The sequence below is a fragment of the Archocentrus centrarchus genome, chromosome 23, assembly GCF_007364275.1.
Source record: "Archocentrus centrarchus isolate MPI-CPG fArcCen1 chromosome 23, fArcCen1, whole genome shotgun sequence".
Taxonomy (NCBI): Eukaryota; Metazoa; Chordata; class Actinopteri; order Cichliformes; family Cichlidae; genus Archocentrus; species Archocentrus centrarchus.
In genome coordinates, this window is record NC_044368.1 from 19446714 (window position 1) to 19590892 (window position 144179).

Genomic DNA, 144179 nt, shown 5'->3' on the forward strand with positions numbered 1-144179 from the left:
TATGTAGTTTGGCGTACCTCTGCCTTTTCTCCCTGCTTGATTTCCTTAAGAATGGCTTCTTGACAGCTGCCCTTACACTGACACCATTTCTATCGAGGCTGCATCAGCTGAAGGGCCAGATGCATCTCTCAGGTCCTCCTTCAGGTATTTGCTGTATGTTTTCACAATTTTTTTAAGGACGTGACTTTCACGTACTGTTCATCTGCTGTAGATAGTTTTTTTGTCCTGCCACTTCTTATTTTGCCCTCCACTTGTTCAGTTTCCTCAGATTTTTAAGGACACACTGCACACCATGTCAAGATATGCAAGGTTTTTGTCTCATAGCTCTCTGGGAATAACCTTGTTGGTGCAAAAATAGTTTTTTGGACACACATGGCTTCTTTCCTGTAGTTTATTTGGGAAGTGTTTTGTAACTTTCTGTTCTGTTGCCTGGGATCTTTTGTCTGTATTTAACAAGAACAAATGTAATAAGGTTGCATATATTTCCAGTAAGGTTGCAGGTCATCAACAACATACAACTCTGCTTTGAACATCCTGAGTGGAGGGGAAAGTGCAACCAGCCATCTGTGATGCATCACACCCTCTCTTTTGTGAATTGGAGTTAATACCATATGCACAGAGGTACTGAGTAACACCTTTGTGAACTTTTGTGGCCATAGATTTTTAATACTTTCTGGTATAACTTGTTGTTGCTGATGTTATGGAGGACTTTGTTGTTTATGCATGTAATGTCATTAATTGTGATTCCTCCTTTGCTGCAGTTGTATTTGTCTGATGGTTCAAAACAAACACAAAGAGAATTTCTTAAAGGATAATAATGAATATAGCATATATTCAATCACCGGATTATTAGAATTCATTGACAGAGGTGGAGCTCATTTTTATCATCCAATGATCATTAGTGCCAGTTATATCCAACTAGCACTAATGACAATTTTCATGTGGTTTGTAAATAATAAGAAAAAATAGTGAGAAATGCTGCCACAAGCTTTAAATGATTATCAAAACAGTTGGCATTATGGTCAATTGATCACTTAATTAATATTTTAGCTGTAGTTGTATAATCTGTTTTGTCCCTAATTTATACCCGTAATTTGTAAAGTAGCTAGTAACTAAACTTTTCAGATCCAGCTTCAGACAGTGAAGTAAAAAAGTATATTACTTTGTGAAATGTTGTGGAGTATCAAAAGACCTAAAGGTACTAAAGTGCAAGTAGATCAAATTAGAGCTTAATTACAGTACCAGAGTATATTTACTTTACTTGGGTACCTTCCACCACTGCATACAAAGTAGTTCAAACTGGTCACTTTAAGAACCACAGTACCAGTGTGCACGGGCACAGAGGCGTGTGTGTTCAGTCCTTCTTTCAAACCAACAACAGGATCTGATAGAACATGAAATGCCGCACATGGACATGCTCAGGCCAAAGATGAGGTGGATAGCCACTTGAGTGGTGCTTTTACATATTTCAGTCTTTCCATTTTTTTTCCCCTGATCCATCCATTCATTTTCTTAACTGCTTACACTGTACAATTCAGGGTCACAGGGGGGGCAGAGCCTATCCCAGCTTTCATTGGGTGAGATACAGGTTGCCAGTCCATTAGAAGGCTAACGCAGGGAGACAGACAACATGCATGTCTATGGACTGTGGGGGGAAGCCAGAGTACCTGGAGAGAACTCACGCAGGCACAGGGAGAACATGCAGCTGGCAAGCATTTAGAATCAGAGATTCTTTATTGTCACTGCACATTTCCATGCAACAAAATTCTGTTTGACAGCTCTCCCTTTTCTCACGGCAGCATATGAATGGGAACAAGATATAAATTGCACAAGTAATAAATAAGAAAAAGAAACAGAAACAAGAAAATAGCAACAAATATAGATATAAATAAATAGCAACAAAAAATGTAGACTATCAAGCTCAAAATTTGATAATAAAGGAACCATTAAGTGATCTTCAAGCCAAATTTAAAATAAATGTATTTGTTGATGCTAAATAATTATTGGAAATAGAAGCTGAGCTCAAGAAGGTGTTGAAATTAAAAAGAGCAACTTAATGGCAACTGTGCTGCTTGTGTTGCTGTAAGTATACAGTGGAAATGGTTTCATGTTTCATTTACATGTTCATTGTCCATCTGAAGATTAATCCTGATTTTTTTTTCTAGCACAAAATGGAAGCTTGAACCAACTCTGTGAGACAGAAGCATCATCATGAGCATCATGTGTGACTGAGCCAGAACTCCAGGACAGCAGCCAAATGAACCCGTAAAGAAAACACTGCTTTCTGACACCGACGGGCTTCAAGGTGGAATCTTGTTATAGTTTTAAGGGAAAATAAGAAAATACACGGGCATTTCATCACATGAACTATATCTGTGACTAAAGCAGGTTTTAAATGGAACACAATCTTTCAGAGTCTGTTTTTGATATCTAGAAAAGTGTCTGATGTGGTGGGCTCATGACTTAAGGAAATACAAACCGTGGGTGGACACGGCCCGTGTGGTCCAACTGTAAACGACCGGTAATAAAAACGCCGTGATTCCTAAGATTGTCTCGCCGACAATGAGCTCAGTGGAGCCGCATGGATCTACTTTCGGTCCTCCCTCCCTCCTTCCTCTGCTCCTCGTCATTGTACCGCTCACCGGTAAAATACAGTGGGCAGGACTGAGAGGACGGGAGAGAGAGAGAGATTGGGGGGGGGGGGGGGGGGGGTAGAGAGATAATGCGAGAGAGAGAGGAAACTGCTCTCTCCACGACGCTGTGCCGGTGCACCACGGGGGTGCGCTTTCAAACTGACCAGCGCGTCTCTGTGGCAGCGCAGACACTCTCCTCTCTCCACATCATCCAGCACTGAGCAGCCTCGCTGCAGCTGACCACCGAAGCTGGTAGGTTGACTCTTCTTTTTTTTACAGCTACGTTTTTTAATGCATGATAGAGCGGAGCAGAGATTTGCCCCGAACCCGCATAGCGCGGCGTATTGTCTGCTTAATCTCAGCCCCGATCTCAACCTTTCCTCTTGCATGACTTCGCGGTCGCAGTGTGAGTTTTTAATAAAGGCGTTCATTTACGTCCCCAGATGTTTCCAGCGGAGCTCACTGGAGCGCTTTTATGTTAGTTCATGTTTCACTACAGTACCATATCCAAAGGGCAAAATCTCCGAGTGCAGTCCAGACTGGAAAGGCTTCCTAACAGCCCGCATGTGTGAGAGGGAGACACTTGCTGCAGCCTGTGAGACCAAACGGCTGAAAAGTTTGATTACAAGTCAGTTTCACAGGAAACCTCTGTGGGTCATAATTCACGGACGCACTTTGAACTTTTCAGCTCAAAGAGCCTCGTTTCTAATTTGAATTAAAGTTTGCACATTTTTGCTTGCAAACCGCTTTACTGAGACAAAGTGAGTAAAGGTGAAATACGCCCGATTTAAAGAAACACAGCGAGAAATCTTTGTTGATGTTATTCTCCTGTATTTTTCCACCTTGGAAGGTATTTTCTTTCAGCCTTCACCAAATTTCACAGAACCGTAACTCCAAGTCAGACCAACACTATCTCCGGGCTACGCATAAAACAGATAACTGTAAATCAGCGACACACTCAGATGCACTTTAATTTTCTGTGTGTGTCCATACGTAGCAGGAAACGGGCGAATAAGCAGAGAAGATCTGCACTCGGTATAATGTGACCGTCGCTGTTAAATATGACAACGTCCCCAAGAGGAGCGCGCATCAATCAGATGTTTTTGCATTTATCAGTCGCACCACAGAACACTGATGGATCTGTGTGACTGTTGCAGGGGCTTCTCTTCTCTTCTCTTCTCTGGCTGGACTTGCAGTGAAGGATTCAGTTATGTCTAGTTTTTCAGAAACATTTCTAGGTTTGTGCTTCTCACTGACAGTAAAAACACTGTAATTCAAATTCTAAATTCGAACAAAACTTACAAAAGTTCATCATCAATTCATTGTGTCTGATAACTTAACTGTGATCTTGTCAGCAGAAGTCCTAATTCTCATTTTAAATTACAGTCCTGTCATAACTCCAGTGTTTTAAGGCGCTTTCACAGAGAACACAAAACCAAGGAGCTAATAATTTTTTGGCCGGAGGATATGTTTTGTATGTCTGGAGAGAGTCTGTGAGTGAAAACCTGTGAACGCGTTAAGCAGATTGTGTGGGCTCGAGTGTACAGAAGTCCTTCTTCTTTTCTGACCCCCTCTTACAAAATACATAAGTTCTATTGTTAGGCTATGTGACCCATTTCTACTCTGAGAAACAATGTTACACTCACATGTAGTTTAGTGCACTTTAAACCACAAACACATTTTAGGGTATCTCTCATGAGGGTAAAGAAAATCCATTTCCAGAGCACTGAAATTTACAAATATTGGTATGAAATCATGACATTCATTGCATATAAATATATAAAATATTTCTGAAAACCAATTCAGGCAGGATTTAACATTACAGGGACAGATATGGTGGCAGATATGATCTCTTTGTGAAATTTACAGGATCTCGTCTTTTAAAATTCAGCATGATGAACCAAAACAGAAAGTAAATATACACAATTATAATCAGAGGTTCACTTTAAAATAAAGGATGTGGCTGTGAGATAAACACTTCATAGACAGGACAGACAGGCTGCCCACAGAGGAGATGTCTCCAACATGTTTTCAGTCTCACGGATGTCTGACGGGACAGATGTACATTAATTTTAATCAATACGGCTGTCTACGCTGGCATGTAAATGTTTAAGCCTGCGCTCAGATTGAATTTGGCACTGTGTGAACAAATGCAGCCATTTTATTAATTTTAATGAAACCGACCACCCCATTAAAAAAAATTTGGGGTCATCCAGCAAAAACCTTGAGGTTTTACGTAGCAGAATATGTCATCTGGGAAGGCGTACCAAAGGCATGCGAGCTCACCTTCCTGGTAAAGGACTTTGTAAGTGGAAAACTGTCTTGGCAAAATATAAAATATTTCCCCCTGTGATAGCTTTCCAGAGCTGTACTCCTGTCTCAATCATAGCATTGCTGAATTGCTTGCCATACTGATACCTGTAGGCGCCGACCATTACACCGCCTTACAGTTTTAATTTCAGTGTGAATGCCCCTAACTGTTGTGACTGTGCATTGGTCTGACCGAGCACGTATGAACCCACTGTGGCTGAACATTTCCAGTCTAGGGACCGATGGAGAGCTACACACTACGCAGGCAAGGTGTGAACACGTTTTTATGTTTAAATGAAAAAAAATTGTTAAACATTTACCCAAACTGTCAGAAATAGTACTGTTTCAGCACTCAGACAGCACCTTCAATTTCAGAGGTTACTGACCCACAGATGGCACCCAGATCAAAGAGCTCTATCATTGGGTCCAAGCAGCAGGACTTTTTGAGCTCCACGGCTGATTAATCTTCTGTTGTTTTGTTTTCTCTTCACTCTTCTTTCAGCCAATGGTATCACTTGTTATTGCATTAGGATTAAATGACACTGGTGGGAGGTTATTCTAATAATATATCTTATAATAATACATGAAAAATGGACTTCAGAAGAACCAAACAGCTAAGAAAGGATGAAATACATACACAAGTCAATAAGTTGACTGCCAGTAACTTTCAAATAATATATATAACCATTTTGACATGTGACCTATCAGGTGAATTAGGTCAGGACATTGCTCAGAGTTATTCTTTCTGACATGTAGCGCACAACAGGATATAGTCCGCTTCAGATAGGTCCTCATTTCTGGAAGTACTCCTTGGCTTAGGTGAAGGTGGAGCCCGGGTAGAGCTTGCAGAGAAAGCAAACATGACACACACCTACTTGCAGTATGCTCACATGGAGTCAGTTGGAAATCACACAGATTTTGTATCAAAGAGCTGGAAGGTTAAAGACCCTTTAATGTAGATCTGACTAAGCTGGAGAATTGTTTTTTTGTTCAGTTCAGGGCCCAAGTGTGTGTGTGTATGTGTGTGTGTGTGTGTGAGAAGGCAGCTTCTGAGTGTGTGTGGAAACAACATATATGGGTGCAGATGAGCTGGTCTAGCGTCTCCATCAGAGAGGTGGTAAAAGATCTTTAAGAAAAGAAGTCAGGTGACTTCAGGTGGTACAAAGAGCAACAGCGTCTGCCTTATGCAGAGAAATCACACACCTTTCATCTGGGAGGCTGGGGTTTGTGTCCTGTAATTTCCCATTATTATAAATTTCAGCCTGTTTGGTTAGATTTAGACACCAAAATTATTTGGTTTGGTTTATGAAATGATCACAGTTAGTGTAAACATTCCTCGCCACGTACTGGATACCAGTGTAACAAATCCTAAACTGTTTTATTACTCGCTGCCTGAAAAGCTGTGACAATTCAGTTTGATTCAATTCAATTCAATTCAATTCATATAACACCAAATTACAAGAAACAGTCGTCTCAAGGCACTTTATATTGTAAAGAGACACTGAAGTCTTTCTGGAAAGAGTTAACAGATGCTTATTTTCATGACTGCAAAAGGTCATCTAGATGAATATGGGTCTCTTAAATCCCTTAAACAATCAATTATTTTGCTTATTTATTTTTTATTTATTAACCGTTTTGGATTTAACCTTTTCTTTAGACAAAATAAGTAGAATAAGTAGGAGAGCGAACAGAGGGTGTTGTTAACTGCAGATTCAGTCGTCTTGTGTAGCCTACATGATTTAGACAGCTGCATCTGAGCCCACTGTGTTACACTCTCAGCATCTGCTAATACATTCCTGTCTGACACTAGCAGTGTGAGGGATTGTCACTGTCACATTTATAACAACAGAAGCACATTAAAATATGCATGCACAGGCCTTCATACACATCAACCTGTAAATGCACACATGTACTGTACACACTCCTGAAACACATCCACCGACCACCATGCTGGGATTTGCCCGTGACAAAAAACCGGGGTGTGAAGTGTGTATCTGTCACATCAGTGAATGAGGAATGGAGATGGCACGCCGACATCGTGCGGCAGTCCAGACGGACTCTGCCAAAGCAGCCTGTCCCCAAATTATCACCTCCATCTTCCAGCATCTCCGTCATCTCAGCACCTCCCAGCAGCGCTGCACTCTCCCAGCAGCCGCCGGAGCCTCTGAAAAATGAGCTGCAGAGTTGAATTTGAGCTTTAATGGGCGACACACACACAGGGAGGCCACACACATCAGGGATGGGCAATGAAATGAATGGTTGAGCAAAAACTCAAATGAAAAGACCACAAAATAGTATATAGCATAAGAAAAACCTAAAGAACATTTGTAAATAATAATTTGGACTACACAGCTACAGCTATTTCTCATTTAGCTTCTCATTGAAGCTGGTGTTTATGACGCTATAGGTTTAAATATCAGATGTAACCTAAGCTAACAGGTTACATTTGATGGAGGGGATGCAGTGCTCCAATAGACAAAAAAACACAGCAGCCCTGTATTTATGACAAACCTTTGCATGCAGACATTCTTGCCTCTCATCACCAGTTTTCTTGTGTGTATTATTGTGCACGGCTGATGAGCAGGAACCTTTGTGGTTGTTAGCAGTCTTTAAGAAGGATGTTATTGTTATGTCATATTTGTAATACAGTGTCTTGACTAGTAAATTCTATAAATCATTTTATAAGATTTAGTCGTCTTTAAGATAACTGAAATGTTATTTTAATAGTTATGAATTTTAGGCAACATTTTAAAAAATGAAACAAACTCATAAAATCATATTCATAAGGCCAGCTAACACACAGAAAAATGATCCCAATCTCATTCAAGCAGTAAGGTACGCAGGTTTTAAATAGTTGGGTTGCATTAAGCTGCAGTATTAGAATCTGTAGCAGTCCTGCCAGGAGGTGCAGCTGGCATCCTCCGCTTGATGTTTGTTGCAACCTGAGGTGTATATTGTGTATAACACAGCAGTGTACGCCTGCAGTCCAGCCACATGAGCTCAAGCACCGTGCCCTTTAGATGGTCCTGTGTGGTTTAATGTGGACAAAGGTAGTCTCGATCAGTAGATCCAACTCCTGCTTTTGTCATGGAGGGTTGGTGAACATTTTGTTCAAATATTTAGCAATTGAAATGATTCTATGCTTTTCAAGCTTTTCTTTTCAGTTATTAAAATAAGGTTTTAGAGTGTAAAAGGATTTCCATCTATTCTGGACTCCTATAAATATCTCATACACTAAATTGCAGCTCTGCTCTTTTGTATTCCTAGCAGGTGCAGTAGAGCCGTGAAGAAGAAGAGGAAGAAGAAGAAGAAGAAGAAGAACAACAACAACAACAACAATAACAACAAGGTGATGTTGTCTTCTCAGGTCACTGGGACTGTGCATTCAGCAAGGGTTTGAATCTGTCAGGACACTTCCCAGCAGCCTCTCCTCAGGCAGGGACAGTTTACCCACTGTCCTAAAGCAAAAGCAACAAGCAGCTACAACTTTGCACTCTTCCACCTGCTTTGCTTTGGTCCCTAGCGCTATGGCCTTCACCCTGTCAGAGATCATGGCAGCGAGGCGACAGCAGTCGCAGGCTCAGTCACATGCACAGCGAGGCAACAGGACTGCTGTGGAGGTGGATGAGTACAGCACCAACCCCACTCAGGCCTTCACCTTCTACAATATCAACCAGGGACGCTTCCAGCCGCCTCATGTCCACATGTGAGTAGATGAAAATGTAGCTGCTGGTTAGTTCAAGGAGCATTCTGCTGTCACTTAGACATGTAGCACATATATGTTTGTCAGTATTCTGGTTTACATTCTCTTAAATCACACTACCACAGTGTATTTTTCCGTATCTGCATGCAAACAGAAATGTAGAAATAACAGTATAAGTCTGCACATAACTCAGTTTATGAGGCTCTGGTCTCTGTACAGACATCATAGTAGCAGCCTCACTGTCACGTGTTTTTTATGATCAAAACTAGAGAAACTCTTTAACCAGGTCTCAATCAAGCATATTTTACTGGAATTTTACATTATGTAATAAATTATTTTGCAAAAAATAAAATCCTTTCAAGTGTTCATATGATATGTTAATCTGGCAGACACTGATGTAACCTGTAACATCCAGCTTCAAGGGATACATTTAGTTTATATGTTAAACTAGAACTGATCAACCAGTAACCTCTGGGGCTGAGAACTGAAACACTGCAGAAGTGCCAAAAACAGTGCAGGAGGTGCAGTTTCTAATGGTCACTTGAGCCTTACTCCAAAAAAAAAAAAAAAAAATTTAAAAATCACCAAATGCTCTGTTGTTAAAATGCCCAACTTGCCAGCATTAAAAATCATAGAGTGGTACAAAAAAACTGCTTTGGCCTCTGCGGAGGGTTTACCCCTGCATGACAGAGCTGTATGATTGGTGATTGTTTTTCTTGATTCACAGGCGCACTGACACAGGAAGCTGTAGCTGATTGCTGTGTGCCAAGTTTCACCTCATTAGACATCTGAATTAGACCTGAATTAGACCTGAAATAGACCTGAATTAGACCTGAATTAGACCTGAAATAGACCTGAATTAGACCTGAAATAGACCTGAATTAGACCTGAATTAGACCTGAAATAGACCTGAATTAGACCTCATATTTTAGACCTCATATTTCTCATATTTTCCTCTTCAGACACAGGTGATCCAGTCAAACACAGAAATACAGTTTAACATGCCAGAATTAAATCTCCCTTCCGCTTCACTATTTGGCCAGCTGTGCCATTTAATTTCAGTGTTTAAATATGAAATAATTTCCAAATAAAAAAAATAAAAACTAAATATTCCTCTCCAAAAAATTGCACGTCAGACTTTTTTTTGCTTTTCCTGTGGAACTTCATCTGTGATGTGTTGCCCTGTTTTAACCACATCTGCAAATCTGGGTGCAGGAAGGAGGCAATTCTGCTACAGCAGACTTTTGAGTTTGAGAGTCAAAAAATATGTGAAAATGACTCAACACTGTAACATGTTTTACAGCATTTTTACAGCAAATTGATTTTATCATTTCATCTGAAAGAGGGCTCGTTATTAGATTGTTATTAGATTGCTGATAAATTTGCACTTTCTGCAAAGAGCTTGTTAATAAACAAGTACTATCAAAGAAAAGGCATCATCTATTTGGAAGTATGGTGAAATTTCAATTAATGTCATTTAGATTAAAAAAGGAATTTTAATGAAATTTGGTCAAATATTTTAATTATCCCATTTTGTCAATTTATCTAACTTTTACAACTATGTTCAATTTAAACAGACTTTTTCACACAGTATTAACCTGTACTAACTTTTGGGTTTGGTACCAAAGACCATATATGGAACTTTTAAATTAATTAAAGATGTTCATGATAAGTACGATGGAAAGTATATCTGTCCACTTGAGTTTCACTATTTATATCCATATTTAAGAGTGAGCTGAAAAACCTTTCAAATAGCCATAAAGATCTCACTGAGTCATCTGGATGATGAAATATCATTTTCTCTATTACCTTTTTACTTCATAATAAAAGCCTCATGTCAACATCACTTTCTTGAGAAAATGCTTATTTTACAGGTTTTAAACTCAAGTTTAAAACAGGTTTAACACTACTGGTATTCATACATGTAGATTTAAATATAAATTATACATTATATATAAAGCACAATATAAATAAATACATAATAAATACATAATAAACAAATAAAATCACGCCAGTGTATTTTATTTTGAATTTATCATAATTATCTTTTAAACACCCCACATGTCATGCATGCTTTGAATAAATTAAAAAATACTCACAAAAATATCACACAATGACCAACCTGCCTACTACTGTGTGTCGACCCTGTCACTGTGGAAAACATATGACTATATATATATTTGGCCATATGACTACAGGAACAGTGAGGGGACCTGTTCAGAAGGATTTCCATAAGAGGAACAGGGGGGGGGGGGTGTGCAATTCAGGGACACAACCTATTTCAAAAATGTATAAGTAGAAAAATAATGGTGTAGATTAACAAATAAAACTATGCAGCAGTAATGAAAAATGACACATTATTTTGATTTTTTTTTTTACGTATATATGTAACTGAACTCGAACAAAGATAATTCGGGACATGACATTTTGGGATATTTGTGCTAAAAAAACAGTGATATTTTCAAAATAAATACTTTTGGATACATAGTGTAATTGTATTCTGTGCTAAACCGGTTTTAATAGTGTAAGAGAAGCTTTAAGAAAAAAGTACTGTCCCATTTTTACAATGTCATGTAGATATAGTTTCTTTCTTTCATATAGGGGCATCAAAAACACAATGGCAGGTACTTGTTTGAGCAAAGAGACCAAATATTCCATAGTAATCCTGAAGCTGACATTACACTAATAGCGTAATGTCAGCTTCAGGCTGACTAGGCTAAAAATGATCTGAACCAAGTTCCATGGCAATGGCATATAGGTCAGCTTAAATCATTGTTACCACTTTAAGCTAACTAACATGCAACAGCAAATAAACCTAACTAAATATTCAGCTAGCTAGCATGCTAAGCTCACCAGCACTTTAACTGCATGCTGACTGGCATAATGTCAGACTAGCACATTAACACCTCCATAATCCTCTTCAGCTACCTCAGATGATACATGAAAACATACAACTATGTTAAATTAACCAGGTAATCTACTGTTGTAAATACAATGTATCTATTTCCATGACTATAATTTTACTTGCCCAGTTTTGAGGTAGGCTACGCCAGTTTGTGTTTTATCAAAATTATTCAATCTATTTTTAGCTTTAGTTAAACTGTAGTATACTTTACATAATCACGGAAACCACCCTTTAAACATAGTTATATTCATGTGAAGAAGGAAACTTGTGGACTTCCATCACTTTACACATCCACTTACATTTGAATACAATCAATTGAGGAGGAACCTTCCTTTGTATTTTATTACTTTGTGACTCATTTCTTGCTGGTTGTCTTACATGCATGTATATCTGCTTCCCTTTTCCCCTCATCTTCTTCCATCTCTAGTGGTAGGGTGGAGGAGGAGGAGGTAGGGCTGGGTATTAAGGTACCTGGAGGAAAGCGCACTAAAGTGGGCCACGGTTATTCACCAGCTCCCCTCCTCCCTCTAGAGACCCCATGGATCTGCACACTCACTGGAAATCCCACAAGACTCTGCTCTTTTCTATATCTGTGCTTTATTCTTTTCTATCTCTGCAGATTTCTCTTTCTGTCTCTATCGGTACTGTGCTTTTATTGTGGCCTCTCGCTCCTCCTATGTACTGTGTCTCTTGTTTCCGCCTCTGCCTCAGTCTGTGGGGATGTTTTTCTGTTGGATACTAATTCAGACTTTTTTTCATTGTCAGCCTCTTGCCATAGAGACTTTACATATGTGCACTGTTACTACTTCTCCTGTATTAAGTGCATATTTTTTAACGTGCACTTAAACAATAAACCAAAAGCTGCAGTGACCCCCTTTCCCATCCTCACTCCTTCAACTTTCTTGTCTTTTGTTCCTTTTCTTGTCTCAGGGTTGACCCAATGCCTCATGACACCCCCAAACCACCAGGCTACACACGCTTTGTGTGCATCTCAGACACACACTCACGCACTGATGCCATCCAGATGCCATATGGGGATGTGTTCATCCATGCTGGAGACTTCACCGAACTGGGGTTGCCCTCTGAGGTCAAGAAGTTCAATGATTGGCTAGGTCAGTATTTCTGAAAGCTGTTTTCTGGAACTGGACCCCCTTGTGATAATATCACAGTAAAGCAGTCAGTAAGGATCAGTGCCAGGCTAAATGTACTCGCGGAGTTGTGAACGTTTTTACACAAATTTAGCAAATTTTTGCTGTTACATAAAGCTCTCTTTTTAAAAACAATTTCCAGTTTTATTTTGGAGACTTAACTCAAACTCAGTCTACCGCTGACTACCGCTCCCAGCATGCTATGCATTATTAAATCAGTGTGCACACTTTCTGAATAGATTTGTGATTCTTCTTGTTAAATCAAAGCACGCTCTGAGAACGTCAGAGATTTGAGTTAGCTTCTGAACAGCAACAACTTTTTAAAATGCAGTAAGCAACAAGATTTAACAGTCTGATTATTTTATATCTCCTGTCTTCAGTTTTCTGACAGCACAGCTCATGAATGCAGGGTTTTGTGGCTGCTGATTCTCAGATTTCAGGAGTTTCATGGTCACATCACAAAAATCAGGACAGACAAAAACTTTGACAAAAGTATAGAGTGAGTGTTCATTGTGATGGACGTGAGTCTCTGAGTTGATTTTAGAGTGTACTGGAAAAAAGAAAAACATCAAACTAAAAACTTAAGCTGGCCTTTGAGAAACTGATCGCTGTAATATAAAAGAAGCCCACATGTGATTTGTGGCAAACATGCAAAACCCACAATATAATACAATGCTATGTAGTGCAGTGTGAGTCTGGTTTGTGTTATACTCCTCTCATTTCTGACAAAAGTTGCACAGACACTCCACTTAATGTCTGTGTAGCTTGAATGTTGAAAGTACCCTTCGATCTGGAAACAAGCTAAAACCACTGAAGCAAACCAGACTGGAAACTTCTTTCCATAGTTTTTCAAAAGCCTACAGCTCAGAGAACCTGGATTTAGAACATTCACGTGAATTTGTAATACTTGACATTTTATTCAAAATTCAAAACACCAAAGCAGCTGAAACTGCTTAACAACCCCATCTGCCACTTAACTAACCAGATCAGTATCCCAGAGGTTTAACTGAATTGATGCTATACTCTGATTAAAAAGTGTTCCTTTAATTAATTTATTTTTTTAACAGTGTATTTGACTTAACGGATCTCAATTGGTGACCCTAAATAATTGTATAGAAACCTGAGAAGATATATCATATATGAAGATATATCAGGTGTCCCCTCACTCTCCAAGATTATACTAAACAACCTGGTCAAAAAGTCCACTGCCCTTTCTCCAGGACATCCATACTGCCACAGGTACGCATTATGACAAACCCCCTTTGCATTCTTTATCCTCTTCCTCTGTACTAATCCTCTCTACTTTCTGATTCACTACCTGTCCTCTATTCATTCTCCTTTCTCTCTCATGTTCTTCATTCATCAGCTCCTCAGAGTACTCCTTCCATCTTCTCAACAGACTCTCTTGACTTGTTTAGTACAACTCCAGTTTGATCCTTAATCACACCAATTTGCTGCATATTCTTTCCAGCGTGACCTCTCTGCCTAGTCCTTCCTTAGTGTCCAGCCTCACATACAACTCACCATAAGGCTTTTCTGTTGCCAACTCTCAACTGTTGTACACCGAGCCTCTCAGTACTTCTATTTTCTTAATCTCCCTGCCAATCCTATTTTTTTCTGCTAACCTCTTCCTTTGAATACTTTCCTGTACTTGTCAATCCACCTCCATGTCTCCATGTCTCCTTGGCCTCTTTCACTTTCTGCATAAGATGTATGCACATTCTTCTACTCTTATATGTCACCATACCTACCCAACATCTCCTCATTACCTCTGTTCCCTTTACCTACATGTCCACTGAAATCTGCTCCAATCACCATCTCCCCCCTGGCGACACACTTTACCACTTAAACCAACTTATTCAAGAATTCCTATCTGACATCCAGCTTGTGGGGCCTACACACTGACAGTATGAATGCTGTCAGTGTGTAGGCCATGTCATCACCCCCTTCAATTTCCAGGTTCAAACTCATGATCCTGTCTGACACTATCTATACCGTCACAACACTAACATGCTGTCTCTTCAAGATTATGCCTACTCTATTTCTCTTCCTATCTACACCATGGTAGAACAGTTTGAATTCACCTCCAATGCTCCTGGCCTTGCTTCCTTTTCCACCAGTTGTTCCAACACACACGATATATCTACCTTCATTCTCTCTATAATGTCAGCTAGCTCTCTCCCTTTACCCAGTCATAGTCCATACATTTAAAATTCCGACTCTCACCTCCACACTTCTTCCTTTCCTTCCCTCTTATTGCCTGTGAACACGTCTTCCCCAGTCTCTTCTTCCTTTGTCTTCAGCCAACAGTAGCACAGTTTCTACTGGCACCTTGTTGAACAACAACACCAGAGGCAGTCATTGTTAACCTGGCCCCCAACTGATCCAGTATGGAAATCTCATTCCTGGTGATCTGCATGCTTGATTTGGCAAACATTTTATGCCAGACTCTCTTCCTGACTCAGCCCTTCCCATTTTTCCAGGCTTGTGACTGGCATTAGGAATACAGTGGCTTGTGGCCCCACCATGGCTGGGTTTTCATTTGTCTTGATTGCCAAATTCAAGTGACCAAATTCAGTAATCACATGATAATTACCAATCAAAGCAGTTAGTGTTATCACCAGAATTATTCTGGTTATATATCTTTGAATTTAATTTTTCTTGAGCTGATTTCTACAGTGGATCATTTCAGTTTAGTTGCATTTTATCTTAAAAATGTTGCGTTCTCATTCTTGTTTAGTATCACATGCATAGTATTTGTCAGGGGCAGGATTTAAGTAGTTCTGAATGAGTATTACAACAGAAACATTTGCATATAATTGTCTGATGCTTCCTGATGGTGGTTGTGTGACAAAATTGAGCAAACTGTCTTTAGTTTATTGTTAGTTTGATTTCAGTGTTTTTTCATAATTTTCTGAAGTAAAGGTTTTGTTTCCAGTGAACTAAAATATTTCATATTTTGATTGAGCTTTTAGTTTGGTTTTGGTTAACTATAATTACCTAATCTGTTAATTTCACAGCACCAGACATCCGTGAAGTTCACCTTCTGGGCCAAATCTGGTTGGCCCATCATGACCTTCAAACTAATGGGCAGATAGACAAATCAGCACTGGCCCTGAATCAGTCATTGTATTAGAGATAGGACGAAGCAATATAGCAAACAGTGTAACAAATTACTCCTAAATGAAGCAGGGTTCTAGCCAGTGGTTGATCACCTGGCGCAGCGCCGAGCTGAGGTATTGTCGCGCCGGACTGAGAATTTTACCGGTTTGCTGGCAGAGCTGTCGGCTGTTACCACAATTAGCAAGCAGTCGTCTGATAGCTGAGGGGATCCGATACCGCCTGGCTGTAATTTTTTATTTATTTATTTTTTTCTGGCTAGAACCCTGCATTTGATAACAAATACAAATAATTTAACAAATGTTGTTCTATTACATTCCTTACAAAGGAGCATATCTTATGCAGAATTCAACAAATCAACCAGTGGAGAAGTTTTAAGAATTATAAATTAATTAATTTTATAGAGGGTGTTTCTTTACCTGACAGTTTTTTCTTGACTCTAAACAAACATTAGGTGCACAGCAGCAAATATAAAATTTAGCATAAAAAAAAAAAGTAGCATAATGGACACATCTTCATATTGTTTTTTAGGGGTTTTAAATGATTTAGTGATGCTTTGCAGATCAGGATTAAACCATTAATTATATCAAATTTAGGACTCCAAATTGTTGTGAAAAAATCCCACTGAAAGATATTTTATTCGGAGGTTTAGCTCAGGTGGGACAGTGAGTTGTTTCCTAATTGCTCTGATTCCCGTCCCCCCCTTGGGTCAAAGTGAATCTGAGCAAGAAGCTGAACTTCAAGTTGGTGGCAGCGCCTTCAAAGACAGCTCTGCCATCATTAGCGTTAATCTGATAAATGTCCTAAAAGTTGTTATTATTACCTTAGAACTTATTTATCAAGGATTTGTAAAATATTTATTAACCACAGATAATGCTGCTAACTTTTCATGCTGTTGCTCCTATGCAAACAGAATACTCTTAAATGCAGTTTAGCTGCAAAAAAGAAATTTCTGCTGCACATCATTTGTTAAAAAGAAAACATAAAAACCTTTAGAGAATTCAGTTTTGTTTTCTTTGACTTTTTGCTCCACTGGAAGCTTCTTATCTCTGTACTGAGTTAGGAGTGAGTGCAAGTTTTATCACCGCCACGTGAAATCTGTTGGAAACAGGAAAGAAGCAACCTAATAGGAAGCTGAGGAGCAGAAAAAAAACTGTTGAATCTTTGAATCTACAGACCAGGCAGAGCAGCTCCTACTATCATTGCCTTCATCATCATTGTCGTTGGCGTCGTCAACACCTTTTTCTGGTGAAAATCTTGCCGGGGAAAGATGCACGGCTGTTGGCAGGTGCACAGGGCCTGTGTGTTTCTCTGAAGGAGGGAAGCAGAGAATGGAGGGAGATAAGGGGAGAACTTGTTGTCCTTCGTCTCCTTCCTTGCTCACACACACAGGAGCTGCAGGGAGCGCAAGATGTAAATCCGCTAGCCTGCACTCCAGCGGTGAGAGAGGCGACGGAAGAGACGGGAAAGAAAAGATAAACTGAGCCAAATGCGCCTGCTGCTGCCTCTGAAGTCAGTCTCTCCTCTCTCCATCCCTTCCTGCTCTGCTCTCCCATTATTTCCTTCTTCCCTGCAACCCTGCCACCTTCCTCTCCACTGCTCATATAAATATTTATAATGTGACTATTCCTGTTCCTTCTCTCCTTTTCATTCCCTCCTGCTCCCTGTCTCTGTCACACATACAGTCTGTAGATGAATGTAACTCCTGCTGTTTAATGTGTGCTGAACAGATTTGCTGGGAGATCAGGTTTAGCGTATTGATTTCGAAAGAATCTTTGTACAAACTCATCCTCGGTCAGGTATCACCATCTGTTCCCAAACTTCTTTTCCTATCAATTTTTTTTATTTTTTCACCTTCCACTTTTATCTTTTTTTTTTTTCCCTGCCACTCTTTTAGCCTCATTTCTTTCCCTCTGTCTTTCTTTCCCTCTTCCCCCTTATCCACACTCCTAACCTCCCTCTCCTGTTCCACTCCTTTCTCTCCTGCTCCCTCACACTCAGTGGCTGCTCTCTGCGATTCTTCTCTCAGCTCTTATTTTTAGCAGGAAGTCGGTTGGCTCTTGGGGGCCGCTGGCAGCCGTTCAAGGCTTTGTCAGGGATTGCAAATGTTGCACGAGAGTAGAGGAGAGGAGAGGAGAGGAGAGGAGAGGAGAGGAGAGAAGGGGAAAAAGGGGAGTGAGTGAGGAGTCAGGAGATGAAATTCATTCAGGGAAAAGTGGTAGAAAGGTCTGGGCAGGGAAGGAGAAGGCAAAGGTTTAAAAATCATAGAGAGTAGAGAAAAGTGACCATTTTTCTTCCCAGAGGAAGACTGCCTTACCTGGATAAACTCACATCTCATAGCCCTGGAGACTGATGCAGCACTTGTATGTTGATCCATCCTGTCAATCAGTGTATAAAGGATGTAATGCTACATTCATTTATCTCAGAAGTTTTACAGTTTTAATAGTATTTACTTTCACTGCTGCCATCTTGGATTGTGAACATGGGGTTAGTGAGGCTGCTCCAACTTTCCGAGTCAGTCTTTCAGTTAAAAACTCTGGGAACTCAGAAATTCCAACTTCAGCTGGAATGCATTGTATGCATGTGTGTTCCTTTTACTGCATATTCATCTATTTTTTTTCCACAATATCTGTGTTTTATTTCTGGAGAATCTTCTATACACACATCAGGAAAGAGGAAGAGAGGAGAGAGGAAACATCACACTATCAAACAATCAAATATAACCTTGTCATAATACTTGTGTACAACAAAAGAGTAGAGCAGCATTGTGGTAGCAACAGACAACTGATAATAGATGCTTGAAAGAAATAAACTTCAAAAACATACACTTTGGTGTTTACACGTTGAATTAAAACACTTTCAGGGCAGTCGCTGAGTCAGGATTTTGTTAGTTGATTCAGATATTTTTTTTCCCTTCTTTTGCATGACTTCTTCTGTATAACTATCATAATGTATTTGTGAGATAATGAGCCATGAATACACACAAACACACACACACACACACACACACACACACACACACACGCACGCACACACACACACACACACACACACACACACACACACACACACACACACACACACACAGCTAGAAGGTCGAATCCACCTTGGCCCGGGCCTTTCTGTGTGGAGTTTGCACATGAGTTTTCTCCGGATACTCCGGTTTCCTCTGATGGTCTGAACACATGCAGTCAGTATTGTTAGGTTAATTGGTGATTCTAAATTGCCCATAGGTGTGAATGTGAGTGCAAATGGTTGTCTGTTTCTCTGTGTTAGCCCTGCGACAGGCTGGCGACCTGTACAGGGTGTACCCTGCCTCTCGCCCTATGACAGCTGGGATAGACTCCAGCCCCCCCCGCGACCTTGAACAGGATAAGAGAATGGATGGATGGATACACATATATATATATATATATATATATATATATATATATATATATATATATATATATATATATATATATATATATATATATATATGTGTGCTCAGAACATATTATATGCACTTATATGCTCAGAACATATAAGTGATCTCTCCCTTGTTGCTAAGAGCATCCTGTGAATCTGGAAAGGACCCACGATCCAGCACGCTGATTCATATGTGATTTAGCAGGTAGCAAGATGGAAAAAGTCTGAGAACCACTGTTTTAATGGATTAATTCATAAGTCCATTCATATGAATGGATGAGTGTATCCAGAGGAGAGAGTGAATAAATGGGGGGAAAGTAAAATAATTAAAGAAAAGGTTAGAAAGGGCGAGAGGCAGACCTCGGGCTTGTGAGCAGCGCACTTCAGTCCAATTGTCTCCAATAATGGTCTCTTTGATCAGGCTTTCAACACTGAGCCGTGCCTGTGAACACACACTGTAGCAACGATCCATGTGGATTTCGTAAGCTGTGGCAACCCTTCCCTAAGTGTTTGCATGTTTGTTTGCGTGCGCTGCCCTTGCTGTAGACTTGAGTGGCATTTTTATTCATGCCATGTGATAACGTGAGCTGGCAGAGCAGAGTGGGAATGTACTGCAGTGAGTGTTGAGTGTTTAAATATGGAGCTCCTTTTGCTTTGGTGTCAACTCTGGGTCAAGAGAGGAGCAGCTTTAATTCTTAAAGGTTTTGTTCTCTCTCTCTCTCTCCTTCTTTCTGCCTTTTTTCTGATTGACAGCAGAGACTCTTTTACTAACATCATACACAGACTTTAGATTCACTGTAGGAAAATACAGATCAGTTGGCTCACTGCTTGTAGTGTCTGTATTTTCCTTTAATATGTAAAAACTGTTTCTACACACAGGTTGTATAAAACATTAAACAATTCAATTCAGTTTTATTAATATAGCATCAAATCACAATGGTCACCTTGAAACACTTTATGCTGTATGGTAAAGACCATACAATAATAGAGAGAAAACCCTGTCAGAGGCCCCCTATGAGTAAGCGCTTGACAGTAGGAAGGAAAAACTCCCTTTTAACAGGAAGAAACCTCCAGCAGAACCAGGCTCAGGGAGGGGGGGGTCATCTGCTGTGACCGGTTGAGGGGTGAGGGGAGGGAGCATAAAGACGCACTGTGAAAGAGAGCCAACAATTAATAAAAACTACTGATTCAATGCAAAGTTGTTTATAAACACATCAGAGGTGAAAAGAGGTGCGTGAAGAGACAGATATTCATGGAATGATTTTAATTTTTTAAATTCTTATTCTGAGAAAAAAATCAGAACATCAACCAGTCCCTACTCATTTCCCCTTTTCTGGATACCTCAGATATGCGGAAAAATTAAATTTAAATTTAGTTAAATTTATTATTTTCATTAAAATGTGCACACAGGTTCTGGTGTTCCTCCAATTACTATGCTATTAATTTAAAACAATTTTTTAATGAAATTGTTTTTCTAAAAAACTGTGTTTAAAAAAGTGTTAGCATGACTTTTTTATGTTGTTTTGTCTGTGTTAATAAATATGAAGTCAGGGATGAAGAAGCCTGTTTTATTAGCTTTTCGTTAATTCTTGAGCTGCTCACAATAATACACCAGGCAGAGGTCTTTCATTTCACATCGGCAGTACAGCTTCAAAAAAAAAATACCAGGAGCATTTCAGAAGTCTTGAATATAAATGTGATGTTTAAGCGTGATATATTTTTTATGTACATGTATATTTTAGTGCGATACAGAACTTTTATAATCACAGAACTTCTTTAGTGCAACAGCCTGTTGCAGCAACGCACCACTATCTCAATGGAAGCACTGAAAACTGTATCCTATGCTGTCGGCTTTACTTGTCACCAGATTCTGCTTTGGAGCATTTAAAGCCTTAACCCTCGCACATTTAAACATCTGAAAGAGATGCTCAGATGACACTATGCAAAGAAGAAGTGTGATTTCTTAGTAAAACATTTACTGCTATATTAACATTCAAAATCTCATGTAAAGATCATTTAATTGTTATATTCACTGGCCACTACTTTGTCTCCTCTTGTTTTTGGACTGATAGTGTAAAGTAGGGAGTCAGTGGAAACAAATAAACAAAAACGCACAAATGAAAGGTCTTTATGACTAAAGGAACCTCCAGAGATGGACAATAATTCACTAAAAGACACACTTCTCATTTGACGTCATTTTTTTGTGTGTTTATAAAGAAAATTTTACATAGTGCTGCTTTAAAAATCATCATTGTGAAATGTAAGCACAGATTAGCCTGTACAAAGAAAAGTAACCCAAGTCTTTGTCTTGCTGCTGGCTCAGGAGCGCTGAATTTGTCTTTCCCCTAATAAAAAGCAACACCCCCCCCCGACTCCAGATTGCGAGGTCCACAGCCTTTGGCATCGGTGTTACAGCTCTTAATTTAGCGCCTGCTCTACTCTGTTCCTCTTTACTGCTGAATAATAGATAAGTGACGACCATGATGCGATTGCCGTGTCGGCACTTTAAATGCAAGTGTGTGTATTTTATTTGCTTGGCAGAGCAAGAAGGTGTCTACTGCTTTGCACCTGTCTCTACATCCATGGGTGTGTGTTTTATTTTTATGCCCCTTCATCTCCAACCTTTGTAAGGTGTTGAACTCCTCAACCCTTTCACCTCCCTGCTGGACTTCTTCTTTACCTCCTCCACTTCCCTCATTCTTCTCTTAGCTTCCTCCCTTTAGCTCTCTAACAGTGAGGTCATTAAACTTTCATAGTGCCTGCCTTTTTCTGCTCTGCTCTTCTCTCTTCCTTCACCTTTCCCTCAATCCTTATTTTGCTACCTTTTTCACTTTGTCACATTTCTCTCCTCCCCTTCCATCCCTGAGTCTCGTTTTGGATTAATTCCTATTCTCTCCCTATCGTTTCTTTTTTTTTTTACCCCCTTCTTTACTTGTGTTTACTCAGCAGTGAGTGCTACTGGAGGAGAGCATAATGAGGAGCTTTGACGCCCCTTTAGTGTTTTTAACATTGAGAAACTCGACAGAATTTCACGTGACTGTAAATTTAGGCAAACCTTTTCCCATCTGTCCCTCTCTGCTTTTGTATCTTTTATTTGCACACTTGGAAGACTGGATTACTTGTGTGCATGTACGAATGGGGGAAGGAGGGAAAAGATGCAGTGAGATGTAAAAATGATCTTAAAAACATCCTCACGTTTTCTTTCAAATAGGTTTTCTTTTCCCCCTTCAAGTTCAGAAAGCGTTTGGAAGACAGTACACCCTCTGTATATTACTAATGAAATGACGAAGTCTTTCTCATAATTTTCTCTTTCTCTTTTTGTCTTTTTTCATAGTTTTTTCTAGGTCAGCATCAGTGCTTGTAATACATGTATGCAAACTGTTGCTAAATCTATCATTAACCCTGTCTCTCAAGCAGGCAGCAAAGCAACTGAGGCAAAATGGTAAATGGACGGTTCTTACTCAAAGCATTTTATACAATGTGCCTCATTCAGCCATTCACACACACGCACTTCTTTCTATGTCTCAGTGCTTTCTATCTAACATTCACACAGATTCATACTCTGATGCAACGCCAAGTTGCATCAGAGAGCAACTTGGCGTTCAGTATCTTGCCCAAAGATACCAGGAATCAAACCACTAACTGTCTGATTTGTAGGTGACCTCCTCTATCTCCTGAGCCACAGCCACCCTGGCTTGTCCAACCTATACTAAACCAATGGGAAGACAATTTTGAATTTTGATTTGATTTCACAGCTAGGGCCAAGAAAAAAAATCATTTGCATTCAGATGAAATAAAATGGCCCTTCCTCAGCTATAACCACTCCAACAAAACTGTAGGAATGGAAGTGACAGACTTGTCTACAACCATTGCATAGGTACCCTCCGAGTTCTAGTGAAACTGTGAAAAGTGCCACACAAACTGGAAATAGAGACTGTTTGCCTTCAAAGTAAAAGTTGCACCTTTTGAAACATGTTGGCTGTAGCGCTGAAGCACAATTTTTATTTTGAAGGCAAACCTCCTCCACTTCCAGTTTGCATTGCACTTTTTCAAGTTTTACTACTGGTTTGCTGGCACTTAGGGAGTATTTGCAGACAAGCATGAAAAACTTGACAGTCATGGCAATCTGCTAGCAACCAAAGCAATCACAGGGAGATTTTTGGTGTAGCACCTGGAACTGATTTCACCCAGCAACAGGCAGAAACCTCAAGGAACCACTTCCAACCAGTCAGGGAATGCACATTTTCCCCTGACAATCAATGGTTGTGTCATGTCCAATATGGCAGACAACTCTTGAGCAATGTGTACATGACATCACATGAGAAACCTCACTTACATCTCTGTGAGCCATCTAAATGATGCTAAACCTGGTATTTTGAGCAAAGTAGTTGCACTGTGTTGCTTTAATCAGCTTAAAGGGCATAGCTCTTGAGACTTGAATTTCGGTCTGTCATTGTAATAGTTCTCAAATAGGCCTATTTGTTGGTGTTAACATGTTGTTCATCAGATTAGCAGAATATTTTCAATGTCTTGGTACAGATCATGTTCTCATAGATGAATCGGATCATCCAAAGGTTTAAATATGAAATCACATAAACCTTGGTGCTGGCACTCTAAAACACATTGGCTTGGAACTACCTTCAGAACATTCCCTGCTACTAGCTGTGATTTGATGTTCTAGTGCCTTTGACAAGAACAATAAAGGTACATTCTGCAGAATTGTGCAGTGTACAAATGATGCTGTTTAACATCAGCTAAATTTGGAATCAGTAGAAATAAAAAGAAACCAATATGGAACATATGGCGAGTAGCCAATGTTTTTTTTTTTCTCATCAGCATTCATCAGAAAACCCACGTTGCTTATTCTGAAAGTTGCAGCTTAATCTTTAGCCACATTATCCTGGAGGCAATATTGTAACACTGAACATGGAAGCGGAGCAGACATGATGAAAGAGACAGAGATGGAGTGTTGGAGAGTGAAAGAGAAGAGACAGACCACCTACGAGGCTGCTTGATGATGCGCTGGATCTGTCTTTGTCACTGCTTTTATGTCTTTGCACACGTGTGTGTGTGTGTGTGTGTAATGCATTATGTTCAGCAAGGACATTGTGAAGTGTTAGGAGGTGCTGCTGTACTCAGATAAAATGTGTGTTTTGGATGCGTGGCTCAGTAGGTGGTGTTTGTGTATGCTGTCTCATAATTGCTGGCTGTCTTTGTTTTGCGTCTGCTTGTACGCCTTTGTGTGTACATTTGTGAGTGTGTGTTTGTGTGTGTGAGGATATGCAGCAGAGTGTGGGCGGTGATTTAAATGAAATAAGTATTAAGTTTAAGCTGAGGTGGGAAGGCAGAAGTCTTCCTGCCATCATCCAATTCTACCTTGTTGCACGTCTGTCCCTTACTCACCTCCTTCTCTTTTTCTCTCTTTCATGTCACTTACTACATTCTTTGCTCATATCCATTCTTTCTTCTCTGTGGCTGACTTGTATCTCACACACACACACACACACACACACACACACACACACACACACACACACACACACACACACACACACACACACACACACACACACACACACACACAAGTGCACACACACGGTAAAGGAATTATGACTGATCCGGGCTGAGTCTTTAGCTTGTCTGTCTTTGAACATCCTTGCTGTTGCCTCTGAAGCTTCCCTTTGAATTATTGCAGTTCTGTTTATGCACATGCAGATAAAGGCCAGCTGAAGTTGCACTGTCTGGCTATTATCTCGCTATGTTCCATACATAAAGATGATATACATAAACTGGGAGGTATACACACACAAGCTTCTGTACGGGCAATATATTGACAGAGATTGGTATGAAAGAATAATCCTGGCTGATTATAACTTGGATCTTTTCTTCCTTGTTCTGGAAGAAAAGATACTTCCATTGCCACAACAATGGCAGATATGCCAAGAAATAAGAGCAGTAAGACAATCAGACAGGTTGTATAAAGGCCAACAAAATCTATACAGAAACCACAAACACACCCAAAATGCTGGTAAAAAGACTTTACAGAACAATAAAACTGCAGTAAGTCAAAATTCCAAATTTTACTAAGCACATTTAACCTACTCATATTATATATAGGAGTGAGATTTAAATGCATCTTGTATTACTTTATTCTACTTTCAAAGGGATCTAACTTTTATCCCAATACATTCGCAGTAAATGATACCTACTGAACTGAGAATCTACATTTATGATATAAAAGAGATTTGAACAAGTATATAGGAAGGTCCAACACAATCTACTAAAATCTGCTCATCAGACTACTGCTTTGGTGCTAATAGATATCAGTCTAATAATACACTGACATAATCCACCTAGCATTATGATGCTTTTTTAAATTCTGACTGAGAAGTAAATGATATCAAAACCCTTAATTAAAAATAGTAGTAGATCATATCATGATCTATTGTTTTGAGTAGTAATTTTTGGCTTTTTCACAGAACTCAGTGACTTTATAGGGTAAATATTATTATTAAAACCCGTGACCTCAGTAAACATTTTCCTGATACATTTATCGGCTCAGTTGCTAGTTTCAGGCCATAATTAATACAATGTGGTGTCTGTTTTATAAATTATGGTTACCATAAATGTCAGAAATTAGGAAAAACTAGGATATGCCTATTGGATAACAACTTGTCAATCACAAATTGTTAGCCAGTGAGCTAACAATTTGTGATTGACATCCTACTCTATTTCTGTTATTGTGAGACTTCTAATGTTAGACCACACAAAATAAATCTTTCTCTTGATATCCTACATAAGTTTTTTTATCTTTATTTTATTTGAAAAATTACCAGATAAAAAAATGGACTGGTTCTTGTATAGCACTTTTCTACTCAATTTGAGCACTCAAAGTGCTATCTTACTACAAGCCTCATTCACCCATTCATACGTGTGCATTTTCTACAATATTAACATAAATGTTGCCAGTTGATGTATTGTACCAGAGTTAGCTTAAAGCTAATTTGCATCCGCTGTCCCTTTGGGGCATGATATGTCAAGATGATATAGTGTAACGTGAACCCAGCTTTACAGGATGCTTTCAGGTGCTGTCTTCTTGGTTAAATACATATAAAACCTTTAGTTAGGCTATTCTCAGCTATAAATGTTTATAAACGATGGCTGTATCTACGCTGATGTCACCCATTAGTTTTGGAATCAGCATTTTGAAACTTCAATGTTAACATTTTGGGTGCCTTAACAGTGATTTTTTTTTGACAGCAAAGTGGCCACATGCCTAATTTTAAGCCTTACCAGTACCCATATAGATGAGTTATTAAAAAAGCATTCAACCACCATGCAGTCCACACATGACAAAAATGTTTTGTGTACCAATCTCAGTTTGAAACCAGCCTCCAGTGATCATAAGAGGAACTGTGGTATCTGGAGCTTCCACACTGGCTTCGCTGCTCGCACTCAACACAGACACGGGAGACCAGAAACTACATATTGGTCTCATATGAGATTGTACATTAGATTTTCACAAGTGAAGCATGCATTTTTACATTTGGCGAGATAGAAAATTTGATAACACTTTCATATTTGTGTGTGTTATGTGTTAGCACTTTGTTTACATTCTGTATTAGTTAATTAGCTTAAAAGTGTACCTTTTAAGCTTCTAACACTGGAATCATTGTCTATGTTAATTGTCTTGTGGTCCTATTACCATGCTTAGGACTTCACTGATGAGCCAAAGTTTAAAATACTGACCTGTTTTGGCCACACAGGGCAGATTAGTCCGTTAGCTTTAATGTTCTGGCAGGTAGGTGTAGATAAGTTTCAGACTGATTTTTAACTCTCAGAGAAAGTGGTTAGGGTAAATATCCTAAAATCTCTAAAGGTGCATGGTTTAAAGCCTAGCATGATTAAAAGCCACAAATTAAGATCTAATTTTTAAAAAATTACATATAATGTAATTGTGTGTTTTTTTAGTTACACGTTGAGTTAAAAAAAGGTTCATTTGGTACAAAATTAAGACTAAAGATGTAATAATAATCTTTTCTGTCAAATCACATTTAATTTTAGAAAAAAGTTTTGGTTACTGCTGTTCACACAAATACATTCATATGGACACACACACACACACACACACACACACACACTGGTATTGATTTAATCATTTTGGCTTGGCAGGAAACATTTGGCCCCTATTTTCTGCAGTTGCACACACACTCACAGAATTTCTAGACACACATACTTTGGTATTAAGTTATTTGGCTGAACATTTTGGCTACTAGTTTTTGATATCTGGAGTGCGCACACACACACACACACACATACACACAGAGAGAGAGAGAGAGAGAGAGAGGATTTAACTTTGTCTTGGCAGGCAGGAAATTTCTTCCTTTTATTTTGTTTGTGCATGCCCACAAGCATACATATAAGAGCGCGCGCGCACGCACGCACGCACACACACACACACACACACACATGCACACACAATGGGCAGTAATCCCCCCCGTACATGCAAGAGCATTGGGCAGAGCAAGGATTTTCCTCTTCAAAGAGCAGACCACCCATTGCAGCATCAGAACAATGGTGGCCGAACTCCGGAAGATTTCCTGTGGTGGCAGTTGGAGTTACACACACACACAGCCTAGTTTGTGTATAGACACACATGCACACACAATCATATGCACTCTCATATCCACAGACATTATGGTTGTGCACCCAACTCCCAGAATTATGCACAAACATGCAGGCTGCACATATAAACTTTACATACATTTACCCTTACACTGGCCACAATTTGGAGCTTATGGGAGGATGGAGGTTTTTTTGTGGTGACACACACAGACAGCCAGACAGAACAGATCTGGGATGTGCATGACTGGAGGGGGCAGGCACTCAACAAAAGAGTGAAGACAATGAGTGAGAGAGGATTGAAAAAGAACCAGAGAGGAATAAAGGGATGAAGGGACAGAAGGATAGACTGAAGTCCAGCTGTTTCCACTCCTGAAAGCAGCCTTGCGTTCCGCTGCTGCTGTCCGCCGTGTTTTTCTGGTCTTTTTGTCTTTAATCCTAGTCGGCTGTCCCCTCTGCACCAGGAAAATTAAAAGTATTTGTTGTCTAAAAGCAGCCATTTGAATTCAAAGACAAAAGATACTGGGGTGACAAAGAACAGTCTGCATGTTGTGGGGGTCTGTTGTCACGTATGTTAAATTTCCCCCTCACAATGACTCACACACTTCCACCCACACCGTCTCCGTTTTTATTCCCTTTTGTCAGAGAAGTAACAAATTCATTCTCATTTTATGGAGAAATTGTTTGTTTCTCAGTGATTTGTTCCTTGCGGACAATTACAATAACTGACTGTATTGTTGAATGCATTTCTTTTTATTATTTTCATATTGAAGGCAGTTGGCTGGGATGGAAAACAGATGCAAACACTGGCTGCAGATTCTACTATGTAACATTCAGCTATTTGGTATTCACACCTTGTCATTTTGCAGCTTTTTTTTTCTGGGGGAAACTTTAAAAAAATTCATCCATGAAATTGAAGTTTAATTCTGCAAAGTGTGTGTGTGTGTGTGTGTGTGTGTGTGTGTGTGTGTGTGTGTGGACAGGGAAGAGGGTATCTGTGTCCAGCTGGTGGAGTTTTATATTTCTCTCTGTGATTTATTCCTCTCAGTTTACAGTTGGCCGTCAAACTTCATGGGTGAAAACTGCTCGCATTGCAGAATTTCTGAGGAAACACAGATAATGTTTATTTGTTCGAAAATTTATGAGCGCCCTGTTCCTTTGCTGTCTTTCTGCTGTTGTCTTGCTGTCTGTCTTCCTTGGGCTCACATGCACCCATGTGTCCCTTTCCTTTACATATCTTTTTTAATTTTTGCATTTTAAGCATTTAGTTGCAGTGGTGTAGTCTTGATAAGTGGGTACATATCCTCTCTCGACATCATCTTACCCAGCTATTTTATATAATGCTTATTTACAGCAGAAAAAAATGCTGCCTCCACATTAATTCATCAGTAGTGAAAACTGTTACTCTGTAACAGAGTACAACACCCACAATTCTCTCAATTAATACCTTTTTTAAGTACATTTTGCTGACATTTTCACTGTGCAACTTTTAATTGTAATGGCGCATTGCTTGTATGTTGTCATTGCATGTATTTTTTCTACCAATTAGTCACCCCCACACCCACACTCCCTCCCATGTCTGGTGGAGTGGTGTTGCTATTTAATGATATGTTCATTGCACATCCTGATTCTGCAAAACAGTTTTTGCCCTGAGACTAACATTTGTATTGTACCCCTGAGACAACATCTCTTTCAGTCAATCAACGTATTTCATATCATCCCACTAAATACACTAGTTAGCATTGGCTCTGTGGCTTGCTAGCTTGCTAATTTGTCCTTATTGTCTATGTTTTACCTTATTTTTAGCATTTGAGCAAGTGCTAGGTAAGCTGTAAACATCTAATTGGCTTGTGAAGGTTAGCTAACCAGAATGCTACCACACTAATAAGCATTTCTATTTTTCAAATTAACGCATTCTGAAAGCAATAATCTCACCTTACTTCCATAGTAGAAGAACATTTATCTAAAGTTGTGTGTACATTGGAAGTGATTCACTTGTTGCACATTGCTTTGAAACTGATTGTTAGTTTCCAGTTGCCTGTGTAATCTTCTAGTGTATTTACTACGAGGTCATATGTCAATCAGCAGTATTCACTTTGCATGGCCAGCAGTTATTGTGCCTGCAGTTGCATGACGTCACCAAATGTCATTCATTTTCTGTGGTGTCTGTTTGTCATGTTGCTGCCAGTGTGAACACAGCTTAAGAAGATAAAATGAATTTTAATGTCATCATAACATTAAATTTATACTTGCAAACTAGAGAGACGTAATAAATACATTTGAAAGATTCCACATTGGTCTTAACTTTTATTCTGCACCAAATTAAAATAGGCGTAGAATTGGTGTCTTTGTTAATCCAATCAAATAATCTGAGTAATGTTCATGTTTATAGTGCTGATTGACTGATGACGTGGTTGTCTTAGAGTTATCACATAATATTTTATATTCTTTTTTTACATTTTGAGTTCGGTGTAGTTTGTTCTTTTAAATTAGGTTTCTGTTATTTAAAAATATTTAGCAAAAACTTAAGTTATTTAGTTTTGTTTTTAATATAACTTTTCATTTTATTATCATAAGGTTTTGGATAAGGTCAAGTTTTAGGAAGTTGACAGCTATAGTCAGGTTCATAGATACAAACACAACAGAGCAACACATCAAAGTCTCCACACACTCTTGTGTTGAAAAATCTGACCAAACTCACAAGGCCTAAAACTAAAGATCTATCCATGTTTTTAAAGTTAATTTTATAAGCACAGAAACACCACATCAGTTTGGTTTCCTTTTTTCTAATGCGCTGGATTTATTGTTATTTCAGTTAACTATTTTTTTTCTTATTGATAAAGACAGCATCTGCTGTTGTCATCATATTTTGTGTGAACTATGAAGCATGTGGGGTCTGGAACACCAAGGAAAGGAAGACTTGTTACACGAGTTTGCCCTTAAGACGGGGCTTTTCCCCACTTTTTAAACCAACGTGACACAATAAGTTGATTGCCAGTGACTCCCAAAATATGAGCTTTTGCAGAAACAACATATCCGTATATGAGTGTTTGCACAGTTGGTGTTCCAGCACTTTTTCATAGGACAGATGCAAGACTTGTGTTTTGGCTGAATGTCAGAGGTTGGTTACTGTGCAGTGGGCGAGAAAGTCCATATTCAGAGAAGACACCAGAGGTGGCAAAAGTACTGACATTCTGTACTTAAGTAGAAGTACAAGTACTTGTGTTAAAAAATACTTTGGTAAAAGTCGAAGTACTGGTTCAAGTTCTTTACTTAAGTAAAAGTAAAAAAGTACAGGCTCTGAAATTTACTCAAAGTAAGAAAGTAAAAGTAGCTCTTTGGAGGACGTTTCTACCTGCTATTTTTGTGTAAAGCTAACTGAACTGAACTTATTATATATTATTGTAATAATATAAAATAATACATGAGAACACAAACGTTATTCCAATCTAAATTTTAATTCTAATGAATGCTCTCAGCTTGAATCACAAACTGTGAAAGGGAATTTAAACACAGCTCTGTTCTCTGTGTCCTCCATAGTAGAGGGTGACTGTGCCTCCACCTAAACACAAACATGAGGATACTCAGGGGTTACAGTGGGATTCAGAAGGTGGAGGAACACTAAGATCAGCTGTAGTGGCTCTGCATGGGGAGAAGAACCACAGCTTTCTATTGTAGCTGCAGTAAATGATGTTGGTGTGCAGGCTGTGATCAGCTGACCTGCTGCTGCTGCTCTGAGGTTTACTGCTCTGTGTGGATGAAGTGAACTCACAAAGATGTAACCCAGTATTTCACAGCTCTCTGAGCTGATCTCCATCCCCTACACTGACAGCATACAGGCTGTAGAAATGTTGGATTCAGTGAATGAATCTCAGCATCAGCAGCTTTGATTCAAACTCATCTCTGCTGCACTGATGTAACCTGTTACTCTGACCATGAACACAAAGTGCACCAACACAGAGCTTTACTGTAAATACAGTACAACAAGCTAACCCGTTTATTATGTACTAAACTGCAGTATTTTCATACAATCTTTGAATAACACAAAGTCAGCATACTTCAGTTTGTTTTCCAGTCCTTACCTTTAACTCTAACCTCTCTTCTTCCTCTCCTGTCCTCTTTCTCCATCTCTGAGTGAACTTCTCTCTCTTTGCTCTCCCTGAAATGCAGCAGCTCTTCTTTTAGCTAGTAGACACACTGTGTGACAAACTGCACACACTTTGTGTGTTTGCTGATATTTGTTGAGCATTTAAAAACGTTGCATTTACCTGCCACACGTTACTCCCTTCATGCTCGCTCCTCTTCAGTAGCGCTAGCTAAGCTGTTTATGTGCCGCGAGCATAACTTACGGATTCGGTCCGGCCCGCTGTGACCCCTGATTATAGCGCTATAAATGAGACATTAATTATATGGGTTTGTGTATTTAATCCCTTTGTACCCGATAAGCCCCGGTGATGGAGGATACGCCAGTACGATTGTCTCTTATATGTTAACATTCCTCCGTTTAGGCTCAGATCGCTTGATGACTGACGGCGCACTGACCGGAAACGCAAACTTCTCCCTGACGTGTTAAAAAGTAACGAGTCTGTTTTGAAAATGTAAGAAGTAGAAAGTACCGATACTTGTGTAAAAATGTAGGGAGTAAAAGTAAAAAGTACTCAGAAAAATAAATACTCAAGTAAAGTACAGATACCTAAAAAATCTACTTAAGTACAGTAACGAAGTATTTGTACTTCGTTACTTCCCACCTCTGGAAGACACAAATAAACAAATGACTCCCAGGAGATTTTGTCAGATGCTGTTTAGTTAGATTTAGACCTTATGGTACATTACTGTGCAAAAGTCTTGAGCCACCCCTCATTTCTTTATATTTTGCTTCCATTGAGCCAGACTTTCTTGTAATTTAAAGTGGTCTTGAGCAATAGTTCTTCAAGTGTTCTGACACTTGACAAAGGCACTTTGTGACAAAGGCAACCTTTGTCACAAAACAGAATGTGTTCCCATTTCTTTAACTGAATCTACAAAAATGCCATAGAGTACACAGTTTGATAGACACAAGATAATATGATTGTTGCACTAACAAATAATCCAAGTAATATTTAGATGTGTATATATTAGGTAAATGTTTTAATATTATAAGGTGATTCTCAAAGAGCTATTAGCCAAAAACCTATCTCAGCATGGTGTGCAGTGTCCATAAGCTAAATAAAATAGAGGACAAGTGGACAAGTGAAGGACAGAAGGTGAAGTGGGAGGCCTGAAAAGATATTAGAGCAGATCTGAAAGTCATGTCCTTATGAAACAGGGGAAAAAATCAAGCATATACTTAACACAGCCCCTGGCAGAGATGCATCTAGCCCTTCAGTTGATTCATCTGAGCTTTACTGAAGCCTCGTCAGAAATGGCTGTCAAGAAGCTATTCTTAAGGAAGGGAAAGTACACAAGAACTGGACTGAACATCAATGACAATAGGTCTTATGGAGTTATCCATCCAAATCTGAAATTTTTGGTTCAATATGTTGTCAGCATGTATGAAGGAGGTCAGGGGAGAAAATCTATAGTGTCTGTAAAACATGGTGGAGGCTCTTTCGTGGTTCAGGGCTACATTTCAACCAGCGGTCTTGAGATTCTTGTCAAAACTGATGGAATTATGAACATAGAAATATATAGTCAGATTTTGATCCATTATGCAACACCATCTGAAAAAGCATCTGATTGGCTCTGGTTTAATATCAGCATAACAATGATTCAAACACATTGCCAGTACAGTAAAAGTATATACCTGAATAGAAAAACAGACAATGAACTCCTCAGAGCCTGGACCTCAACACTACTGAAGCAGTGTGGGATCATCTTGATCCCACAAAGGCAGCCAACATCCAAAGAAGAGTTTTGGGATGTCCAAAGAGAAGCCTGTAGAACTATTCTTGAAGACTGCTTAAAGAAATTACAAGAAAGCTTGCCCAAAACAGTTTAGACTATGTTGAAGAATGAAGGTGGTCAAAAATCTGGAGCTAAAATGCTAAACTTTATCTGGCCAATCGACTGTGAATTCAGTTAAAAAAGATCACTGGAGAAGAGCAGAGGTTGTAGCTAGGCAGTTTATTGAACTTCTACAAAGGAACAGAATCAATAAACAAAAGAAAGCAAAAGTGCCCCGGGGTGTATGCCTTAAGCATGTGCACGTCAGACAAAGACTGACTAGGCAGATTTTTTAAGACAGATCATCCTATTTAATTGCATCTAACTTCCATGTACGCACCAATTACTTCCAGATTTGTGTCTAAATCTTTAAAAAAAAAAGTTAAATATGCTTGTGCACCTTTACCTTGCAGAATATGTAAGTATATAACATGGGTTACATCATACGTGGATATTAATGATCTCATGGTGAACCTACCTTGTCAGCCATTATTTTAACTACAAAGCAAATATGACTTCATAGTAGGGGTGGGGTAAAAATGAATATGGAGTAGCAAATTAAACTAAATATCAATATTTTACAAAATAAATTTAAATACTTTGGGAACACTATAAACAACAGGGCTCTTATTCAAGATCTCATGCACCACCATACTGAGATAACATTAGCTGAGCAAACTTACTTTTTAATTGTTAAAGGTTTGCAAACAATTGCTCTCTAACTTATGAATGGAGACAGATTCCCAACATGTTGCCATCATTCTAAATCAGGGGTAGGGAACTCCAGGCCTCGAGAGCCGGTGTCCTGCAGGTTTTAGATGTGTCCCTGATCCAGCACACCTGACTCAAATGACTGAATTACCTCCTTAGTCTGCAGTCAAGTTCTCCAGAGTCCTGCTAATGACTTCTATGTGTGATTCAGGTGTGCTGGATCAGGGACACATCTAAAACCTGCAGGACACCGGCTCTCGAGGCCTGGAGTTCCCTACCCCTGTTCTAAATGAATCTTTCTCAGTGAGCACAACTCAAAGGGACACAACTCAGCTGGCTGCCAGTTGATTCTATTCCTACAGAAAAGGCTTTTCTACACTACAGGAGCAATCAAAGTCGTTATTAAGATTAAGATTAAGATAGTGTTTATTTGTCACATGCACAGTTATACACAGTACAATGCACAGTGAAATGTATTTTGTACCTGCAACCATATATACACACACCTATAAATAAGAAGAATAAAAATAAAGAAAAAAAAGTAATTCACACTATACACTATACTCTATATACTATACACTATACACACTTTTATAAATTATAATATTTACATTGTGCAATAATGGTCCAGTTAGGGCTCAGAGTTGAGCAGACGGATGGCTTGTGGGTAAAAACTCTTCTTCAACCTTTCAGTCTTAGCCCTCAGGCAGCGGTAACGCCGGCCTGATGGGAGCAGGGAGAAGAGAGAGTGTCCGGGGTGGCTGGGCTGTTTTAGGATCTTCATGGCCCTCAGCCTGCACTGCTTGGTGTAAATGTCCTGCAGGTTGGGGAGGGTGGTTCTGATGGTCCGTTCAGCTGAACGAACCACCCTTTTTAGGGCCATGAAGTCCTGCTTGGTGCAGTTTCCCATCCAGGTGGTGATGCTCCCACGCATGATGCTCTCGATGGTGCAGGTGTAAAAGTTCCTGAGCACCTTGAGTGGGAGCTTGAAGTCTCTCAGCCACCTGAGGAGGTAGAGACGCTGTCTGGCCTTCTTCACAGTGATGTTTATGTGATGAGTCCAGGACAGGTCCTGTGAGATGGTCACTCCCAGGTATTTGAAAGTGTCCACTCCTTCCACCTCAGCACCACTGATGACAAGTGGATGGTAGTCCCTCTGCTGCTTCCTGCTGAAGTCCACGATCAGTTCCTTTGTTTTGCTGACGTTGAGCAGGAGGTGGTTCTCCTGGCACCAGTTCTCCAGGCGGGAGACCTCTCTCCTGTAGGCTGTCTCCTCATTGTGAGAGATTAGTCCCACAACAGCAGTGTCGTCAGCAAACTTGATGATGACGTTGGACTCTGACGTGGCCTCGCAGTCATGGGTGTACAGTGAGTACAGCAGAGGGCTGAGCACACAGCCTTGGGGGGATCCAGTGTTGAGGGTGAGGGAGGATGAGGTGAGGTGACCCACTCGTACCACCTGTGGTCTGCTGGTCAGGAAGCTGTGAACCCACCTGCACAGGGATGGGCCCAGGCCCAGGTCCAGCAGCTTAGAGACCAGCCTGGAGGGAACTATGGTGTTGAATGCTGAGCTGTAATCTACAAACAGCACTCTCACATAGTTCCCCTTACCAGTGTCTATGTGTGAAAGGGTCTTGTGGAGGAGGAAGGATATGGCGTCATCTGTGGAGCTGTCTGGCCGGTATGCAAACTGTAGTGGGTCGAGGGTGGTGGGCAGTGAGGAGGTGATGAATGTCTTGATGAGTCTCTCAAAACACTTCATCACCCCAGAGGTGAGTGCTATGGGCCTGAAGTCATTGGGGCTGCTGGGGTGTGGTTTCTTTGGGACAGGGACTATGATGGACTTTTTAAAGCAGGTGGGAATCACACACAGTTTCAGTGAGAGGTTGAATATCAGTCTAAACACAGGTGCCAGCTGGTCAGCGCAGGTCTTAAGGACACGTCCACTAATACCGTCTGGTCCAGCCGCTTTCCTGGTGTTTACACGTCTAAACGCCCTCCTCACGTCGCGCTCCGTCACAGTGAGTGTCTCCGCCCCTCCGGCCGGGAGCACAGCGGGCTGTCGGCTTCCCGACTCAAAGCGCGCAAAGAAGATGTTGAGTTCATCAGCCAGAGAAGCGTCGGCACTCACCGGGTGTGTGTGTGGTGCTTTGTAGTCCGTGATGGTGCGTAGTCCCTGCCACAGTCCCCTGGGGTCAGACTGTTGTAGTTGCTGTTCCAGTCTGCGGCCGTAGCGATGTTTAGCCTCTTTCACCGCTCTGCGGACGTTGTATGATGCAACCTTGTAGTCCTCCATGTTCCCAGAGGCGAGGCCGGAGTTGTAGGCAACGGTGCGGGACCTCAGGGCGTCGCGGACAGATTTATCCACCCACGGCTTCTGGTTGGGAAAAGTCCTGATGGTCCTCCTAAGTGAAGTGTCTTCAACAACTTTCCGTAAACTCCTCGATGTCTCCGCCCGCGCTGCTGCGAAACATGTCCCAGTCGGTTGAATCCAACGCACCCTGCAGAGCGGCCTCTGTTTGATCAGACCACCGTGTCACTTCTCTCACAGCAGGGGGTTCCTGCCTGAGCCGTTGTTTGTATTTCGGCATGAGAAAGACAGAGGTGTGGTCAGACTTCCCAAAAGGCGGAAGAGGCTTTGCTTTGTAGCCATCTTTGAATGGAGAATAGCAGTGGTCTAGGGTCCTCTCTCCTCTGGTGGGGCAGTCGATGTGTTGAATCAATTCCGGTATCAGCTTTTCCAAGTTTGCACTGTTAAAGTCCCCGGCTACGATGAGAGCCGCATCACGCTGGTTAGCCTGATAGGTGGAAATAGCCTCATGTAGCTCGGATAGTGCAGTGTTTGTGTCCGCCTGAGGTGGAATATAGACAGCGCTGAAGATGACCGAAGTGAACTCGCGGGGCAGGTAGTGGGGGCGGCATTTCAGGGTTAGGAGCTCCAGGTTAGGTGAACATGATTGTTTCAGAAGGACAACATTCCTACTGTCACACCAGTTGTTGTTAATCATTAGGCACACACCTCCTCCTCTTGATTTTCCAGACCCATGAATACCCATTCACCCATGAATACAAACATGTTCTACATTTCTACATTTAAGTGCTTTCGAGCTAACATTCACACACACAATCACACTCCAATGAATGCATCAGGAGCAATCCGTGGCTCAGTATCTTGCCCAAGGATACTTTGGCATAGAAACTGGACCAGCCAGGGATTGAACCACCAACCTTCTAATTACAGTGTATAATGTGAATGAAATCAGGGGTAGCTCAAGACTTCTGCACAGTTTTAGAAAAAGTTAGAAAAAGCTGTGTTGCCTCTATTTCCTGATCACGAGGGTGATGAGTCTTGCTGTCACATCTAATATACGGTGTAACTGGTTGCTTGAAGAGGAGCTACAGCAACAGCATCACTGGTTTTCTCAGATTTTACTTTGATTTATTTAAACTACTACAAGGCATTAGCTGCATATACACGATGATGATTTATGATGTTTTGGGAGGAATCACTGCTATAAAGTCTAAAGTCTGGGAACAAGGGCCTGTGTGCACAGTAAACAGATTAAATTAAAGACTGTATGATTAAATACTATGATTGACTGCAGCATTACTTTGCAAGATTTGCACTTACATATCTGTGGCGATTTTAGGTTGGTGTACAGTAAATCCCGTTGCACAGTGGGAGGGACAGGTTGCATAACTGCTTATCCACACCACTGAACCTCTGTTACACGATGGCCTCATCAAGGGCATTTATGCTGCTTGGCTGTCTCTGTCTCATTCTGGTGTCTCCTGAAGTTTAAATCATTACATTTGGTTTTTTTGGCATCTTACTAAAATCTCATCCTCTTCCTCCTCACCTCAAGCCTCATCTTTTGAACTGAAGTTAGGGCGCAAACACATGGCAACGTGCATAAACATGTTTATTTATTCCTGATATTGTCGCAAATACTTATTGTCAGCAGATTAGACGTGACCCTCCTGCAAAAGCGGCAGCTAACAGCAGGAAAAACAGCAAAAAAGTCAGTCAGTCTGACAAAAAAAAAAAACCCAAAAAACATTTCATATCCTCAGCAACTCACCTCAGTATCACCTTCTCGGACTCACTCACCTGTGTCGGACTCCTTTCACAATATTTTACAGCCTTTTCCAGAGTGAAAAATGTGAACGGCATTGATAGCTTTGGGTAAACAGTGGACTGACAGCCTTCCACAGACAGGGAAAACCTCCAAGGCGGATCTCGATCCGGTTCAAACAGTAGCAGAAACACGTTACGAGGCTCAGAATAAATTTAACGTGTTCTCTCTTGGCTGACTGTAACAGGCTTGTCCTACAGTGGCCACTGTAGCTAGGATTATGCACTTGTATTGGAAGGGGGGGGAACAAGCAGAACTCAGATGACTGCAATCTATTGACATCTACAGTGATGAAATTTTATAAACTGTACCTTTAAAGTGGAAAGATTCTTATACAGTATTTGTTTCAGGAATGCTTACACAAATTGTTGAAGAAGATTATAGTTAGGGTTAAGATTACTGTTGGATAGTGCCCAATGATGGCTGGTAACAATCAAATGTGAGCTGTAAATGGAGTTTTACTATGACAAGAGTTTTACTATGACAGTGGCAGTCTGTGGATCAGGGATGCTTCAGAGCCATTTTTTTCAAATCTCATCATCTTTTGCATGACTAGGAAGCACATGAGGTAGGAGTCACAGTGTTGATATGGCCAGCAGAGTGTTTAAGAGTACAGGGAAAATTATTCCAAGCAATTTTGCAGTGTAACAAATGAATATCAAAGAAAAATGTTTTTTTACTACTACTGTTTTCACTATGGGCCTAAAAGGTCCAGTGTTTAGCTGATTTTTTCTGTTTTTTATCACCTGTTACCTTTCTTGAAATTTGTGAGACTATTGTGTGGTATAGAAAGGTAAATATTAGCCTTCAGTATCCAGGGTGCAGACTTTGGCATTGTGCTTTAAAGCACATGCCAATTGGCAAATGGAACACATGGCAATTATTGCATCAGTCATGTGCAGGGATTTTATGCATTTTTGGAACACAAATAGAAATTCTGAAACTAAACCACATAATTCCCGGTGGTCCTGAGAGCTTTAGTCAGTATATGATCAAAAGTAAAGATCAAATTATTATTTTAGAATGTATTGTTCCTCTAACATTGATTTATTCGGGGATGACTAAGCCTCGGATGCCAAACCCTGAAAAAAAAGGAACAAAAAGGAACATCTTTTGATTATCTGTGTCCGTGTGCCTTTGTTGAGGTGCAGCCCCTCATTTATGGGCCTTTTTTGGTGTCTGCTTGACAACTAAACACAAGCCCTTCTGCCAAACAAATTGGAGCTGTGTTAGGGAGAGGGGGCGGCCCAGACCCAAACTGCAGAGATGGGCACTCTTTGACAGCTGCTTTCATCTTGTTATTATTCCTCCTTCACACTCAAGGATTTTTGGGCTTCCTAAAGTATTTCTGTCGCTCTCTCCTTCCTCTCCCACTCTTTCTCTTTTTCTGTCACTGGGCTGTGATTGGCTGTTATGACAGAGCCGTCACTGGGCTGTCAGCCTCTTCTAAAGCTCAGTTTAATTACTCCTTTTCACTAACATGACACGTTCATGCACAGATGCATGCAAACTCGCACACACATGAGAAAGTCGCTCACAAACACACATGCTGACACACAAACCAATGTGCTCAGCTGCGTGCCGCATCGTCCTGCCAGTGACAAAAAAAGAAAAAAGCTGCGGTGATTGAACTCTCCGTCAGCCATTTTACCTGACAAAGCAGACCCCCAGATGTTTGTCAGTGTTAGCGCTCTATTTCCTGAGCCAAGCTTTGAAAACACTGCATCGAATTGTGAAGGCCCAGCCACCACTGGGTTTGATGGGCTCAGATCGATCGCACGCCCTGCTGTGCCAAGCTTTGAATAGCCAATTAAAGCCACTGAAATGGAGGAGCGAATACGAGTTGACTTGAAGGAGCGAGGCTTTGATTAGAAGGGGATGATGGAAAAGAAGGGTCTAAAGATGCAGCAGTTATTACCATAGTCTGTAAATGTTTAATATTCTGCTTTGTAAACCTAACAATGATCCCTCCTCATCCATCCTTCAGATAAAGATTCCCTGACGGATGCATTCAGCTATGCTTCCATTAACAGAAGACAGCAGTGCACTGGGTTGAGACCTTGACTGATGGAGGGAATCTAAGACAGATGTACAGATTTACTAGAAATAAAGAGGAAAACAGCTAGAAAGCCTTGTTGCATGTGAATGCCAAGCCATCTGAGATGGGTTTAATGTTGTCCTCATTTTTCCCTTTCTTTTCTTTTTCCTTCCCAACTCTTTCTGCTACCATGTTTTTCTTTTTTTTTACTTATATGTTCTTCCCATTTCTGTTTCCTACTCTTGTGTCCTTGTCTCCTTTCCTTTTCTCTCTTTTCTCTACCTCTTCTATCATCTGTTACCTAATTTACACATCTCTCCATTTCATTTCTCCTTCTTCCTTCACCCTTGAAAATGATCATCCACCACCCCATTGTTTCACTTCATCTATCTTTCCTTATCATGGAATTTTGCATCCTGGTCACACTCCCCATTCATTCTCATCCTTTTTCTTTCATTTTCCATCCTTCTTACCACCTATGCATTCTCATTCTGTTTCTTCTCCCTTCCCCATTTCCCCCCTTTGCTATCCATAACTTTCACTACTCCACTCACCCCCCTCCTCCCTTCCCAGGTACACTCCCCTATGACATCAAGATAGTAATTGCTGGAAACCATGAGTTGACCTTTGACCAGGAGTTTATGGCAGACCTCATCAAACAGGACTTCTACTACTTCCCTTCAGCCTCAAAGCTCAAGCCAGAGAATTATGAGAACGTCCAGTCACTGCTCACCAACTGCATTTACCTGCAGGACTCCGAGGTCACTGTGCGGGGCTTCAGAATCTATGGCTCCCCCTGGTGAGTAACCTTTTCTTCATCATAGTGAACCTCTAGAACAGGGGTTACACTTAAAGTACTGAGAGTTTTTTCAGACTAACCAGACATGACTGGTCAATACAAATGGTTGACTTGTTTGTTTTTTCATATAGAGATATGTATACATATATAAATGTGTTCACATAAACCATCCAGTAGTAATCAGTCAAATGTAACATATTCTTGTGAGTTTATTTTTTTAAAGAATTTAAATATTAACAAAGTACAGCTTCACAGAATGGAAGATTTGTCTCTATATTGACCTCTTTAGCATGCTCAAGTGACTCCATGGTGTACTGGTTACCATATTTGTCCTACATGTGACAGAGACCTGTTTCAAGACCAGGTTTGCATTGGCTTTGCTCCATTACAGATGGAGTTCTCCCACCATCCATTAATTTAAAATCCTTCTTACACACATTAATACAGGCTTATCTCAAAGACCTCATAGTACCATATCACCCCAATAGAGCACTTCGCTCTCAGACTGCTGGCTTACTTGTGGTTCCTAGGATACTTAAGAGTAGAATGGGAGGCAGAGCCTTCAGCTTTCAGGCCCCTCTTCTGTGAACCCAAACTCTTAGTTTGGATTCGGGAGACAGACAGCCTCTCTATTTTTAAGATTAGGCTTAAAAAGTACCAAGCTCATATACACACAATATACACACCATAAAAAGTGCCTTGAGGTGACTGTTGTGATTTGGTGCTATATAAATAAAATTGAATTGAATTGAATTGAATTGAGCTGAATTATGAGTCTACTTTCTTCAAGGCAGGAAAGTTCTTATTATCAATCCCCACTTTCTTCTTTACTAGCATATCCTTCTAGGAAGTGGAGAACCAAGATACCAAATCTGATTCTCCAAACCAAACATTAATCTTACAATCACTTAATCATTTAGTAATCAAAAAAAAAAAAAGCAGCCTATTTATGTGTATCATTAGGGTTTCATTGCATCTAGATTGAGGCTGAAGTTTGGATTTAAAATGTTCCTACTTTTCTTTCTAAATAACCTTGTGGCAAACCTGAGGCTAGGTAGTATTCAAATAAAACCAATAAACAAGATACACAGTGATACACAGTGAATGGGAGAAATGGGACTGTTAGTGGTTGATCTGTCCATGATATGGGACCAAGCCTAAAATCTTGTTGCATTTTGATTTTTTGTTTTTCCTTTTTTTTTTTTTATACTTTAACATAATCACATAGTTCTGGATAGCTTCCTGATGATGCGTTCAATAGCTTTTTTTGCTGTTTGCAAATGAAACACCAGTTGGAGCGCTGAAGGGACATATTACCCAATGAGGTTGGTATCTTCCTCCACTTTCTTAATCGCTTATCCAATTCAGAGTAGCAGAGGGCTGGAGCTTATCCCAGCTGCCACGGGGTGAGAGGTGGGGCATACCCTGTTCAGGTTGCCAGTAAATTGCAGGGCTAACACAGAGAGACAGCCAATTTAGAATGACTAATTACCCTAACATGCATGTCTTCAGACTGTGGGAGGAAGCCACAGTATGCAGAGAAACCCATGCAAGCCAAGAGAGAAACCGCTGCTAATGCTGTTAAGCACCGCACCACTGGGCTGCCAAGGTTTGTAAAGACAAGTTAAAAACTCCTCTGTTGCAAACAGACTTGGCAGTTTGTTGTCATTCTTTCTTCTTGTTTTGATCCATTGTCAAGGCTGATTGACATTTACATGGCTAACATTTTATTAATCTTTACACAGAATATTTTGAAATGGTGGTTCAACCAATTAATGCACATTCTTGCACTCTTTTGACCCACCCTACAGTATGAGTTAAAATAAAGACACTTAAAACAGAGTTTTGAGGGCTGCAATCGTTCTCAGTTCCTACAGTGTACTTCTGCAAGAGTTTTTTTAATAATGAGAAAGTTCCTGTTGTCTCAGTGCAACTTTAGAATTGCTGAAATTGATCATTTATTTGCTTTTTTATTTAGCCTTTGCTTGCATTGCTTTCACTTTTCTCATGGACTGGCTGTTTTTTTCAGGGTGTGAGCTCATGCATGTGTCTGTGTGAGTGTTTTGATGATGGTCTGTGATATATTTTGTGTGTGTGTGTGTTTTACTGACAGGTTCCCAGGGGCACTGTTTGAGTGTGTGTGTGTGTGTGTGTGTGTGTGTGTGTGTGTGTGTGTGTGTGTGTGTGTGTGTGTGTGTGTGTGTGTGTGTGTGCGTGCGTGCGTGCGTGTGTGTGTGTGTGCCCCCAGTGCTGGGTAATTGGTTTGCTGTGATAGCAGGTTCCCCTGAGTTTATTGCCCAGGCCACTGCAGAGAGCTGCCTGAGGTGGACTGAGAGGAAGATGGAAAAGTCAAGGAAGAAAAAGGAAATAGGGAGTTGGAGAAGTAAAGAACCCATGGAGGGCAGGAATCACAGGAGAGATGTGAACAGAACAGGTAGTACAGAGAACAAGAGGGATGGAGATATAGAAGGAGATTTATTCAAATTCATCAGCTGGCCCTGGCTCATTTAATGGCCACATGATGTGATGAGTGTGTGTGTGTGTGTGTGTGTGAGGAATATCTCTGTGTGAATGTGTGAATGATCATGTCTGGTCATGGGCTTATGCACTCTCGTGTCCTCTCACTTGTCTTGGACTGCATACTTCTCAGTGTGTGTGTGAGTGTGTGTGTGTTTGCATGTAAGCCTCGGGGTGTGTTCCTGCAGCACAGAGGGGCTCCAGCTGGAGGCTCCGTGTGTTCTCTCCCTGTACTGTTTGCTCCCCTCTTACCACCTTCCTTCTTAATCTTTTCCATCTATCCTCATTACTATCCAGCATCCTTTCATTATTCTTTCTCTTTATCTTCTGCTCCTTCTTTTTCTGTTTAGCACCAATCCCCCGCTGCCCCTCTTCTCTCTTTCTTCACCTGTATCATCTGTACACCATTGCCCCTTACTTTCTCATCAGTTGATTGGCACTGCATGTAGCTGGATTACACACATACTCCTGCTTGCTCCAGCCACCCTCCTCACATGCTCAATTCTCCAGCACGAGCAAAACTGCCTGATTATCTGAGTGTTTTCAGTCATGTACCTGTGGGTGTCAAATTTGGCCTGACAGATAATGTAGCCACTACAATATAAAATATATTTGTGCCATAAAACTGTATAAATTCAGTGAAAGAAATTTTAGTCTATAGCAAAAAAAAAAAAAGCAGCTAGCGAGCTGACATGCTTCAAATCTCAGTCATTCTTGAATTAAAAAAATAGGACAGCAACCTTCTTGCAACCAGGAAAAACGGGTGGTTGCCAAGTGATTGAATTTAATATTTTTGCTGTTGCTGACTGATTATTAAAAAAGATGTTCACCTAGAGTTTACACAGGCAATTGCACAGGTTGCCTGGTAAGAAGCAACCTGTCTCTGAATGCCTGTAGTCTCTCTCAGACAGATTGGCAAAGGTTTACAAACAATCGCTCTCTAATTTCTAATTTTAGAAAAACCATCAATTAGTTGGAGTCAGTCAACTTATCTGCTCCATCATTTATTTCACCATGGTGGGATACAATATAATGAATTATACAAACATGAGTTACCAAGGTTTGTGGGAGGCAAATTGCGCTAAATTTAATGCCAAAAATCATGTCTTATTTTGCACCTGATATGTGTGCGTGATAGTTGCTGCTTGGAGTGCTCATTTATTTGGAATTAGAGGGGGAGATACTATCAGAACAAATGCATTATGGCTCAAAGCTGTGAGCACAGTGCCAAAACTTTGTCTCTGTCCTCTCATTCTTTACTCAGTCCTCATCATGAGTGTTTCAAGCCAAGTCCCACATATTTCTGTTCCTCAGTAACACTGGAACACAACATATCTCAACTTAACATAGAGCCTCAGAAGTAGGAGGAAAGTCTCAGTGCAAGCATAGATCCTCTTTTCCTGTTCACAGTGAGCAGAGCAGGTTCCAGTTTTTCAGACTTTTAGTCACTTTTCTACACTGAGATCAGGACATGATGAAATCATCTTTGCATATCTTTTCTTGGTGGTGAACATACACCAAGCAACTTCCATGTTTCTTTATTTCTTTTACTTCCCTTGATAGGCGATACTTTATAGCATATCGATACATGGTACCATATCAAAATGCAGCTATTAATGGAGCTAGATTAATATCTGAAAGTTAGAATATGTTATATGGACTTTAATAAGCTCATACAGTTTCACACAACCTGCAGAAAAACCCAGAGCAATGCGCATATTTATGCACCTGGCACAGTAACAGCAACTTCATTAACGGCTTGGGCTCTGACAGTAAATAATGTATTGTGTTCTTCTACACATTGTACATGCCAGCTGTTACACATTTCAGGTTTTTATGGAGGAATACTTTGTAATAATGCAGCTCTTCTCTTGATGAATCCTGGACTCCAGCTGAGTCTCAGTCCTCAGGACCACACACAGCAACTTCTGTCAGAAGAGTTCATCCTTATACAAGAACTAATTGATTCTTCTTTAGCCTCGTCTTGTTTATCTGAACAGCCACACAACCTGCACTTACACTGTATTGTTTTTGTTTGTACATTGTTCACTCCCTTATTTTGAGCATTCATTATTGAAATGAACTAGCTGCATCTTTCTTTGTTTATACATTTATAAACTGTAAATTTGCCCTTCTTAATAAATCTCACCCAGTCTGTGTCTGAGCGAGTGGGGAGGATTGGATTCTGTGAGGTCCAAAAACTGTTTGCTCGTCAAGTTGAATGTTCACGGCAGGTCAAAATGACTCTCGGGCCACCAGGAAATATCCCGGTGCTCCCAGGTGGGCAGTCTGTCCCTGAGTCCAGTATAGCACACAGTATATCACTGATGCAGACAGCAAAGGATTTGCAACAGACTGCAGCAGATTTGCAGTTTTCACCAATTCATCACAATTAATTACTGTTTAATCACAGATTGCGTGTAATTGCCAATTTGACTCAAACTGATAGCAGACTAAGTCCATCTTATTTTATCACTATTTTATCAGTGTCTTGATGCACTTTGAAGATGGCAACTAACTGAGTCGTTGCAGTCCTGATCTCCATCTATTTCAGTGGTTATGAGATTGTCGGTTGATTGCAGTTATGGGCACCACCAGCTGTAGGTGGTTAAATGAAATCAATTATTTAACCATCTAATAGCCCCTTGAAACCTATAACAGCACCAAAAGACTACTCTTTCAGAATCAATTAATATATTTAATTGTGAAGCCAGTATTAAACATAAGTGTTCTTTTACAATTAAACTGCTAAATTTGGAGCTTTTTTTGGTGAAGTTCCATATGATGCAAAATAGTAGGATTTATGATTAATTACAGCTACAGAGTGATAGAACAATAAGAAAAACTGTGAGATTTTCTTTTTATTCATGCAGCTCCCACTCCCACTCCCACTCCCACTCCCCTCCCCCATACCCCTCTCTTCTTGGTGACTGAAAATCCCTGCCATTTCCGTTCTGTGGATTAATACAACTTAGAACTAGGGTTAAAGGTTCCATTTACAGCCATTAAAAGCAAGCAAGGTCACATCATAATGTTGACAACACTGTGCAAACAGCCTAAATGTATACGCAGTTCAAAAAAGGACTGTGCCAGAAAAATGAGCCAAAACTTTAGTAACAAGATTCAAATATTTGTTATAAAACTTCAAAACAGTGCCGAGCAGCAACCTGAACTCTAGTCCCACAGAGGTTGATTATCTTGTTAATAGTGCTCAACCCCCTGTTATAACTCACGAATGCACACCTAACCTACAACCTATCATTATGTACAGCTCCCTTCAATACTACTGATACTTATTTAGAGTCCTTCTCTCTGATCTTTCTGTGTTAACTTCAATAGTTTCTTCCTCCAAACCTCAATGTGTGTGTTAGACCCCATTCCTACAAAACTGCTCAAAGAAGTCTTACCATTAATTAATGCTTCGATCTCAAATACAATCAATCTATCTTTATTAATGGGCTATGTGCCACAGGCCATTTAACCCCTCAACACTTACAGCTGGTTTCCCAGTCATGGAACAGGATGAGAATGAATGGATGAACTGAATTGGTTAGCACCTCAAAGCAAGAAGGTTTTGGACTCCAGCCGGGGCCTTTCTGTATGGTGGTCTCCCTATGAATGAATGCATGGCTACTCTGGCTTCATCCCATCGTCCAAACACAAAGAAGGTGGGTTGTGATGGACTGGTGACCTGTCCAGGTTATACCTTGCCTCTCCTGTGACAGCTGGAAGAGGCTTCAGTACTCTTGAAACTGTAAATTGGATTAGATCTCAAGAAAATGGAAAATTTTAATCTCTGTAACAGGTGACAAATAAGAGGAAAAATCATACATTAAATCTACTGAAGAGCATTCTTCTAAAAGATATCACTTCTTTCTGCGTTTTGAAGATGGTGGTGGAGAGCACTGCCTGGTTGAGCTCAGGTGAATGTAAAGGCCGTAACATAAAATTCACATCATTTTCTTCCTCATCAAACCGATCAGTGAGCCTTCATACCATATGGATGGGAGCATTATGATGATATTATGAGACCACTGTCATTAGTATACAAATCTTTCATCATATGATAAAAGAGATAACTCAGAACAACTTTGTATTAATTTGCATGAATTTATTTATTTTTATTTTATTTTTTTTATTTTGTTTTAATCTGTCTTTATCTCAGGCAGGTAAGAGAGCAATGGAGAAAAACGAAAAAGCAAAGAGAACAGTGACTCTGTTCTCTGTTCTCTCCTTTTCCATTTCCTGAACAGTGACAGGCTCGGTTTCTTCTTTTCTTGCTGTCACCTCCTTTCGTTATACATCCCATCGTCTGCCACCATCTTCATCACTTTGTGTCTCCTCTTCCTCCTCCATTCCTCCATCCATCTGGCTTCACGGGCCGTTAACTCCTTCACCGCTGCGGTCCTTCACTCCTACTTCATCCTCTCCTATCTCTTTCTTTCTTCCTCCCAGCAGGCTCCTGAAGCCCATCCCATACATGGATCACTCTGTCTTATACACACACAAATGTACATGCAACCCTTTACTATGCCAGCTGATATTAAATCATTCATGCACCTTTCTTCCAAAACTTTCACAATTTGTCACTTCAAGTATTGAAAAGTCAGACAGATCTGGGGGTGCTGCTCCAGTTCCTCACTCCTGAGGCTAATGTGATTTTACAAGCCATTTGTCACGACCATATTGCAGAGATCCTCTGTCTGAGAGCTGAAGGGACAGATATGGAGAACCCATGTGCATTTTTCAGCCTTTGTGCTCTCGGAGTGGATGATCCCAAAAGTCAAAAAAACTGTTTTGTAGTATGTTGCAAGAACTGAACCAGTGTATGGCTGCTGTCAGAGTAAATGGGACTTACTGGTTTCAGTGCGAGTTGATTTTCTGTGACTATTTCCTCATTGCTTTGTGAAAAGCCACTCAGTCTGACTTTGTCCTCACTCCACGCACACAATAATTCTGGGCAAAGTAGCATGTGAGGCCATTTGGCATATTTTTTCCTGTGCCAATCTTAATGTGAGGTAACACATTAAGAGAGTGTCCCATTTCTATTTCACATTCTGAAGCTGGAAGGGTTCATATGGTGTTGATCCCCACTGTGAAACACTCTATCACAGTACTGTTGGAATACTAAAATAATGTGTGATATACATGATGCAGCCTCATCATAATTGGATGATATTCTTCACATTAATATTATTTCTTATCAAAAGATGGGGAAGTTTGGGTTGTTTATTATCAGCTAAAAACTGGCCACCAGTCCCTCTCCCTCGAGCTCCCTCCCCAAGCCTGGCTCCAGGGTGGGGCCCCCGGTAACCCTAACCCAGGCAGGGTAAACAGTTCCCTTGGTGACTCTTCCATAGGGATTGTTGCAATCGCTCTTTGTCTGGCCCCTCTTCCTGGACCAATTTGCCATGGGAGACCCTACCAGGGGGACAAGCCCCCAGACAACACTGCTCCTGGGATCACTGGGACACACAAACCCCTCCACAATGATAAGGTGGCGATTCATGGAGGAGTTATATGCAGGAGATCACACACCTCAGTCTCCCCCCGGTAAGGTCTATGCCAGGGTGCTGGAAAGGAGGATCTGTACGTTAGTCGAACCTCTGCTTCAGGAGTTTAAGTATCTCGGGGTCTTGTTCACGAGTGACGGGAGAAGGGAACGTGAGATTGACAGACGGATCTGGGCTGCATCTGCAGTGATGCGGACGCTGTTGTCTGTCGTGGTAAAGAGGGAGCTGAGCGTGAAAGCGAAGCTGTCAATTCTACGTCAGTCTATGTCCCCACCCTCACCTATGGTCATGAGCTTTGGATAGTGACTAAAAGAACGAGATCGCAAATACAAGCGGCAGAAAAGAGCTTCCTCCAAAGGGTGGCTGGCCTCTCCCTTCGAGAGAGGGTGAGGAGTGCAGATTCGGGAGGGGCTGAAAGTAGAGCTGCTGCTCCTCCACACTGACAGGAGCCGGTTGAGGTGGTTCAGGCATCTGACTAGGATGCCTCCTGGGTGAGGTGTTCCGGGCATGTCCTACCGGGAGGAGGCCCCGGGGCAAATCCAGGACACGCTGGAGAGATTATATCTCTCAGCTGGCCTGGGAACGCCTTGGGATCCCCCCTGACGAGCTGGAGGAGGTGGTTGGGGAGAGGGAGGTCTGGACTTCTCTGCTTAGGCTCTGCTTAGGCTGCTGCCCCCGCGACCCGGAGAAGTGGGAGAAAATCGATGGATGAATGGACGGATATTATATGCAGGGACAGACTGGCAGTGCTGTGGCGTACAGAGCCTATGGAATGACAATGACTTTCAGCAACTTGAACAGTCAGAGTAATGATAAGCAACACAAAGTGGATGTCCACCCAGCAAAAATCTTAGGATGACTTTGGTAAACATCAGAACAACATTGAGGTTTGGTCAGTTTTCTCGGGTCTCTGAAAAGAAAAAAAGTAATTTTACTTCTAAAATTGTTTGAAAAGCGAAAAGACATCTCTTCCTCTTCAGCGCCTCTGTAAAACTCCTCAAAAGGCTAGAGTAATCAAACCTGGACCTTTAGTCTTATGAGGTGACATTTCTTACTGCTGCACCACATTGCCTCAATTATATACTGTATGGGACATACCAACTTATAGTTGGTAAAAAGCATGCATTTGAAAACTGACAGCCCTCCTTCTCTTACAGTTTTCTCATCTGTTTTAATTCTCTATCAACAAATGGTTAATGCATAGGCACTTACTTCATAAAATGAATCACACAGAATTCGAACCTCACTTTCCCAGCTGGACGTTCTCTGTTTAATCACCTGCACCTTACTTTCTGTGTGGAGTTCTTGGCTCACATCAGTCTAATTTCTGTGTGTGCTGTTAATGAACATGCAGTGAATCTAAAAGTTTCATGTGTTGCTTATAGTTGTTCAGAAGAGAAAAAATATGAATTCTTTAAAAATTATGATTGCTTTTTTGGTATCCTATACAGTCTATAAATCCAATACAGACTATCTTCTATAAACTGTATTACCAATATACAGTTATATAATTTACACGCATATGAAAAATTATTTTCTGTGTACTAGATAATAATTAGGAAAAATACATGCCTTGAGGCAACTACTTGCTGTGATTTGCTGCTATATAAATAAAATTCAATTGAAAGAAATTGTCCATATTAGGTTTGTTCAATCTACATGTCTGCATACTGCCACACCCCCCCGGGTGAAGTGGAGAAGAGAACCCTGTGTCTCTAAGGCAAGAAAGCAGGAGAAAGTCAGACTGAAGAAGTTGGTCAATTCTGCTCAAAGAGAAACTCAGAAAAGGCAGTTTTCCAAAGTGTTTCCACCAGAACAACTGTTAAAAAATTAATTATAAATAATACAGATTCTCCAGTTTCTGTGGGATAGTGCCACGACATGAGACTAAGCAATGACATCCAGCAAGATACAAGTCATTTAAAATGAAAGATAACTTAATATAAGATAAAAGTTATAATTTTCCCAGTCTCATCTAAGATAAGGAATACTAAAATATGTTTAAATTAAAAGTTGAAACTCTGCACCTTTTCATTTAGTGTTTTTTTCTTTACATGTAATTGTAATTTTGAGCATTTTCTGTCTCATGATGTTTTGGAAAACTGTAAATAATGACCAAAAGGGAATAATAATAATAATAATAATAATAATAATAATAATAATAATACTGTTTTGCGGCAGCAGTAGTATTAATATTCATTTTAAAGGCTTGCGTGTAAATTTCCAAAGATGTTCGTGCACACGGGCAGAAGGAATTTTACATTTGTCTGTGACAAATTCATCGACAAAAATATTGAAAAATCACTAATTTGTGAAATGCTTTATGTGCACAATTTGCACACAGATTTGTGCCTACGCATTGTTAGTAAATGAGAGCCAATTGTTAATAGTCCTTTTAAAATAAGAGGCAATCCCACAAAATCCCACAGTCAGTCATGGTTGACCTGCAGCCAAATAGGTTTCCGTTCCAGTGTGTCTCATATTGTAAGTAAGACATTTGGCAGTGGAGCTCTACAGGCCAACAGATGCTTTTTTAACATTTTCACCTAAGTTTAAATGTTTTTAACTCATTGGCATATTTGCCTCCTTCAGATTGCCTGGTGTGAATTTACATCACCTCTTTGTATTGACTGGACTTTAAATGGCGTTGCCTTCACTTTACATTTGGTGGGAACACACCATGAGAAACCATAACTTCCTGCATTTTCCTTTTACTTGAGGTGCTTGTCAAAGAAATGCTACTTTATTGAAAAAAATTAAATTCTAAAGCAATATTTGTGCTAGTGAGAATAAATAAAATATGCTGCCCTCTCACCTAAATTGTATATACTTAATTTGATACTAAAATTACATTACTTAAGTACATGCAATGGTGTGCAGCTGTGATTTATTTGCTAAACAGTTAACGCTTAGATAAGCGCTGCATAGAAAATATTATGCAGCCTTATTTAGGCTACTATTTTTATGGGATGTCAACGTTTTTCCACCAAATAAATTGTCTTACATTTGCTCTCTCTCAGTGAGGCTTCAAGATGTATCGCCATAAAGAATAAATAATGATCCTGCCAAGTGAGACTTTTACAATTATTCCTGTATATTATTTTTTCAGTAATTTTTCAAAAGACAAAAACATCTTTTGATGCGGAATTGTGTGCTTCATCATTATAAGCTTCCCTCAGAGATAATAATAAAAGTCAGTATTTGTGATAGAGTTTTTCTCATATACATAAAATGCTAGATGTGTGCATTCCTGCATTTAGGAATAATTAAGGATTTCTAAGCAAAAAAAATTCTGAGGACTTATCTTTCATTTATTAATTACAACTGAACTCCATCTTTATAATGCTGTGCTGAATCCTGCTTTAAAAACACCAGTGTTTGAAAATCAAATATTCACACAAAAAGTACATAATAGTTTCACCAGCTGGTATCACAGATCTTGGATGCTCGGTATCTCAGAACTACTCTCTACTCATAATTTAGCAACTAAGATTCTAGGCAGCAGAAACCAATCTGGCAACCTCGGCAGATGACATCTGAGTCATTATTAATAATGAGCTGCATGGCCGGGACACACAGCTTTGCACATTTATGGAACCGCTCCTCCACGAGCACAAATGCAGCCATGAGTGTGCGCTTCTCGCTCTGTGCAACTTTTTTTTCCATCAGTAGCCAATTAAGAACAAACTCATGTCTGACAGAGTGAAAACTTTTGTTTTCCATTACAATAATTCACTCTTTTTGGAATATTTTTCATGTATTGCCTTGAATTTATATTACATTTTCCTAATTAGGGGCCAACAATTTATGTTCATTTTTTTCCAGCAGAGGTAATCTTCACACTTTACACATTTGCTAAGTTAAAGATTCTCACAGGTAAAAGTTTATTCAGATTTATTAGCAGCTTAGCTTCTGTCTTGAGTCCAGAAAGCATCGAGGGGGTCAGATTTGCATGTAGTTGCGTCAGTGAGTAAATCTGAATGTATGGGTTTATGGCGAATTGCGCAAGGAATTTTAAGCAATAATATTAGTTTATTTGTCTGTTTTTAAAATGAATTTAAAGAAATAAACAAATTCAGTTTTCAGAATAAAACTGTTAATGCAGGATTTGCAATCTCTGGACATTTTCTCTACTTTCTTACTTTTTTATGCGTAAATTCAATAAATTTATGATCATAGAATAACTTGTGTTAAGATGAAAATAATCATTGCATTATAGCTCTACAGAACATATTGATATAATGTTTGTGTGTTGCTCACTTTACACATGACAAAACAAATGTGAAACTAAAATTACATCTATTAATCAGCATGGTGTTTTAATACAGGAGGGAGGTGGTATGTGTGTGTTGAATCAGGCGCTACAGGTCTGTCAGTAAAGGGTAGAAAAGCAGGCTCTGAAAAATCACGTTCCCACTAAACTAAGTAATGATGCATGATGAGGAGTTTCTCCTGGATTACATTTGTTTGTGACGTATCGCAGAGTTTCCATACTGTCACAGGCAGCCCGTCATATATGATAGGGTAGTATTTGTCACTCTTAAGACCAAGAAAATGGAGGCAAAGCTAAAATTAAATTGTGTATTTTACACTAACCAAACCAAATTTTCTTAAACCTAACCAAGTATTTCGGTGCCTGAACCTAACAAAAGAGACACAGAAAATTAAGTCTAAACAAAGTCTCAAAATAACATCCCCAGACTTTCTCCCTGGTGAGCATTGAACCTTCAGTGTGTGGACAGAGTTCTCTTACTCAGATAAATAAAGATCCTGTCATTTTTTTACATAGGGCTGAAAGAAGCTTCATAATGGACTCCCACTGCTTCTCTACTCTTTAACTGATAAAAATCACCAACTGTTCTCTTACCTGACTGTGACTCTCAGGATTGAGCTTATTGGTTTCTGCTGAAGTTCCTCCTATCTCACCCTGCCCATCATTATCAATGCAACAGTGCAGCCGAATTACATGTTTTTTTATTGGTGGTAGACAACAGTGGCATAAAAGAATATCAGGCTTTGATACTCACATGATCCTTGTTAGCTGGATACAGTCATTGTTGGGACCTATTTTCCAATTTTCTATGCAAGAAAAGACATGCAAAGCCCTGGCAGGTGTCTATTTAGCTTCAGGCTCCTCAACAGATGCTTAGAATAATTGAATTTAAGGGGCCAGCAATTATAGCTTAGGAACTAATGGGGTTAGAGGCTTGATTCTAAATTCTGAGAGAATGTTTTACAGACTGAAAATATAGTCTAGCTTAAGTGTTGCTTGTTGCATTACTATCCTTGTCAATTTATTCTTAAGTCTTTTTTTTTTTTTTAAACTCAGGTGGAAGGTTGAGGCAGTGAAAGCAGCATCTAGGAAAAGCGAGTGAGGACAGGCAGGGGGCCGGAGAGGAAAGTCTCCTATAAGTGTTGATCCAAACAAGTCAAATTTCTTTAAACGTATATAATGATTGTCTCTGAGGAGTGGATAATAGGCAGAGAGATGGCTCATTCACAGACATACAGAAATCACAAAGGCATGAGAGGGACAAAGTAGTCTGTTTGTTGACGGGGGATTTGCATGGAGTGACAGGGGAAAGAAAGCGAGAGACCCTGTTTTCTTCTTTAAATGAAAAAGGCAGAAATTTATCGCTCCCCACTGCTCCGTGTGGAATAATTAAGGACGGAGATGCAAAAGACTCCTTAATTAGATTTTTTAATTATTGAGGATTCACTTCTCCTTCTATAGTGGCCCAATTAAGAAAGCTCATCAAAAACTAAAGAGATGAAGAGAGGCCGTTTTCCTCTTTCTTCATCCTCCTCCTCCTCCCTGTCCCCCTCCATCTCATCATCCTCCTCCCTCTCTTCCTCCATCTCCTCTTTCTCAGCTCCCTCATTTGACAGAAATGGACTACCTGCGTTTTGTTTGATGGCTTGTCCTCACTGATGAGCGGGAAATGGAAGGGACTCTCACTGACTTTAATTAACTTGCTTGTTTTCACAGCCCTGGTGAAAGTAAGACAGAAAGGGGGAGGGGTGGAAAAAGAAGAGGTAAAATACAGTTGTAATATGCAGAGCTTTTCCTGTAGTGATAATGAGTCTAATGATGGTGGAGATGGCATCAAGGTAATGTGACCTTGTTTCTCTTCTTTAAGCTTTTAGAGTTTGCTTTGTTCTTGCTCTGATGAGGAGAGACTTCAGAGAAAGAGTTTTGAAAGATGGAGGGAAACGGCAAATAAGTGACAAATCCAACTTTTTAAAAGACACTATCAGTGGAGATGTGTGTGTTTTAGTCCGTTGACTACAAACTGGGTTTAGTTTAAATTATTGGCAACCATCCTGTAAATCTTTCAGTCAGTTTTAAACTAATTTCTTGCCTTCCAGGCAGCCATTGGTTTCATTTCATTTCAGGATGCTGTGAAAAGAACTTGCAGGAACTTTTAGGTAGAGAGCTATTCCATAACTAAATCCATTTTACAGTGTTGTGTTTTTGTAGCATGGTTCCACTTAGTGACCATTTTAAAGAGACATCCTGACATGTTTATGTACACTCACTTCAGGGTGTAAAAAGGTGGCTACTCTGTTCAGTTCAGAAAGTACACTGTATTACCAAAGGTTTTCACTCATGAACTTCAGTGCCGTCCCATTTTGAATCCTTAGGCTTTAAAATGATGTCCTTTGCAGCTGTAATAGCTTCAACTCTTCTGGGAAGGCTTTCCGCAGGTTTAGGAGTGTTTATGGGAATTTTTGACCATTCTTCCAGGAGCACATTTGTGAGGTCAGACACTGATGTTGGAGAGTCCTTCCTCGCAGTCTCAACTCTAACTCATCCTAAAGGTGGTCTGTTGGGTTGAGGTCAGGACTCCTTGCAGACCAGTCAAATTGTTCTGCACCAAACTTGCTCATCCATGTCTTTATGGACTTTGCTTTGTGGACTGTGCCCTTTTCTGTTAATCAGACAGGATTTGAATGTGTCAGCTTCCTGTATGAAGGAGCACCTAGTCAGTTTTCCATAAAAAGTCATGGCAGCTTTCTTACTAGGTCACACTTAGTCATTCCATACTACATTTCAACACTGCATAAGTCTGCAGACCACCATTCTCAGTTTCTTCAAATTGTGTCTGAGGTTCTGGGACAATGGTTCCCTGGAAAAGTAAGAATTAACTACACTTGGGAATTTAATATGAATACAGACGTTATTCCAGGAGATGATGTTTCCACAGCTTTCAGTTTTTACAGTGCACGTCAGCTCTGAAGATTTTTCTCAGATGTCAATTTGTGAATAAAGTTAAGACATCCACATACCAGCTGATTGGCTGCAACAGATAAATGCTTTCAGGTGGTAACAACTGGTCACTCCTAGCAACTCTTTTGTGAATGAATTTCAACAGGAATGCCAATCAGTACCTCCTGGTGTTTATATGGAGTTTGTAATTTATGCTAAAGGGTTGGAAAGAGTTGAGCTCAGTGAACTTTGTGAAAACAGAGTTTACTTCAGAGAAAGCTATTTATTTACCTGTCTGCATGTTTTTAACATTTGGATCTGAAGAACTCACATTAGATATCAAACACGTTATGGTTTTATCTTCTTCTTATCAACACCAGCTAACCAAGAATGGACCAGTGCACCTGATAGTCAGTCCTTATGTGATTTTAGCCTTAGCTTAAACCAGTACCAAACATCATTATTGAACCTACAAATAATGGTTTTGCTAAATAAATGACTCTGAAAATGATGATGTCACAATTTTCTTCACTGCAAATGAGCAAACAAAGCTAATAATTGCAAAGTGATATGGGTTTTTCATAGATTGTTATTAAATAAGCAATTCTTTGATGTTTTTTAAACTAAAGCTGTGCAGCTACCACACAGCCTTTCCACGTTGATTTTCATTATGTACTCACATGAACCGAAATCAATGGCTGCCTGGGAGGAAGGCAATCAATCTAAAAAATGTTATGTATGCACTGAAATGCTGTTTTCAGTACTGTAATGTATGCACAGTTTGTAGTCAGTGGGCTATAACATGCAGCAGTCTGCTCCTGTAAAGATAAAAAGATGGTGAAACATACAGTTGGGAGTTCATGCTTTTCTAGGCCTCCTCACCAGAGCCCAGACTAAATTAACATCCGAGTCACTCTGAGATTCTAAAGCCCCCCAGAGACTTGTTCTCTCCTCTATCGTCTCCCCTCCTCCATCCTTCTATCCCTTCTCCCACACCGCCATCCCCATAGCGCTTGCATTCCCAAAGGACCCAAATAAAGTAGCCTACGAACACTGAACATTAATAAACAGATACTTAAGGGGGTTGGTAAAGGATAGAAGGAAAAGAATTTGGCCTACTTTAACACTTGTCACTACCCCCCACTACCACCACCTTCTCCACATTCCTTTTTCTGTCTTCCTGTTCCTCTTCAATTTCATCTCTATCTCCTTTCTAAGTGCTGTCTGCTGCCCTGTAGCAGAATAAACAGTTATGGAAGGAGAAAGAGCAGACGGGAGGACTTTACTGTGTCGTTTCCCTTAAGGGATTTCTCTTTAAATTACCTGTTAAATGGCCTCTAGGGGTAGGACTTATGTGCATGGGTGTGTGTCAGCATTTGTATGTGTATTTGTGTTATGGCATGCTCTGGGGCATTTTCCTCCATTTCACACATGCCTTCCCTGCTCAAGGCAAGTAGAATTGTCGGGGAAAAAAAAGAAATTAAAGTGATTCCGTCCTTATGTTCCTCTTCGCTTCATTCTCTTTCTTTCCGCCTTAACACACACACACACACACACACACACACACACACACACACACACCCACACACACACACACACACACACACACACACACACACACACACACACAGCTCTCCCTACGTCTCTGTCTTTCTGTCTCCCCAGTTTATCAGTGAGTGGTGATGTTCAGGGTTTGACCACAGAGTCAGGGGAGGCAGGATGCAGTGGATGCTGAAAGAAATGTCCATGCAGGGAAGTCACACTGTCTCATTTTCCCCTTCCTCTAAATGCTGCTTCAGTTGTTGCAGCTGTTTTGCACAAACAAATGTGAAACAAGGCAGATTAACTCAGAGTGAACCACTTGCATTAAAATGAGTGTTTCAAGCAAGATAAACATGTTGATGCACTGAAGCACGTTTTCTCGCCAATTTTCGTTTTAGGGAATGCTGAGATTCCCATTGTTGCATACTCTCACACTGCTAGGACTATTTAATTGTAATTCACATAGTTATTTTCTTGAGAAAGGTTACCGTTTATTATTTTGTAGTGAATGTATCACTATTTTTTTTTATAAATGATAAACATAAGCTTATCAGAACTGAAACCAGAATAAACGAACTGCTGTTTTTCTATGTAGTTTTTAAAAGTAAAACATATCGTAATTCAAGCTAATAAACACAAACTTTTTTGCACCAAGGCAAAAAAGCAGCCTCAGCCTTGTAGAATGTGGAAAGGAAATGAAGCATTAATGCTACTCTTATAATTATTTCTCTTTTGTTTTCTTTAAAAATCACCGATGTACTAATTTGTCTGGTTTCATGGAATGAAACTTAGGAGTAATTAGGTATTTCATCCATATTCTTCTTCAGTGCTGTTGCACTGACCATAATATAAAATCACCTTTAAAGCAGAATATTGCAGTTCATGTCCTACCTGAAAAAACTTATTGCAGATGTTCCCTACATGGGAAATGTGATTTGCCTTGAGACAGGTCTAACATGTCTTGGGGCTGAAGTGCATGCTGTGTATTACTGAGACTGCTGTCTGTGGTATGGTTGTCTCGCTGCTTCTGTGACAAATTTCTCCCTGTTTGATTGTGGCATGGCAGTGCAAAATAGTGGCTCCAGTATTTCCCTCAGTGCTGGGCTGGAAATTTCTCAGGACGACGTGATGTTCTTTGCATTTTGCCAGTTAATCACTAGTCCCAGCCAGTTTCTTTTTTATTGAAGTAATTAAAGTGTTTTGGGTGATTTTTTTTCCTTAAATCTAATCAAATACTCAGTTAAAATGGGTATTCTTCCAAGAACTAATTTGCATCTGAAACAAGAGCAATTAATTCACCCAAATGGCAGGAATTTGAGAAATTATTATTGATTCTTGAATTCTGACTTAAATAACTTGTTAAGGTGCATGTTTATTAGCAACAAAACCAAGGAACACATATTGGTAGGATTTAAAGGCTCAACACTGGACTCAAATCAGGTTTCCTATGAACAGAATATTTTTTGCAGTGTGCAGGGACTACCTCCAGGGCAGCTCGGTGATCTGCGCTGCAGCGTGTCCCTTCTGCTGCACTGGCAGGGCTTACCACTTGCCCAAAACCCATCCTGGTTGAAGGAGAGGAAGCCACCCTGCCACCTCTCTTTCCAGGCCGCTACCCATCCGCATCACCTCCTCCACTTCCCCTGAAAAAGCCACTAGCACTGGATGATCTGGCTAATCTCCATGATTCACATGCTGAAGCGCAGGAGTCCGGAGGAGAGATGATGAGCTAAGAGAAGGGGAGGGGATGGAGGTGTCTGGTGGTAGTGGGGTACTCTCTTCCTTTTTTTCCTCTTTTCTTTCTGTTCCTTTCTTCTCTCCCCCGCCCCTCGTTTCCTTCTCTTCACCGGAGAACTTTGAAATAATTTGCGTCTCGTGGGTTTTTTTTACATATTCTAATTTCCAACTAAATGGGACATCTGTTTGAGAAAAGGAAGATTTGCCACGGTTGCCAAGGCAACTATCACTCTGAAAGAAGGGGAGGGGGGTAGGTTGCGGGAGGAAAGGGAAAAAAAGAAGTCCAACAGCTTTTATGGACAGAATTAGACTTTGGTGGAATATTATCCCTGCAAGACAAACAGCAGTGAGGCCTGTTGTCTTCTTCTCTCCTCCCATCATTCTCCCCCTCTTAGTGTTTTCATCATCTGTTATCCCAGTTCCCCCTCTCCCCTTCTGTCTGTTTGTCTCTCTTTATCAATTCTTTTCATTTTCACACCCTCATATTCACCTCCCTTTTTCCCGTTTCCCTTCCTAGCCCCTCTTTTTCTCTCTTTCTGTGTCCCTCATGCTGCAGCATCATCAGAAATATCAGCGTGAAATCTGCCTCCAATTAGAGGCATAAAGCCCCCACCCCCACCTGCGTCCAGCCCCCAGCCGCCCACCCATGACAGCTTTTCCACTGTCTGAGGCATCTCATCCACCAAGCTGAAGCCCACCTCACACTCTCTGGTAATTGGTTATTGTTTGGAACAGGAAGGGACAAATGTGCTTCCCCCAGCGCTTCTAAATGCAACTTAAACTGCCCTTCATTATGAATGCACAGTAAAGAATGGGGCGGGGGGGTGTCACATGCTGCAATCCAGGCATGACAAGAGAAGGTGGAGAAGGATTTCTTCTTCCTTCCCTCGACATTTCATGGAGGTTTCTTTGAAGGCAAAACTGTTTGGAAAACAGGTGAAGTGGCACTGGGTATGTTTGTATTGCAGTTGAATCCACCGTGTGCCCAGCCTGTAGGGAAAGGAATTAGACTTAGAGAAAAGGCAAGGGTAAAAAAATGAAATGGCTGCTTTCTGTTAACAGTGGTAAAAAACAAATTGTCTTTATCGCTGTTGATATTGTTAAACGTATCGATCGGTGGCTGCAGTGGTGCTCGGGATAACAATCTGCTGGTATCTCCCAAAACACATTTGACAGGTTTTAGCAGTAAAACTGAGCCGCTCTCCCAGCTCCTACGCAAACCTCCAACCAGTGCTTGATTGGAAGGTGCCAGAACTTAAAACTAGCAGCCTACATAGCAGCACCAGTAATAATGGAAAAAAAAAACAGTCTTGGAGGCCTTTTTCCCTTCTTAGAACACACACACCTAATGTAACCAAACTTGTCATCATGTTTCACTGATTTGTGGACTGAAATTTTTCATGCAAGCTTAGGAAAGACATAAGAATTACATATCACAGTGCCATGTGAACACTATACACCGAAGCCTGCTAGTTTTCATCTTTTACTGCAGCTAAACATGTTAACATTTTATATCCGGTGTCCTTCAGGTTAGTCACACCTAAGCTGTCCTCATTAATTCTGGAGTGTTTGGTTAGTCTGGTGTGAAAGCTGTCAATCAAAGAGAGTTAACATGGTTGCGTAAAGGCCCACTCACTCCACTCCCAGTCCCCAAAAACAGATTTGAATTTGATGTCCCTCATCTCCTGTGCAGCTTAAGGCATCTCTAAGTGACACAGCAACTCACCCACCTGCTTTTTAACACAAACACACTCAGAGACACACACACACACACACACACACTGCAGCTTTCACCTGCTGTACCGAGGGAGGCTTACACAGCACTGAAACCATGTGCTCTGATCCAGCTCGTCTCATCCGCTGTACATCCAGCACACTCTCCCAGCCTCCGCAGAGACTCCTGCGTTCATCCCCTCATCCTGGTTATGTTTGTCCGCCCATCTGTGTGTCTTCAAATCACTCTTCTCCTCCTCCCTTCACCCTCCCATTCTTATATTTTCACATCCTCCTAGCTAAGGAGATAACTTTTTTTGTTCCTCTTTTTTAAAATCCTTTACATACTCCACTTCGGCCGATTAGCGCATCGTTAAAGTTTTTCCACATCTTAGTTCCCCTCCCTGTGAGAGCCGTCTCCGGCGGGAGCTCATTATCGCCGGGCATGAAGTTGACTGTCAGGGTCTCAGCTGATTTGTCACATCCCAGTTCCCACCCGCTGCCGAGCCCAGCAGATTGAGGGTGTTGGTGAGTGGTGCATGTGTATCTGTGGGTGGGGAGTGGGATAGAGCCTGGGATGGAGGAATTGTCTAGAACCGCCGGCTCTGGGGAGCATCCCAAAACATTTTTCTGTGGCCTGTACTTGTTATTGTTGTTTTTCCTTGACAGTAACTGGCGTCGGCGACGGAGGACGGCCGCGAGTCATGTGGCACATGTTGAGAGCCACATTTGTCATGTTGCTGAGATTGTTTACAGTGATTCATGCAGTTTTGTTTATGGCTTTGTATTGTACTGTGAAATGAAAATGGCATTGTGGCAGTGCTTCATCAACTTACAAGATGCATGTAATGGGCTGGTGAGTGTGGAAGAAGGAAATCAGCAATGAAGGAAAAGATTTATGATTGAAACAGACATTTTTCAGCATGTTGGCTTCATCAGAGTACAGTGTATAGATCAGTTCACCCAGAGGCCCGATGAAAGATTCACTGAAATATTCTGTCAGCTGTGTAAGCATTATAATTCAAGCGTTCCCTGTGTTGTACACATACTTGAGTTTAACATTCCACTGAATATAACCACATATCATATATAACATAGTTCACCCGTATCTTATGCATTGCATGGCACCTCAAAGCTTTGGAAATCCTTGAAAGTTTCCAGATTAGACAAAATAAATGAGGGCAAATGAATGGATGAAGGAAAGGACAACCTTCAGAGTGCTTGATTAAAAGGCATTCAGGGGTAATTCATCATTACACCTTATATCCTGAACATCAAGGCCTCACTTTTTTTTCACACCCTCAGGTGGCGATTTGTTGCAATCCAGCTGCAGTTTTAAAATTAATAAATCGTGTGGTGACACATCACGGGTGATTTGTGAAACCTCTGAGGTGTTTTAGTTTGAGTGATGTCTTATCTAAACTAAAACAGTCCAATTTCATACTTTACGTTTCTCTCAACACTGAAAAGTGAGGATGCTTTTTTTCAGCAGTTGCATCAGGCGTGATAAAACCTATTCAGTTAACTGTAACCCTTAAAGTCACAATTAACTGAACAGGTTAACTAAAAGGGATCCAACCAAATATGGGCTAAATTAATTTTACGTACAATAAGTTTGTCCCACTTGACACAGTTTCACAGTGACCTGTGAAAAAGTCATGACACCCAGCTGCCCCAGTTCAGTCCCCAGTAGACTACAATGGGGTAATGTAGAAACATATAAAGCAACAGCACATAAACTGCTGGACTGGTGGCGCTGTCAGTCACACTAAGCAGATTCAAGTCGCTGCTGTTGCTCGTGATATATTGCTTTGCAAATGAAGTCACTGAGTCACTGCTGCCTGGCAGTAGTAGCAGCAAAGCAGGTTCAAAATGCCCAAAAGGCCAAAGGAAGAAAGTTTTATAAACATTAGTGCAGACTACACAGCAAATAGATAAAGATAATTTGATGAGGGGTTTAGGCCCTGGACCAGTTCCTTGGGAAAGTTCCTTCAGTGGAAGTGTGTCTGGAACATTGTGGTTTATTTCTTTTTGCCAGTTAAACATAACTATAAACTCATCCAATCCTTTCATCAAACCCACAGAACTGTAAATGAAATTCTAGTCAAGAACAAAACGTTCACAAAGACGATATAAAAAATGTCAGGTTCAATACCAGAGAAATATGTTTAAAATGATGCATGAAACAGCTGTTTGATTTTATGCTGCAGTCATAAAACATGCTGATTTGGAATATTTTATGGAGTATATGTGTGATGTGCCTTCAGTGAAAGATGGTTTTACCCCTGACTGTATCAGAGCGCAATACTAAATTAATAAACTGCTGGGTCTGACTCCCTCTTAGTCTGACGATGTATGACATAAATCTGTCTTTCTCAGGGTAGCTGGAATCAGTCTGGGCTCTCCTGGCATTCAGTTTGATTGGACCGGGGGGGCAAAAACAGAGTGAGCCTCATAAAGGCAAAGAAGAGCAGAAACAGGACTCGAATGTCATCTGGCACTAATTCTTGGTTTGAGTCCCTCCACCTGCTTGTCCATCATTTATCTGACTATACATTGTTCATGATCCCAAAAGTCTTGTTCTGTAATGTGCTCACTCATTCCCTCACTCACTCACTCATTCACTCACTCACTCACTCACTCACTCACTCACTCATTCACTCATTCACTCACTCGCTCGCTTGTTCACTCACTCACACACTCGTTCCCTCACTCACTTACTGACTCGCTCACTCACTCACTCATTCACTCACTCACTCACTCACTCACTCACTCACTCACTCACTCACTCACTCACTCACTCATTCACTCACTCACTCATTCACTCATTCACTCACTCACTCACTCATTCCCTCACTCACTCACTCATTCACTCACTCACTCACTCACTCACTCACTCACTCACTCACTCATTCACTCATTCACTCACTCACTCGCTCGCTTGTTCACTCACTCACACACTCATTCCTTCACTCACTTACTGACTCGCTCATTCACTCACTGACTCGCTTGTTCACTCACTCGTTCCCTCACTCACTCGCTCACTCACTCACTCACTCACTCACTCACTCACTCATTCACTCACTCACTCATTCACTCACTCACTCACTCACTCACTCACTCCCTCACTCACTCACTCATTCACTCACTCACTCACTCACTCACTCACTCACTCACTCACTCGCTCGCTTGTTCACTCACTCACACACTCATTCCTTCACTCACTTACTGACTCGCTCATTCACTCACTGACTCGCTTGTTCACTCACTCGTTCCCTCACTCACTCGCTCGTTCCCTCACTCACTGGCTCGTTCACTCACTCACTCGCTCGGTCCCTCACTCACTTACTCAGTCGCTCACTCTCTTACTCACTCGCTCGTTCCCTCACTCACTCGCTCGTTCACTCACTCACTCACTCACTGGCTCGTTCACTCACTCGCTCGGTCCCTCATTCACTCACTCACTCACTCACTCGCTCGCTTGTTCACTCACTCACACACTCATTCCATCACTCACTTACTGACTCGCTCATTCACTCACTGACTCGCTTGTTCACTCACTCACTCACTCGTTCCCTCACTCACTCGCTCGTTCCCTCACTCACTCACTCACTGGCTCGTTCACTCACTCAGTCGCTCACTCCCTCACTCACTCGCTCGTTCACTCACTCGCTCGTTCCCTCACTCAATCACTCACTCACTCACTGGCTCGTTCACTCACTCACTCACTCGGTCCCTCACTCACTTACTCAGTCGCTCACTCCCTCACTCACTCGCTCGTTCCCTCATTCACTCGCTCGTTCACTCACTCACTCACTCGCTCGTTCCCTCACTCACTCGCTCGCTCACTCACTCACTCACTCACTGGCTCGTTCACTCACTCGCTCGGTCCCTCACTCACTCACTCAGTCGCTCGTTCCCTCACTCACTCACTCACTCACTCACTGGCTCGTGCACTCACTCACTCGCTCGGTCCCTCACTTATTCACTCAGTCGCTCATTCCCTCACTCACTCGCTCGTTCCCTCACTCACTCACTCGCTTGTTCACTCACTCACTCGTTCCCTCACTCACTCACTCGCTCGTTCACTCACTCACTCTCTCGCTCGTTCCCTCACTCACTCACTCGTTCACTCACTCACGCACTCACTCGCTCGTTCCCTCACTCACTCACTCGTTCACTCACTCACTCACTTGCTCGTTCCCTCACTCACTCGCTCGTTCCCTCACTCACTCACTCACTCACTCACTCACGCACTCACTCGCTCGTTCCCTCACTCACTGACTCACTCACTCACTCACTCACTCACCCACTCACTCACTCACTCACTCACTCGCTCGTTCACTCACTCACTCGCTCGTTCCCTCACTCACTCACTCACTCACTCACTCACTCACTCACTCACCCACTCACTCACCCACTCACTCACCTTCCAGACTCTCTTTTATTAAAAAAGGTAAAACATCAGGGAGATGGAGATCTGCCAGGTGTGTGTGTTTTTGTCTGTGTAATTGACGCAGGCCTTGAGGTGTGAATATTCAGCAAACAAGCAGATTTTACAGCCTTGGGGATGAACGGATGGATATATGTAAAGTTTAGATGCACTCACAAATGTTGTGAGAGAATGTGTGATATCAATGCACATTTTGGAAGAAGGCAGTGACAGCACTCACTTGGGGAATGGATGGGGAGTAAAATCTGTGCTGTTTTTTGAGTTGTTTTACATGACCCACCTGCTCTGGTTGGACAACTTTACATGTTTTTTTTTAATGAGGTTCCTCCAGAGTGATTCAAATTTACATCCAAGATTTGATTATGACTCCCTTTTTTGTCAGAGTGATGGTCTGTTGCACTAAATACACTGTTTTGTGTTTCAGAATACCACTTTGTATCTTGTTAAAGCCATATTCACCCAATTTATTGATAACTCTAGTATAGTTATTTTTTTTTTTTATAATTTCTGATGGAGTATGCAGTAAAACATTCTCACTATGGAGCTGACAAAGAGATGTTCATGGCACTTCCTGCTAAGCATGATGCATGTATAACTTATCCTTATGCCACAATGGAAAGTCATACACATACAGTGGGGACAATAACTATTTGGTACTCTGCCGATTTTGTAAGTTTTCCCACCTACAAAGAATGGAGAGGTCTGTCATTTTTATTGTAGGTACACTTCAACTGTGAGAGACAGAGTTTAAAAAAATCCAGAAAATCGCATTGTATGATTTTTAAATAATGAATTTGCATTTTATTGCATGAAATACATATTTCATACAATAGAAAAACAGAACTTAATATTTGGTACAGAAACCTTTGTTTGTATTTACAGAGATCAGATGTTTCTTGTAGTTCTTGACCAAGTTTGCACACACTGCAGCAGGATTTTGGCCCACAGATCCGCTCCAGATCTTTCAGGTTTCGGGGCTGTCCCTGAGTTTTAGCTCCCTCCAAAGATTCTCTATTGGGTTCAGGTCTGGAACCTGGCTAGGCCACTCCAGGACCTTGAAATCCTTCTTACAGAGCCACTCCTTAGTTGCCCTGGCTGTGTTTCAGGTCATTGTCATGCTGGAAGACCCCACCACAGAGTGCTGAGATGCAAAGAGTGCTGAGTTGTGTCTGCACCAGAAAGCAACACAAGTGGCTTATTCAACTGCCTGAAAACACCACAAACTGCAGTAAAAAAAAAAAGCATGAAGGCCAAGAAAAATCATCCAACATCAACTCAAATGTCCACGTCCTCATAAAGATGATTTGAACTCACCATTGCAATTGCCAAGTATCAGTGTCAGTGTTGTATGCAAAACACTGCAGGTTAAATGTAGATGACCTCACAGAGTTTTATTTACATCCATCATTCAGGTGCAATGAATGGAGTGAAGGACTTTCTATACCTTCTTTAATTAAAGAAGTTTTAATTAACAGGAATGTAGCGCAATGTAAAACGTGGACGCAGTTGATTTAATTTTGTGTTAAGTTTAGGTACAGTTTTGTTTATATTTTTGGTTCCAAGAACTGCATTCAATTAAAGACCAACTTTATTTTGATGTAAAAACATGGATGTGAAAGCAGTGTCATAAAAGTGTACATAAAAGTGCAATAAAACCTCTTTTCTTTTACTAAATCAATAAATAATCATGACAAATTATATATCAATTTTATAATAATTATGATTATCATTTGACCTATTACACTGTTTCTAAGTGTTTCCTGTATGTCCTCCTCTGTGTCTGGCCCTGACACCCTCTCACTGCATAGTTTCAGTCTGTTGGCACGTTTGTGTTTGAGAATCCACCAAAGCAACTAGCCTTAAGTGGAAGTGACATCTGAAACTATGAAGTTATAGTGATCTTAACACGATACAGCCCAAATAAGTTTATTTATATAGCACTTATCAAAACCAATGGTACAAAGTGCTTCCCAAAAATACACAATAAACAAATAGAGCTTCTTAAAAAGTGCAGTAATATATTATAAAAGCAATTTGCATATCAATTAAAATAGATGAAAAGATCAACAGTTTGCACCCTGCTGCACTCCAATTTTACCTGTTTATTCCATCTTGGTTGTAACGTTTGGCGCATACCTGCTCTTCATCAAACTGTCATCAGACAGAACTGTTTTTTTCATGTTTTGATATGGTTTTTGGCACAGCATCTGCCCTACTTTTGGTGTGGATATGCAAGTATTTTCTTAGAACTGTTTAAAATAGGCCACGCAGGACTCAAGTGCGATGCCAAAAATTAAAAGTGCAATGTGGCTCCACAGTAAAGAATATGAAATTATCATGAAAAATAAAAGTTAAAAGAATAAAATAGAGGTAAGCTAAGAATATCAAAGATATAAAGGCTATAATAAAATGCATAATAAAATTTCCAAGAAAACCCTATGTTGTAAATAATGCTTCACCTCAGGCTTCAGGCAGGTCATTCCACAGCTGAAGAGCCCTAACAGTAACGGCTCAGTTACTCGGCTGTAAGACTGGAGAGGTTTGTTGAGTCTGGAGTTTACTGGGAGACAGAAGTTTGTATCATTGGCTTAGCAGTGGAAAGAAATTTGATTTCGGTGTATAATGTGGCCAAGCAGCATATCCAACAAAAAAGGAGAGTCCTATTATAGACCCCTGAGGCACCCCAATAATTTAGAACAGGGTAAGGAAGGCTGTGGTCAACAACGGAAACAAAAACTAAAGATATGAATAAGGATATGACCGAGTGCTGCAGGCCCATGATAACATTTTATGGTCTACTGTTCAGGTCATACTTAACTGCACTTAAGCTAAGCCATACAAGAATGGAACATTCACTACTATCAGCCACCCTTAAAATATCATTTGTGACTCTGATAAGCGCAGCCACAGCACTGTGACGCTGTCTGAAACCTGACTCCAAACATTTGGCTATGAAAGGTAACGCTGAATAGGTCTGTAGCTGTTGTAGTGGTTGTAGTGCAGATTAGTGGCTACAAACACAGTTTTTAAGTAAGAGACACAGAGGACACATAATCGTGTCTTTTCTTCTTTTTGTCTGTTTTTGCTCCTCATGGTCTGCTTTTCAGATTCTTGCTTTGTTTGACCCAGCCTTCTGGACTGTTATAGATTTTTATTATTTAAAGCTCACCTTTTTTGATTATGTTCCTGGGCTGAGGGAGAGAAAAAAAGACTGTGGAAGAGAGCCAGAGATTAATAATAATTAATAATTAAATGCAAAGTGGAGTATAAACAAAGTAAATAAGGTGAATGAAAAGAAACAGTGCATTATGGGAACCCCCCCCAGCAGCCTAGGCCTATAGCAGCATAACTAAGGGAGGGTTCAGGGTCACCTGAACCAGCCCTAACTATAAGCTTGATCAAAAAGGAAACTTCAGCCAGCTGTAACCCTACTTTCCACTTTCTTCCTTTTCTATGTTAACTATTGACGTGTCTGTGTGTGTGTGTGTGCATGTGTGTGTGTGTGTGTGTGCACGTGTGTGTGTGTGCACGTGTGTGTGTGTGTGTGTGTGATTGAAAAATAATGTATACAGTATACACTACAGATAACAACTGTACTACTACATCTCACACTCACATATGTGAAGTTGAGGTTCATCACATAAACAGTGAGAAATAGTTGGCATGTAACACTCACTGGAAATGTCTGCATCATCATAGTATATGTGTGTAATGGTGCTGAGTGTGAAAGCTGTGAGTGAACACAGCTGTGAGAAAACAGACAATTGCAGAGCACACACAACAGGCATCACATACGTGTGTGCACACAAACACACACACACGCACACACAAACACACGCACACACACACACACACACACACACACACACACACACACACACACACACACACACACACACACACACCATTTGTGTGTCAAATGGACAGATGTCCCCACTCTCTGTCCCACAGATGGGCTCTGTGATGCCACAGTGTCCTTGTCCAGGATTCACAGGATGCTTGGACACACACAAGCAAACCAAACCCAACTGGGCCCACTGCTGACAGTGAGTGTGTGTGTGTGTTGCTAGTGTATCAATGGAAAGAAGACTGTGTCTAGTATAACACTGTGCAGATCAGAGCTCTGGCAGACTTCTGATCCTTATGCTGCTTTCTGTTGAGACCCCTGCTGCACTCACTGCTCACCTGCAATTACACCATCATAAAGATCTCTGTCTTACCCCCACCCCCCACACACACACAGACACACGCACACACACACACACACACACACACACACACACACACAAAGTCACTTTTGGAGTGATACGTATCAGCCCTTTGTGTATGTGTTCTGTGACCTACTGTGAGTTACATAAGTCATGCTGAGGGCCAACATGTCTCCAATCTGCCTCTCTGCGGAGAAGTTTGGAGTCAAGACACAGTCACCGCCACACAGGTGAAACTAAGGCTACAGAAAGGGCAGATTAAAGGAGCAGTGCAGCTCAATATGCTTTAGCCAGGGAAAATGAATGACAAAATTGTCACTTGCACTGTCAAACATAGTTTTATACCAGCATCTAGTCACAACAGTTGGTATATGTGCCCATGGTGTACGCACACAATTTCACTTAAATTTGAATTTTATTTTATTTTTTAAACAATATATAAATAACAGGATCCAAATTGGTGTGAAGACCAAGAAAACAAATTTTCCATTTTCTAATCAAATTTCAAAATATAGATATAAGGCATTTTGAACTGATGTGCTGAGATGGATTATGCCTAGATTTTTTTTCACATTCACATAACAAATAAATTTAAATTTTAAAGAAAAGGTTAAGTAACAAATAATATCTGACAAATTTATGAAAATAACGACAAATGTCAACTAGCTGCAGTCAGAATTTGGTATCATAATATAGTACATTAATAAATGTGTGATGCTTAGTTTATGGTCCATTTCTGTCATGGTCCTGGGCCGTCTGCCCAGCGTTTTGTGTTTTTAGTTTATTTTCCCTGAGTGTTTAATTCCCAGTGTGTTTTGATGATCTTGTTCCCTTTGTCTCTGTCTCCCCTGCTCCATGGTCTTGTCTGTTTTGTCATGATGTCTTGTCCCTGACCTCCTGTGTTTTCATGTTGAGTTATTCCTAGTGTTGTGACTAGTCTGCGTCTCTGCCCCGTGTCTGTGTGCCAGTTCCCCGTATGTAGTCTGCGTGCACCTTGGTTAGTCACTTCCTGTATTATTTTGACAGTCTTGTGTTCCCTGTGCTTTGTGTCTAGTTTTGCTTCCCCTGTTATTAGTTTCATTTGCTTTACCTGTTGCTCCCTGCTGTTTCCTCTTGCCCTGATTACCTGCTGTGTATTTAAGCCCTCGGTGTTCATCTGTTCCTTGTTGCGTCGTCTTCAGTATTCCCTCGCTGTGTGTCTCCCTGCTCCTCCTCGGGTTTTGGTTTAGCTTCTTCCCAGTATAGGTTTGTTTTGTATTCTGTTATTTCCCAATAAATCACTTTAAGTTCACCCTCTCCTGAGTCCTGCATTTTGGGGTCTACCCGCTTCAGCCACACAGCCAACCATGACAATTTCAATTCAATTCAGTGTTATTTATATATTGCCAAATAATGTTTGTGTGGGCGTACTCTGGCTTCCTCCCACAGCTCAAAGACAAGTAGTTAGTGGGATTAGGTTAACTGGTGATTCTAAATTGCCCGTAGGTCTAAACGGTTGTTTTTTTGTTGGACAGCTGGGATAGGCTCCAGCCTTAAGGAACAAATGATGTGCTCTTGCAGCGGGCTGCTATAGTAAAAAGTGCCTAGAGATACAATTTACAACTGGTTCAACACCCCCCAAGGATGGATGGATGGATGGATATTACATAACATAAATTTGATGTTATGTAAAACAGTCAGTATATGAGTGCGTGTGTGTGTGTAAAGGAAAGTAAAACAAGTGGTGAGTCAGGGATGGATGGAGTAAGGTGGTGTTAGTACACCACAACAGACACTGTGACAGTGAGAAGGGTGCTGCAGGCTGGTCTCTGTCATATCTCTAATCCTCCTCATTGTCAGAGTCAGATATCCTCTGCCTTTCAGCACTGTCTTCCTCCCTCGCTTCTTCTCTTCCTCTATTTAGTTCCCTCTTTCCTTATCTCCTTCATCATGCCCACATCTATTAACTAACTATTCCTGCATTTAAAAATTTTTTTTTTCCATTTTCCCTTGGGTTGCAAATTGTACCATCCTGTTTTTTGTCTCTCTTTCCCCATCCTCTCATTCAGTGGCTCTTGTCCTGTTTCTGCCTCTCTGGGTTCCTGCTGTGAGGATCAAGCTACTATGGTGGTCATACTCGCGTGTGTGCTTTCCCGTGATTAAACATCAAAGTCTGTCCATGGATGGGGGGGATCAAATAGTGTATGTCTGCAGTGGTTTTGAGTCATGATAAATAATTAAAGTGAAGAACTGTCTCTTTGCAACATATAAAACAACTTGTTCCCTCTCTGTGTCTCTCTAACTCGGCGTCCCGCTGGGTTGAGTGGGCCGAGTAAGTCAAACTCTTGCATGCTTGGCATGTATCACCACAGGCTATGTGAACACTGAAGCACATGTGCAGATTTTGCCTCTGCGCACATGCCTGTTTATGTCCACGAGTGCTGCCATGTCTATTGAGTTAAAACTGTCAAATTAGCTTAAACAAGCAGTGCTAATCCCTTTGTGTGGGAGGAGAGAGGGGATGACGAGTGGAAGGCAAAGCTGTGGGGGCCTCTGCTTTTCAAAACACAGTATGCTGAATCTATAGTCCAGAAAACTGAGTTTTTTTTATTTTCTGTTATGTTTTGGTGCCTTCTTTGATTTCTTGACTTTGCTTTGAATTGTCTTGTCACTGTTGTTGCTATTTCAGGCATTTAAACCATATTATATTTCAATCCATTGCCTACTATAATATGCAGTATTTGGCCACACCGCTAGCGTTTTAGCCTGGGCCTCTTAGTTCTTGCTCCTGTTTACCAAGACATTTTGCACCTTCTGAGGACAGTTTGGGGAAGGCCTTTTTTATGTTCCAGCACGACTGTGTCCCAGTGCAAAAATCAACATCCATGAAGGCATGGCTGGATGAGAGTGTGTAAGATCTTGACTAGCCTGCACAGCCCTGACTGCAGCCCCATCAAACACCGTTTGGATGAACTGGAATAGATTCCTAATATCCAGCTTCAGTGTCTGACCTTACAAATGCTCTTTGGTTAAAAATGGGTACAAATTTTTACAGACACACTGCAAAGTCTTGTAGAAAGCCTGTTCAGGAGAGTGGGAGCCATTATAGCTGCAAAGGGGGGATCAATTTAGAGTGAGATGTCATTAAAGTTTCTTTAGGTTGAATGTACAGAACCAGTCAAAAGTTTGGACACTGAGTTTGTCCAAACTTTTGACTGGTTCTGTGTGTTCCAATACATTTGCCTATAGAGTGTAACTGGTTAAAACTGCAGCTAAATGTGTACAATGTCATCTGTGAACACCTTTGCAAAGAGTTTAGAGCCATTTTGGAATTAGCTTATTTAATTCCTTGTGAAATGCTAGTGGTCAGACTGTCTAATTATTTTGTGTGTGGATCAATATAGCAGTCTTGTAGATGTAATAACTTACTCAGAGCTGTTGAGTTGGCTGTTCAATGTGGCAGACTCGTCAAAAAATAATGAAATCCATAACAGACGTTTCTAATAGGTTTAACTTTTTCATGGCAGTACTCACTCTGGCACACAGCCCTCTCTCTCCTACAAAATGCATTCCCACACAGCTTAACTGAAGCACCAATTTTGAAGGGAACATTAAAGCCACCGGATTATGTTTTCTATCAACCTAATAAATACAGTTAGTTAATATATTTGGCACACTGCAGTTTTGCATATTATTGACCGTATCTGTAACATGTTCACTGACATTTTTTTTAATTTTTTTTATTAATTTGGCAAAATGTTGCAGATGCTGCAGTGCAGTATCTGTTACTACTTGTGAAGCTGTCCATTGTGCTGAAGTGCCTGGGGCACACCAAACACTAGCACTGCTGGGGAGGATTGCCTCAATATTTGCCTCCCCTCCCAACCTCACTATATATTGCTTGTTGTTCAGGTCCTGGTTGCTTGTTAATATCGTAATCACGATCAAACATTCGCTGCTCTTCAGTCCATCTCTTACTTACTTCTTACTTGTTCTGTCCATGGCCATATTAGTTAGGCAAATTTGTTGCTCAGTCTGGTACTAGGTTTCTTTATAAGCTTTGTGCTAAACAGAAAGTTCTTTAACCCAGTAAAGCCTGAACCATAAAATTATTGGCAGAAAATTCAAATTTTAATTTATTGAGCCTTCAAATAAATTTTAAAAAAGAAACATTAATTTGTAGTTTTAATTTATTTCATATTTGCTAAATTTTTGATTTTATGCAATTTTTTTTGCTGAAAGATGTATTGTGCAATTCATGTAGATTTTTTAGGGGGAACATGATGATGTAGAAGTATCAAAAACTGAAAAAAACTCATTTATATACTTTAATGGGCATTAAACGGTTAATCTAACTAGCCAACCACATAGCAGCAACTCAAAGCATTTACAGATGTAGACGTGGTTAAGATGACCGGCTGAAGTTCAAATTGAACATCCAAATAGGAAAGAAAGGTGATTTCAGTGATTATGAACTGGGCATAGCTGTTGGTGCTAGACAAGATGATCTGAGGATTTCAGAAACTGCTGATCTGCTGGGATTTTCCCACACAACAATCTCTAGAGCTTACTGAAAATGAGAAAATATCTAGTGAGCGGCAGCTCTCTGGGTGAAAATGCTTTGTTGATGTTTGACCATTACAGAGCAGTCTGGCCACTACTCGTAACACTGTGTGCAAAAGAGCATCTCTTAATAGACATCAAACCTTGAAGCTGCAGCAGATCACACTGCCAGTTACCAACAGCAAACTGAAGCTACAATTCACACAGGCTAACCAAATTTGGACAGCAGGCATTTGGACAACTGCTACCTGGTCTCCTGAGTCTTGATGTCTGCTAAGAGATTCATATGGTAGGGTCAGAACCATCCTGCCTTGTATCAACAGTACAGGCTGCTGGTGGTGGTGCAATACTGTGGAGGATATGACCTGGGTACACTTGGGGCCCCTTAGTACTAAGTGAGCATCGTTTAAATGCCACAGCCTACCTGAGTATTGCTGCTGAGCACGTCCATTCCATGTCCAATATGTTGTCTTCAGTTAGCTAATTTGCTGTCTACTAACAGGTCATATATTGATTTTTTTATTTTGTACTAATGTATTCTTATATTCAGTAGTCACTAGGTGTAAATACTGAGTTGCATCAATGCCATACATAGGAAGTACTTTGTGTGGTGCTTAAATTTAGTTTGAACCAGCAGGTGGTCTCACCTGCCAGATTATTTAGCAGAGGCTTCGCAATCAACCTCTGTCAGAGCTGGGGACTCTCAGGGGATCCTGTGCTCCCCACTGCTCACTTCCCAGTGAGGTTTCTTTGTGAATGTGGCGAGCAGGTGCAAACACATGTCAGGCAGAAGAAGTCTGAAATAAAATCATAATTTAACAGGCATGAATACATTTGCAAGAGAAACCAGGCTATGTGTGTGTGTGTGTGTGTGTGTGTGTGTGTGTGTGTGTGTGTGTGTGTGTGTGTGTGTGTGTGTGTGTGTGAGCGCACTGCTGCACTCCATCCCAACCTACCTCCGAGGCTGTTATTAGGGCTGTTAAGTCATGAGTAGTTAATTAAATCTAGCAGAGGTGATCACAGTTGGGTGTTTTCACTGTGTCAGTGCATGTAGTGATTAGCACAGGGCTTGTGTTAAACAGTAGGATGGACCTCATTTTATTAATCTGCTGTAATTCTTACCTCCCATTTGTATACCTTAAAACTGCAGCAACATCCCCCTTTAAATCTTTTTCTTTTTAACACTTCCACTATGACTGCGTACGTGTGTTTTCTTCCTCTACACCTGGATTACTTTGATACACTAATGTAAGATCTTGATGTTTACAGCAGGACAGTATGTAAAGTGTGTATTTTGATGGTATAAAATAGTATAGCTTATACATCTGTTTTGGTAGATTCAGTCATCAGTTGAACACTGTGGGATAGAGTAATTCGACTGCTACATCAGACTGTGTTATATTATACCTTTAGCCAATAAAAGAAAATGTCAGTAGACTATACAAGACTCAATAAAATGATACACGTTTGCTTTTGTCTTATCGGTTTTGTCTACATGACTTTACAAAAATAAAATCCATTGAAAATTTAGATTAATAGTGAAAGCTGCTCTCAACGATGAATGAAATCAGTATATGAAATTTATTGGTCATGTGGATAAAGTTACAGAGGATACAGACAAATGTGCAGTTCCATTTAATTGTAGTATTTAAACAATGTTAAACATATTTTCTTTGCTGTAATCCATAGTCATAATGTCACAAAGGAAGCATCTGCGTTACTAGCTGTTTGGCTAAATAGCCAAGGTTGCTACAAAACACTGGTTTATGAGAGCTAAAAGAAACTAGCACAATGAGGGCTTTAATGAATAGACGTCACAAGCTTTACAACCATTATGTCTATAATCAGTGTTGTCAGTAACACGTTACTTAGTAACACTGTTGTGCCATAAAGTGATTCTGATGTTTGTGTGTGTTTTCATGTGTAATGTCATTGCTTATACTGGTAAATAGAGTGCAGTCAGCATGATTTATGAAGGGCTTATATATAAAATGAAGAAATAACCTTTTTCAACAAACTTTAAGAGTCTGTATTATTGTACCTACATTATAATCAATCAAGAGCTTTTTGGCCACTTAAAATATCGTTATAGAACTGTGATGTTACATTTCTTGTGATTTCTGCAGCCTTCTTAGCCAGATTTATGTTTAAAAAGACAATTTTTAATGTCAGTGACAGTTTTTACCTTGATAAAGAGCAAATATATAAAAGTCACTTTGCCAAAAACTGAGTGCAGCTTCTACCTTGTGATAGAAATGCTGTTTCTCTCTCAAACTGATCTGATATCATTCATGAGATATACCTTTGACACATGATTCACAGATTATAGGTCATTATAAGTCAGTTTTAGCCGTTTAAATACAGGCAATCATTTTTTGGCAAATACCAGAAATCGTTTTTTGGCAGACGATCATTTTTTGGCAGCTGTTGAATGTAACTAATAAAGTAACTTGTAATCTTACTTAGTTACTTCCAAAATTAAGTAATCAGTAAAGTAAGTACCGTATTTTCCGGACTATAGAGCGCACCATACTATAAGCCGCACCTACAAATTTTTTGGAAAAAACTGGAAACGTACATATATAAGCCGCACCGGGCTATAAGCCGCTGGTATCTCCGCCGCTCTCGGTTTTCCACAATTACTCGGCACTCAGCAGAGGGGGACAGACAACCCCAAATTTGAGTTATAACAAGTCAATTCACCATTGATTCGTTCACGCCGAGCTTACGTGCAGCGGCTCTATTTCCCTCCTGTAGTGCCAGGTCGATAGCCCTCAACTTAAAAGCGGCATCATAGGAAGTTCTTTTTGTGGTTTCCATGATGAGGGAGTTTGAAAAAAATCTCTTTTGTGCCTGCTGCTAGCACTTGTTGGCGCTTTCTTCTTTGATTTCCAACTTTGACGTCCCATGATTCATATCCTGCTAAAGAGCCCCCTGGTGGTTAAAGAAAAATCCACAGAAACGCCGCACCGGGCTATAAGCCGCATGGTTCAAAACGTGGGAAAAAAGTAGCGGCTTATAGTCCGAAAAATACGGTAAGTTGCTTTTTAAAGGAGTAATCAGTAATCACAATACTTTATCAAGGTAATTATGCCATCTGAGTTGCCCCACTGGAACTGTGCTTAAAAAAAACATCACAATATATGAATTCAAAATTTATCAATGTATAGCACCGGGGGGTGGCCCAGCATCCCTCTAGGCAGCAACACACTGTCAGAAAACCAGAGTGACTGTTGGATTAATGTTTATCAGTAACTGTTAAACGTGTAAATATGCAATTATCTTTGGAGAGATCATATTTGACTTTCTACTGCATGGCACTGAACAGGAGTGACCCTCCAATCTCATTGTACATTCTCTATAATGACAATAAAGGCATTCTATAATAATCTGACTGACCTTTCAGGTTTAGGTTTTGCTACTTGAAAATACACAGAACTATGGCCAGATTTGAAAAACATATTAAAGTTGGATACACAGTCCTACTTCCCCCTGACTTGTCTCCAAACTCTGTTTCTTTCTCTCCCCTGTTGGGAAGAGAAAGGAAAAACTCAGAAAAGCTCCATTGTCTCCATTGTAAAAAATTCCCTCTCAACATTGAAGGCAGCCTCACAGAGAGCAGGCTGCTCTCCTGGCAGCAGGTCGGTTCCCTTGCTAACGAGGTGAGTGAGAACGAGAAATGAAGAGTGAGAGAGATGGAGTAATATGTCAAGAGGAGTAAGAAGAGAGGAGGAGAAGAAGAGGGGAAACAGGCACAGATATGTGATGAGATGAAGAAGAGAGAGAATGAGGTAGAAGAGGCATTCAATGATTCATGGACTCAGTCCAGTGATATCAGTGGCCCTCTGTTATATAGGCATGCACACACATAAACAGTGTTACCACATGCTTGAAAAACCCAAGTAAAGAGTGGAATATTGGTTTGTGATAACACCTTAACTCACAATCCAAAATGCATTTAAGTTTGACTTTTCCTCTTGTCCTTAAAGGAGGTGAAGCAGCAGCTCTGAATGTTAGCATGAGAGAGAGCTTGTGTGAGTGTGAGAAATGAAAGTAATGGTTTCATGGCTGTTGTTTTTCTCCCCGTGTGCAGCCTGAAGATGTGCCTGGGGATTGAGTTCTTTAGCACAAACATCTGTTTTCTCCTCTTTTTTTCTTTGTAAAAGCCATAACAAATAGGAGCCTAGCACATTAACAGAATCTTTAATATGCTCCCTGTTCGCTCCCTGATTCTGCTCCTGTAAGTTAACACAAATCACCTGTACCATTGTAATCTCTTACCTGATAAAAACATAATTCTAGAGCAGGGATATTATCAGTGGAATTACATTCAGTTATTCTCGGGTTTGCTCAGCAAACACAGGAGTGGTTTTCTCTCAGAAAGACGATACGGTCAATTCCTCACAGGAGATAATCTCTTTTTAGTAACTGTGATGGAGACGCCTACAGTCGGCATGGACACGTTTTCCTGGCATCGTGGACACTATGAGGAGGTTTGCTGGTAAAATGAGATATAAACTGTTTGAAAGAGAGTGATGCCTTCCCATACAAAATGATTGATGGTACCAAATTAAAACAAGCTGCAGTGCTTTAGAAAGGATACTATAATCCTTCGTTGACAAAATGACAGACTAGACCATCAGTGTTTTAGGGAGACTTTATGACAAATTTAAGATGATTTTTTTTTTTTTGTAAATTTTGCAAAGAGTCTTGAAAAGCCTGTTATAAGTTTTTATTCCAAGAAACTGTTTCCAGAAGTTTTGACAGGAACTCAGCGATCAATCACTAATTCCTTGTGCTTTGTTTACAACATCATGCAAGCACAAGCTAAAACTGCTTTGAATATTTTAGACCAATAACTACAAATGATATATCCCTCCATCCATCCATCTTTTTCCACTTATCCTTTTCAGGGTCGCGGGAGGCTGGAGCCTATCCCAGCTGTCATAGGGTGAGAGGCAGGGTACACCCAGGACAGGTCGCCAGCCTGTTCAAATCCACCATCTGGCTGGGGCCTTTCTGTGTGGAGCTTTTCTCCCTGTGTTTGTGTGGGTTGCCCCAGGTACTCTGGTTTCCTCCCACAAATGATATATACTTATTTATTCCAAACATATTACGTAGCATACTGTCAGTTTCAAGATTAATTCTTTGCCTTCTAGACAGGCACTAGCTTCAGTTGATTCCAGTACATTATCAAAATAATTTTTCAAAATATAAAACTTGCCACTGATTTTAAAATTTTACCTACTAGTTAGCCTTGTTATTTTCTAATATGCAGAGTACATCTCAAAAATATCATTTTGCCAAATAAGCAAAAGCTTGGTCCATATTGCTGGCAATAAGTCGGACTTGTTTCCCGTGGGTGTTGGACTTCTCCAGGGCTGCCCTTTGTCACCAATCCTGGTCATAATTTTTATGGACAGAATTTCTAGGCGTAGCCAAGTGGCAGAAGGCTTCCACCCTGGTGAACTCATCTCTGCTCTTTGTGGATGATGCAGTCCTGTTGGCTTCATCAGGTGGTGGCCTCCAGCTTGCAGTGGAATGGTTCGCAGCAGAGTGTGAAGAGGCTGGCATGAGAATTGGCACCTCTAACTCTGAGGCCATGGTCCTCAGCTGGAAAAGGGTGGAGTGCCCACTCCGGCTCAGGGACGAGTTGCTGCCCCAGGTTCAAGTATCTCTGGGTCTTCATGAGTGACGAGACAAGGGAATAGGAGATCAGCAAACGGATCGGGGCTGCATCTGCAGTGATGCAGACGCTGCACCGGTCTGTCCTGATGAAGACAGAGCTGAGCGTAAAAGCAAAACTGTTGTTTTACTGGTCAATCTACGTCCCTGCCCTCCCCTATGGTCATGAGCTTTGGGTAGTGACCAAAAGAATTAGATCGCAAATACAAGCAGCAGAAATGAGTTTCCTCTGAAGGGTAGCTGGCCTCCCCCTTAGAGACAGGGTGAGGAGTCCAGCCATTGGGGAGGGTCTCCACATCAAAAGGAGCCAGTTGAGGGGGTTCGGGCATCTGACTAGGATGCCTCTTGGGTGAGGTGTTCCCGACATGTCCTGCCCCAGGGCAGACCCAGGACTCGCTGGAGAGAGTATATCTCTCGGCTGGCATGGGAGTGCCTTGGGGGTCCCTGGATGAGCTGGAGGAGGTGGCTGGGGAGAGGGACGTCCGGGCTTTTCTGCTTAGGCTGCTGCCCCCATGACCTGGCCATGCATCCCAGCCCTGGATAAGCTGTCCATCCAGCTTATCCAGGGCCGGGATGGATGGCCAGAATGGACGGACAAATAAGAAAGTGTACAACTGACCAAAGTTCACATGAAGCGGCAAGCCTAATCACATGGCTTTCATCCAGAAGAGGCTTCCTGATAATGTTCTTTGGTTATCTTTAGGCTACAAAACCTCTTGATCAGGGCCTGTCATGCCGTCATGCTTAAAGACCCGTTGGTACCCACCAGTTCCTAATATTCTCCTATTGGTTGCCAGTGGTTGCTGCAGCTTGCTGGCCATTGCTGTGACATTGATTGCTAAAGCACACCTGGACACCAACCATTTATCCCCTGGTAACCAGTGATCGCAAGGCAAAATATGTATTTCTTGACCAATTGGCAAGTGGTTTTTGGTTGCCACATGAAATTGGTCACAAAGATGTATAGGGTGCTACAACGAAAGCCTCCTTGCAGTCGTTTTGGTCATTATATGTCATCTATACATCATAGCAGGTCATGCTACCAGCTTGTAAACCTTTCCTTTCCATTCTTCTTTCACAAACCACCACCACTTGTCTGCACTCTCTTCTTCACCTCTCTTGTCCACTGTCTGTTGCTTTGGAGGGTTGACCCCAGGTATTTAAACTCATCTACCTTCACTATCTCTACTCCTTGAATGCTCGCTTTTCCACCCGTCTCCCTCTCATGCACACACGTATTTTGTCTTGCTTCTACTGACTTTCATCCCTCTTGTGTATAACTCCACCTCTCCTGACTCATTCCACCTGCTTCCTACTCTCACTACAGATCACAATGTTGTTTGCAAACATCACAGTCCGGTGTAAAACGTGTACATGATTTATAATAAATAAAACAAGCAAAAAGATTATTTGAGCCTGGCTATCCATCCAGCCAAGCATCTCACCACTTGTTCTCCCTATCCTCATGAATCTTTCTCTTAGCTTATCTATTGCTCTGTTAAAATGAATCTCCATATGTTGGTCATTATCACAAAGGGTGTGGGCTCTTTACTGGTTTTCGTCTTCTCCTTTGCTTTCTTTATCTCTACATTTATGCAGAGAGAATCAGCAGCATCAATCGTATAGCTGAGCTCATCTATTTTAATTGAGACGTCTATGTTAAGATGGACATGAATATTACATTCCACAGGCCCTATTAATATGCTAAGGCCAGTGTTTTAATATTCACCATGTAAATTATTGAGCTTGTGTTCATGGGCAGTGTTGGATCATTCGTCGGAAATGTTTAGTCTCTGATGCTCATGAAGTAATGGAATTTTAATCGCATGCACTCCAGCTGAAATAGGAGGTGATTTCCCATGTTGCACTGTTGCATGTACTTGACCAGTTGTCCCTGTGCCATTGACCTCCAAGTTACCATTTTTAGCTTTCTTAATTACAAAGAAAGGTGAAAAACAATGACTGTGACAGATATTTCTTCATATCTTCATTCCTGTCTTTATCTACTCACGTGTCTTTGAAGTTCCTAAGCATGTCACACACAGACAGACACACACACCGGAAATTATTCCAGAAAATCCTCATCTGATGTTTCACTGAGCACAGACGTGTCAGCAATGGCCACTGCGATAAAGTTGGTGTTTTGAGTGACTGCACTCAGCAATTTATAAAAAGTTGGTTGCACGGCAGGAGCGGCGGACGTTGTTGCCTGCGGTTTCACACATGTACGCAAGCGTGCAGCATGTTGTGGAGGAAGATGGATCGGAGTACAGATTGTAAGTGACATGTTAATTTCTTCTGCATCACTCAAGGCCGAGGTGTCCGCTATCAAAGTAAAGGGACATGAGCCACAGCCGTCAAGGCTTTCCTCCTCTCTTCTTTTCTCCCTTGTCTTCTCATCCTGGTACATTCCTGGAATGGCTGTGCTCAAATAGATGTTTAATGCTGCTTTCTACTCCCCCCTCTCAAAACTATTTGATTCATTCCCTTGCTCTCCATTAGATGGCTGCTCTTCAAGTCCCTAGAGGACCTTCTCATGCCAAAGGTTGAACCACATGTTTAGGCACTGAAAGTATGGATGATTAGGCATCAGTATTACAAAGTTACACATAGAAAAACACCACTAAACACTGTTAGAGTATTATGGGTTAGTATTGTGTGTCAACTTTGGTGATCTCCATGCATTTTTGTGAATAAGGCACTTCTTAATGTTGCAGACAGCTTACAGAGGTTCACAGGTTAGATATTTACTACCACTGCCAAAGTGTTACAGAGCCAAACATGGAAAAACTGGACTTTCTAAGCAATTCCAGACTGTCATTGTAAAGAAGATTCATCACAACCATTACCAACGAAAATTTCACATTATGAATTTCACAAGTTTATTATATATGTTATCTTTTCCAAGGTCTGCATGCTGCAATATTTCCAAAATCACACTCACTTTTTAGCACTTACTCTTTGTGCAAGATGCTCTTTATCCATGATCCAGAAACAATTTGGCCACATATTATTTCAAAAATGTGTGTTTTCTTCTTATTAGCTTTATTGTCTTTTGCATTCTTTTTATCTTGCTTTTACAGTATGTGTTATCTTGTTAATTAATTTTTAGTTTTTCATCTGTGACTTACAATGCCTTCTATAATCCGTCCATCCATCCATTTTCTTCTGCTTATAAATGAGAACTGCTCATATAAAGAAGGTTTCACCATAATGAGTTCTCCATTTGTCCTTTGGATACAGTGAAGAGTGATAGACACAGAACACATATAATAAAATAAAATAAAATACAGAGCTGATACAGACTGGTATAAAAAAAGAAATTAGTAAAGTATTTCCTGAGTTTTTAGTTTTTTGCATATTTTTTAAAGTTACAGTACAGTACCAGTCTGGTACTATATATGGTTCAGATCATCAAACAGATTTTAATATTAAAGATAACTGGAGTAAATACAAAATGCAGATTTTAAAGATGATTACATTTATTAAGGGAAAAAAGCTCTCCAGACCTACCCGCCCCTATGTGAAAAAGTAATTACCCCCTAAACCTAATAGCTGGTTGTGCCACCCTTGGTGGCAAGAACTGCAATGAAGCATTTGCAGTAACTGGCAATGAGATTTTCTTATTGCTGTGGAGGAGTTCTGGCCCACTCTTCTTTGCAGAATTGTTTTAATTCAGCCACATTGGAGGGTTTTCGAGCATGAACGGCCTGTTCAAAGAAATCCGATTTTTAAATCATTCGCACCAAAACCTTGATTTTTGTTTTTGTTTTTGAGCCACTCAAAAATGGACTTGCTGGTGTGTTTCTGCTGCTGCATATCCCAAGTGCACTTGAGCTTCACGGCACAAACTGATGGGCAGATGTTCTCCTTCAAGACTTTCCTGGTATAGAACAGAATACATAGTTCTACATGCAGACTCTGGAGAAACTTTAACCTTTGTCTCATCAGTCCATCAGACCATGGTTCGCTGGTCTCAAAGCTTTAGAAATGGCTCTGTAACCCTTTCCAGACCGGTAAATGTCAGTGGCTTTATTTTGTATTTCTTCATGAGTTTCTTTAGATTATGGAATGATGTGTTCCTTTTTTGAGGTCTTTTAGGCTTCTTTACTTTGTCAGTCAGGTCCTATTTAAGTCATCTGATGATCTGAAACATGCACTCACAGTGCTGTAAATCTGTAACAACCACCTTCAGTCTCGTGAGGTGGGACCAGTCGATGTGTATGTACTGGCTGTCATGGGGACAGCAGTTCCAGCATATTTTCTTATAATCAGTAAGATTGATGGGCAATCAGTGGGGTTATTAAAGTCAGGGTAATGTCTTCACTTACTGTATGAACCTCAATGCTGTTTTTTTTTTTTGTACAATTTAGACTCTATTAATTAACTCTATTTAAAAAAAAGGCCTGTGTATTACTCAAATCCAGGGATCAGTGTTGTCAGCGTAAAGCTGAAGAACTAGAAGCAGAGAAAGAGTGAGATTTGTGACACCTGTAAGACATCCATCATGATCCTGTCTGTGTTTTGGGGGCTTGTTATAACTGTTGTTCTTTCTTTGGGTGTGTCTCCAGGCAGCCTTGGTACTACGGCTGGGGATTCAACCTGCCGAGAGGTCAAGCTCTGCTGGACAAGTGGAACCAGATCCCAGACAACACTGACATCCTGGTCACACACTGCCCTCCACTGGGTGAGACACACATTACAACACACACACACATACACACACACACATAGATAGATAGATAGATAGATAGATAGATAGATAGATAGATAGATAGATAGATAGATAGATAGATAGATAGATAGATAGATAGATAGATAGATAGATGACATAACAGTCACCTGGATTCAAAATTACAGCAAAAATCATAGTTACCTGGCAAAATATCATATTTGAGTTGTGGTTTTAGAAAACTGTATGTGGCAGCGGATTAATTTAGATATTTTGGCATACACACAAAGTGTGTTAGAGTGTGTTAGTATTACACAAAGATAACCCGAGTTAAAACAAAGATCCCCCCACCTTCCCCCAGTTAAATCATGAATTTATCGTGATTAACCACATTATTTTGAAAGCTGAGCTCAGTTTCACTACCCTCACCCAGGCCTAATGACTGCCAAACCTGTTTAATAAAGAAATCACTTAAATGTAACCTGTCTGTCAAAGTGAAGTAGGCTAAAAAAAATCTCAAACATATCATTTCAAAATCTAAAGAATCATGAACAAATGAGAAACAATGACTTAAAGGGTTACAAAGCAATTTCTAAGGCCAGGGGACTCCATTGACGGGGTTGATGGAACCATGAACTCTGCTCTCTACCAGGAGAATCCTGAAGAAGAACGTGTACCAGTAGTTGTTCCAGTACTTGTAAATGTTCTTGCAGTACAGCATGGGCAGTAAGAATGAGTTACATGAAGTCAGTTTAAAAAAGTTTATATTCAATACATGATGTGAATAAAATGTGTGATTTAAGAGGCTCGGTAGAGTTTTATGTCTATCAATAGCTCAGCTCAAATTCAGTGACTACAAACCAAATCTTCAAATCCACAATTTGTTTGTAATCAGTTATTTTGTAGCTTAACTGTTATATTTTACATGTGGCATGTGTGAATTATGTTATTTATACCTGTTTTACAGAGATGGACACTAGAATAAATCCAGCAGGAAACATACTTTAATTATTTTAGTTAACCCATCTCCTTCATTTGAGCAGTCCTCCCTTAAATACATATACAATGAGAGATGTGCACTCAGAACACTGAGACAAAGCACACACAGATGGTTCAATAAATACACCACATGTGTTTGGAACAGAATGCATCACATCTGTGCATGGAGAGACTAGTGCAAAAACTCACCTAAGCTTTTATTTATTTTTCCATTTATTGTTAAGTTTCAAGAGAGAGGAGTAACCAAACGCAACATAGTCTACGCTGATTGGAGGGAGAAAAAGCAAGCTTTACTAGAGCTGATGTGAAATTCCATAAATAAGGCAGGCCAACAAAAACATGGGTAGTAGGCCGAGGGAGGTGTCCAGGAACAGAAAAAACAAGATACAAGGAATAAATAAAAAATCCAAATTTCTTGTGTCATGCACAATCCAACATGACACAAGAAGTGCAGGCAAGAAACAAAGGTGGGAAACACATGTAACAGCTGAAATGATGGAGAACAAGATAAGCCTGTGTCATTGTGCCAATTCAGAGGCCGCGTCCTTTGAAAGGCATTGCCAGCTAGGGCGTGTCCTTTACAAGCTATAGGCCATTCCATAATCCAAGACGTTCTGGACAATATTTCTGTTGACAGAGATAGAGCCATAAATATCTATCTGTGGTTTTTACTGGACATAAAAATGATTTACTGTTGTGAGATATATCAGGCAGAAAGAGGATCATGGCCAGGTAAAATAAGATTGGTTAAGCTATATGCTTTTTGCCACCACAGTGTTTCCCACAGAATTGGCTTTTAGATGGTTGCCCCTCCCTGAGCCTGGTTCTGACTCAGGGAGGTGTCTTCCTGTTAAAGGGACATTCTTCCTTCCACTACTGGGATCTGCTCATTGGGATAATCAAATATATCTGATATCTCTAATATTGTAGGGTCTTTGCCTTTCAATATAAAATGCCTTGAGGCAAGTGTTGCTGTGAATTGGCAAATAAAAAAAATAAAAAAAACTTAATTGAATGTTTTGGGGTAGCCGTGAGACAGGAGGTACACCAGCCCTTCCTAGAACAAATTAATAAATAATACCATATAGACTTTATGACAAGAAATAATGGAGCAAATAGCAGCTTTCTCACATCATCACTAAAAGCCCGTCTGAAGCCTTAGTGAAATGTGATTTATGTTTTTGCTGGATTGGTAATAGATTTGTAGATTATAGGCTGGTTATTAGCAGCAGCTTTCTGCCATTTCTGCCAACCAGCTTATCCAGTTTTGGAGCTCCAAATCACTCACACTTACAAACTTGTTATTATTGATAACAAGTTATTTATGTTGTCACTGTATTAGCTATTACCCATTAAATTTAAAAATTATTAGAGAGTCATAATCATTATGGAAAATATCTATGCACACAGTTTTGATACAGTAACTAAAGCTGCAGACGTTCTTTTTTATTTAAGCAGAAAAATGAAAAAGAAATTATGAGAAAATTATTTAGTAAACAGATTCGAGCTCAGAACTGAACCTCAGGATGTTTAACAATGAAACTATGACTGTGTGACAGTTCACTTCTATTTTTTGTCCAGAAGAAAATTATGATTTTCCATTAGATCCTGACTGACTCTCTTCTCTGTGTGTCAGGAAGCTGATATTTATGAAAGAATCAGCAGAGCCCACCACTGTTGTGTTGCTTTGAACACACATATGGATTCTCTGAAGCTGCATGTATTTAATAAACTCCAACAGTTAAATGCAACAAACACAACTTCAGCTCCTGTTAACATTTTCACAAATCAGACTGTATTCACAGGTGAGTCTCTTTATTAACTTCTTATGGCTGGAGTAAAAATAGGACCGCAACCCCCTTGACTGGGAAAAGTCAGCGGTTGGTTGCATTGAACTTTTTTTCACATTCAGCAACTGAGTGCAAGTAGTTGCAGCAACCAGCTGGTTGACCAGAGGTTTTAACATTGCTCAGGTTAAACAGGGCAACCTGTCTGCAGACCATCATGGCCCAGTTTGTACTGACTGCAATCACTCTCAGACAGATTGCCAGCATAGTGCAATCAGTCTGAGTCAGATGAGCACCAATGAGCACAACTCATGTGCGGCCTGTCTCTGCAATAGGGGACGTGACTGGATTGATAGGCAGCTGGCTGTATTCTGGTTATATTCCTGTATAAAAGCCAGGTTGCTGAGCGCCATTAGAACTATGTCACTATATGTGGAGGAATTTCTGTTTCAAATCTATAATGTTCTGGACTCTGAATGTAAGCAGTGAATGTGAATTTCTGTGCATCTTATTGCACACATGCCAAAGACCTCAACTGACTGCAAGTGGTCACAGACCTGTGCCCCCCCCCCCCCCCCCCCCCCCCCCCCCCCCCACACACACACACACACACACACTCAAACAAAAAAGCATACATTTCAAAGTTCATGCATACATTTGCAGTAATTTTGGTTTTGCTGCAGTCTCCAACTACTGCTTTCCCTAATGTTACTGTAACATTACAGACAGGACTGTGTGCCTCTGGCAAATTCAATTAACTTTATTTATATAGCGTCAAATCACAACAAACAGTCACCTCAAGGTGCTTTATATTGTAAAGTAAAGACCCTACAACAATTACAGAGAAGATCCAACAGTCTAAACGACCACCTATGAGCAGCACTTGGTGACAGTGGGAAGGAAAAACTCCCTTTTAACAAAAAGAAACCTCCAGCAGAACCAGGCTCAGGGAGGGGCAGTCATCTGCTGTGACCGGTTGGGGCTGAGGGGGGAGAGACAGGACAAAAGACACACTGTGGAAGAGAGACAAAGATTAATAATAATTAATGATTAAATGTAACAAGAGGTGAATGGAAAGAAACACTCATCATGGGAACCCTCCAGCAGCCTCGGCATATTGCAGCAAAACTAGGGGTGGTTCAGGGTCACCTGATCCTGCCCTAACTGTAAGCTTTATCATAAATGAAAGTTTTAGCCTAATCTTAAAAATAGAAATCAAATCAAACTCCTACAATGTATTTTGCTTTTCATGGTGTTTATGGGCCAGTGTTGATGCTGAAATGTGGAACAAGCCTGATGTTAAGACTGAAAAGCCTGCCATTTTTTTCATAAAGGACTGGCATCTTATTTGGCATGAGTTTTGTGTGAACAGTATGAAAGCATGACAATGAAAGTAAAAATGTGTGTCACACACCTGAAACATGAAATTTGACCTCATTGGCCCTGCAAGACACAATACATAAACACCGTACAGATGTGTACTGCATTTGCACTCATTTATCCACAGCTTTTACAGACAGACACACACCTTGAGCGTGCTCTGTAAATGGTTCATTTATTTTCAAATGAAAGAGAGCAGTGGAAAAGGCTCTGATGAATCATTGTTGGATTGAGTGGATGCATAAAAGGTGAAGGTAATCAAAGCGATGACTTACACAGATCAGCTCATCTTGTGTTGCCTGGAAAAACACTTTACCTATACAGGAGATCATTAGCCTTCTTAGTAATCACTTTTCTGCTCATACACACTTGTTTTCATCATCTTACACACCAGTGTTGTAAGACTCTGAATAAACACAGATGCTAGCTCACAAGCTGACTGACATCCTGTGCACACATCACAAATATAACCAAATACACAGTCCTTTCTCTCTCTGACTCTCACTCCTGCACACTTTCACACCTCATCTCCTGCTGCAGCTGTGGTGTTCACATGAGTGTGTGTGATTGATTTCCATGTCTGCGTCTCGGCTGCGAACATGGCCATTTATTTTCCATTCAGCTTAGCCAAGTGTCTCCAGCTATCTGCTCATAAGCCACAGGCATATGGAGCAGCTACAGCAGGCTACTAATGCATGACACACTCACACACACACAGACACACACACAGAGCAAGACTTGGAGGGAATGACATGAGAGAGAAAAAAGTAGTATGGTAAAAGGGAAAGGAGCACAAAAGCGGACACTATTTTCAAAACATTTTTAATAAGATGAAGCAAAACATGACAGATGAGAAGGTGAAGCAAAAAGGAGCAGGAGCAAGACATAATTTCGCACTGCGGCAAAAGCGAACGTCTTTTATGAGGCGCAATAAAGCTACAGATCGGCAGCTAGAGAGGAAAAATATGGCCCCTTTATCTGGCTGTGAGGAAGAAGTTAACAGCAGAGAGAACAAGGAAGAAAGTGAGACAAAAAGAGGGAAACAGGCTCAATGCCCAAAGCAGCAGCTGCTTCAAAACAAGGAGCACATTAGAGCGAAATGCCCCGAGACACAAAAAGCCCTCGTAACTTCTCACTTTACTTCCACCATCTCCCAAGGTTTGTAAAAAATATACTTACGCTTTTAAGGCATTTTGTTCCTAAACTGATCCTAAGTGTGTGTGTGTGTGTGTGTGTGTGTGTGTGTGTGTGTGTGTGTGTGTGTGTGTGTGTGTGTGTGTGTGTGTGTGTGTGTGTGTGTTTTACAGGTAGATAGAAGTGATACAGTCAGTCTGTATCACTTTACCAGCACGACGGATTCACTGACGTTGTTATGTCTGCACTGAGTATAAGCGGGTCCATTAATTCTGCTTTGAACAGTTTGGTAGGGAAAAATAAAACTGTATTAAGGATCTCTTTCTTTCTTTTTATTTAAAAAAGCAAACAGATCAGGAGAATAGCTAAGCACATTTGATGTAGGGCCAGTCCTCTAACTGTTGGGAAAATTCAATTGAATTTGCAGGACTGCCTGGCCCGGAGACTTGAGCCCTAAAACATGGATTCAAGCTGGACCTGAGTCAATAAAAAATCAGCTTAATTTTGTCTGCCTTGTAATTTGGCTTAAAAAATGACTGAAGATTTGACTTGAGGCCTGAAGCTTTTACCATTTTAGAAAAAAGACTTCAGACTTAACTTGAATTTGCTTGAAACTTTACATTAAAGATGCAGCTTGGTTTGGAGTCAGTCTTAAACACTTGACTTGTTGTTTCATGCTTGGAACAATACTTGGTGAAAACTGTTAAAGGCTTTGTTTGATAAAACCCCTAAAAAGTTGTGTTCATGAAAATGTTTTTGTTTGGTTTATTTTGGGTTTTTCCATGAAAATAGCACCTTCATGGACTTAGCTGAAACTTTGTTTCATTTAATATATTACCATATGAGTCCCTGGCTACACCCTCAGCCATATGATTAGCCCCTCTCATCGTCTGCATACGCATGACTCACTCACAGATTCCTGTGCTGCATGCGGAGGACACAATGCAAGTGTGTTTTGGTAAGCAAGAGAGGAAAAACCTTAATATGTAAAATCCAGAACAGAGAGAGTCCTGTGCCTGCAGGTAAGGGGAAACTGTTTTTGGTGCGACCTGTTCAAACTAAACCGTCATCACAAACTCAGCATTCAGGGATACTTTTGTTACAGTAACATATTAAGTGTGTGTGTTCCAGAGAAGGAACTGTGGAGACACACACACACACACACACTTAATCATAAAACTCTGTACTACATCTAACACTGAAGCAAAATACATGTAATTTAATTTAATATACTTTAATATACATGAGCCTTCAACTTGAAAATAGAAGTTGCTCATGTTGCATTAACCTTGTTCCCCGTCACCAGTTCTGACAAGTTAACCCCACCAATAGTTTGTATGTAAAACGCTGACATAGCCACTGTGATGTCACCTGTTGTTTTTTGACAAACCAATGGGAGACATCAGTTTGGCGGCACTGGCTGCATTCATAAAACTTATAGGCACAGTCATAGATAGTATAAGGTGGATGTAGCTTCCAGGTTTAAAAAGTGAAGCCAGCATAGACCAACAAGTGCCTAAAACCTGTAATATTTTATGGCCACCGGTATATGATTTCTAGTCCTACAGAATTCTATAGGAAAATGTCCCTCTGTCCTGACCTCTATAAACCTTCCTGATTAGTTCAAGGACTCAGTCACCCATTTCAGATAACATTGAATAAACAGTAACTCCATTTTGTAAATTTGGGTCATGAACCAGTATTAAATTTTGGATTTTGGGCTGTTAATTAACCCAAATAAATGACTGAAATATGGTAGAATTATCATTAATTTTGGATGCTTTTACATATAAAATACATATTGATCATAATAATAATTTGTATTAGTCAATTACGCAATAGATATTGTGCTTTGCTATAGTGGGGATGCTGTACCCTTTAGTATTGTTTTTCCCTTTTGTTGTTTTGTTTGTTCTCTTCTGTGTTTGTTATTCTTGTCTGAGCAGAGTGACAGACGGCAGGGAAGATGGAGGCACGCCGTCCTCAGTCATTTTATTTCTCTGACTTGATGCTTTTATTGACTCAGCATCAGCAGCATCCGTCCTCATGGAGCAGACACTAAATCATATACACTCCATGCTTCATCCTAGTCATACATACTGTGAAGTATGCATCTGTGTGGCTTTGATTAATCTTTATTTTCTGTGGCTGCTTTTAAAGAGTCATTTTTTTCAGTCCTGTGTTATGCAGTTAGACAAGCAGCCTGAAAAGAAGAGCTTCTTTCTCACCTTTTATAATATGACATTCATAACTTTTATCGAGTCACATTCAGCCATGAAAGCACAAAACAATTAACCCAACACCACCAAGCATGACATGCATTATGGGGAATGACTGAAATGACCTAAAAAGGATCATTGCCATGGGAAAGTAAGGATACATTCTTCTCTGGACCCAGCTCCCAGCTGGATTCAGGACACAGACACCCTCGCTATTTTTAAGATTAGACTTAAGACTTTCCTTTTTGATCAAGCTTATAGTTAGGGCTGGATCAGGTGACCCCGAACCCTTCCTTAGTTATGCCGCAGTAGGCCTCTGCTGGAGGCTTCCCATGATGCACAGTGGTTTTCTGTCTCCCTCCTCTCACCCCCAACCGGTCGTGGCAGATGACTGCCCCTCCCTGAGCCTGGTTCTGCTGGAGGGTTCTTCCTGTTTAAAGGGAGTTTTTCCTTCCCACTGTCACCAAGTGCTGCTCATAGGAGGTCATTTTTACTGTTGGGTTTTCTCTGTATTATTGTAGGGAAATCCAGTAATAGGGTAATGCAGATTTGAGTTGAATTCAGGTATTCCCTTTGCCTGTTTTCCTTCCATTCTTTTGTAGTTAGCAAGTTTATGCCATAAAAAAAATAAATCATTTATTTATTTTTTAAATTTTATTATTGACTCTGTTCCACTGCGTTGTATTTGAAAAGCCTCTTTATTGTCATGATCCCACCCACTGTGAAGGCATGCCCATGAAATGCATGAGTCAGGCAGAAGTGCTGTTCAGTACTCACACAGGTTCATCATCATGATGCATAAACCTCCAGAAAAAACAAACATACAATTATGACTTCATGACTGTGAGTTCACTACCTTCACAGTGTGTTTTTATTGTAATACGTGTTCTGAAACTCTTGAATCTTCCTGTTGGCAAAATCCCTCCATCAGATATATGACAAAGCTAAAACTACCACTGAAACTAACAAAAACTGAAATGAGTGAACCACTCTGGAAGCTAACTGAAACTAATGTAAAACTGTACTAATACTATATTAACTGTTTTTGGCGACAAACCTTGAAAAGCTTTGTGAGAATAGCAGTGCATGGTGTTCAGTGTTTCTGATTCACGTGGCTCTGTATGCAGGTTTTCTGGACTGGGTTCCCAAGAAGATGCAGCGTGTTGGGTGCATGGAACTGCTCAACACAGTCCAGAGGAGAGTTCAGCCCAAATTACATGTATTCGGGCACATTCATGAAGGTATGACTAATTATACTGTTGTTTTCCATCATATTCAGTTCAATTCAGTTCAATAGGGCCAAATCACAACAGTCTTCCAAAGGGGCTTTATATTGTAAGGTAAAGACCCTACAAATATCACTGTATGATCCATGTATCATACAGTGATGGTTGTTACAATTAAATGGAGGTTAATATTTTAAATTTTCAACAAGCTGATGCCACCTCATCATACTTTATATCAGCACAGCCTGTTCAATCATTGCGGGCCATACAGCAAACATGCACTTAGTGTTGCCCTTTGCCAGGCTTCCAGAAGTTTACCAATCAAAAGAAAGTGGCCTTTCAGTAAGCAGCCTATAAGAAACAGGAGGTAAAACATCTTATTTGGGACTTATTTGGGATAAACTGAGGTGCTGCAGTACTACTCTAGTAGGATCTTCGAATACAAATATAGTGCTCAAAATGATGTCCCCATTAAACAGCATAAAATCAATACATCACTGTTTTGTTTCTGTTGTCCCCGATTTGATTAAAAGTAAACATCCAACTAAACATCTTAGTTGTTTACTTTTATCTGTGTAGAGATACTTCCATAGTAAATTCACTCATTTTAAATAGTAGCATTTTATTTCTTAGACTTGAAATTATAATTTGAACAAATAGTGTCTAGGTAAATTTATAGATTAAATTCAGACGTTTCTAAATCCAGCAGACTGTAAGAAGTGACTGGATTTGGTCAAAATCTTTTTCAGTCTGAACATTCAAACTACAGAAAGAAAACTACTGTTGTTTTTTGCTCTCTCTGTTGACTCAAAGTACAATTCTGATACACACACAAATACGGTGAATGTCTGCTCAGGGAAGAAGAGTAGATGTACACTAATTAGCAGAGGGCTTTTTTGTTAAGCACGTGATGTTGTTGTGCAACCGTTTCACCAGGTTTACAAAAATCTTACTGCCTTCAACACTATAAAATCCCATCTAGTATCAGACTAGTATAAACGATGAGAGAATGAATCGCAGTGTTTATGGTTATTAGTCTTACTGCATTCTGAAGGCATCAGTTTGAACCCATATTCATTTGTATCTACATCAAGTCAATTAAACTACTTGGATATTAATGTGGTCAGTTAAGTATCAGAGGGGGTTGTTAATCAGTTTCAGCTAGTGGTGTGCGATACTACAAGATTTGTTATCGATATAATACCAAGTAAATACAGGGCCAATATCACCGATACTGATACTTTTTAATAATTATGAAGAATTTTCATGATGTTTAAGTGTTTTGTGATTTTTTTCCATTGGATCATTAATTAGTTAAAACCCAGGATAGAATTGTGCAAAGTTTATTGGTAAATAGAAAATACTATTAAAATATACTAAAAATAAACACTAAAAAGGTAGAGTGTTCAGAAAGTATAATACAAAAATGCAATAAAAATATCCCTTCATTCACTAATTTTCTGGATTTGTCATGGCCGGGGAGGAAACGGACGAGGAAGGACTCACATGAAGGACTCCAGAAGCAAACATAACTAAAAAGGGGATTTATTTCAACGGGGGAAACACAAATACAAAAACCTTGGAAGGGAGGCACAGGGAGACGAAGGGCAGGCACAGGGAACACAGGAACATGCGGGCACAAAACATCAACGACGCGACAGAGAACAAAAGAAAACTGAGGGCTTAAATACACAATGGGTAATCAGGGCAAGAGGAAACAGCAGGGAACAACAGGTGAGGCAAATGAAACTAATTACACAGGGGAAGCAAAGCTAAACACAAAGCACAAGGAAATCACATTGGCAAAGTAAAACAGGAAGTGATAAACCAAGGAACACGCAGACAAGTCACAACACTGGGAACATGACAAACATACAGGGAGGACAAACTCAGGAAATAAACTATTAACACAAAACGCTGGGCCAACGGCCCAGGACATGACAGGATTTTTTTCTTAAATAAACAAGCTGTACAAAATTATCACTCCACAACGTTATAAAACATTTAAAGCAAATTCCTTTTTTCCCAAGTAAAGTATGTTACGTGTCAGAGTCACGTGACAGTATAACATCAAAACACTGTGGGGAGGGGAGGAGCAAAGTGTGCCTGCTCTGTTCTGTGACAGGCACTTAGACCGTCAGCTCACATCTTTGATGAAACTGCAGCACTGCATACAGGAGAGAAGCTGAAGCTAAAGTATCGATCTCATTACACTGGTATTGATCAATATCAATACCAATGTTGGTATCGATATTATCAATATTTGGATCGATCCGCCCACCACTAGTTTCAGCTGCTTTGGTGATAATTAAATTAACAACAGGTAACAATGAGACAACCCCCAAACAGGAATGGTTTATGGGTGGAAGACACTCACATTTGTTCCCTCATCATCTTTTCTGTTGTTTCACTAGTTTTGCATTTGGCTAGGGTCAGTGTCAATACTGCTAACATGAGGTGATACCTGGACCCTACCTGGACCCTTGCAGAGTTAGTCCAACTCCTCCTGGCTAGCACATCAATGCGTGCCATTGTCAGAAGGTTTGCTGTTTGTCCCAGCACAGACTTAATAGCATGGAGGAGATTCCAGGTGACAGGCAGTTACTCTAGGATAGCGGCACAGAGCTATAGAAGGTTCCTGTACCCATTATCAGGACCAATATCTGCTCCTTTGTGGAAAGAGGAACAAGATGAGCTCTGCCAGAGCTACAAAATTACCTCCAGCAGCCACCGCTGTGAACGTCTCTGATCAAACAATGAGAAACAGACTCCATGAGGGTGTCCCGAGGGCCCGACATCCTCTAATGGGCCCTGTGCTTGCTGCCTGGCATCACGGAGCCCGACCGCCACTTGCAATAGAATACCAGAACTGCCAGGTCCTTCACTGGCACCTGGTGCTTTTTACACACAAGATTAGCTTCTTCTGGAGCACGTGTGACAGATGTGAAAGGGTCTGTAGAAGCTGTGGAGAACATTATGCTGCCTGTAACATTGTTCACTGGGAAGGCACATCAAAGGAGGGATGCACAGACCTCTATAGGCTAGGCAACAGCACCCTGACTGCCATTCATTATCGGAATGAAATCCTTGGACACACTGTCAGACCCTACACTGGTGCAGTGGGTCTTGTTGCATGATGATGCCTGGCCTCATGTGGTGAGAGTACACGGGCAGTTCCTGGAGGATGAAGGAACTGATACCGCTGACTGGCCCCCACACTCACCTGACCTAAATCCAAAGGAACAACTATGGAACATTATGTTTTGGTCCATCTGACAGCACCAGGATGCACCCAACTGTCCAGGAGTTCAGTGTTGCCTGGTCTGGGTCTGGGAGGAGATCCCCCAGGACACCATCTGTTGTCTCATTAGGAGCATGCCCTGGCTTTGTCAGGCATGTGTTCAAGCACAAGCAGGGTCATACCAACTAGAATACTATTTTGAATTGCTACAATGAAATTTCTACAAAATGGACCAGCCTGCCGCATCATTTTTTTAACTTTGCTCTTTGAGGTGTCCTTGAATTCAGCCTCTGTAGTTTGAAAAGTTTCATTTCCATCCAACGATGTGGCATCCTTTCGTTCCTAACACATTACCCAGTCCATATCAGTATAGATATCCAGCATGATTTATTTCCCAGTGATGGTGTGTTTTTAACGTGTTCTTTTAATTTTTTGAGTATAAAGGTAGCACAACTCTAAATCCATCTACCTTAAATTTAATTCTGGGTATGTAATCTTAGAGAATATGAAGATGCTGTACAAGTGATTTCCTGAAGAAAATAAATTAAATGTAGAGAACAGCTGAGCTACCACATCCCTATCAGCATTTCATACAGGCCAGCAGGGCCAGAGAGGCCGACTCCCTGGGTTGAGGGTTGCTTTTTTCGGGGTTATCAGGTCAGCACTGAGCCCCTGGAGCAGCAGTCCCCCTTCAGAGAGAACCAGATTAGAAACTAGATCAGATTTTATAAGAGGAGAAATGGGTTGAAAGCAGTGCTCTTCATTAATGTGCGGCCTCAGAGAGAGAGATTCATAGAGGCAGAAATTATCCTCAGCATGTTTTGTATTCATGTATTCCAAATGTGAAAGGAGCAGCACAGAAATGCAAAGCTCTGTTCCAAGAGATGGTGAAAGTGACACCTACATTTAAAAAAAATCATTGATGGTACAAAGTTAAATTGTAGTGCTTTTTAAGAGATGGCAGTTAACTTATGCTTGAAAAATGGTAACACTTTTACATCTGCCATTTGGAAGGCATGTGCTTTTGAAGCAGACATTTTTTTAAAACTGTAGTGGTGTTAGTGTCACTCTCATGCATATATTTTCACAAACTGGAGTCTCACAATTTCAGAAACCATAAGCCTTTCTAGCTTCCAATTTTGAAGCCGAGGGCTCTTCACTGCTGTGTTTCTTCAGTGTGGATCAGCAACATTTCTTATTTGTTTGTCCTGTGAACCACTGCGTTACAACTGCCGTTTTTCCTGTGGTACATTGAAAACTGTTAGACCTTCCCTTTTTAAAAAAAATGTAATCATGTATAGTTACTAAGATTTTCAGTCTCCTCCATCTGGGTTAAAGTTTAATTAGTTTAATCAGTGACATAAAATACAATGAACTATCAGTTAGGACCTCTGATTAATAATCAAATTATAAACTAAAACCACAGTTACATAGTATCAATAAGACTGAAGGATTTGAAAGTCCTGAAGAGCAGAGGTTGCAGCTTTTACTCTTGTGCAATATTATTCACTCCAGCATATGTACTGAAAATAATCTGGGAACTACAAAGAAACTGCGTGCGAGTGTGTAATAGAAAAAGTGCCTGTGCGTGCCTGCAGGAATGTGTGTGTCTTTTCCTCTGCAACATGGTTGAACATGTGTTTGCTAAAATCAAAGAACATGCGTGGCGGGAGCTTTGAATTTCCTCACCATGTGCTGTAATGTTTAAGCCACATCAAAGTTAAAACTGTGGGCCCCTTTGTTCTTCTTAGAGACTTAAAACTCTGTACTAACTTCCCTGGTGCTCTCGGTAAACTTAAGTGTTTATAACTAAACCGTTTCACTTTGTTACCGGTGTGTATTAGGCTAACCAGGAATCTTCTGCAGGCTCTCGCAGCACTGCACTTAGAGGAAAGTACAGTGTGTCTGCAGATCACACAGAGGGGAGGAGAGGTGAAAGGCCTCATCCTCTGAGAGCATCGCAATGGAGCAACGTTCTCACATCCTCAGAGGTGAAAGTTAAAAGAGGAGAACAGTGGGCCGGAATGCTTTTTCTGACCTGAAGTTAGGGGTCAGGGTGCCAGGTTGTGCAGGAAGTGACTGACATTTTTTAGAAAAAACTGAAATCTTCCAAGAGACTTTACAAAGTGACCTTAAAGACCTCACCAAAAGAAGGGAAACCTGCTTCAGACTGAAAAACATATATAGCTCATATGCACATGCTCACCTCTATTATTCAAACCTCTCCACAGGTTATGGCATGATGACAGATGGCACAACAACATTCATCAATGCTTCAGCCTGCACCGTGAACTTCCTTCCCATGAACCCACCCATTGTCTTTGACCTCCCCAATCCCAGGACTACATGACTACAGGAAGCTAACCCGCAAACTCCTACCATCAGTCTGGAGAAAGGAAACAAGAGAGGTAGGTGAGGAGGCAGGAAGAATGGACCAAATGCTGTAAATATTGCACAGGTGTGTGTTTATCATGTGCAGCACATGTCCACAGAATCTGATTGTGAAGCTGACCAAGTGAGGAACTCTCCCTCACTCTGTTTTTGTTATCTCATATGCCATAATTTCTTCATCTCAACACAGACTTTAAAAGTGGACACAAGGACAAATGGAAGGATACTTTAAAATGCAGACAAACTGACGATTATCCAACTTCTCTCTCACTGCACTGACAATCTGACGCTGCTCTCAGAGACCCAAAAGACCCTTTCACTTTGCTGAAATCAAGTGAAATGGCCTAACTCTTCGTCTAAGGGAGAGTTTTAGCTGAACCATGGCTACACAGCACCAACAGAACATTTACTTGGGGGATTTTCACAGACTGTTTCATGTTTTTAAGCATTAGTTTTCCATCTTTTTCCGAATTTCCTCCCACTAAGACCTTGTACTACTCCCCTTATCGTCCTCCCTCTCTCCCTCCTCAGGCCTGGAGCATGCTGGAGTGTGTGTGTGCTTTTTTTCACCAGCATGTCTGTGCTTGAGAAATCAAAGGGACCATATGAGGGCATTGAGAGGTCTCTGCCACAGACTATGGGGAGTCTGGGTGTCAAATATGTTGACATGATTCCCTTGGGCCTCATTACAACCTTCAGTGAGCCTCTTAACCACTGAGAGGAGGAGAGAGTCCCACCGCTCCTTCCACGTAGTTCCCATGTTACTCTGACTCCTCCTTTTCCTTCTTCGTGCATCAATGACCTGCTCAGCTTTTTAGCTCTTGACCAGGAGGTCTGGCTTCATGACTTGCAAAGGAGACCAGGTAACATGCAACGTAAAGGTGCTATAAGCTAATGCTACTTCTGAACAGTTATGCTAACAAACCTTGGGAGCAGTAATGGTTGAAACAAGGATGCTCTCCCGTGTTATTAATGGACGATATGGATCTTCAGTTTTTCAAGAGAAGCAAAGCTGTAACTAACTGATTAATGTAAATGTTCTTTGTCAATGTAAAGAAAAAAACTTGAATTTTTCTCTTGAAGATTACCAAGTGTTGCTATGCTTTTAAAAAAAAATGCTAAACATTTGTGTCAAGAAATGTGTGGTTGTTACATTTTATTTGGTATGTTTAGTAATGTAATGTAAATGCTTATTATAGTATTTTCTTCTCTGTGAAGCTGCTCAGCCCCATTTGGTGAGTATTAACTCTTTCATGTCCCTAAGTAGTATGGGTTTTAAAAAATAATTTTCTTTCACGGCTTTATTTTCTGAATGTGGCTCATCCCTGTAAGAGTCTGAATGTGCTTAGCATAACAACATGTCACACTTTGATCTCTTTGCTCTCCGACATTATGTATGAATGTTCCCTGGGGCTGTAGTTTACTCCCGCTTTACTCTGGCTTCTTTCAGCACATCAGCATTCCTTGCACCAGCTGACGTCTTAATGCTTCTGAATTGGCAAAACAGGGGTCAGAATTGCTCATAGAGAAATCAGGTGGATGTGGAGAACAGTGGGAGGTTCATGCACTTGTTACAACACAAACATTGCTCAGCTTTAGAGCCTTTTCTTAAACCAGAATCAAAATCAGTTTTCATTCTATACATTTAATCCATGTAGTTTTAGGTTAATTTCCATTTATCCAAGCACTATAATAAACTTTAAATGATAAACCCACATCTTGTCATCATCACTTACTGAGGCCATTTGGCTCTACACATTGATTGGTTGGTAGTCAGGCAGCTTTGCCACTTTATATCCTGCAGCCATAGTTTCTAATCTATCATTGAAATTCAGTTCCATTCTTACATCCTCTTACATACTCCCTGAATATAGTTCCTGTTTCTTAGAGGTGGGAAATATTGGCATATTTATGAGTTGTTGTTGGTGTTTTTTTTTTTTTGTGTTGACTTTTTTGACATTGTAAAGACTCGGTCTCTCAGTTCCTTCCCCATGTACTTCCACAACTTGTGTGCATTCTTTTTGGTTCTGAAAGTACTTTCATACTTTCTGAAAAGCTGAGCCATCCAAATATTATTTTTACAATAGGAACAAACTGGACAACCGTTTTGTTTTATCTGGCCCATGACCACCTTTTATCATCCAACTGAGGTCCAGCTTTTTGGTTCAGACCACAGTTATTTTGCAATAAGAAAAAAAAAGCAAAATTTCAGTGGAAGAACCAGTAAGATCTGAAGACAATGGCAGGGTGATTGACAATAAACGCCTGCTCTTTTTTCTCTTTTTGTTTTTTTTTTAGATTTGATCACTACATAAGGATTACAGAAGGCAAATACACTGTTCCTTTCATCTTACAGTCATGGTAGCAAGTACCCCTTTTAACTGCATCTAGCTGTAATTTGTGGCCAGCATAAACACAGGCTCTGTCCAGTAAATGCTAAAAAGGTGCAAAAATGAGTCATTTCATGCTGTGCTGCTTTAAAAAAAAACTGTGCTTGCACTGTTTTTAATCACTTTTAACCTATACAGCTGAGCAAAAACACATTTCGGGGTTTTTACGTTAAAAGTGCACTAGGACATGCTAGGGCTGTGCTCTTAGAGATTTTATGGAATATTAGGGTTTATCTTTGCTTCACTCTAAGTAATTTAAAAAACTGTTTTTTTCAGTGACTACTACCACTTCACTAATTGGTTGTGGTGGATCAGAAGAACAAGAAATGATTGTCAAAATGTCAAGATAATATGGAATTACGATCATCTCATCTTATTCAGCCTGAGGCAGGGGACACTGGAGATCGCAGCTAGTAATTATAGTTTGAATGTAGCCAGAAGAGGTTCTCTGTCAGTGCAGTATAGGTCATTTTGCCTGTGTGAAAGTCTTTAAGACTGTATAAGAAGCGGGAGTTCTCAGCCTCATCATTTAAAACACAAATTTAATTAGCATCTATGATAGAAAACGTTCCAAGACAGGAACAAAGGCAAACTATTAAAAACTAAAAGATGGGAGGAACTTTCATCTGGAAGCTTCATGCAAAGCTGTGTGTTTGGTCTGACTCTCCAGTTCCAGTCCTCATTTAGATGTCTCTTCCTTTGATGCTCTTCTGCTTCAATAGCTGTGTTATGTTTCCTGTTTTATCCAAGAAGGAAAAAAAAAAGTGCTGTACTTTCTTGATTTATTTTCTGAGGCATGCTTAAACAAGTTAATGACTTCTGCTACTCAGACAATCTGCATATGAAGAGTTTTGTTCCAAAATGAGATATTTACCTTTTGAAACAAGGAAAGTCAGCGTGACTGACAGCTGAGACTCGAAAGCAGACTGAAGTTGTTCTTTTTAAAGGAAGTAACTTGTGTCCTTGTTGACATTACTACTTGCTGGATTTTTCTTATTCAAACAATACTTGATGGTCATTGGATGAATGGATGTATAGCATTTTGGAATTAAAGTGTTCATATAATGTTGTATTTTTGCCATTATTGTTGGTGACTTTTACATTTTTTAAACTGTACAATAAGAGAAGAACCAACAGCTCATGGAGACGATTCTGAAATGTACTTTTCTTTCTAAGGATTCTGATTATTCACAGATTGAATAAAATCTTATCTGTGACCAGTGGATCTTGTTTCCTTATTTCCATCTATCGCTCTTCCCTTTTGTCTCTCCTATCTTTTTTTTTTTTGAAGACAAAAAAAAATTTTAAAATGAGGCAGCGAGGAAACTTTTCTCGTCCTGGTTCTTTCCTTTGGTTCCAATCAAAGGTATCTGTGTCTTGTATCAATTATAGAGCCCTGAGCAGCGAGTTAATTTCCAGTCGCTAAACCCTTGCCGCTCCATCTCTGTCTCCCATTTTGTTCCACAGGTCTTCCACACCTCTGCACATTCTAATGAGAACCCTCATTCAAATAATTACATTAGTAATCCCGAGGGGGACCGGGTAATTTATTCGCAGACTGCTTTTTACTTTGCCATTAATACAACAAGCTTTCATATGCTCTTTTCTTTCTCAAGCTCTCTCCCACCCTCCCTCTTTTTTCTCACTCTGCCTCTCCAACCACAATACTGAGCTCTTTTTCTCAGTTCTGATCATCCCTTTCCTATTTCCATCTGCTCATTCTTCTCCTAGTCTCCTCAGATAATGATTCTCAACACTCTGTATTTTTCTCTCCTCTCTGAGTGCCCCAGCACATTGCTGCACTGGGATTTACTTTGAATGAATGACATGCGTCCTCCCTATCTCCTTGTCATCCATCTCACCTCACACTTCCCATCTGATGAAAAGACGCACCCACCGCCTCTTGTAGTATACATCGTTAAAAAGGCACTTTATTTGATTGGTTTTGGAACACAAATCAGTGTCAGACAAACAGACAGCAAACACAAGGAATAACTCTCGCATCATCAATCTAATGCTTAGGCTTTTTTTTAATGTTTCTCAGTTTAACTCCCTCAATGGGTCCATTTGTCCTGTCAGAGGCAGATCAGATTTAAAGATGTAAGGCCATTCTGTCTCAGCTGGATTAAGGGGCAAAACTGAGCTGTGGGCTCCCGTTTTGACACCCCTTTCCCAATTAGCTGACAGATTTAATTAAGGTAAGCACTGTATGAAAATAATAGGAAATGATGTGCAATATTCAGTTCAATTTTATTTATATTACACAACTTCATCATCACAGCACTTTATATTTGAATGTAAAGACCCTACAATATTGGTTCTTGACAGTGGGGAGAAAAGCCCCCAAATCAGACAATATGAACATACACTTGGTGACAGTGATAAGGAAGAATTCCCTTTAAGCAGGATGAGTTTGGGAAGGGGGGGGGGGGGGGGGGGGGGGGGGGCTAAACACAATTTTTTGAAGTACAGACTCTGAGTAATAAATTATTTGGTGATTCTGATGAAGCTACATATAACAATGGCAGAAATGAAGCAGGTGGAGACTTGGATGAGGATCTCTAACTGACCACGATGAGGTGGAGCTGAGGGGGAGGCATGTAACATCAATGAGAGTCTGAAAGGCAGAATGACTGTAGTCTGCTATAGGCTATACCAGCACAACTATAGAGTGGTTCAGGGTCACCTGATTCAGCTCCAACTACAACACTTTTAAATGAGCATATAGCATCAAGTCAATTAAACTACTGGGATACTGATCTGGTCAGATACGTAGCAGAGGGGGTTGTTAATCAGTTTCAGCTGCTTTGGTGTTAATGAAATTCACAACAGGTGCACTAGAGGGGCAACAACGAGACAAAAGGAAGGGTTTTGCAAGTGGAGGCCACCGACATTTTTTTCTCGTTATATTTTCTGTTTTTTTTCTCTAGTTTTGTATTTGTCTTGGGTCAGTGTCACTACTGGTAGCATGAGGTGACGTTGCACAGGTAGTAAAATTCCACCAGGACGACACATCAATACGTGCCATTGTCTCTGACAATCAGAAACAGACTTCATGAGGGTGAGGCATCATGATGTCCGCTATTGGGCTCTGTGCTCACTGCCCGGCACCATGGCGCCCGATTGGTATTTGCCATAGAAAACCAGAATTGGCAGGTCCACCACTGGTGTTCTGTGCTTTTTAGAAATGACAGCAGGGTTACCCTGAGCATATGTGACACATGTGAAAGGGTCTGAAGGAGCTGTGGAGAATGTCATGCTGGCTGTAACATCATTCAACAACTTAGTGGTGGGTCAGTAATGTTCTGGGGAGGCATATTCATGGAGGGATGTGCAGACGTCTACAGGCTAGGCAACAGCACCCTGACTGCCAATAGGTATCAGGATGAAGGCATTTTGACCCGCTCTTCTTTATAATACTATTTCAGTTCACAAAGGTTTGTTGGAATTCATTTATTGTCCAGCCACAGCATTTCAATCACGTCTGGACTTTGGGCCATTGTAACACTTTGATTTTTTTCATTTTCAGCCATTCTGGTGTTGATTTGCTAGTGTGCTTGGGGGGGGTCATCATCCTGTTGCATGACCCAATTTTGACCAAGCTTTAGCTGTTGGACAGATGGCCTCACATTTGACCAGAATATTCTGGTAAACTGAGCAAACAAGCCCAAATCATCACCCATCCGCTACCCTGTTTGACAGTTGGTATGAGGTGTTTTTGATGATATTCTGTGTCTGGATTTCACCAAATGTGGCACTGCGCATTATCATAAAATATCTGTACTTTGGTCTCGTCGGTCCAAAGGACATTGTTCCAGAGGTTCTGTAGTTTCTTTAAATGCAAGTTACAAATCTTGTTCAACATTTGTTCAGTCTTTTTCCAATTGTACTGTCACATGCTTTAACATTTAACATGTTAACTGCAGAGTCTTGCTTTTGTGCAGTTTCTCTGAGTATTGTACAGTCTGAACTTGGGGTGACTTTGCTCGGACGTCAACTCCTGGGAAGATTGGCAACTGTCTTGAATGTTTTCCATTTGTGAATCACCTTTCTCACTGTAGAATGATGGACTTCAAATTGCTTGGAAATGGCATTATAACCTTCCCTCATGGGCCTGCTAAAGACCAGGTGATTTTTATTATGTCTTGATACATAAAACCTTAGACTTGAAAGAGGATGTACTTTCTTTTAACCATAACTCTATATTTTGTTTGTCTTAAACTTGATTGACTTGAATACTAACCCTGGATGTAAAATTTAAGAAGTATCAGCAAGTAAAGTTTGGAATAATATCACGGGACTGGTGCAATATCTGTGTGGCTGGGCACAAAAATTAGTTAGTAGAACAAAGCCATCTTGGGAAGTGAGCTCCCACATAGACTTGTTTTTTCTTTGCTTTTCTCAAAGCAAAACTATTATGACATTTTCAGGCCTATACAAGAGGTCAGCTTGACAAAACTTAATTGAAGCACCAACTAAAAGAACTGAGCAACAGAAAGTAAGCTAACAGACGGAGACATGGAGGAAACATTTGTAGAGGCTGAGCAGGCTGTTAAAACACACAAGGGGGATAAACTTGCTGAAGAAGTGGAAGCACTGACCTGACCTTCCTCTTTCCATGCTGCTATGGCAGTGGAGTACCCAGGGCACTGAATAAACCTGAAGCCAGTAGCAACTCCTGGAAGTCTGCAGCTAAAAGTCAGTGCAGTAATTCTCAGAGAAGGTTTGTGTAACAGATCATCCCTGTGGTGTTGGGGTACAATAAAGAGCTAGATGAACTCCTCCCACACTGAAATGCCACTGCATATGAAGGAAAAAACCTGCAAGAGCTTGAGCAAACGTGTGTATTACGTGGAGAATGTAACCATGGTACTAATTGTTTCTATCGATTGGCTAAGGCAACATTGTCTCCAGTAAACTGTACAGTACGTAAATGGCAAGGACAATAAAATAGGATAAAATATGAATATCAACTGCTATTCTCCCGGGCCAAAATTTCAGCCTGGTCTTGTTTCAACTTCAGCTTGATTGAACAATTAAAATTACTGATAAGCTGTCAAGTGAACAGGTGTGTGTGTGTGTGTGTGTGTGTGTGTGTGTGTGTGTGTGTGTGTGGTGTGTGTGTGTGTGTGTGTGGTGTGTGTGTGTGTGTGTGTGTGTGTGTAAGCTTGCATACTTGAGCTTCATGGATTTCCTGTCACTCGCCTACAAGCAGTTTTATAGAAGAGACAAGAAGGGAGATCAAATGGTTGCATCAGTAGTTCATAAAATAGTGGTTCATATTGGAATGCTTTTCACTACTCAGGTGCAGCAAAGAAGGTGGAGCTCTGCTGTGTAGTGTGCAGTAGCCTTTCTGGAGTCTTGTGGTCAGAAAGCAGTGCCTTATGGAGGTTGAGGACAAACAGATCCATAGATCCTTTTCATGACTTCTACTCAGTTTATACAGAGAAGCCAGTGCTAATCTAAAGCAACCTACAACCTCTGAAGCTGCAAAATGAGGCAACACCAAAGTGTCAAAAACTGCAGTTCCTCTAATGACCACTTGTTTCTGTCTCCAAAAGCAACTCATGGACATTTACATTATTGCTCAGTCTAATTAGAATAAAAATAGGATGGCAACCTCCTTGCAACTAGGAAAAAAAATGGTGGTTGCCTGGTGATTGCACTGAGTTCTCTGCATTTGGTGTTTGCAAGTAGTTGTGACCATCCTCAAATCCTTGGTGGTCACTTTCAATCGCAAGGTGATTGCACAGGTTACCTGGTGGGAGGCACCCTCTCTCCAAAAATCACTACTGACTAACTACAGTCAGATTGGCAAAGGTTGCAAATACTTGCTATCTAATTTATAAATGCAGACAGATTGCCAATACATTGCCATCAATCAGAGTCAGTCTGCATGTAATATTTGCAACTATGTCACTATTTGTAAAGGAATTTCTGAATTTTTGTTTCAGATCTATGAAGTTCTGGCTGGAGACTGAATGTAAGGAATTAATGTGAATTTCTGTTTAGTGTAAATGTATGTACACAGCAACAGTTTTGGAATTGTCACCAATTTATCACAGTTAATATCAATATCATATGTAATTGTCAATTTGTCAATTTGAACAGACGGTTCAAAAAATTTGTGCTTCAGTTTTGGTGAATAAAACAACTGTATCTTTTGGTCTTTTTTATAGCTTGCTAAACCAGGCTTGCGAAGTGTTAGCTAAAAATTTTGCAGTGATGATTCAGGAGTTGATTATTTTTTGCATGAACTGTGAACATTAATACGCTTGGTATGCTCTCCACATGCTACAGTGTCCCAGCTCTGAAAATGCACAAGTCAAAACATCTTTTCCAACTGTTGCAGCAGTCTTACTCTGAGCCATCTCCTACACCGATTTATCATAAAAATCATAGTGACTCCTACTTAGCACAATCCACGTTTTAAAAAAAAAATCAGGAGGTACACGGCAAACTGAAATGACACCAAAGCACACCACTCGCCAGTAGTTGTGACATCATTTTGGTGTACAGCACCATTCACAGGGAGAACAACTGGCTGTTCAGTTATTACTACCTGTAACTTAGCACTTTACCCTCTCTTCTAAATATGACCATTTTCAGCTAAAAAATCTAATGTGGTAACAGCCAAAATACTAATTGAGTCCAAACATGGGTGACATTATATAAATATATATCTCTTATACTGTACACAGTTTATGATTTAGACTTGGTCATCCACACCATAAAGTGGTCCAGGTCAAGAGTACCAGGTCCACAGAGAAAGTCATAAACAATGAGAAAGATAAACATCAACTAGAGGTTATTATCAGCAACAATTCAGTACTGCACAAACAGACTTAACAAAGTTAACAAAGAGGTTTTGTCTGTGAACTCGTGCACAGACACCATTGAATCAGATACCATGCAGGGGGTCTCTGCAATTTTTCACAGATGGTTGTTTCGGTCGAGACAATGCAGGTCTTTGTGATTCCAACATTGGTTTGGAAGGTTGCATCTCGTAGGTTGCCAGATTAGGCCCTCACCCACACGCTCTGTTGAAGCTTGGGGCTTGGCTTAGTTGCTCAGCGGGGATCCTTTTAGAACATGCCCACCCGTGTGTCATTGTTCAAAGCTTCATATACACCTCCCATGCCAAAGGGAAAAAAAAAAAAACATCACTGCAACGCACCAAACTTGTCCAATTTGCCTATCATGGGAGGTGATAGTCGAGAGCCTGAGGATGGGAGGTCCCCAGTGAGTTTATATATTCTGGCAATCCACTGTCGCCATCACCTCCCCCTCATTTGACTGTAACCAATGTATAACTTGTACCCAATAAAACTATAATATATCAGACCTTAAACAGAGGATAGACAGGAGAGGAGGAGGATGTCAGATTAATTTGAAATGAGCTTAAGTACTGCTTAGCATGTGTATGTGTAGCTAAAAGTAGATATATCCCATGTCCCAATTTCACACTAAACTCAAGTATGTAGAAAACTGTGAGAGTAACTTACCTGAATCAGCTCCATCTTTGCAATGAAACACGTTATATAATGGCTTAAATCTTTTTAGTCATCTACCATTGTGCCACATCCTAAACTGTAGTTCTATATTTATTTTATATTATTTACCTTGGAAGGTACACATGCACACATGTGTTTATGTGTGTGTGTGCATGTAGATATAAAGGTATGAATACATGTATATATGTATATATTTTCTTTCGATTATTGTTACTTATATTTATATTTATTCTTCTTATACTGCTTGACTAACTATTACATGGGCAACACTGGGACCTGAGGACAGAATTTCGTTCCACTGTATGCAAATGTGGTGCAAATGACAATAAAGAATCCTTGAAGACAGAGGGTATTTTTTGTTTTTTCTTTGAAAATGAAAAGACTGATTAAAAGAATGATCAACAGAGGAAAGTTGCAGCCCTAATGAGTGTTTCTTCTCTTGGCCTGTATGAATGCATAAACTGTTTTTCATATCTGATTAGCCATGTACTTTTGACAAACCCAACAATTTCTTCTTCTCTTTGATATGGCATTAATAATGATGATTGAGAATGGTTTTATTTAAATGACAATTTTGTAACAATTTTGTGTGTTGGGCGGTGGCCGAGGGCGCAGGCCCTGGCGGACCGATCCCCGGCTATCGAAACTGGCTATTGGGACATGGAATGTCACCTCTCTGGTGGGGAAGGAGCCTCAGCTAGTGTGTGAGGTTGAGAGATACCAGCTAGTTGGGCTCACCTCAATGCATGGCCTGGGCACTGGAACCAGTCTCCTGGAGAAGGGCTGGACTCTGTTCCAGACTGGAGTTGCCCTCGTTGAGAGGCGGCGAGCTGGGGTGGGTATTTTTGTATCCCCCCGGCTTGCTGCCTGTACGTCGGAGTTTTCACCGGTGGACAAGAGGGTAATTTCCCTGCGCCTTCAGGCTGGGGAACGGGTCCTGACTGTTGTTTGCGCTTATTCACCGAATGACAATTCAGAGTACCCACCCTTTTTGGAGTCGCTGGGTGGGGTGCTGGAGAGTGCTCCATCTGGTGACTCCATAGTCTTGCTGGGAGACTTCAACGCTCACGTGGGCAATGACATGTGACCTGGAGGGGCATGATTGGGAGGAACGGCCTTGCCCGATCTGAACCCGAATGGTGTTTTGTTGTTGGACTTCTGTGCAAACCACAGTTTGTCCATAACAAACACCATGTTCGAACATAAGGATGTCCATAAGTGCATGTGGAACCAGGACACCCTAGGTCGCAGGTCGATGATCGCTTTTGTAATCGTATCATCAGATCTGCAGCCGTATGTTCTGGACACTCAGTTGAAGAGAGGAGCTGAGCTGTCAACTGATCACCACCTGGTGGTGAGTTGGAGCAGGGGGCGGGGGAAGATGCTGGACAGACCTGGCGCACCTAAATGTATTGTGAGGCTGTAGTCAGGGAGGCTATGCTGTAGTCACGCGAGACTTTGTGAATCTCGGCAGAATCGCCAATGGCGGCGTGATTCCTTTTGCAAACATTTGAGTGATTAGCTTTTTTTCCGCCAATTTATAAAGTAGACAGGCTTAAAACTAACAAATCTAGATAGTTTTTTCAGCCTAACTTAAATTTTTTGCAGCAATCTGGAGGACTGTGAAGAGGACCTGGACAGTCTGTTGCGTTACATTGACGGGTGTTTTGAGCGAGTCGTTATGGGGAAACCTGACAAGACGTCGACTCCCTCCACCAGCAAGGGAACTCCGTGCACGAAAAGAAAGCCGCCCCGAAGATTCCCTAGAGGCGGTATCGCCACCCACCACTAATATTGTGGGCATTCTGGAGTCCATTGACAACAAGCTGTCAAGCTTTGACGCCCGCTTGGCCCTGGTTGAAATCCTCCACAAGGAGTTTCAGGCCCTGCGGGAGTCAGTCGAGTTCAGCCAGCATCAGGTGGAAACACTGGCTGCTGAAAACGCTGTCCTCAGAGAGTCGGTAAATTCCCTCACCGAGGAAACGACCCGGCTCTCAGCTGAAAATAAGAAAATTAAAGAATCTATTATCGAGCTTCATGCCCGCAGCATGAGAGAAAATCTTGTGTTTTCAGGTATTCCGGAAAAGGCAGAGAAGGACCCGGAGGCTACAGTGAAGGAGTTTATCCAAACTCACCTGAAGCTCCCAGATGACACCGTGAAGACCATCGCCTTCCATAGAGTCCACCGCCTGGGAGGAAAGCGACCCGGAGCACGCAGACCCAGACCGATCGTGGCCAAATTCGAACACTTTAAACAAAAAGAGCTGGTGAAGAGCCGCGGCCGGGAGCTGAGAGGGACGGACTTCAGCGTCAACGACCAGTTTCCGAAGGAGATCCTGGAGCGACGCAAGGTACTGTTCCCCATCCGGAAGAAGCTCATGCAGGGAGGCTCCCGGGCTGTCATCGCCGTGGACAAACTGTATGTAAACGGACAGCTTTACCGCGACAAAAGCACCACGCCATGGCTCTGCTGATCGTTCAGGTGATCTGTGTCCACATTAACGCTCTTTTCTGAGTTTTTTTTTTTTTGTTTCTTTTTCTACTTTCTCTGCAGTTCTCTAAATGTATATTCAACTGTCTAAATAGTACCAATAACGCCGATTAATGAGCATAGTGCCGTGATCACGTGTTTGTTTTGTTTAAAAGATGTTTCTTCTTCTTCTCCTCCTCTTTTTTCCTCCTCTTCTTATTTCAGTCTTATGTCACTCAGGTCACTTTTTTCACGTCTTTTTTATTTCTGCAATTAGCACGCCAACACGCCAACATACAGAGCATACGCACACATACACACACACACACCCACCAACATACAGCGCATATACACACACATCTTTAGTGAGCACACAACAGCCCATTAGTTAGGTTAAACATGAGCACACTCAGATTTGTCTCATGGAATGTACACGGAGCTGGTTCGAGGGAAAAAAGACTAAAAATTTTTAATCAGTTAAAAGACTTAAAAGCAGATGTTGTTCTTTTACAGGAGACACACATGTCCAAAACATCTGTGCACACTCTCTCCTCTCCACAGTTCCCTCACACTTACTCAGCCTGCTACAACTCCAAACAAAGAGGTGTAGCTATACTGATTAACAGGAAGATAAACTTTAACATTAGCAACACTACAATAGACCCTGAAGGTAGATTTATAATACTTAATTTATCTATTCAGAATACAGATTTATGTATTGCTAGCATATATGGACCAAATGTTGATGACCCCTCCTTCTTTCATACTTTCTTCACCTCACTATCTGATCACTCTGACACTACACTAGTAATAGGAGGAGACTTCAACCTGGTACTTAATGCAGATATTGACAGGCTCAGTACAGCAGTGAGTCAGAGGAACTGGCAGTCTGCAGACATTCTTAAACAGTACATGAAGGATTTTGGTCTTTGTGATGCTTGGCGTTCACATCACCCCACTCTGAGGGATTATAGTTTTTTCTCACCAGTATATCACTCCCACTCCCGCATAGACTACTTTCTAGTTAGCAGCTCCATGATGATGGACATTACAGACACACAGATTCATCCTATCACGATCAGTGATCATGCACCGGTGTCTCTCTCTCTGACACAGAAAAAAGTTACACCACCAACCAGGAACTGGAGATTTAATACATCATTACTTAAAGAACAAGATTTCATTAATTATTTCAAAAAGGAGTGGTCAGCATATTTAGAAAATAATGATCTTCCGGAAATACCACCATGTGTTCTTTGGGAAGCAGGAAAGGCAGTAATGCGGGGCAAAATAATATCTTACTGCTCGCATATGAAAAATAAAGAAAAAACACTTGTGTTAGAATTAGAACAGAAAATTAAATCTTTAGAAACTGCCTATGCTGCTTCACCACAAGAACATACAATTATCAGCCTGAGGAAACTGAAACTGGAGTTAAATGAAATAACTGATAAAAGGACACAATTTATGTTGCAGAGGCTGCGTTTGGAAAACTTCGAGCATGGAAACAAATCTGGAAAATTCCTGGCCAACCAATTAAAACTAAATAAAGAAAAAACAGCTATTTTTTCTATTAAAGATTCAACTGGTAACATTACTCATGACCCACAACAAATAAATAACTCTTTTAAAGACTTTTATGAAGCTTTATACTCACCACAGATTAACCCATCTGATACTGAAATGGAAGAATTTCTTAACAATATAATTCTTCTGCCCTCAGTTAACTGTTATTTAATTAACCTAGACAGCGAGCTAAACATTAATGGATTCAGCAATGATGAGACTCTGTGACGTTGTCTTCTGTTCTTTACTGAGACCCATTTTTACTTGTAAAACTGTAACAAAGGGAGAATCGAGGATGTACATAAGTGGTTTGTCATAAAACAAATTCACATCCCTAAACATACTGTCACAAGTCATTACACAAATAAACTACAAAGTAAACATTCATATGCCCTTTAGCCAAAACTAGGGTAGACAGAACTGAAAGACAGTAGCATTAGCTTGTTCTTACTTAAACTGGGAAACTGATCTATAAGCAGAATGATAAAAGAAACTACAATCAAACAGGCAAAATGCTACCTAACATACGATAAACTATTGTGCAGTTCTACACTTACAGATTATGAATCGCCAAGGCTCACAGATGATATGAAGACCCTTTTGTCCTTGAAAGCATGAGCATGACATGGCTGCTTCCCTGACCTGGCTTGCTGCCTATAGCCATTAGCCATTAGATGGCACTATTATTCAGAATCAAAAGTCAGAAAACACAACAAATGTAGCAAGGCTGACCTCTTGTGACATAAAAGAGAATTCAAATGTTGACCAACTGGGATTAAAACAAATAAACAAATCTTACTGCAAGTGTGAGGGACAGAACACTCCCCACCTGACATCAATGAGATGTCACCATTTATCTAGCTTGAGAACACTGCAAAAGGGAACTGTAAAAATCAAGCATTGTCTTTAGACACCAACAAAACAACTTCAGTTATAGGTCGCACATAATGTCTTTGCTCACCCTTACGGAAAATCTTGACCTCTATCTTTCTGACTCGACCATCTTCACTGGGAAAAGTCTTTGTGATTAGACCAAGTGGCCAATTGTTTCTGTTCTCAAGTGTCTCTTTCAGCAGGACTACATCCCCTGTTTGTAGATTTGGTCTCACCACTCTCCACTTGCGACGATCCTGAAGTCCAGTGATATATTCTTTCTGCCACCGCCCCCAGAAGATGTTGGCCAAGTACTGCACACGTCTCCACTGTGCTCTAAACAGGTCACGGCTTTCAAACTGACCAGGCGGTGTGGGTGGTGCACCAATCTTTTGGGTAAGCAGCATGGCAGGAGTGAGAATAACTGGGTTATCTGGGTCTGTAGAAACAGTTGTGAGTGGCCGTGCATTTACTATCGCTGTGACTTCGGCCAGGAATGTCACCAACACCTCATGTGTGAGCTTTGTGTTTCTTTGTTCTAGCAGCATTGCATCAAGAATCCGACGAGTGACTCCAATCATGCGTTCCCAGGAGCCTGCCATATGCGATGCATGTGGGGGATTAAACTGCCACTTACAGCCACTGTCTTTAAGAAAGCCATCGATTTTGCTGTTGTTGTAGCCGTTCCTGTCAATTTGCAGTTCTCGACAGGCGCTCACAAAGTTAGTCCCACAGTCTGATCTGAGCAACTTGGCAGCACCCCTGATTGCGAAAAAACGGCGCAATGCATTGATGAAAGATGATGTGTCCATTGATTCAATGATTTCGATGTGAATGGCGCGTGTGCTCATGCACGTAAAGATCACTGCCCACCTTTTCGCATCTGCTTGACCTCCCCTTGTTTTCCTGGCTGTGATAGGCCATGGGCCAAATACATCAAGGCCCACAGACGTGAATGGTGGATCTATGGAGAACCTGTCTTCTGGCAAATCAGACATGATTTGTTCTTGCTGTTTGCCTCTTAGTCTGCGGCATGTGACACATTTGAATATTGTGCTGCTCACTGCTTTTTTACCTCCTACAATCCAAAACCCTGCGGCTCTGACTGCTCCTTCAGTGAAGTGTCTGCCCTGATGGCTCACCTTCACATGAAAGTGTCGGATTATGAGCTGGGTAAGGTGATGTTTCCCAGGGATGAGCATGGGATGCGTTTCATTAGATGTTAACTGTGCTCTGTTTAGCCTCCCACCGACTCTGAGAACCCCATTTGTGTCAATAAATGGGCTCAATTTGCTGAGTGGACTTGAATTTTTAATGGGCTCACCTCTTTTAAGATGTTTGATGTCCTCTGCATAGAGCTCTCTCTGGACGGTGCGAATGATGGTGGCTTTGGCTTGGTGAAGCTGGTTTTCATCCAGATGTCTACTGCATTTGTGCCACCCTTGACATGTGTTCTCTGGACTGTGTATAAAGGATGCGGCGATGTGCTGAAGTCTGGCAATGGCCCTCAGTAGTAAACTCCAGCTTGAAAACCTTTCAAACCGTGCACTTCCAAGCGTATCTTTTGACAGAGTGGTGGCACATGTTGTTGCCTCTGGACGCAGCTCAGTGTCATTCTCTGGGTCAATGAGACCAAACGGTTGTTTCTGTGTCAGACGTTGGTTGGAGTCAGTGAGAAATGCGGGTCCACTCAGCCATGTGGAGTGAGACAGCTGCTGAGCAGATAATGCGCGTGTGGCATGGTCAGCTGGGTTTAAGTGAGTTGGCACATAATGCCACTGGTGAGCTTGTGTAGAATGCTTAATGCGCTCGACTCTGTTATGGACATAAACATAAAAGCGTCTCTTTTCATTAAAGATGTATCCCAGCACTACCTTGGAGTCTGTGAAGAAGCTTACCTGGTCTACTTTGATATCTAGCTCTTCCAGGACTAATTCAGCCACTTCTACTGCCAGCACTGCTGCACAGAGCTCCAGTCTTGGTATAGTGATGTCTGGTTTTGGAGCAAGTCTTGTCTTGCCAAGAAGAAAGCCCACTTCACTGTGACCTTCAGCATTTGTGAGCTTGAGATAGGCAACAGCACCCACTGCCTTAGTGGAGGCATCACAGAAAACATTTACCTCTTTCCTCTGTGCAGCAGACAGCGGAATCGAGGTGTACATTCTGGGGATTTCAAGCTGTTGCAAGTGTTTTAGAGAGCCTTTCCACCTTTGCCACTGTTCTTGTTTTTCTTTTGGCAGTTCAGTGTCCCAGTCGCACACATCTGATGCAATGTCTCTTAATATAGCTCTGCCTTCAATAATGACAGGCGCAGCAAAGCCGAGGGGGTCATACAAACTGTTAATGACTGACAGTACACCACGTTTGGTGAAAGGCTTTTCACCGCTTGTTACCTGGAATTTGAACAGGTCTGCAGACAGGTCCCAGCCCAAGCCTAAGGTGCGCTGCATGTGTGGTGAGGTCTGTCCCAATTCAAGGTCCTGCATGCTAGTTGTGAGGTCTTCATTTGGGAAGGCGCCGGTGATGGTTGAACTGTTAGATGTTATTTTGTGCAGACGTATGTTAGACTGTGCCAGCATTTTCTGAGTTCTGCACAGCACATCGATGGCTTCATCTGGGGAACAGAATGACTTCAGTCCGTCATCTACATAAAAGTGACGTTCAATGAATTGCCTCACATCGCTCCCATATTCAGTCTCTCCCTCTACAGCTGTTCTCTTTAGCCCATAGATGGCAACAGATGGTGATGGGCAGTTTCCAAATACATGGACCGTCATTCTGAACTCCTGCACTTCTCCATCCAGATCGTGATCTTTGAACCACAAGAAGCGAAGGTAGTTGCGGTGATCTTCTTTGACTAGAAAATTGTGAAACATTTGCTCCACATCTGCCATCACTGCATATGGGTCAGACCGGAAACGGATCAGCACACCCACAAGACTGTTGTTGAGGTCCGGCCCTTTAAGCAGTACATCATTGAGAGACACGTTGTTACACTGAGCACTTGAATCGAACACTATTCTGATTTTGCCTGGCTTTTGAGGGTGGTAAATACCAAAGCTCGGGATATACCAGCATTCTTGATCTGGTGCAAGAGGAGGGGCAGATTCTGCATGACCCTTCCTGAAGATTTTCTCCATGAACTCAACATAATGCTCTTTCATCGCAGTTTTCTTTGTCAGTGTTTTGCGGAGTGACATCAAGCGATTGAGAGCTTGTTCCTTGTTGTTGGGTAGAAGCCGTCTTGGGAAACGAAATGGGAGTGGAGCCACCCAGTTATTTGCCTCATCTTTGGCAAATTCTTTGTCCATAATGTTCAAGAATAGTGCATCTTCTGCCGAGAACGCAAACTTTTCATCGTCTGTAGTTTGCTGGAAAAGATGTCTGCCTAGTTCATACTGTGCATCTTTAGAGGGGGAGCGTTTGTCTGTGTAATTCTCTTTAATATGGACCACATTTTCACAGGGCGAGAGAAAGCTGTGTCGGCCATTACTGAGAACATTTGTCTTAAAAGAGTTCACAGTGGGTTTATGGGCCCCTGAGAGGCAAACATCTCCTATGATTACCCACCCTAAATCCAGGCACTGAGCATAAGGTGCATCGTGAGGGCCATTTACCTGACTGCGGACCTTGTGAGCTCGAATGATGTCTCTCCCCAGGAGGAGAAGAATGTCCACTGATGGATCTAGTGATGGTATCTGTGATGCTATTGGTCGCAGATGAGGGTGAGCAGCGGCTGCCTCTGGAGTAGGTATCTCACTTCTGTTGTCTGGAATTTGGTCGCATTCGGTGAGTGTTGGCAATGGCATGGACACCTTTTCATTGATGTGCTCAATGATAAAGTCTTTAGCTCTGCGCCCTTTTGTGTCGGATAAGCCAGTACACGTCTTTATAGTGTATGGGAGTGCGCTACCTTGTACACCAAAAATATCAAAAAAGGCAGACCTAGCCAGTGACACATTGCTTTGGTCGTCTAACATTGCATACATCCTTCTTTTCTTTTCAGGGAATGCTCTGGGATACACATTGACTAAGCAAATCTTTGAGCATGACTTTCCTCGGAAGCCTGGGCCACATATCTCTGTACAACTGGATGAGTTAATTGTGGAGCTTGGTGAGCCAGACTCCCCACCATGACTCTGTGGTGTTGTATCAGAGTCTTTGAGTGACCAGGGGGGTGGTGATCCTCCATGCATGGCTGAAATGTGACCACTGCTATTGCATTCGGAGCAATAAATAATGGCTTTACAGTCCTTTGCTTGGTGACTTGTAGATGAGCAGCATTTGTAACAAATAGAGTGTTCTTTAAGTAGCCTCTTCCTCTCATCTAATGTTTTCATCCTAAAGCCCCTGCATTTGGCAAGTGAATGTTGCTTCTGATGTATGGGACATTGTTTGTCTGGATTGAGAGGGAGTGGTACAGCATCGTTGTCAGTTTTGTTAATGTCGGTTTTACTTACTGCAACAGGAACTCTGAATCGTGCTTGTCTTATTGCTGTCTTTTCAACCTTTGGGGATAGTGTGCTGTGAGCTTGCAAGATGAAGCTTGGATCCGTTTTCATTTCTGCATGGTCATTGACAAACTGGACAAAATAGGAAAAGGGTGGATAGACAGCGTCATTGTCCCTTTTGTATTTTGACCCCTGTCTGACCCATGACTCTTGGAGACTGTAAGGAAGTTTTTCAACTATTGGGTTTACTCCCTTTGAAGTGTCAAGGAAGCTAAGGCCTGTCAAGTAGCCCTCATTTTTCGCATACTGTAACTCAAGAAGGAGATCTGCTAGCTCCTGCAACAGGTAAGTGTCCTTATTGGAAATCCTTGGGAAATTCTCTAGGCGCTTAAACAGAGATGCCTCGATTACCTCTGGAGAGCCATAATTCTTATCAAGCCGTTGCCAGAGACGCAGAAGACCAGCCTCAGGATTGTTCACATGGACTGCCCTGATCCTCATGGCGTGTTGAAGTGACTCCCCACCAAGCCACTTGGTGAGTAAATCGAGCTCTTCGCTTGCTTTGAGGTTGAGACCTTCAGTAGCATTAAAGAACATAGACTTCCAGGACAGATAGGTTTCTGGCTTGTTGTCAAAAACTTTGAAACCTGCTGTGAGCAGATCACGGCGTGCCAGGTAGGCTGCTAAGTCTGAGATTTCAGTTCGTTGGGCCTGTGGTGGTCTGTGCTGGAGGTGTGGCTCGTCTGACCTGATGTGGTTGGATGTCAAATTTGGCTGCCCTCTGGTGGTATCCGTAGAGCACTCACATGGATGTGCAGAGGCTGGCAATGAGCTCAGGTTCCGATTGCGGGTGCTGCTTGAGTCAGCCTGTTGTCCTGTGTCGATGTTTTCTTTGTCTTTAACATCATGACTGTTGTGAAAGTGGGTGTTAACGTATTCCTGTGTTCATCCGATGGAAGGAGGTGTAGTAACAGGGATGCCTGGATTCGTGACCTCAGTCGATTGAAGTGCTTCTTCAGCTGCAGCCTCCCAGACTTGAGCTGCAGCAAGGGCTGCCTGAGCCTCACCCTCCTGCTTCAGAGCGTTTAGTGTTGCCTCAATGCGTGCCTTTTCGACCTCCATGTCTATTTGGCGTTTGGCGTACTGTGCTCTGGTTCGGGCAGCTTCTGCGTTGGCCCGTGCTTGTGCTGCAGCCTGACTCACATTTGAGCCGCTGGACCGGCGTGAAGCAGACGAATGGCACTCTGACCTGACTTCAAACTGGGAGAGAGGTGGCGTGTCCCTTGTGTGTGACATCCTGCGTTGCTGGATCAAATGTCTCTGGTGTTGCACCTGACGTGTAGATAATCTTTTTACTCTTCTGCCCTCAGTTAACTGTTATTTAATTAACCTAGACAGCGAGCTAAACATTAATGGATTCAGCAATGATGAGACTCTGTGACGTTGTCTTCTGTTCTTTACTGAGACCCATTTTTACTTGTAAAACTGTAACAAAGGGAGAATCGAGGATGTACATAAGTGGTTTGTCATAAAACAAATTCACATCCCTAAACATACTGTCACAAGTCATTACACAAATAAACTACAAAGTAAACATTCATATGCCCTTTAGCCAAAACTAGGGTAGACAGAACTGAAAGACAGTAGCATTAGCTTGTTCTTACTTAAACTGGGAAACTGATCTATAAGCAGAATGATAAAAGAAACTACAATCAAACAGGCAAAATGCTACCTAACATACGATAAACTATTGTGCAGTTCTACACTTACAGATTATGAATCGCCAAGGCTCACAGATGATATGAAGACCCTTTTGTCCTTGAAAGCATGAGCATGACATGGCTGCTTCCCTGACCTGGCTTGCTGCCTATAGCCATTAGCCATTAGATGGCACTATTATTCAGAATCAAAAGTCAGAAAACACAACAAATGTAGCAAGGCTGACCTCTTGTGACATAAAAGAGAATTCAAATGTTGACCAACTGGGATTAAAACAAATAAACAAATCTTACTGCAAGTGTGAGGGACAGAACAATAATTCTACCAAAACTAGATGACGATCAAGCTGCAGCTCTGGATTTACCTCTTTCATTATCTGAACTTAGTGAAGCAGTACAGCACCTCCAAAATAATAAAGCCCCAGGTCCAGATGGTTTTCCAGCCGAGTTTTATAAAGAATTTTGGTCTGAGCTAGCTCCCATTTTTTTCAGAATGGTAACTCAGATTCAGAGTGATCACATCTTATCTCCAACCCTAAACTCTGCTAACATTAGCCTGCTTCTTAAACCAGGCAAAGACCCCACACTCCCATCCAGCTACAGGCCAATCTCTCTCATTAATGTAGATCTTAAAATAATTTGCAAAGCCCTTGCCAAAAGATTAGAAAGTATTACTCCATTTATTGTACATCCAGATCAAACAGGTTTTATCAAGGGTCGGCACTCAGCCAATAATACACGTCGACTGATAAATATAATAGACTATTGTTCTATTAACAAATTAGAGACGCCAGTCGTGTCTTTAGATGCAGAGAAGGCATTTGATCGGGTAAAGTGGAAATTCTTACTAGCAGTTCTACAAAAATTTGGATTCTGTTCATCCTTTATAAACTGGATCAGAACACTACACAGCTCCCCAAATGCACGTGTTAGGACAAATGATCTCATTTCCCAAAGCTTCAGTCTGCAGAGGGGCACTAGGCAGGGCTGCCCACTCTCTCCCTCTCTTTTTGTAATTTTCATTGAGCCACTAGCGGCAGCAATCCGTCAAAATGCAAATATTAAAGGGATTCAAACTGAAAATATGAACCATAAAATTAGCCTTTATGCTGATGATGTATTACTTTTCCTGGGGAATTCACAAGCTTCTCTCTTGAAGACTATCACACTGATAGATAAGTTCTCATCTATATCCGATTACTCTATCAATTGGAGTAAATCAACAGTTTTGCCTCTGAATTGTAATTTCCATAGAACCCCTAGGGCCCCACTAAAGTCAGGAAATATTAGATATTTAGGCATAAATTTTTCCGCCAGGCTCTCAGACTTGGTAAGATTAAATCATATCCCCTTATTAAAAACAATAGAGGATGATCTCACACGTTGGAATAGTTTACCTATATCACTCATGGGGAGAGTTGCTGCCATTAAAATGATGGTCTTACCAAAAATTAATTATCTATTTTCACTGATCCCTAATAAACCTTCTATTCCTTGGTTCAAGTCACTAGATTCAAACATCTCAAAAGTTTTATGGAAAAACAAACCATCAAGAATAAGCTTAAAAACTTTACAAAAGCCAAAACAAAGTGGAGGTCTGGAATTACCAAACTTTTATTACTATTTCTTAAGCAATAGGTTGCAGTATATTTCAAAGTGGATCAAATCCAATTCATTAGACAACCCATGGCTGGATCTAGAACAGGAGTTTTGTGGAAAAATAAAAATCTCGAATCTACCTTTCATTAGCCCTAGTATTAAACATCATAACTGCTATAAAAGCCTTAGTATAAATACTTCTCTGACAGCTTGGTGGGAATTTCTGAAAATAACTAAATCTTCACTTATCCCCTGTAAGCTAACACCGATTTGGAACAATCCAGATATTTGTCAGAAAAAGAAAATGCTGAATTTTCCGTTATGGCGTGATAAGAGTGTAAATACTTTAGAACATATTATCCAAGATGGAAACCTTATTACATTCCAAGAACTTATGTCAAAATATAGAATTGGCAACGGTAGATTTCTGGAATATCAACAACTTAAGTCCATTTTACAGGGAAGATTTAACCTTAATCAGTTGAATCTAGAAATACCTACATGGGTAACAGAATTTCTTAACCTCTATACCCCAAAATTGTTGTCAAAATTGTATAAATTATTACTGAAAACTGATGATTCAGTTTCCCTCCCAATTGCAAAATGGGAGCGTGATCTTTCTGTTAACCTAGATCAAAATTTATGGACAGAAATATGTTTAAATATCTTCAAAATGACTAAAAGACCCCAAGTACAACTTTTACAATATAAAATTCTCCATAGAACACACTATACTGGACAAAGGATGTTCCAAATGGGCCTTACACATTCAAACATATGCACCCACTGTACAAGCAATTCAGAGGAGAATTATCTACATGCTCTGTGGTCTTGTGTACCTGTTCAGAGATTTTGGCAAAGGATATGTAAAGACCTATCCACATGGTTTAGCTGTCGCGTCCCAACTTCCCCCAGACTATGCATCTTAGGTGACATCAGTGAATTAGTAATAAAGTCAAATATGTCACACATAGTTCTCACCGCCTTGTGCATCGCTAAGAAAACTATCCTTATGAATTGGAAGTCAAAAAATAAACTATGTATTACTCAGTACAGAAATTTATTAATAGATTATGTTAGTTTAGAGAGAATGTCTGCTTCATCTAAAGATCAATTGGAGGAATTTGACTCTCTTTGGTTCCCACTGATCAGCTCCATTACTTAGTGGGGGTGGTTGGCTGTTGGTTCTGCCCCTGAGGTGCTTTGTAGGCGGTCGGGTGGGAGCTCTGGGGGCCTGTGTAGCTGGTAGCCTCCTGAGACTGGAGTCCTGGGGCGACCTTCTGGTGATGTCTGTGTGCCTGTTCTAGTTGATGGTGGTGGGGGCTTGGATGGTGCTGCCTTGCGGTCCTGGGGTGTGGTCCGGGGTGTTTGGGGTGATGGGTGCCGGCCCCCGGTCGGTTGGCTGGTCTTCCCTGGGTGGCTTGGGGGCTGGGCCCTGGGGCCCCGGGCCTGGGGCCATGGCGGCTCCCGGTGGGTCCCCCCTGGCGCTGGGGGGTCTCTGCTGTCCCGGGCGCGCCACCGGGTGGGGTGGGTTGACCTAACCTGCGTTGGGACGTCCGGTCTGCGCTTTTGGGGCCCTGGGGTGCCTGCGCTGCCGGGGGGTGGGGACGGCGGTGGGGTGGTTGGTGGGGACGGGGCACCGTATTTCCAACTCAGGCCAGCATGTCCTGTCGCTTGTTTGTGTCTATTGTTGAGTGAATGGGCGTCTAGTGAGAGTGGGCTACCCTCTATGATGGGGGCGGTGGCACCAGTCTCAGGTGCTGCAGTGCTCTGGGATGCTGTCACCATGGCCCCGGGCTCACCCCTCCCTGCCCTGTGCTGGGGTGTGGGAGGTCGGGGTGCCTACTGAGCTAGTGGACTGCTGGCTCTCTTCTTCCAGGTTGGGGGGGTTTTTTTTTTCCCCACCTTCCTGGTCTTACCCCCCCCCCACACACACACACACACACACACGTAGGGTGTAGGGTTGAGAGGCTGCGTGCAGAGTCACGCGGCCACTTGCATCTCCTTTTTAATTGCACTATAGACATTATAATTCAAAACACATGCACACATACTACACGATACATATAGGACCTTTGGGGCAGGCATGTTACACAGAGGTTGATGAGGGGCGGCCGCTGAGGTGGCCCCATTCAGATCCTCATTTCTGTCTGTCCCCAAATTTTATTTGCATTTTAGACATGGAGGGTTTTTGGGGGGGCAGTGTGGGCGAGCACTGACGTCCAGCAGTTGGTGCTTGTGGCACAACTGCCCCCTCAATTTTAACTGCACCCTATACAACTCATTCATTCACAACATAAACACATACACTTATAAGTTGGGCGGGGGGGGCCCATCTCACACCCCGATTTCTTATACCTCGCCCGGGGTCGGGGTCGGGTGGTTCCTTGGGGACCGGGCTGGCGGCATCTTGGGGTCACTGTTGGCCCTGGGGTGGTTTCCGCTCCCATCTTCAGAGAGTGGGTAGCTATGGATGAATGTGTGTCTTTGTATTTGTCACAGTCTTCGTGAGTATGGGTGGGCGAGTGAATATGGTGTATCTATGTTTATATGTGTGTGGGAGAGTGTGTTTGTGTATAAATGTGTACATGGGTGTGCTTGCCGGTGTGCGTGTGGTTGTATGTTTGGCTGGACCTGGGTCTGGGCCGGTGGCTTGCCTCCTGACCGCTCCTTGCTGGTTGCCTCTCCCCCCCTGCCCCCCTGGGGTGTGGGTACCTCCTGGTTCCTGGGTGGGGCCGGATGTTCTGATGTGGGTGGTGACCTGCTCCCCTGGGGGCTGCGGCGCGGGGCTGCGTTGGCTTCTTCGGCGTGGGGGGGGGGCCCTGTGGGGGCTCGGGCGGCCCTTGGGTGCCGGGGGCCCTGGGGCCCTGCTGCCGGACGTGCGGGGGGCTGGCCGCTGGGGGGGGGCTGGCTTCTCGTTGCCTCGAATGCTCTGGTGCCCTTGCTCCTTGACTGCTGGGACTCCATCTGAGACCTCCGTCCTCCATCTGCTGGGAGGGGTGTACGGTTGTCTTTGGAATGAGTGGCCGCGGGTCTTCGTAGGTCTTGATGGGCTGCTGGTGGCCTGGGCTTCCTGGGATTCTCTTTGCCTGCCTCTGGGTTCTGATGGGCAGGGCTGCGGCTTTCTGCCTTCATTGGTAAGTACATTTCATGACACAAACACATATACCCACATAATGACACAAAATGGTTGGTTTGTATAACTATTCTTCTTTTATTTTTATTTATTTATTTATTTTTTTTTTTCCCCACACAATCTTTAATTTTGCAGATATTGTCAATATCTTAAGTTTAACAAGTGGCTAACTATTTGGTTTACTTACTTGCACTCTTTCCTGTTTCTTTTTTCTATTTTCTCTCCTTTTTTTTTCCCTTTCTTCTTCTTCCTCTTTCCCTTTCTCTTTTCTTTCTCTTCTCTTTTCTATTTCTGAAGCCTGTCATTTCTGGCACAATTTGATAAATAGCATGTTAAAAATAATTCAAATAAAATAAAGGATTACACAGTAACAAGAGGAGCCTATAGAGAACCTATAGAGCTCATCTTGAAATAGCAAATATGTTTGGCACAACAATGCATTCAGATCACAGTTCTGTTTGCAAGATCTGCCAGACATGACAGGCAAAAAACAAAAAAAAAAAAAAAATGTATTGTGAGGGTGCACTGGGAACGCCTGGCAGAAGCCCCAGTCCGGGAGATCTTCAACTCCCACCTCTGGCAGAACTTCGACAGCATTCCGAGGGAGGCTGAGGACATTGAGTCCGAATGGACCATGTTCCGCACCTCCATTGTTGAGGCTGCTGGTGCCTGTCATGGTGGTAACCCCCGAACTAGATGGTGGTCACCAGAGGTGAAGGGAGCCATCAAGCTGAAGAAAGAATCCTATCGGGCTTGGTTAGCCTGTGGGACTCTGGAGGCAGCTGACTGGTAGGCCAAGCGGAATGCAGCTCGGGCAGTGGCCGAAGCAAAAACTCAGGTGTGGGAGGAGTTCGGTGAGGCTATGGAAAAAGACTTTCGGACGGCGTCGAAGCGATTCTGGCAAACCGTCAGGCAACTCAGGAGGGGAAAGCAGTGCTCCACTCACACGGTTTATAGTGTGGGTGGGGTGCTGCTGACTTCAACTGAGGCTATAGTGTGACGGTGGAAGGAAAACTTCGAGGACCTCCTGAATCCCACTGATGCGCCTTCTGTAGTGGAAGCAGAGTCTTGGGATGAGGGAGATGACTTGAACATCACTGGGGGTGAGGTCACTGAGGCAGTTAAACAACTCCTTGGTGGCAGGGCCCCTGGGGTGGACGAGATTCACCCTGAGTTCCTGAAGGCTCTGGATGTTGTAGGGCTGTCTTGGTTGACACGCCTCTGCAACATCGCATGGAGATCTGGGGCAGTGCCATTGGATTGGCAGACCGGGGTGGTGGTCCCCATCTTTAAGAACGCCAACTCTCCAACGCTCCAACTTTCGGGGGATCACACTCCTCAGCCTCCCCGGAAAGGTCTATGCCAGGGTGCTGGAAAGGAGGGTCTGTCCATTAGTCGAACCTCAGATTCAGGAGGAACAATGCGGTTTTCGTCCTGGTCGCGGAACGCTGGACCAGCTCTTTATCCTCTCAAGGATATTTGAGTGTGCGTGGGAGTTTACCCAACCAGTCTACATGTGCTTTGTGGACTTGGAGAAGGCATTCGACCGTGTCCCTCGGGGTATCCTTTGGGAGGTTCTGCGGGAGTATGGGGTGTCTGGCCCGTTGTTGCGGGCCATTCAGTCTCTGTACAACCGCAGTGAGAGCTTGGTCCATATAGCCGGTAATAAGTCGGATTCGTTTCCTGTGGGTGTTGGACTCTGCCAGGGCTGCCCTTTGTCACTGATTCTGTTCATAATTTTTATGGACAGAATTTCTAGGTGTAGCCAGGTGGCGGAAGGCTTGTTCCTTGGTGGCCTCAGAGTCTCATCTCTGCTCTTTGCAGATGATGCGTTCCTGTTGGCTTCATCAGGGGGTGGCCTCCAGCTCGCAGTGGAACGGTTCGCAGCCGAGTGTGAAGCGGCCGGCATGAGAATCAGCACCTCTAAGTCTGAGGCCATGGTCCTCAGCCGGAAAAGGGTGGAGTGCCCTCTCAGGCTCAGGAACGAGTTCTTGCCCCAAGTGGAGGAGTTCAAGTATCTCGGGGTCTTGTTCACGAGTGATGGGAGAAAGGAGCAGGAGATCCGACAGACGGATTGGGGCTGCTTCTGCAGTGATGCGGACACTGCACCGGTCTGTAGTGTAAAAGCAAAGCTCTCGATTTACCAGTCGATCTATGTTCCTACCCTCACCTATGGTCACGAGCTTTGGGTAGTGACCGAAAGAATAAGATCGCGAATACAAGCAGCAGAAATTAGTTTCCTTCGAAGGGTGGCTGGCCTCTCCCTTAGACATAAGGTGAGGAGTGCAGCCATCCGGGAGGGGCTCAGAGTAGAGCCGCTGCTCCTCCACATCAAAAGGAGCCAGTTGAGGTGGCTCGGGCATCTGATTAAGATGCCTCCTGGCCACCTCTTGGGTGAGGTGTTTCGGGCATGTCCCACCAGGAGGAGGCCCCGTGGTAGACCCAGGACACCCTGGAGAGATTATATCTCTCGACTAACCTGGGAACGCCTTGGGGTCCCTCCGGATGAGCTGGAGGAGGTGGCTGGGGAGAGGGAAGCCTGGGCTTCTCTGCTTAGGCTCCTGGCCCCGCAGCCCGGCCCCGGATAAGCGGAAGAGAATGGATGGATGGATGGATGGATGGATGGATTGATTCATGGATGAATTTTGTAACAGATGATAGGATAGCAGCTTTATGTGATGACTGTATAAGACAAGGGCATTTGTTGTTTTACTAATGTAACCCAGGTAATTGCTATGGTGAGAGGTCAAACACACTGCAACTTAAGAAGTCAAATAGAAAAATACTGAAACAAGCACACAAAACACAGCGGAAGTTCAATACAACACTTAAGTTGCAATGCGTTTGACCTCTCAGGGCCACTGTAAATCTATTATTTCACTGTCACTGAATGTACCCCAGTGAAGTGGAGGTGCTGGCTGTCTAGCACCAGCCTAGGGCAGCTTTGGAGCTTTCATCTCTCTTTGTCCTCTCATCATGCTGATGAGGAGCACGCTGCTCTTGTGTCATCTACATGCTGGGAGCTACGGTATGTGTAAAATGACTCACTATAGATAAGCTTACAAAGATGTTCATACTTCTGTATGGAACTGTACTGTTAAAGGTACAGTGTTGAAAATCTCACCACTAGATGTCAGTAGGTTGCAGACTGCAGTAAATTGAATTCTGTTTTTCTACCCCTCACAATTCAAGTGCATAATCCTAGCTACAGGACCCAAGTGTCGTTATAAACTTTAACTTTCTTTTTTGAAAACTATATTTCCAAATTTGAATATTAAGAGGTGAAATCTGTTATTTGTTATTTATTTATTTATTTTTTGGTCACAAAAAAAGGAACCCATGTTTATTTTGACTGCTATGTGCTGTGATGCTGCAGTGAGAAATTAAACAAGCTCTTGTGATGTTTTTTGTTGAAGAATGAAGCTAAATGTGTATAGAGATAAATGAGATTACTAGCAGGTTAGCAGATAAGCAGGCCTGACTATCTTTTTTTATATTTCAGCAGATACAAATCTAGTTACAGAGTTAATGTGGTTATGCCTGAGAAAAATGTTTAACTGCAGTTCTGTTTTCAGTTTACATTCTCATATGAACAAGCTTAATACTTTATGATATTTGTTATGAGCTAAATGAGCTGTTGAGTCAGTGATGCTGAAAGCCATGAACAAGCTTTGGTTAATTCCCCTGCACTTTAGTGTAGGCTGTTTTTTCTTCTTCTTCTTACCCCATCCTACTAGATGGATCTCTATGAGACGATCTTCATCTGATGACTTTGCTTTTCACTTTTATTTGATCTTAAATAGAATTAAAATATTTTTCCAAATTTTAAATCCCAAGAATTCTGAATGTCATAACTTAGAGATTTGTGTTTTGGCCTGTTTCAGTGGATTTGGAACATAGACATTTACTACAAGGTTTTAGAAACCTTGTTAAAATGCAAATAAGAAAACAAATCTTCTCACTATTACTAATGTAATGGTAAATGGAAGATTTTGTTGCTCAAACAGTCTCATAGTTATGCTGGTTTTACATTCAAGTATAAGTAGTAAATTAAGCTGTAATTTGAAACACATTGCCATTGTTACCATGTCAAACCTCCTAGGTATTTAAACTGCTCTTCAGTGATGCCAGTATTGATAGACTGGAGGATCATGACAACACAGTTAGTCATTACCACGTACATTAGCACACAACATGTAAAAGGAATACTTCAGTGTCTGTTGGGGTCTGCTCCCCCAACCCCCCCAGGATCTAGCTCTGCACAGTTCCTCTTGAGCTCCTTCCAGCTGTGCTGCATGCAGCCTTCTTACAGTGATGCCCTGCAGGCTTCCTGTTCCCAGCCTTCACACTAAAGCAGGACACCTAGAGCTGCACTGGGGGGCAGACTGGGAGAAAAGTGAAGGGAAGGTCAGCAGAGAGGATGTGCAGCCAAAGTGAAGAAAAGTGTCATGAGATGGGTAATCTTATTCATGTAGCTTACTATTCCAAGTACAATCCTACAACTGATGACAAAGTAAAGTGCCTTAAATCAGATATGCTTTTTTTTTTTTTTTTCCCCCATAGCGGCTTTTTGTGACAGTGGAGAGAGACAGGAAATGGGGGAAAGATACAGGGGAAGACACGCAGGCAAATCAGCGCCAGGCCAGGACGCAAACCCGGGCCACCCGCACCGCAACGCAGCGTAGCGTGTGTGTGGTTGCTGGCTTCACCACTAAGCCACCTAGGCGCCCGAAATCAGATATGCTTAATAATTCAATTAAATTAGTGCAACCAGATTAATAGTCACAGGTGCGCATTCAGATTCAGGTTGCCACTTTATTTATCCACATACAGAGATTTTCAGCAAAGTGTTTTTCCACAACACAAACTCAGTGAAGCTCCATAGAGAACACGCTAAATAAATAAAATAATTTTATTTCTATGTCACTGCCAAGTTATCTAATTTGAGAACATAGTTGAAATTATTTATGAAATTACCTTCAAAAATGGAAACTGTTTTTAAATGAGTCTTTTTTAGCACAGAGCAATCATCAAAATGTACATTTTTAGTAGAAAACACTTAAAGCTGAGCATAGAGTATTGAAACATGAGCTCAGAGATTTAAAGGTTCATTTTCCAAGACATGAATAGTCCTGTACTAAAAACTAGGTTTAATCCATGTCTCGACAACTGGCTGTTACCACCAAGGTTATTGTAGTCTGGAAAGGTGTCTATGTACGGATGAAGATCAAATGAAAGTTAAAACCCAAACCCTACAGTGAGAAGATGGAGTGACTCACATTTGGCTTGCATGGTTTGGCTGCCCTTAGATGGAAGGGTACATCAGTAAAAAATTGCTCTGAGTGATCACCTTTATGATTACAAAATATTTCTGGCCTGTAGGGATGCAATACCTTCCATGATGTCCCATGGTGTTCCATCCCTCCATCAGTTATTCAGAGACCTGAAAAATCCCTGCCACAAAGCACTAATACCAAACCAAGCACATGTTCTGGAAATCATACAGTAAATAGATCTCACCTTAAAGTTGTTAGTACATAGCAGATTTTCTCAGGTCATTTATTTTAATTTGTTTTCTACATTTGGCTTATTTCTCCATCTATACATGAGTGTACAGACATTAGGCACAGCTGAGTGTGTCAGTGTAACTACTCATCCTTCGATTCGTTGTACAGCTTAGCAGAAACATTGATTCTTTCTGGGCTTCTACTTCTTCTTGTCTTTAATCATGATATGGAGTGGAGTTCTGAATAAAGCCTTGGGGTTGGTTATAGGCTGAAAATGTTCAACTCTCACAGATTTGCCTGTGGAAAATTTATGCCCACTCACATCTTTACATTCTCAAAAAATGTGAAATCCTCAATGTCCCACATATGGATACTGTTATGCCTGGCACTATAAAGGGCTGATAATGTACTAATAAAATTCATTAGGAAGTCAATGGGACTGTGAAAGTCAACACTGGAAGCCAACTCCAAGACAATCACACAAGTCACGATCAAGTGCAGAATGTGTGGTGTGGCTGTGACTCAGGAGGTACAGCAGATCATCTACTAATCAGAAGGATGGTATTTCAATTCCCAGCTGCTCCAGTCTGCAAGTACCATTAGGCAAGATCCTGAACCCCGAGTTGCTCGCCGACGCATTCATCGGAGTGTGAATTTGTGTTAATATTATAGATAGAATCTCTTAAAGACCTCATAGTACCATATCACCCAAATAGAGCACTTTGCTCTCAGACTGCTGGCTTACTTGTGGTTCCTCGGATACTTAAGACTAGAATGGGAGGCAGAGCCTTCAGCTTTCAGGCCCCTCTTCTGTGGAACCAGCTCCCAGCTTGGATTCAGGAGACAGGCACCCTCTCTATTTTTAAGATTAGGCTTAAAGCTTAGTTTTTTTATCAAGCTTATAAGTTACAGCTGGATCAGATGACCCTGAACCCTCCATTAGTTGTGCTGCAATAGGCCTAGGCTGTTGTGGGTTCCCATAATGCATTGAGTGTTTATTTTCATTCACCTCTATTCACTCTGTTTATACACCACTGCATTATTATTATTATTAATAATAATAATAATAATCATTGTCTCTCTCCCAGTGTGTCTTTTGTCCTGTCTCCCTCCCCTAACCCCCAACTGGTTGCTCACGGCAGAAGACTGCCCTAAGCGTTTTGCTGGTTCATTGGGAACAGCACGAGCACTGGCACGCGAACCAGCTCCTCGGCGGTGGGAAAGTAGCACCTGAGCCTGGTTCTGCTGGAGGTTCTTACTGTGAAAATGGAGTTTTTCCTTCTCACTGTTGCCAAGTGTTTGCTCATAGGGAGTCTTTACTTTATAATATAAAGCACCGTGAAAAGCACTCTTTGTTGTGATTTGGTGCTAAATAAATACAATTGAACTGGATAGGACGTAACATCAGCAAATAGAGAAAGTGGCTGCCAACAAGAACCAGTGCCTAGAAAAGGCCAGTGGCTATTTGCACTCATTTTCAGTCCAGTCTTTGTACTCTTTTTGTATTTTGTTTGTTTGTTTGTTTGTGAATCCACTTAAAACTGGCCTATGAATCATTTAAGCATAAATAACCACCTAGCTCAAGGGATAAATCGTGTACAGATGCAGTCACTTAAAATTGCTGCTCCTCTGGAAGTCCGCCCTCCTTCTCCTGGGGCGTATCTACTTTCCAGCATGAACACACCCCTTTCCCTCAATTGCAGAGTGTCACCAAGAGATGGTGCTTTCTTCACAAAAACCTTGACTTCCGTGATTCACAAATTTTTTGTTTCATGCTTTAGTATTTTCACTGGCTAAAACACAGCTACTACAAATGGTGGATGTAGACGGTGTAGTCACCGATGGTAATCCGGTCCTATCTGGGCACCGCTATGGTTCTCTGAGGACCTGAATGTTTTAGATCACAGCATGGTTGGTTCATCCTGTCTGGCTGGTTTGGTGTAAACAGATGAAGGTGGAGAGGGGACTGGGAGAGCAAGCCGTCAGTCTCCTGGAGCTGGTGTCGTGGCATCTGACAAGGAGGTAAAAGTGGGTAGTCTCTGTGTGCTGGAGAGGCAGGGATGTGGTGTTGGTCCTTCCCGTTTTGGAAAAGCTGATGCCTGGCAACACTCTCAGGTGGATGTGTTTTCAGAACACGGAGTCTTCTCATCACACTTTCCAATGTGGATCTTAACACAGCACATCCCTCGCACTCTACCAGCAGCACAGGTGCGGGCACCTCGGGGCCTTTGAGCAGTGCCTTGATGGCACCCAGCAGTTTTCTTATGTTGCATAGTTCTTGAACATAATGATGTTTCTGGGTGCGGAGTGGGCCCACTCCTTTACCTATGTGAATGGTGGAAGCCTGTGAGAAATAACAAAAAATATAGAGGTTAGTTATGTGCCATGCAAAAGCATATAGGCCTATTTCAACACAGTGCATACAGTATAAAGTAGACAATAGCAAAACTTACTGCTTTCTTCTTCACTAGGCGAACAGTCTTCTGTGTCTGTGGTGCAGATGTAAGTTTTCTCTTTTTATCTGTGTGGATGGCATCTTACCCTGGGTGAAATCAAGGTAACATTTTAGGCCACGTCATAACGGAAACCTCATACTTCATGTAATTCAGAAGTTATGTCTTACTGTCTGCTTATCTTTGATGCTGGATGTTTTGGTCTGGGTTTGAAGAAATTTGGCACTTCCATCCTTGTGGTGACAAGGTGGTAAAAATGCAGAAAAGTAAAGTTTTACATACTCCCCACTCTATTTATCTTGGGAACTGCGCTTCTGAAGAGGTGTGAATGTTGCTCATTGGTCAGATTGCATGTAGGAACAATTATCCAGTAGCAAATGTTTGTTTGGGTTGGACCATTGGCATACTCTGCAAATACAAATTGTCAACATCCTACTGTCCAAACACCTGTCTGTTGCTGCACAGGAGCAGAGATGACGAACATCAGCAAGAGAATTCCCGACAGATTCGGCTCAGGAAGGCAAGCAGAAAATCGGTATGGGAGATTCAAAGGTATTTTACAAGCCTGGGAATTGAAGTGTCACTACGATGTGTGCGTTACCACTACAGGGAAAGATGATGCCAACCCTCAAAACTGAGGAAACTGCAAAAATAAGCAATTAAATTAATTACTACATTGTACATTTCGATATCCAGTACAGAAGCTGTTCTATGGCACACTATATAACCAGGCTTTCTACTGTTGTGTTATCTAATGTTTTCTTATTCTTCTTATTATTATTGGACTTCCACAGTGATGTCCTGGCTGCTATTGAAAAGATGACCAAGGCAAATGATGAGATGACTGCCCAAGTGGTACAACAGAACACTGAGAGCAATCTGGGAACATCACTCACTCTGACCAGCTTTCGTCATGCCCAAAGAAAGCTTGGGTGGAAGTATGGAAAGACCCGATTCTTCCCTGATGATAAAGGACCACAATAAGGAGGCAAGGTTTCAACAGGCTCTTCAGTGGCTAGTCGGGAGAGATATGGCACAACGTGCTCTTCACTGGCGAAATGACCATGGCTCTGGGACACTACGCACGGTGTATTTTCCAAAGGAAAAGTCACTTTGTTCCCAAATGAAAGCCCAAACATCCACTATAGCTTCATGTCTGGGGAATGTTTTCCAGACACAGTGCAGGCCATCTTTGAGGGAATCATGGACAGACAGTATTTTGAGCAGACAATTATCAAAGAAGTCTCTGCCCCTATATCAGGGAACATTTGGCCAGACTCATCGTGTCCTCCAGGGCAATGACCCGAAGCACACTGCCGCTTCAACATGCATGGCATCAGAGGAAATCAACTGGGTGAGAACTCCACCAGAATCGCCTGATTTAAATCCCATCGAGCTTGTCTGGCACGGGGTAACAGGGTTACATGAAGTTCTGTGACTTATTGTTAAGAATTGGGGGGGGGGGACAATATGGAAAATGCAACCAGTTGCTACAGTATATGTTTTGCTAAGAAGTATTGCTTACAAAGAGAGTCTCACAATTTACACACTCTACAATTGATTGTGGAGTGTGATTAATGACACAATCAGAAGAAAGGATATAGCAAATGCATAAAATTGATATCAGTGTTTTTAGTCTCCCTTTGTGTTTTTAGTCTTCCTCAAGACTACTTAAAGAAATTACAAAAAAGCTTGCCTAAGACAGTTCAGTCTTTGTTGACGAATAAAGATTGTTATACCAAATATCAAGCTTGTTAGAATTGTACAGACTGTTTGTGCCATGCTGTATTTCCATGTGAGTTTGCACAGGTTTCAATAAATGGCTGTGCCTATTTCCCATTTTCCTAACGATTTATAAAGAAGTGAAAGGTGGCTCACAACTTCACATAGTAGTGTATAAATTTATATGTCACTGATTGATATGAAATAGTCCATGGTGTTCTGTTTGTGACTCAGTTCTGGGTAACCTTTGGGTGTGAAAAAAAAATTATTTCAATTATTAAGTGCCTTGCCTGATAACACATGTACAGTACATCTTTTCACCTACTCTATGTTACTGCCCCACAGAATTGCACCGTTAGTGTCTCAAGAGCAACATTTTGTCTGATATTGTTACTACCGGCTCAGCAAATGACTCAGTGCGATGCTCTTGTCCATTATGCCAAACGCTGACCTACTTCAGAACCTCTGTACTGCAGCTTAATCTGTTCATTCTCATCTGAGTCCACATATACTCAAACTGAGTAAACGGAAACACACCCAAATATAATCATGCACATTGTGGGGACTAATCCTCCAAGAGCGAATTACACACAGCATGTAAATTGGCTTTACGGATGACTAACTTTCTCATGCAGTCTATAATTATCAACAAAGATAAATTAGATTGTGATTAGAATAATTAAAGAAAACATAGTCTAAAAAGAACAGAACTGGCAAATGTATCAAAACTGAGATTCATCCTCACATTTGGAAGCTTATTTGATGCCAGGTTGTGTTGTTTCAGTTTGAAAGCACAGGGAGAGTTGTTGGAAAGCTTCTCTTGAATATTCCTTCTTTGAATTTGCTGAATTATAATGCACTGGATAATATAGGCTGTAGTAAACAGTTTTTCTGGCTTTATTTTATTATCTCTGACTCTCAAGCTGTGCTGATCACTTCTCTCAAATATCTTTGAGTCTATCTAGAGATTGTAGTGTTATTAAAGGGGTCCAAGTCCATTGTGTCTTGGTGATTTCATACAAGTGATCAAAGATGGCCTCTTGGCTCTGCTGCATAAATCCTGTGACCCAATGCAATATTGTGTCTGAAACTCCATTTACTTCTATTTGAAATTTACATTTGTCTTGAGTATAAAGCCATCATACAGTTTAGTTCAGTTGAATTCAATTCAATTCAATTCAATTCAATTCAATTCATAGGTCTCCACTTTGCACTGGGCAGAGTATAAAATGTATCAGTGAGATAGCAACTCCAGCTCTGCTGTTCTATAATAAAACAACTTTACAAAAGAAAAGCCAAGAATGTATCATAAATTGGTACTGCCAAACCATGTCAGCAACATTGCTTTAAAGTTGCTGGCATAGCAGGGAGCAGAACAATAACACTATAGCTTCCTGACTTGGTCAGTAATTTTGCTAAAATTTGTGTAGTCGGTCTGATATTTTGGGGTTCACTTTGGTACAGTTGTATGAAGTAGGGAAGCATTATCCATCACTGCATACACTCTTTAGTTGGCAAAAGAAAAGCAGCTGAAGTCAGAGTTCACTCATACCGGACAGGTCAAAAAAAAAAAAAAAAATACATTACACAAATTCGGCAGCACGGTGGCGCTGTGGTTAGCACTGCTGCCTCACAGTTAGAATACCATCTGATTCCACCTTGGCCCGGGCCCCTCCCCCCTCTCTCTGTGTAGAGTTTGCATGCTCTACCGTGTCTGCGTGGGTTTTCTCTGGGTACTCTGGTTTCCTCCCACAGTCCAAAGACATGCACTTACTGGGATTAGGTTAATTGGAAACTCTAAATTGCTCATAGGTGTGGATGTTGTCTGTCTCTCTGTGTTGGCCCTGCGACAGGCTGGTGACCTGTACAGGGTGCACCCTGCCTCTCGCCCTATGACAGCTGGGATAAGCTCCAGCCCCCCGCGACTCTAAACAGGATAAACAGAAGTAAATGGATGGATGGATGGATTACACAAAGCACCAGTTTGAGCTCAGGGTAAGGTCTCAGAAATTTACTGGTGCTAGTCAGGTCCAGATCTTAAAGGGAAAGTCCAGAGTTTAGTTGTGCAGAACAATTTCTGAAGGGATTTTGTGCTATTTATGAGCCTGAAAATGTTGTACTGCTGAATTATATCAGTTGCACAGGCACAGGCCAAGTGTAGGCTTTTGTTTTAGCCAATTACAGATGTCCAGTTTGAGTATCTTGGGGTGTGGAGATCATGCTAACACTGTATCTGATCTAGGTGGGAAGGATTGACCTTTCATCCCTCACCCATGGTCATGAGTTTTATGTGACTGATAATGCTGTGTTTAAAAGTTGTTAAGGACAGCATTAGAACACAAATGCTGATCCTGTATTTCTTGAAAGGACACAGTTAAGGTGGTTTCGGTATCTGACTAAGGATACCTTCTGGACACTTCCATGTGGTGGCATTAAAAGAGTGTGAAAGTGTGAGGAGAGACCGAGGGGCAGGCCCAGAGCATGCTGGAGGGATAACATAGCCCATCTGGTGCTGTTGTATGTGGCTAAGAAAAAGGACGTCTGAGCTACTTGAAGCATCAAGAAATTAAAATTGCACTAGTACACTCTTTACTTATATTCTCAAGTGAGGCAGCATCAGAAGAAATTTGTAAGTGTCCTGCTGTCCAACCCCTGATTCCAAGATTTCATTAAGAAGGTCTAAATAAAATACCAGCAGTACTGAAAACAGTCAAACACGGAGATATGCCTTTGAGATGATTATGAATATTTTTTTTCCTCTAATGGTTAAAATTTTGTTTGTGAAGAACTTCATGAAGGAATACTCGGCTCTACAGAGCTCTGACTCTTTGTCAGCCTGGCTACAGTGCTGAAAACAAACCTGGGGTTGTTCTTATTTTCTTCAATTAATGATGAATAGTAAGATGTCCTAGCTTTACGGAGGGCTTTTTTATAGAGCAACAAATTCTTTTTCCAGGCTAAATGAGCATCTTCTAATTTAGTGAGACACCATTCCCTCTCCAGCTTACGGATTATCTGCTTTAAGCTGTGTGTTTGTGAATTATACCACGGAGTCAGACACTTCTGATTTGCAGCTTTCCTTTTGAGAGGAGCCACAGTATCCAAAGTCGTACACAGTGAGGATGTAAAACTATTGACGAGATAATCAAACTCACTGGGAGCAGAGTTTAGGTAGCTGCTCTGCACTGTGTTGGCACTGAAGAGCATAACAATGAAGGAATTAGATCCTTAAACTTAGTTACAGCACTTTCACAAAGACTTCTACTGTAATAAAACTTATTCCCCACTGCTGTGTAATCCATTAAAGTAAATGTAAATGTTATTAAGAAATGATCAGACGGGGGTAGGGGGGGGGGTGGCTTTCAGGGAATATTGTTTCTATGCCATATGTCAGGACAAGCTCCAGAGTATGATTAAAGTGGTGGTTGGGCTCCTTTACAGTTTGAGAGAAGCCAGTTGAATCTAATAATAGATGAAATGCAGTGTTGAGGCTGTCATTTTCAGCATCTACATGGATGTTAAAATCACCCACTGTAATCATTTTATCTGAACTGAGCACTAAATCGGATTTAAAAACAATTTGCAGATGGTTTGCATTAGCAACTATGTGCTTTGAATGCTCAAGTACAGTTGAAATGCACTACATAAGAATTAGTCTGTTTATCATTTATATTATATGAAGAACCACAAGTCCAGTACACACACACTGGCTAGAAGCCTACAAAAACAAACAGGCATAAAGGAGAAAGAAGATTCAGGTGGTCTCAGGATTGTCTGATGGACAATTGATCACAAATATGCTGTTTAATTTAATAAACAGAATACACTGTATTTATTGTATAGAGCTATTGCTAGTAATACCAGCCACAAAAGCATGGTTTTGTATGCATACATTGTTTCCCTAAACTCTTAGAGACTCTTAGACAGATTCAGAAGGAAAATTAATCACTAGTTGATTTCCACTGCAGGGAGGTGGAGCAGGCATGAAATGTTTATTGGAACTTTAATTTTTCCTTCCAGCTTCTGTGTTTCTATTGCAGTGTAGGACTAGACTTGAAGAAGTAACATAATATTTGTCACAATTATTATGGATCTGGTCAGCTGGTCTCTCAACGCCATTGTTTTGATCAATTTTTCACCATGAGGAGATTGGGGGAAGGAGAACCCTATTCCTCTTATTAATTGACATTCCAGCTGGCTACGTTATGGATTCCTGTGTGGTGTGGAAGATGACTTGCCTGGCCGTATTGTCAATGGAATACACACACATTTGGCTTATTGACACTGGGGTTTCTCCGAATTGGACCGGGAGATACCTGGTTTGTCGTTGCAATTCAGGAAGTCTAGGCAGCTGTCTGGCCTTGGTAAGGCTGCTTATGACGGGAACGCGGGAAGGGTACAGACTCAAACTCAGACTGTATATCTGGAGCTGATTCTGAGGGGTAAGATCTTGGAGATGTATGTATCTGTTTCTGCACGGCGAAGGAACGAACCAAGAAGATTCGGATGAATTGGATTTTTCGCCACAGAGAGGTGCCAGTAAGACTGAAGGCTGTCAACAATTTAATCAGTACAGTCTGTACCAAAACAAGTCATAGAATCAGGAATTTGGCTCCCTGGCGGCCTTGGACTGCCGCTTATCAAATTGTCTCCAGGATGTTTGTAAACAGATGCTCTACGCCCCCGCCGTCCTGTCTTCTTCTGACCTGTGTTGGACTGATCTCCCTGACCTAGCTGCTGATGAACTCTACATCTTATCAGAACTGTTAGCTGAGGAGGGAGTTTGAGTCAGCCCCACAGTAGCCCGACCCCCCCCCCTCCACTCGCCTCCGCTGGCTCCCCTGTCCATCCCTCCCCACCCTAGTGCTCCCATGCTATATGTTTCTACCCTGTTGCATAGGTTTTTGTAACCTTATACTGTGTATGTGTGAATGTATACAAAGTATGAGATTATTTTTTTCCTCACTCATCCCTATATGTTTTCACTATTGATTCTGTCTTTTTAATGGCAGCGCCTCCAGAAGGGGGGCAGCATGGCCACAGTTCACCTATCTCCCCATGTTTGTTCTGTTTGTCTTCTTGGATGGGTGTTCTGTTAACTGTAATTTCCCCATTGTGGGATCAATAAAGTATCATCATCATATTTTGTAGCAGCCTCCTCTGTAATATCCATTCTGAGTAAACCAAAATAATAAAGTTATGTTTTTGTCTGATCCTTACAGGAAACCAACCATCTGTTGTTTGGCTAGTAAAGATCAGTGTTAGTTTGCTGTGGTGCACGTGCAAGTCATTCAACTCAGAGCAAATCGGGCAGCAGCTCACATCAGCTACTGACAAAAACTATGGATGTAAGACAAAATCAATAACAACAAATCTAATGTAGTGCTGAATTTAACAGGACTTTTTGAGAAAGCAGTAGCTGTTCTCTTGCTTTTGATGGGTTGACAGGTTTTTCTACCCAAAACTGAACTGGGTAGAAAAACTTGAGGCCCGCGAGCTGTTCAGTTTCCAGGTCTGGCAGAACTTCAACAGCATTCCAAGGAAGGCTGGGGACACTGTGTCCAAGTAGACTATGTTCTGTACCTCCATTGGTGAAGCTGCTGTATAGAGCTGTGGACACAAGGTGATTGGTACCAGGTATGGTGGTAACCCCAAAACCAGATAGTATGCACCAGAGGTGAAGGGAACATCAAGCTAAAGGAGTCCTGAACCTAGGAGGAATATGGGACTCTGACAGATGACAAGTCAAGCAGAGTGCGGCCATGGCAGTATAGCTGATGCGAAAACTCAGGTGTAGGAGGTGTTCAGTGAGACCATGGAGCAAGACTTTCAGTCTGGCAAAGTGTCAGGTGACTCGGGAAGGTTTAAGCGGCCTCCTCTTCACACTGCATACAGTAGGAATGGAGTGGTGCCAACTTCAACTGAGGATATAGTTTACTTTGAAGATCTTCTCAATCCCACTAACATACCTTCTTGAGTGGAAGCACAGTCTGGTAATGAGTGTCATAACTCACCCATTACTGTAATTAAAAAAAATTCTCCAGTAGCCATGCACCTTGGGTGGATGAGATTCACCCTGAGGTCCTCAAGACTCTGCATGCTTAGTTTGGATTGGTGGTAGTAAGTCAGACCCACTTTCAAGGAGAGCTGGACTCTGCCAGGGCTCCCCTTTGTTATCAGGTCAGCTCATAACTTTTATGGATATAATTTCTAGGCACAGCCAAGTGGCAGAGGGTTTCTGCTTGGGTGGCCTCAGGATCACGTCTTTGTTTCTTGCCATGGTCCAGGGTCCTTTTGACCCTGTGTGTTTTGTTTTGCGTCATTTTGCCTGTTCTGTTCTGGGTTTCTTTTGGTTGTGGGGTTTAATTCTTATTTCTAGTTCCTGGTGTTCTCCCTGTATTCTGTGTCTGGTCTGTGTCTTTGTTTCCCCCTTCTGTCTTCCTGTTTTATTTTGATAGTCGTCTGATCTCTGTCTGTTGTGTTCAGTTTTGTTTCCCCTGGTCTCATCTAAGTAATCAGCATCACCTGTGTTCCCACCTGTTTCCTCTTGCCTCATTAGTCCTCCTGTGTATTTAAGTCCAGTGTTTTCAGTGCCTGTTGTCATGTCATCGTCTTCGTCTTGTTCATCGGCTTTATCCTGTGTGCATCCTGTCTGGTTTCCCTAGTTTAGTTATTGTTGTTCTGGATTTTTGCCGCTGGCTTATGCTATGTTCTTATGTTCTGCTCTCGCCAAATAAAAGCTCAGTTGATTTTTTTTACCTCCGTCTTGTGTATCCTGCGCTGGGGTCCTCCTCCTGCCTGCCACACAGCACAAGCGTTCCATGACATTTCTAATTTGGTTAGATAATTTGATGATATGATAATTTGGCTCTTCTGGCCTCATTAGACAGTAATCTCCAGTGTGCACTAGGAGTGCACACTGCCCCAAGTATTGAGAGAGTGGAGCAGAAGGTTGACACACAGATTGCTGTGGCAGCTCTAGTGATCTGGATGCTGTACTGGTCTGTGTGATAAGGAGAGAGCTGAGCTTGAAAGCAAAGCTGTCTTCCTCAAAAAGAGTGGCTGGGCTCTCCTTTGGAGATATGGTGAGGAGCTTGGGCATTCGTGAGGGGCTCAGAGCAGAGCCGCTACTCTTCCACATCAAAATGAGCCAGTTGAGGTGGTTTGAGCATCTGACTAGGATGCCTCCTACATGAGCTGTTTTGGACTTATCCTACCAAGTGAAGGCCCCAGGGCAGACCCAGGACACTATGGAGATTATGTCTCTTGGCTGCCTTGGGAATACCTTGGTGTTCCCCTCAATGAGCTGGAGGAGGTGGCTGGGGAGAGGGAGGTCTGAGACTGCTGTCCCACAACCTGAACCCAGATAAGTGGCAGAAAATGAATGGATGGATGGCTGAATGAATGGGAATTGGGATTTTTGGTCCATTTTAAGAAATGTTTTTTCCCAACAACCCACAGAATCCCCTTAATGTCTGACAGGCACACTGGGCATTTAACTGCCTGACCTAATTTAAATTTAATTAGTAGCACACTTGTATTCTAAATCTAGAAAATTAAATTTTTATGCCTCGCTAACATGACTAACTTTACTCCATGACTTTAATGCTTTTTTCTCTTTACTATGCATCTTTTTTATTTTCTTTAGAGGATATAAATTAGAGTGATGCCCTGCTGCTGTTTTCTGCTTCCAAAGCACACCATTAACCCAAACAAGCAGAAATGCATACAATTCTGAATTTGTGCGCTTCTCCTCTCTGCTAATAAGAGACAAAGAGGCTCTTATTAGAGACTCTTGCTCTATTTATAATCCAGGATGATTTCTCCAATGGCTCATGTGCTAAGAAAGACATAATTTCACAAGAAGCAGGGGGTTTATGTTTGATCACTGTGGGTGGGGTAGAACTTGGGATGGGAGGCAAGATGGAGTGGACGGGAGTGGGAGCCTGACTGAGAGTAGAAAGGGATTTTTAATATCTCTATTTAAGTATTGAAATTCCTGCCATTCAGAACTGATGGGATTGGTCATGATGTCTTGACTGCCATTCTTCTGTCTCAGCCCATACTTCACTTGGAACACTGAACGCTTGATCCATCCACCTCTGAAGCCCAGCAGTGCAATGAATTTGCAGAAATGGTCATTGTCCAACATGACCATTTGGACAATGACCAATGTCCTGTGTGGGGGTAAAAGAAGACAAAGCAGTGCCAGAGTTTGCTGCAAGCACTGGCCCTCAGGCTGGAAAGACAAAATTGAACCATAATCTTTTAATAGTTGTGAAATATTTAAAACACATAAACAATAAACTAAAAAAAAGAAAATGAACAAAGAAACAACATTAAATAGAGTTTTTTTTCCCCTTTTTATGTATTCATTTAATATCTCATAATAGAAAGGAAATAGTAACAAAAATGACAACTATTCATCTTTTTTCTTTTATAAATGTAATGAACCTTCCCCCTAGCTGTAACTGGATGTTGTTTTTATTATTATTATTATTATTATTATTATTATTATTATTATTATTATTAAATTATTATTATTATTATTATTATTATTATTATTATTATTATCGATCACTTTTTTGTGTATTGCAATTTTATGTTATTTGGCTGTATAATGTCAGAACCACCTATTATTCAACATTAATAGAGGAAAATGAGACAAATTTGAGACATATATTTCTCTAAATAGTAATGACTCAGTTTGCTTCCACAAACACAATTGCAATTATTAGAGAAAAAAATATATAATTTTGTCAGCAAAATTACATAAAAATTATCTATTGGAGAAGTGAAACAAAGCCAGGACCACTAAAGTGTCATTCAGATCATTCTCTTTAAAACTGTGAGAATAGGCATTGACTTTGGTGGATGAGGCACCGGCCATGTTCTCTTAGATTATTTAGTTTTCTTTTCTCCTGTGGATATTTCTGCATTGCACTGAATATTTATCTCAACCATTAACATGTTTTTAAGACCCCATTCCAACCAGATGACCAGAGGCCTGCACTGATCTGGGGTTTTAGAAAACTATCAATCAATATTTAAAAGACTTTAGAAACAGAAACTTTAAAAACTGCAAATAACTGTAATATCTGGAAAATATTTGGAACACTGGTGATTTTTCCCCTTTGGAAGATATCACCTAATCAC

General features: G+C 41.3%; 1 protein-coding gene across 1 annotated transcript; it reads left to right on the top strand.

The window, feature by feature from the left end:
- Positions 1-2764: 2764 nt before the first annotated feature.
- Positions 2765-99901, top strand: mpped1 (metallophosphoesterase domain containing 1). Its single transcript, XM_030720531.1, has 7 exons — positions 2765-2885; positions 8211-8649; positions 12482-12663; positions 41230-41455; positions 85147-85262; positions 93894-94007; positions 99465-99901. Exons 2-7 carry the CDS (start codon positions 8471-8473, stop codon positions 99581-99583), a joined length of 936 nt encoding a protein of 311 aa, XP_030576391.1. The 5' UTR covers positions 2765-2885; positions 8211-8470; the 3' UTR covers positions 99584-99901.
- Positions 99902-144179: the final 44278 nt, after the last annotated feature.

What these genes read in the sequence shown, in the direction of transcription:
- mpped1 (XM_030720531.1), top strand. Translation starts at nt 8,471, where the DNA reads ATGGCCTTCACCCTGTCAGAGATCATGGCAGCGAGGCGACAGCAGTCG. An exon ending in AGAATCTATGGCTCCCCCTG is followed by an intron (nt 41,456 to 85,146) that starts GTGAGTAACCTT and finishes GTGTGTCTCCAG; the next exon opens with GCAGCCTTGGTACTACGGCT. An exon ending in CACACACTGCCCTCCACTGG is followed by an intron (nt 85,263 to 93,893) that starts GTGAGACACACA and finishes CTCTGTATGCAG; the next exon opens with GTTTTCTGGACTGGGTTCCC.